At 41.5% G+C, this 138,869-nt stretch overlaps 4 protein-coding genes and 1 long non-coding RNA gene across 9 annotated transcripts; 1 reads left to right on the top strand and 4 right to left on the bottom strand.

Moving 5' to 3' along the window:
- Nucleotides 1–35,880: 35,880 nt before the first annotated feature.
- pigc (phosphatidylinositol glycan anchor biosynthesis class C) lies at nucleotides 35,881–39,914 on the bottom strand. 3 transcript variants are annotated; one of them, XM_003229513.3, is made up of 2 exons: nucleotides 39,409–39,914; nucleotides 35,881–36,996 (listed from the first exon to the last, which is right to left on the bottom strand). In XM_003229513.3, the coding sequence occupies exon 2, from the start codon at nucleotides 36,878–36,880 to the stop codon at nucleotides 35,987–35,989; it is 894 nt and encodes a 297-aa protein (XP_003229561.1). In that variant the 5' UTR covers nucleotides 36,881–36,996; nucleotides 39,409–39,914; the 3' UTR covers nucleotides 35,881–35,986. The 3 variants fall into 3 exon arrangements, with proteins under 3 accessions (XP_003229561.1, XP_008121843.1, XP_062833878.1); XM_008123636.3 differs by having other exon boundaries at nucleotides 39,472–39,913; XM_062977808.1 differs by lacking the exon at nucleotides 39,409–39,914 and adding an exon at nucleotides 38,888–39,175.
- Nucleotides 39,915–45,279: 5,365 nt separating this feature from the next.
- On the bottom strand, nucleotides 45,280–72,871 carry LOC100562854 (dimethylaniline monooxygenase [N-oxide-forming] 2). Of its 3 annotated transcripts, none has more exons than XM_062977804.1 (10): nucleotides 72,792–72,871; nucleotides 70,574–70,686; nucleotides 66,430–66,604; nucleotides 62,826–63,014; nucleotides 60,800–60,962; nucleotides 58,819–58,961; nucleotides 57,631–57,830; nucleotides 50,968–51,320; nucleotides 49,210–49,282; nucleotides 45,280–46,290 (listed from the first exon to the last, which is right to left on the bottom strand). In XM_062977804.1, exons 2-10 carry the CDS (start codon nucleotides 70,615–70,617, stop codon nucleotides 45,933–45,935), a joined length of 1,698 nt encoding a protein of 565 aa, XP_062833874.1. In that variant the 5' UTR covers nucleotides 70,618–70,686; nucleotides 72,792–72,871; the 3' UTR covers nucleotides 45,280–45,932. The 3 variants fall into 3 exon arrangements, with proteins under 3 accessions (XP_062833874.1, XP_062833873.1, XP_062833875.1); XM_062977803.1 differs by lacking the exon at nucleotides 72,792–72,871 and adding an exon at nucleotides 72,241–72,587; XM_062977805.1 differs by lacking the exon at nucleotides 72,792–72,871 and having other exon boundaries at nucleotides 66,430–66,530.
- LOC134298257 (uncharacterized) lies at nucleotides 72,513–80,280 on the top strand. Its single transcript, XR_010005232.1, has 3 exons — nucleotides 72,513–72,801; nucleotides 75,529–75,589; nucleotides 80,001–80,280. It is a non-coding gene; the product is annotated as an uncharacterized LOC134298257 (long non-coding RNA).
- On the bottom strand, nucleotides 78,157–105,415 carry LOC100557581 (flavin-containing monooxygenase 1). Its single transcript, XM_062977806.1, has 8 exons — nucleotides 104,420–105,415; nucleotides 101,258–101,446; nucleotides 100,843–101,005; nucleotides 90,306–90,448; nucleotides 88,958–89,157; nucleotides 87,668–88,023; nucleotides 82,197–82,269; nucleotides 78,157–79,720 (listed from the first exon to the last, which is right to left on the bottom strand). Exons 1-8 carry the CDS (start codon nucleotides 104,549–104,551, stop codon nucleotides 79,378–79,380), a joined length of 1,599 nt encoding a protein of 532 aa, XP_062833876.1. The 5' UTR covers nucleotides 104,552–105,415; the 3' UTR covers nucleotides 78,157–79,377.
- A 3,941-nt stretch (nucleotides 105,416–109,356) lies between these two features.
- Nucleotides 109,357–136,369, bottom strand: LOC100556073 (dimethylaniline monooxygenase [N-oxide-forming] 2). Its single transcript, XM_062977802.1, has 9 exons — nucleotides 135,898–136,369; nucleotides 129,008–129,144; nucleotides 127,448–127,636; nucleotides 122,128–122,290; nucleotides 121,115–121,257; nucleotides 119,590–119,789; nucleotides 117,555–117,910; nucleotides 113,575–113,647; nucleotides 109,357–111,311 (listed from the first exon to the last, which is right to left on the bottom strand). The coding sequence occupies exons 2-9, from the start codon at nucleotides 129,137–129,139 to the stop codon at nucleotides 110,963–110,965; spliced, it is 1,605 nt and encodes a 534-aa protein (XP_062833872.1). The 5' UTR covers nucleotides 129,140–129,144; nucleotides 135,898–136,369; the 3' UTR covers nucleotides 109,357–110,962.
- Between the last annotated feature and the right edge of the window lie 2,500 nt (nucleotides 136,370–138,869).

Genomic DNA, 138,869 nt, shown 5'->3' with positions numbered 1-138,869 from the left:
AAGCGGAGGAAAGGACAGTACATTTCCACTACTTCACATTTTATCTCTAATTGCCCATTCCCTTTCCATTCCCTTGTACCACTATGCCCTCTTTAAATATGTATTATGGGGTGTTAGCAGCACTTACCAGCTTTACCCAGTGGAAGAATAGGAGGCCCCATGTGCCAAGCTTTGGGAGCCTCGTCTTCTGCCGCTAAGAGAGTAGAAGCCTTCTACCAAAAGTTGTTCTTGGCAGTGCCTACAAGTATGTGAAAGGTTGTTCCAATTAAATGCTGACAACCTACACACTGCTTTCATTATATCAGCTACCTTCCATATACTTTATTCTACAGTCTGCAAATATTGGCCAGACAACACGTTGTTCTGTGTGGCTCATAGTTTGGTACAATAATACAAACCACCAGAGATACTTTCAAGTGGTTTTTTGAATGCATTGTCCCAGGTAGACAGAAAAGAAACCCGAAGTAATGCATTTGGGAGACTTCTTAAGCTGGGAAACAGCTTATTCACAAAGAAGACAGAAATTGAAGTAGCAGATTGTTTGTGAATATTGGATTGTTTCCATTTAGATGGAAAGGTACACTGTATATATTGTTAATAGTTCAGTAAAATCAAAAGATGGTAGCTCTGGTTAGCCTGGGACAAAGATTTCAGCCCATCAACCTATCAGGCATGAAAATGACTCCAAATAGCTGAAAAGATCACACCTCGAAGTAACCAGAAGTCCACTTTTTGGCCTTGGTTTTGATTAGGTATTGTTGATTTTTATGGACTCAAGACCTAAAATGCTGATCTCAGGTGAAAAACCCAGGAGGAGTGAAAATCTTGGTGTATGTATGTGCGTGTAAGTAAAATAACATTGTATACTTCTGTTCATATGTGGAGTGTTTCCCTTTGAAATCATGGTCAGTCAAATTTTATTCATCTTTTTTTTAAAAAAAATCTTTTTATTGAATTTTACACAAATAAATATCCATACATATATATTACACAAAAAACACAGAGGGAGAAGAAAAAAAGGAGAGAAGGATCAAAGGAGAAAAAAAGTAAAAGAAAAGTAAAAGGGGGATTGGTGGTTTGACTTCCACATCCCTGACGGATCGGTCTATGTTTCTCTATTTGAATTTTCTTCTTGTTTGTCATCACTCGCTTCTTCATTCACTGCTTCTGCTGTTTGTTATCTTCTTTACAGTTCTGGTGGGGGATTCAACCCATTCTTAGGTCTTAATATAATGTTCAATTTTTATATTTAGTGAGATTAAATTGATTATTTATTTATTTATTCTTTTTGCAGCTTTATTAAGTTCCAGATAGTTTTCTACCTGTTGCCAATTTGTTTCTTTTCTTGATCTACCCTGGGTTTTTGCTATTAAATAGGTTAGTCTGTCCATATTTTTTATTTCAGCTACTTTAATTAGCCAGTCCTCTTTCTTAGGGATTTCTTTTTGTCTCCAGTATCTGGCATAGGTCATTCTAGCCGAAGTAGTCAGGTATGTCATTAATTTCTCCTCATTTATGTCTCGGGATTCTGTAAATATTCCTAACAGATATAATTCTGGGAGCTTTTTTAATTTTGTGTTTAACATTTTTTGTATTGTTTCGTGTATCTTAGCCCAATATTCTTTAGCTTTTTTACATATATGGTGGAATGTGCCTTCCTTTTCACTGCATTTCCAGCATTTGAAATTTTTAGTCTTATTAATCATTCCTAATTTTTTAGGGGTAATATACCACCTATAGAACATCTTCATCCAGTTCTCTTTTAGTTGGTATGCATATGTAAATTTTAGTTTCCTGCCCCAGCAAGCTTCCCATTCCTCCATTTGTATAGACCTTCCTAAATCTTTAGACCATTTGATCATGTTATTTTTTACCAATTCCATCTCTGTGTTCCATTCCAATAAGATTTTATAGATTTTTGAAATTGAACCACCTTCTGAGAATAAATTGTATTCATCTTGACATGCAGTACAGTGGAACCTCACCTTAAGAGCATCCCAACTATAGTGTTTTGAGTTAAGAGCCACCTCGGCCTAGTATTGCTTTGACATATGAGGAGTGTTTTGAGTTAAGAGCTAGCACAGGCATGGGCAAACTTCAGCCCTCTGGGTGTTTTGGACATTTCTTAAGATTGGCTCTGCATCTTGTGGTGCCAGAGAACAGTCTATTCAGTGCCTTTCAAGTTGTCCAGTCTTCTGTGTGCCCAGGAGGGAGTTTCTCATCCGTTTGAATGAGATTTTCCTGCTTCTTGCAGGGGGTTGGACTGGATGGCCCGTGAGGTCTCTTCCAAATCTATGATTCTATGATTATCAGGCATGGATTGAGGTTCCGTTTGGACTCTCGCTTGCTGAGGTGTTCCTGTGAGTGTCTCTGTAGGTCTTAGGAAGCTATTTCTTGATTTAAGGTGTTGGCTTGCTGGCTGATACCCAAACAGAGGATGGGCTGGAGATGTCACTGCCTTGGCCCTTTCATTATAGGCTGCCACTTCCCAATGGATGTCAGGTGGTGCAATACTGGATAAGCAATATAATTTCTCCAGTGGTGTAGGGTGTAGGCATCCTGTGATGATGCGGCATGTCTCATTAAGAGCCACATCCACTGTTTTAACATGGTGAGATGTATTCCACACTGGGCATGCCTATTCATCAGCAGAGTACCATAGCACAATGGCAGGTGTCTTAACTGTCTCTGGTTGTGATCCCCAGGTTGTACCAGTCAGCTTTCATACGATATTATTTCTAGCACCCATTTTTTGCTTGATAGTCAAGCATTGCCTCTTGTAAGTCAGAGCATGGTCCAGAGTGCCTCCCAGGTATTTTGTTGTGCTGCAATGCTCCAGTGGGATTCCTTCCCAGGTAATCCCCAGAGCTTGAGATGCTTGTCTGTTTTTAAGATGAAAAGCACACATCTTCATTTTAGATGGATTAGGAATCAGCTGGTTTCCCCAGTAACAGGCAGTAAGAGCACCTAAAGCTTCGGAGAGCTTCCATTCAATCATTTCAAAGCTCCCTGCTTAAGCAGTGATGGTACGATCATCAGCATAGATGAAACTCTCTGTCCCTTCTGGCAGTGGCTGGTCATTTGAAGAGTTATGAGATTCAGAGGATAGGGAGGATATGTTCAATCTTTGTTTCTGACAAAATCACTACATTTAAATAACAAAAATATGCAGAACACAAATATTGTATCTTTTTGATTTTGTAAGCTTTATTGAGTCCTAAACTGGGGACAAGTTGAGAATAAATAAATATAGCAACAGCAACCATGGTTTATCAATTTTATTAAGATACGTTGATAAACTGCAATGTATCAAGCCACACATTCATACTTTGTGCATGATAAACTTTTAAAAACAAAATCAGGCTCTTAACTGTGTGAGGAATTTTAGTAATTTTCTATGAAATGGTATATGATGGAAAATGGAATTTGAACACTACACATTGCCCCATGCATTTAACTGCAACATCTGCTTTTCATTCTGCTTTTCCTGTACTATATTGCAGCACTACTGCAAAGGAGGAGGGCTAACTATTTCTGAATATGAAAGGTCTGAATACTATGATAAATTTGAATTATGCTAACAAAAGTAAGCATGATGCTAACTATCAAAACATTTCCATCTTATTTACAAAATAAATGCATGAATTACTGAGTTGGAAACTTGTTGAATTTTCACTGAAAATGCTCTATCCACCTACCTATTACTTAGAATTCTATAGATCAGGGTAATTCACAAAGAAAAAACTACATAATAAACACTAAAAAATAGAGAATGACTCCCTTATTATGACAGCCATTTATCTTTGTTTTGTCCAAGGCTACACCAAACAAATTACTCCTGCCCATAGAACAGATCTGAAGGACCTGTATATTACATATAAACTATGGCCTTGATTTTTCCTATGGCCTTGGGTTACTTATGGCCTTGATTTTCCTATGGCCTTGGGTTACTTGTGGTTGAGTAAAAGGTGACACATTTATCTATGAAGAATTACTGGGCAGGAACAAGTTAGTGTTGGTTACAAGGATCATGCTTTAAGGTATATTCCTGTGGAGTCACATCTGCTTCAGGCTACAAGACCTGGAATGCTCAAACCAGAGCTATGACTTCAGCACAGAGAAATAAGTGTTTCTACACACTTAAGAAACTGCCACCTATGGTGCCCTTTGTTATTGAGAAAATTTAAAGGGTCATTGATAGTGAGATCCAGACAGTGGATAAAAGAAACCCGGAGAGCAGATTCCGAGTCCTGTTAAGCAAGTGGTCGGTGCCGGTAGTGGGCCACCTGTGTGTCCGTGCACCTGGCGAGACAAAGAACCTAAACCCAATATTCCCCAATTAAGAAATCTCACCAAGTTGAAGAAGAAGCCACTGAGGTAGTTTATTCAAGTCAGCTGATTTGGATGCCAGCTCGCGGTAAGCCACAGAATAATAATAATAATAATAATAATAATAATAATAATAATAATCTTTATTTATACCCCGCCACCATCTCTCCAACGGGGACTCGGGGCGGCTTACATGGGGCCATGCCCAGAACAATACAATATAACAAAATATAATAGAACAACAAATCATAGCACATTAAACAACACAATAAAAGAAAATATACACTACATTAAACAAGATCAAAAGAACAATAAAACCAAGGGCGAGCCACATGAACACTAGATTAAAACTCGAGGTGAGAAAGGAAGTAGGAGTAAAAACCACAGAGGACAGGGTCATAAAGTGGCAGTGCAATCTGGAGGACAAATATTGAAGGAGAACAGCAAAAGGGATGTATGTGGTGATTACTCTCCAAAGGCACAACGGAAGAGCCATGTTTTCAGGTCTTTCTTAAAGGCTGCTAGTGTGGGGGCTTGCCTAATCTCACCGGGCAGTGAGTTCCACAATCGGAGGGCCACAGCAGAGAAGGCCCTCTCCCTTGCTCCCACAAGGCGGGCCTGAGATATTGGCAGTGGCGACAGGAGAAAGCTGAGATACCATACATTGCAAAACATACATTTTTATAGACAGGAATTCTTTGTATTTCCCACTCATGCCCAGAGCCGGCCCTAGGTATTTTTCAAGTGTAGGCGAACAGAATTTTGGCGCCCCCCCACAAACCAATCACTAAAAAATAAAAGCGTTGGATAAGTGAAAATGTTGGATAATAAGGAGTGATTAAGGAAAAGACTATTAAACATCAAATTACATTAAGATTTTACAAATTAAGCATCAAAACATCATGTTTTACAAGAAATCAACAGAAAAAGCAGTCTCGACTGCTCGCCTGTATGTTTTGCGCCCAAAGCGACCGCTTAATTCACCTCATTGTTGGACCGGCCCTGCTCATGCCCCAGCTAGAGCTGGCTTCACTGTGATCGGCAGAGCCAGGCTGTCGACAGAGCCAGCCCGATCTCTTCGATCGTCAGGGGAGGCTCTCCTGTCGCCTCTGCCTATATCTCAGGCCTGTCTTGTGGGAACAAGGGAGAGGGCCTTTTCTGCTGTGGCCCCCCGACTGTGGAATTCACTGCCCATTGAGATTAGGCAGGTCCCCACTTTGCTAGCCTTTAAGAAAGACTTAAAAACATGGTTCTTCCGGTGTGCCTTTGGAGAATAACTGTCATATTTTCCTTCGGTTATTCCCTTGGGATATCTATCCTCTAGACTGTTCCACTATTTTATGTCCCTGCTCCCCGTGGTTTTATTCATATGTCTTTCTCACCAAGTTTTAATTTAGTGTTCATGTGGCCTGCCCTGGTTTTTATTGCTTTTTCTGAATTTTGGATTGTAATGTATGTTATTATTTATTGTATTGTTAAATTGTGTTATGGTATGAGGTTTTATATTTTGTCATATTGTATGGTTTTGGGCATGGCCCCATGTAAGCCGCCCCGAGTCCCCGTTGGGGAGATGGTGGCGGGGTATAAATAAAGTTTTATTATTATTATTATTAGCTGGGGAAGGTTCCCTCCAAGAGGCAGGATGACAGCCCCACCGACCAGAGAGTGTTCTTTGCTTTCAATGTAGATTTCTACTCTCCAATGGCTGGCAAGGGGCCGGGTGATGATATCAAACAAAGGTGACATAGTTTTCTGGATGGATAACAGCATCCCAACTTCAGGACTGACAAAGAAAGGCCTTCAAGTTCCATGAATTCTATTGTTGTGATTATTGTCTTTATGAGCCTCGAACGCTTGGTCTAGTGACTGCACAAGTATCTATTGTGTTTCAAAGCAGCATATTATTCAAAGTGATAGGAGTATAGGATCCATTGCTGGGAAAGGGGAAAATGTCATTGTGGAGTGCAGGGCAAGTCATCCCAACATTTGGAAAGAAGATGCCAGATGATGAATGTCTTTTCATATGTCCATGTGGCTGTACAAAGAACAGGTGGTCCAACTCCGAGGCTTGTTGTCTCTTGCACAGCTGGTGGTATGGGTCTCAGATGATGGGAGATTGAGACCTTTGTTTTTAGATGATACCCAAGTTCCTGGGTTATGAGGTGCTGGTGAAAGGTCTCCAAGATCTTGCTGGGTGACTTTGTTCTCCAAAATTTTATATAAAACATAAAATAATACATTGAAAACACATGAGGAGCCCATGGATATCGAGGTGAACCTTGCAAATGGGTGTCTGGTTATCCATGGGGAGGGGGAAGATATACACAGGGGATACATGGATGCCGAAGGAAACCCTGCTAATGGGTGTCTGAGTATTCACAGGGGAGATTGGGGTAAAGGGGTCACATTTGGAGGTGCAGGAAGGGAGGGAGGGAGGGAGGGAGGGAGGGAGGGAGGCAGGAAGCCCTGCTATGAGGGTCGTGAGGGCCATGGGGTCATGTGGTTATTGGGGCTGGCTGTGAGAGGCAAGAGTAGAAGAGAAAGGCTCAGGAGACAAAGAAGATACAATGGAGCAGGCATAGAGGTGCACTTTTATTGAGGAGTTACTTTGTAATAAACTAATAAAATGGGAAAGATTGTTGCTACATGGATCGCTGTGAGCTGCTGCTGGGCTCCTCCATACCTCTGATCATTTGCAAGAACGATTACCACGGGACAGCTGCCTCCTGCTTTCCTCAGCTCTCTCCACCACAGTTTCAACTATACTTTTATTAATAGTTTGACCCAGAGTGGGGGTCACGCTTGACCTGACCTTCACACAATGCAAGCTTAAAATGTGTGGTAGAGGTATCTTGCCATTTTTAAAGTGTGAGTTTTCCCCACGATTCTTGAGTTGATTGGCAAGTGACTTATTTTTCAATTCGCCGCATATAGACATGTAAAAACGCCCAATTTAACATGTGATGGGAATACCCCTTTGCCCCTTTGTAAATAAAATGATGACCACATGGGGCGGAGCCATGATTAGCAGTATAGAATCCTGTTTTTCATTCATAATCTTTAGAATCAAGGAGGTAATTTATATCTTTTTTAAACATTGGCTAATGCTCCTTCAGGGGGTGTGGCTCCCACTGAAATAGGTATTTGAAAAGGGTGCCTTAACCCAACTTCATTGAAAGGGTGTTGAGGGTAAATGACCCCAGAAAAAGTGGTTTCTTAAGACTGATGCCTTAACTCAAGTCTAGTTGAAGGATATTAGGGGAAAGATCCCAGAAAAAGTGGTTTCTTACGACTGATCCTTTAACTCAGGTTTAGTTGAAGGATATTAGGGGAAATTATCCCAGAAAAAGTGGTATCTTAAGACTGATACCTTAACTCAGGTCTAGTTGAAGGATATTAGGGGAACGATCCCAGAAAAAGTGGTATCTTAAGACTCATGCCTTAACTCAGGTATAGTTGAAGGATATTAGGGGGTACGATCCCAGAAAAAGTGTTTTTTTAATACTCATGCCTTAACTCAGGTCTGGGTATGAGAACAAACGATGAGGGGTGGGGGAAGTGAGATATGTGTCTCCCTTGTGATGGCAAATCAAATGGATAAATCTTAAATAAAGTGGAGAAAAGGATTAGGTGTGATGGGGTAGGAAAATCTTCTGTTTAATTCTGAAACAGGGCATGGCGAAGCTTAATCATGGAAAACCAATGATTTGCTTCATTTTATTTAGCCCATGGGAAGAAGTCCCTAGAAAAGACTCCTGGCTAAAAATCTGAAGAACTGGTGCCAGTGAGCACTATGGATGTGATCACATGTGCCTCCTAAATGGTTTCTTCTTTAGTTAAACCTATGGTAAACTCATCTAGGCTGAAATGGGAAGGTGCCTGCCTAGCCTTGCATGTTATGTCAGTGTAGATTTAGATCTATTCCAACACTTTGCACCTTATCGCTATACCATTCCACTAGAAGTTATAATGCATTGCACCTTGTTAACCTTATTCCTCGCCCTTAGTCTGAAGATTTAAGTACCAACTATACTGCTCCATGGCATTGAACATGTTTTAATTGTTTTTAAATTGTTGTTGTATGCTTTTTCTTGATGTATTTATTGCTGTGTTTGGATTTGTTTTTACTGTTGTATTTTTATATTGTTTGGGAGTTCTCCCTTTGTAAGCCGACCCGAGTCCCCTTGGGGAGATGGGGCAGGATATAAGAATGAAGTATTTTTATAATATTATTATCAGTCACGCGGCAGTTACATCATGTGGCACAAGGCTGATCCATAGTTACTGAAAGTCGAGGAAGCTCAAATTCTGCCTCAAAATTTGGGCTTTCCCTTGAATTGGGGCCAATGAGAACAATTGAGCTGGTTTCCAACTGGAACCAGCTACAACTATCCTGACTAACATCTGGCATTTCCTGGACTTTTAAAATTATTAAAATAGTAATTACAACAGAGACCCGGATGTGCATGTGTGAAACCAACCAGTGGGAACATGTGATCTTCAGCGTACACTGTCTATTTCTGGCCCAGATCCACCAATTGGGATATATTATTAATGTATAATTCGCTGTATGGCTCTTGGCACCATGACATCATCAAACTGGTTTCATAATATCTGACTGTATGGATCACATGGCCACTAAAATTAACACCTCTTATGTCACTTGCAAAATGAACATGATCTAGGAAGATGAGAATTATCAAATCTGTCTGGCAAGGTTCTCTGTTAATTCATCTGGGTGATTCTTGATATTTCCTGGTGATTTCCTATTTACCCATTAACAAGGCCAAGCCTTGCTTAGTTAAAAATAAAATAAGAGCCTGTGTTCAGGGTGGCATGGTGGAAGTATGTTGGAAATAGGAAACCTGTGAATTCCCAAGCCGCAATCCCAATCCTTAGAATGCTTCCCCTATATTACATTGAGCTTAACTGAAAGACAGAGCTTTTTTGCAGCATAGGTCCAAGCAAGTTTTTGTAAACAGTTGAGCATGAATAAAATATGGGGCATTCTGTTGGGGCAGTCATATATCAACATTCTTATATTAAAAGTGTCCATTTGGAGATGCACTCATTCCCACGTGAACTTGTCTAAAAGCAATGCTTCCTTCCTTCAAAAGGTTCCTGCACTAAAATCTTTCTATTGAAAAATATTAGAAGGGACAGAATCCAAAAAACTGAGAAGAAGAATATAATTACAAGAGTAGGAAATATGGTATCCACAGACATAAAAGGGAACTTATAGTACATCCCATCAGAGCAGCTTCTCCCTGATTTTGTAGCTGAAATGACAGATGTTCAGGCTAGCAAGCTAATTACTGCCTTGGCCCTCGTTTCAGGGAGTCAACTCAAACCAGAATGTGAACTAAAGTTTCCTCCTTTTTTTCCTGAAACAGAACAGAATTTGATTCTTAAAATAATTTTTGTCTGTGTGCCACAACAAAATCAGACAAAAAGTCATAATTAAATGTCTGGTTGAGGATGTAGCTACCCAGAAGTTGGTGGAAATTCTCTTCCCATTGTACTTGTTGTGTCAAAGCTGCCTCTGAAAATGGAACAGCTTTTGAAGTGCGTCTTCACCTTTATTAAACACACACACTTGTAGTGGATTGGACCCTGGAAAGATTACACAGTCTCTCTCACACACACCCCTGCCGCTATGGAGGGAGGCCCGACTTCCTTGCCATAAACCTTATATGGTAGTGGTTCCCAACCTGTGGTCCGTGGACTACTAATGGTCCCCAAGAACTAAAATATGGTCTGTGGCTCACTGTTACTACACCATTACAACAAGAGAGACCACTCTCGCAAAACCCTCTTATAGTGTCGAGACAATGGGGATGTCAGGAGGGGAGTGGCTGACTACCCATGAAAGGCATGACAAGCCTCCTGACTGCTGCTTCTCATCCTCCCTCCCCTTGAGCAGAGCTGTTTCATGTGGCGCCTGGAAGCGGGGGTGCCTTGGTGTTTTCGTTTTTAGGCCCGTTCCTGGAGTTATTTGGGGTGCTGATTCAGAAAATTGCAGTGGATAGACCACATCAGCTCTAGATTTTTAAATACAGTACAGTCTCACTTATATAACCTTCGCTCATCTAACGTTCTGTAATATCCAACGCAGTCTGCCTCCCGCCCGGATCCACAGCTGTTTCTCTACGCAGCAACACGCAGCAGGCCAACACGTCCAACAACAACACAAGTGCAGCCACGCTCCCAAACAAGTGGCAGACTTGTTGTAAAATATGATGTTTTGATGCGTAATTTGTAAAATCATAACGTAATTTGACGTTTAATAGGCTTTTCCTCAATCCTTCCTTATTATCCAAAATTTTTGCTTATCCAATATTCTTCGGGCTTGTTTATGTTGGATAAGAGAGACTCTACTGTATGGTTTTCTGTGGGTGAGCAGATGGCGACTACTGGGTGCCATATGTTCAGTATCAGAAACTAGAGTTTATGTGGTCTATCCGATGCAATTTCCTGAATCAGAACCCCAAATAACCAAACCAAATCTAACATTGACCAAAAACTGATTTGTAACTCTTTTGGTACTAATGTTGGAGAGTGGTACCTGGTCAAAGTGGTCCCTGGGAACCACTGCTATACGGTATTGCTTGGCAATGACTCTTAATGTCCCCTCCCATTCTCCGTGTTGTGATAGTCTCCAGGTGTGATGTGGCTCAAACCAAGGTTGGGTTGCTGACCTGAAAGCTGCCAGGTTCAAATCCCACCCAGGGAGAGTGTGGATGAGCTCCCTCTATCAGCTCCAGCTCCATGCGGGGACATGAGAGAAGTCTCCCACAAGGATGGAAAAACATCAAAACATCCGGGCGTCCCCTGGGCAACGTCCTTGCAGACGGCCAATTCTCTCACTCCAGAAGCAATTCCGGTTGCTCCTGACACGAAAAAAAAAAGCTGCCACATCATCCAGGGGATGGGGTGACAAGGGAGAGAGGCCCTTGTGGTCTCTTCCAGATCTGTGATCCTTTGGTTATTCATTCATGCTTACATAACTTTGAACCCTGACAAAGGACACATCTACACAGAAAATTCAAAACTGAAATATATGAAGTATCTGACTGGAAGGTGCCAATGATATTACTAACATTCAAATCATTCTTTTACAATTAAATATTATTATACAGAAATAGGAGCACTGACATTGCACAAAAGCTGCCAGACTATTTAAAAAATCAGAAAGAGGAGGAGGTCAAAGCTTACACACACTGTGACAATTTCTAGTGCTGCCTTTCCCCCCTCCCTTTGAAGAAAGAACATTTGGAAACAATGAAACAAACATGCTTCTCAAGGGACAGAGAAACCACTGTTTTAACACATTACAAGTTGTTTTACAAGTTATTTTAGAATAAAATAGTGCTGGGGCCTGGCTTAGCATAACGGGTTAAACCGCTAAGCTGCATAAAATCCTGCAGAGCGAAAGGTTGGTAGTTCAAACCTGGGTCGGGGTGAGCACCCACCGTTAGTCCCAGCTCCCTGCTCACAGAAATGTGAGTAGATAAATAGGTACCGCTTTTAAGCAGGGAGGTAATAAAAGGTGCCCGTAAGAACATGCCAGTGATTCAATCAGCAGGACATCTAAGGACGACAAAGCTCCTCGGCAGGGAAGATGGAGCAACAGCATCTCCCCCCCCCCCCATCAACATGGGATTAGTAAAGGTAAAGGTTTCCCCTGACATTAAGTCCAGTTGTGTCCGACGATGGGGGTTGGTACTCATCTCCATTTCTAAGTCAAAGAGCTGGCATTGTCTGTGGACACCTCCAAGATCATGTGGCTGGCATGACTGCATGGAGCGCTGTTACCTTCCCGCCAGAGCGGTACCTATTGATCTACTCACATTTGCATTTTTTCAAACCACTGGTTGGCAGAAACTGGGGCTGGGATTACTTTGGGGGGAAACAATGTTTGTTGGTTGATATTGGCTAGCAGAGAAGAAGGTCTCATTGATTGAACAATTGATAGTTATTCTGGGATGATGGGTTTGAGTTCTCTTGGAGAAGAGTCCCTTGTGTTGTGTGTCAGATCAGGACATTCTCAGGGCATATGTGCATTCTAATCTTTAATCTGCTACTGGAAACCTAACTGCATCTTCCTTTAAATTCATCAGGATGTGGGAAAGCAAGAAGGAGGCTGTCGGTGTGGGCCTTTTTTAGGCTACTGAAACTGAACAGGGTACCTAACTATAGGTAATTCCTAAAACTCAACAATTTGGGGAGGTCAGTTTCAGACAACACTGATGCCTCACTAAACTACAAATTCCATAAGTCCATATAATATTGAGCCATGACAGTAAAAGTGGTGTCAAACTGTATTAATTCTATATTGGGAAGAACTTCCTAACTGTGAGAGCTGTTAAGAAGTGGAACTCTCTGCCCCGGACTGTAGTGGAAGCTCCTTCTTTGGAGACTTTTAAGCAGAGGCTGAATGGCCATCTGTTGGGAGTGCTTTGAATGCAATTTCCTGTTCCTTGGCAGGGGGTTGGACTAGATGGCCCATGAGGTCTCTTCCAACTCTATGATTCTGTGATTCTATGATTCTACATTGTAGATGCACCATTAGGGTACAGGAAAGCAGACTTGGTTCTTGACTCAAGCTAAGAAGTTGCTTTTGACAAAGATCTCTCTCTCAGCAGACTGTTTTAATAGCATAACATGAAATCATTTCTTTGCCCTTCGACCTCCCTCTTATTTTCTATTCGGAAGCTTCTCCGCAATATAACTCTATCCTGAATTTTATTAGGTCCCTTTTATTCCGGTATTTTAACTGATGTTATTTTTATATTGCTGCTGCAGTCCCCCCAACCAATGAAGTTGACTGAATTACACTTGGTGGTTGATTAATATTATTACTGTTGTATTAACTTTTGTTTTATTGTCTTACTGTGTTTTATTTTTATTTTTATTGTATATTGTTCAATGTATTTATGCTGTTGTTTTTGTAAATTGTGCTAGTCGGGCCTTGCCCCATGTGAGCCACCCTGAATCCCTGTGGGGAGATGGTGGCGGAGTATAAATAAAGTTTTATTAATATTATTATTATTATTATTATTATTATTATTATTATTAGTAGTAGTAGTAGTAGTAGTAATTGCTAAGGGACCATCTACACTGGCCATTTAATGCAGTTTCAAACCAGTATTGAAGAAAGTGGTTTCACTGTGATTACAAAGGAAATCCTGGAACCAGTCTGAGACCCCGATGGTGTTTACATAAACCACAAAGCACAGATAAACTTTCGGGGATTTCCTTTGTGCACTTTTGTGGGAATTTGTTGTCCGGTGGAGAATATTATTTTAATGTGTTGTCGAAGGCTTTCATGGCCGGGATCACAGGGTTGTTGTATGTCTTTCGGGCTGTGTGGCCATGTTCCAGAAGCATTCTCTCCTGACGTTTCGCCCACATCTATGGCAGGCATCCTCAGAGGTACCTCACTACCTCTGAGGATGCCTGCCATAGATGTGGGCGAAACGTCAGGAGAGAATGCTTCTGGAACATGGCCACACAGCCCGAAAGACATACAACAACCCAATATTATTTTAAATAAATTAAAGTTTAGCTCCTATTTCTCTTTATGATATTTGAAATCCAATTAGCTGTCATTATTTGTTGTTTTAAAAAAAATATCTAGCTGAATTGATTTTTTCCCCCTTTCTAACTGTTCATTGTTTCAAAAAGAGAGAGAGGAACTTTAGGATTGATAAATGAAAAGGATAAAACTTTGAGCAAATCCTTTTTCTAAAATGCCCTTCAAACAAGTCTGCATTCTGTGTTTAAAAAATGCGATGCAGCAGATGCCAGATCCAGAGTGAAATTGGCTCCGTAAAAAGCAGGGCGTATTGCAGACCCCCGTCCCTGGGAGATGGATTTCATTTGCCGATCTGTGGTTCCAACAGCTAGACTTCCAGTTAACTGTGTGAGTCTCCACTCCTGCAGTTCTTTTGCTCTGGAATGATCTGTGGGTTTTGATATGTTTATCCTACAGAGCATGGGAAATAAACAAGAAGAATTTGAACTCTTAAAACAGAAAGGCAAGTATGATTTAATGAGGACCCCTGAAATCTGGTAGGATAAGTCTTAGGATTCAAATATAAAAATGGAAAGGTAGAACATCTTCTAAAGAAATAGACCAAACAGGAAAGAAGGGGTAGCATGATATGTCAGTGATGTATATATCTGTGAGGAGATCCATAAGAATGGAAAACAGGTTTATAGACTTTGGGTAAAAATGAAAGCAGAGGGAAACAATAATAACATAATAATTTTTGGGTGTTCTATTATTGTTGGAATTCAACCCCACACTGCTCAAGTCTACAGTCCTCAATGAGGAATAGTCAGCTTAGAATAGGCTGAGGGTTTCCTTCCCCTATGTCTCCCATATGAAAGTTGGACTCCCATTCTGATTGGTTGTGTAGAATGGATACTTTTCTACCTAACTAGCTTTTTAACATCTTTTTATGTAGTGAGTGTGCTGTGTGCCTTGAGATCTCTCTCTGCTTGCTATTTTTCCCTCTCTTTGAAACCTTAGAAGAGATGGGTGTTAGAGCAGTTCAGACCCACTTCTTTAACCATTAAGAAAATGCAGTTCTTATTTTTATTGTAAACTAGCTTTGGGACCCAGCAATGCCCGGGTGATTTGAAAAAGACATTGTTTGTTTTTGGATGTTAGGTACAGTAGAGTCTCACTTATCCAACATAAACGGGCCAGCAGAATGTTGGATAAGTGAATATGTTGGATAATAAGGAGGAATTAAGCAAAAGCCTATTAAACATCAAATTAGATTATGATTTTAGAAATTAAACACCAAAACACCATGTTTTACAACAAATTTGACAGAAGAAGTACTGTAGTCTCTCATTTATCCAACATAAATGGGCCGGAAGAATGTTGGATAAGCGAATAAGTTGGATAATAAGGAGGGATTAAGGAAAAGCCTATTAAACATCAAATTAGGTTATGATTTTACAAATTAAGCACCCAAACATCATGTTATACAACAAATTTGACAAAAAAGTAGTTCAATATGCAGTAATGCGATGTAGTAATTGTATTTACAAATTTAGCACCAAAATATCACGATGTATTGAAAAGATTGACTACAAAAATGCGTTGGATAATCCAGAACGTTGGATAAGCGAATGTTGGATAAGTGAGACTCTACTGTAGTTCAATACGCAGTAATGCTACATAGTAATTACTGTATTTACGAATTTAGCACCAAAACATCACAATGTATTGAAAACATTGACTACAAAAACATTAACTACTAAAAGGCAGACTGTGTTGGATAATCCAGAACGTTGGATAAGCAAATGTTGGCTAAGTGAGACTCTACTGTTTTCTCAGTTTGGTGTGTGTGAACTACAATTCACAGGTTTGTCTGGGTGCAAGTGAACTACAACTCCCAAAATGAAGTTCAATTCCCCCCAAAACTCAGTAGTATATTCATTTAATCATGGGGGTTCTGTGTGCCAAGTTTGGCCCCGATCCATCATTGGTGGGGTTCAGAGTGCTCTTTGATTTCAAATGAACTATAAATCCCAGTACTTACAACTTCCAAATGTCAAGGCCAATTCCACCCCAAATCCACCAGTATTCAAATGTGGGCATATTGGGCATGTGTGCCAAATTTGGTGCAGATCCATTGTTGTTTGCATTCACAGTGCTCTCTGGACATAGGTAGCTATAATTTCTATAAATCAAGGTGAATTTTCCACAAAGCCCTCTTGCTCTTTTTGTTGGTCATGGGGGTTCTGTGTGCTAAGTTAGGTCCAGGGCCATCATTGGTGGGGTCCAGAGTGCTCTTTGATTGCAGGCAACTATACATCACAGTACTTACAACTTCAAAATGTCCAGGCCAATTTTCCTCAAATCCCACCAGTATTCAAACTTGGCCATATTGGGTATGCATGCCAAGTTTGGTCCAGATCCATCGTTTGGGTTCATAGTGCGCTCTGGATGTTGGTGAACTACAACTTCTATAAATCCCTCCAAAGACCTCCAGTATTTTTTGTTGGTCGATTCTGTGTGCCAAGTTAGGTCCAGGTCCATCTTTGGTGGAGTTCAGAGTGCCTACTTACAATGCCACTACTTACAATGACTACAAATCTAGGCGAATTCCTCCCAGATACCTCCAGTATGTTTTGTTGGTCATGGGGGTTCTGCGTGCCAAATGTCATCCATTAGCGATGGGGGTCACAGTGCAGGATTGATGCAGGATGAACTACAGCTTCCATGCTATTAAATCAGTCCCCCAAATCCCTCCAGTCTGTTCACTTGATGATGAATTCCTCTCTGTGTGCTGTATGCCATAGGAAAGGATAAGAAAGGGTTAAGGGAGAGGCAGTGGGTGGGGTAATGCAAATTACACACCAATGAAGAATCCTGGGAAGCCTGCCTGTGGTGGAGGAAATGGTAAAATCTAGGATGAAATGGTCCCCGAATAAAAGCATTCCTTGGGTGGTGGGCCGTAGTGTTTGGGGAGGATATTGGCGGGCTACATGGATTACATGTTCATGGCGCTCGCTATTTATTTATTTATTTATTTATTTATTTATTTACAGCATTTATATTCCGCCCTTCTCACCCCGAAGGGGACTCAGGATGGATCACATTGCACACATAAAGGCAAACATTCAATGCCATGACATAGAACAGAGACAAGACGCAGGCTTGACCTCTTGGTCAGAGTGATTTGTTGATTTGTTGCAGCTGGCTTGCTTTCCAGCCTGCGCCACAGCCCGGTCCTATACCTGCATGTTAGTGGAGGGAGGGCCATTGGTGTCTCCTGAATGCTGGGAGTTGTAGCTGAGTGTCTTCATCAAAAGCTTGCACAAACAGGAAGGACATTTATAAAAAATGTCAGGAAAGGGGCTGTTTTAACCTCCTTGGGGAGGGAGTCCCAAAAAGTTGGAGTTGCCACCAAGAAGGCCCTCTCCCTTGTCATCACCAACCACATTTGCAATTGTGGCGGCAACGAGAGAAGGGCCTTGCTAGAAGATCTTAACATTCGGGCAGGATGGTAAGAGGAGATGCAGTCAACTAGGTAACATTCATATCAAGAATGTGCTATTCTGTCTTCTGTTGGTCACCTGGGATACAGCGCCTAGTTCCTGGGAACACAATTCAAGAAAAAAATTGACAAATTTAATTATACACTACAATTGTAAACAAGCATGATTTCCAAGATATTGTAAAGGTAAAGGTTTCCCCTGACGTTAAGTCCAGTCATGTCTGACTCTGGGGGTTGGTGCTCATCTCCATTTCTAAGCCGAAGAGCCGGCATTGTCCATAGACACCTCCAAGGTCATGTGCATGGAGAGTCATTACTTTCCCGCCGGAGTGGTACCTATTGATCTAATCACATTGGCATGTTTTCGAACTGCTAGGTTGGCAGAAGTTGGAGCTAACAGCGGGCACTCACTCCGCTCCTGGAATTTGAACCTGGGACCTTTCAGTCTGCAAGTTCAGCAGCTCAGTGCTTTAACACACTTCGCCATCGGGGCTCCTAGATATATCAGGTGCCTTTTTCTTATTACTACTATCTCTCCTTTTTGAATATTTAGTCATTGCTTTTAGGAAGGCATCACCAAAATTTTTAGTGACTGGGATACTTATAGCAGTCCCCTAGCATGAGATCACTGTTGTTTCTCTCCTCTTTCGTTTTTATCCAACTGGTCGCAACCTGTTTTCCATGCTCTAAGTCAGATATGGACAAACTTTTTTGCTTTGTGGCTGCATTGCAGGTCCGGCCAGAAGAGCTGGACCACAAGAGAGGACAGCTGGGCACATGCTGCTCATACCCATCCTTATGCCAGGAGGAAGGAGAGACACATGGCGACTACCTCGATATTCTTCCTGATTCTCCTCCCCCAATCCTCCCGCTGTCCTCTTGACTTTATGCTGGGAAGAAGGTGAGACAGGCGACAGCTGAGATTGCTCCAGAGGGCTCTCAGCCACCGCATGCCTTCCTCCAGCCATCCTCCCACCATAAGGACGGGGCCATTTGCACCGTCCTTATGCCGGTAGAAGGATGAGACATGCAGTGGCTGAGAGTGCTCCATAGGGATGCAGCAGGCCAAGAGGACAGGAAAAATGAGGAAGGCCTGAGGTAAGCGCCCAAGGGGCTGCATCCGGCCCTTGGGCCTTAGTTTGCCCATGCCTGCTCTAAGTCATGAATCTTCTCAAAAGTGAAAATTGCTGCTGCTCAGTTCCATAGTCGTTTCCGACTCTTTGTGACCTCATGGACCAGTCCACGGCAGAGCTCCCTGTCGGCCGTCACCGCCTCCAGTTCCTTCAAGGTCAAGCCAGTCACTTCAAGGATACCGTCCATCCATCTTGCCCTTGGTCGCCCTCTCTTCCTTTTTCCTTCCATTTTCCCCAGCATCAAGATCTTTTCCAAGCTTTCCTGTCTTCTCAGTGAAGATTGGCATACAAATATTCCTCTTTATTCTTTTCATGGTCTCAGTGTAGTTTTCTTCCTATTGTTGAATTCTTGTGCTATTGGCCAAATTCCCCCTGCAGCATTAAAGATATTATCCCAGTACTTCGCTCCCCCACTTGTCTAGGATACTGTATCCCTCCCCAAAGTAAACTAATTCTAAAGCCCTCCAGATCAGATTTACAAGGCTTCTAATGAATATTCTTTCCAGCTGCTGTGAGGTGCAATCTATCTCTTGCCAAAGACCAAAAAGCCAAATCTTTCTTCATGGCACCATCTACAGTTATTCATTTCTAGTATTCTTATCCCACCTCTTAGAACAAACATGTGTTTTGACAAGAACGTATTATTTCATCCAATATGTATCAGAAGGTCAGTGGAATTGAAGAGTCTTGTCTGTTTCAATATTATATCATGGATCTTCACCCCTGAGAAGGAGCCCCTAGTGGTGCAGTGGGTTAAGCCCTTGTGCCGATAGGACTGATGACTTGAAGGTTGGGTTGCTGACCTGAAGGTTGCCAGTTCGAATCCAACACGGGGAGAGAGCGGATGAGCTCCTTCTATCAGCTCCAGCTCCATGCGGGGACATGAGAGAAATCTCCCACAAGGATGGTAAAAAATATCAGAACACCCAGGCGCCCCCAGGGCAACGTCCTTGCAGATAGCCAATTCTCTCACACCAGAAGCAACTTTCAGTTTCTCAAGTCGCTCCAGACACTGAAAAAAAACCCTGAGAAACAACATACTCCTAAAGACATCAAGACCACTCACTACTGCTTACTATATGCTTCTTAATCAGTTATAAGAGGCTGGATGATTAGAGAATCCCCAGTAATTAGGGCACCACTTTTAAACAATGCTATGCTAATTGCCTGTTTTAAACATGCTGGACTATTTTCTTGTAGTCACTACTCCATTTACCCAACTGTATGGAGTAGCTGTTTTGTTATGCCTAGGCCCGATTAAACTAATAACACAATAGTCAAACAAAGTTTCAAATATAACATAATATAACAGCCCAGAGGTAAGTTCTTGGAACACATACCAACCATAGAAAGTAATCCAAAGTCTGTATTCCAAATCCAAATACCATGGCCATGCAAGAGAATTCCAGATTCAACAAAGCTAGTCAGATCAAAGATAAAAGAGTCCAAGGTTGAAGGCAAAACCCAAACGCAGAAGTCAAGATACAGTCCAGAGTCAACACAGATGAATAATCCAAAGCATTCCGGGTTTCACTACAAAGTGAGACATTGCCTCCAGCAGCAGGACTGCAGACTTGACACCCTTTTATTCTATGTTCTCGGGTGTTCCTTGTGAAGAGCTAGTTTATCTGCTAATTATGCAAACCTGCTATTAGCAGCTTGCTCCTGTCTAAATTGTAAAAGGGATGTAGCACTTCACTCATTCACAGCCGGTCCTGATGTACTGGCCTCGGTTTGCCCCTCCTGCTGGAAAGTGGTAGCTTCTGTTGAACGTTTTTCTCCTGTACTGACTAAGCTAGGCTGGGAGAGCTGCCGGTCTCTAAATCCAACACTGTCCCGTCTAACAACCCTTTGTCCTCACTGTCAAAGCTGTCCAATAGGCTTGTGTAATCTGGGTTAAACTGCAATCCATTTCGGTATCCTGGTTTTCGGTGGGGCCTTGATTCTTTTTTTTCCGGGAGGACAAATATCTGTTTTCGTTGGGATTAATAAAAAAAGATTAAATTGATGCTGAATAGGGAAGGAGGAGCCGAGATCAACTTTCGTTGTGGATTAGTTTTCGTACCGGGGTGGCCCTTACCTTTACATGCTTCCGAAAGTACCAAAGTGTCACGACCCAGGCTACAGAGCACCAATAACCATACACAGAGGCCAGATTCTATCTAATATCTTTATTAAGGAAATATATAAAGTTAATAAAAGCAAATGTAAAAGTTAGTCCAGAAGCAGACCTTTCAGGAAAGGTCAAAATTAGTCCAAAGAAACAATGTCCAATATGAAATATTAAGGTCCAAAGTTGTAATCCAATAACCGAAACACTCACTTTGCCAGGCAAAGTGAGGGGAGATGACAAGGTCCTTTAGTCCATGAACTTGAGCAAGGCTAGGAATTAACTTGATACTTGAAAACAAGGCTTGAATCGTGGCACAAGGTAACAAGGAACAAGAACAAGATCCGTGGAATTACTTGGTAAAATCCGTGAAACAAGGCAAGGTTTAGTCCTGAAAGGCGAGGCAAGGTCCGTAGGTAAACAAGGCTGGGAAACAGGAGCGAAGGCTTGAAAACAAGAACAAGGCTTGAACAGGAACGAGGCTTGGATCGGAGCGCGCTGTCCAGACACAACTCGCTCCGGAGGCTGACGAATTGACTCCGCAAAGTTACTCCGCGGGTAAAACACCTATATAGAGTCTAACTTTCCCGCCGAGAGCAGTTCTCTGGGAACCAGAAACGAAAGCTAATCTCTGAGACCAGATGTTTGACTCCTTAAAGATTCTCATGGAAAGCAGGCTTAATTGGCTAAATTCTTAGCAATTATTCTAGCACTCCTGCGCGAGGCCGCTTCCAAACCTCTCTGTTGTTTACAAAACTCATGGCGAGAAAACACAGGAGATGTAGCCTCAGTGTTTGTTTGACATACTTCTGGAACATAACCCTCTTGCAGGTGCAAGGTTCCCAGATCTGGCTGGGAAGAATCCAGTTCTGACTGGGAAGGTAAAAAACCCAAGTTTTCTTCTTCATCAGGCATCACAATGTCATGAGCAGGACTACAAGGCCCATGGGTCATCACACTATCCCCCTCCTCAAGCCCCCTCCCAAACTGGGACTCTCTCCCCGAGGCGCGAGGTCGTGGCTTGGCGGGATAGGTCTGATGAAAGCGACGGGTTAGATCAGGAGCATGGACTGTGGAGGCGTCTTCCCAAGAGCGTTCCTCAGGGCCAAAACCCACCCAGTCAATGAGATATTGCAGGCGGCGGCGGTGAAAGCGAGAATCCAAAATGTCCTGAACCTCGAACTCGTCCTCCCCATCCACCAAAATAGGGACGGGGGCCGGCCGGTCTACATCTGGCCGCACACCATCCGCCGGAAGGAGCAGGGAGCGGTGAAACACTGGGTGAATGCGCATTGAACGCGGAAGTTGGAGTTTGAAAGTCACGGGGTTTAATTGCGCCACCACTGGATAGGGGCCAATGAAACGGGCATCTAACTTCCGGCAAGGGCGATGGGAGGGCAAAAAGCGAGTGGACAGAAAAACCCGATCTCCTACCTTGATTTCGGGGCCCGGCTGGCGATGTTTGTCCGCGTGACGTTTATAGTCCTCCTTGGCTTGTTCCAGTTGCTGGAGCAAAAGTTGTTGCACCGCTGTGAGTTCCTGCAGCCAATCTTCTGCTGCGGGAACTTCTGAAGTTTCAATGACAGGGGGAAAGAAACGTGGATGGAAGCCGTAGTTTGCAAAGAACGGCGTTTCTTTTGTAGAAGCCTGGACTCCATTGTTGTAGGCAAACTCCGACAGTGGTAACAGAGAAGCCCAATTGTCCTGTTGGTAGTTTACATAACAGCGAAGGTACTGTTCCAAAGTGGCATTGGTGCGCTCCGTTTGCCCATCCGTTTGAGGATGATGAGCTGAAGATAAACGAGAGTCTATGCCCAATAGTTTTTGTAGTGCCTTCCAGAAACGAGAGGTGAATTGGGATCCACGGTCTGTGACCAAACTCTTGGGCAATCCATGTAGTCTGAAAACATGTTGGAGGAATAAATCTGCAGTCTCTTGGGCCGTGGGAAGGCCTTCACAGGGAATGAAATGGGCTAACTTGGTGAAAAGGTCCACCACCACTAGGATCGTGGTGAATCCACAGGAAGGTGGTAAGTCAGTGATAAAATCCGCAGAAATTATTTCCCATGGGCGAGATGGGGTAGGAAGGGGGTGTAGAAGCCCTGAGGGCTTCTCCCTTCTTATCTTGGAGCGCTGGCATACTGGGCAGGTGTTGACATATTTTTCCACATCTTTGCGGATCTTGGGCCACCAGAAATCTCTTAGGATCAGATGCATGGTTTTAAATAGTCCGAAATGCCCTGCTGGTTTGCAGTCATGACACAGACGAAGTGCTTTTTCCCTGCCCGGTCCGGGTGGGATATAAACATGATTTCTATAGCAAAGCAGTCCATCTTTAAGCGAAAAGGGAAAATGCAGACCTTGACGAAGTTGGTCCTGCGCCCAGGCATCTGCTTGCTGACTAGCCCTGATTTCTTGAGCACAGATGGGTCCTGGAGTAGAGGGAGTTGAATCAATGGGAGTGGATTTGGTGTTCCCCACTGTGAGCGTGGCAAAGTTCTCGGGTTGTAGTAGTTGGGATTCAAAGGTCTCCTTGCGTCCTGCAGCGTATTCCGGTTTACGTGACAGGGCGTCTGCTTGCTTGGTTTGGGCTGGGGTCACATAATGAATCTGGAAGTTGAAACGTTCAAAGAATAAAGCCCAACGTTGCTGCCTCTGATTTAGCTTGCGGGCAGTTCTTAGATGTTCTAGATTCCGATGATCAGTGTGGACTTCTATGGGAAATTTGGCCCCTTCCAGCCAATGTCTCCAAGTTTCAAAAGCTGCCTTTATGGCTAATAGTTCTTTTTCCCAAATGGTATAGTTCCTCTCTGGTGCGGTTAGTTTACGAGAATAATAGGCACAAGGATGAAGGTGATCTCCCACCGGTTGTAGGAGCACAGCCCCAATTGCCACATCAGAGGCGTCCGCTTGCACCACAAAAAGGGTTTCAGGATCTGGATGCTGAAGGATTGGCTGGGATGTGAATAATTTCTTTAGTTGCTGGAACCCTTTCTCTGCTTGATCAGTCCAGCGGAAGGGCTGTTTCCCACGGATGCAGCTGGTGATTGGGTCAGACCAGCGGGCAAAATCTGGAATGAACTTGCGGTAATAGTTCGCGAACCCCAAGAATCGCTGCACCTCTTTCTTGTTGGTTGGCGCCCGCCATTCCAATACTGCTGAAACTTTTGTCGGGTCCATGGAGAGCCCTAGAGGCGAGATGCGGTACCCCAGGAAATCTACCTCTTGTAGATCAAAAGCGCATTTTTCCAGCTTGGCATAAAGTCCATGATCCCGCAATCGTTGTAACACCATTTTAACGTGGTTCTCATGTTCTGATTGTGATCTAGAAAACACCAAAAAATCGTCCAGGTAGATGATCAAGAACCGATCTAGATAGTCCTGAAAAATGTCATTGACAAAATGCTGGAACGTTGTGGGAGCTCCGCATAAACCATAATTCATAACTCGGGACTCGAATAATCCGAATTTAGTCTGGAAGGCGGTCTTCCACTCGTCCCCTTCTCTGATGCGAACTAGATTATAAGCCCCCCGTAGGTCCAGCTTGGTGTAGACCTTGGCTCCTCGAAGTCGGTCTAGTAGATCCGAGATTAAGGGCAGGGGATAGCTGTTCCGCTTAGTGATATTGTTCAATGCTCTGTAGTCCACCACCAAGCGTAATTCCCCTGACTTCTTCTTCACAAACATCACTGGGGAGGCGGCTGGGGATTGAGAGGGTCTGATGAATCCCTTGCGAAGGTTTGTCTCTATAAATTCCCTGAGAGCTTCTTGCTCTGGTTCAGTCAAGGAGTAGAGATGCCCTCGCGGGATCGGGGCCCCCTCCACCAAGTCAATGGCACAGTCATAAGGTCTATGTGGGGGTAATTTTTCGGCTTCTTTTTCATTGAATACATCCCAATACTCGGAGTACTTCTTTGGCAAGGTGATAATGGGCTCGGTGTCTGTGGCATGGCAGACCTTGGCTACGAGGCAATGGTTTTGGCAGTACTTTGAAGCAAACTGCAGTTCTCTGTTGGACCAGGAGATGTTTGGGTCGTGAAGTGTCAGCCATGGAATCCCCAAAATCACAGGGAAATGGGGAACCTCAGTAACAAAGAAGGAAATCTCTTCCATATGTTCCCTTATCCACATCCTGGTGGGTTCCGACCACTGGCTTACGGGGCCCGTCTTAAGAGGGCGGCCATCGATGGCTTGCACCACACGGGCATTCTTGAAGTCATGATATTGTAATCCCAGAGAGTCGGCATACTCTCTATCAATGAAATTGTTGGTAGCTCCTGAGTCTATCATGGCGTGGATCATGACGGGTCCCTTTTTTGCTGACCATAAGGTGACCACTAGAAGGAACAGGACCCCGGTTGGCGGCTCTTGAATGGGTTTCTTGACCGGGTTGGCGAGCCTCTCTACGCCCGGTCGTTGGCTTCCCCCGCCGGCTGTGTGCCAGCCGCCTCAGACGCCTTCGTCTCCGTGGAGGACGCCGCCGCAAGACGGGCGGCGGGCTTCCCTTTGGCTGGGCACTCTCTGGCGAAGTGGCCCCCATTTCCGCAATACCAACAGAGATTTAGGCGTTGGCGGCGGGCCTTCTCGGCGGCATCTAATCTGGGACGCACATTGCCCAACTGCATCGGCACCTCCTCGCTCCCTCTGGGGTATGGGAATGGTGGTGGGGGTCTCCACACTGGACGCGGCTGAACGCTGGCGGGAGCGGGGGGTTTTGCCCCAGCTCTACCGCTCTGGCCTCGTACCCACTGTTTCCTGTTGGCAATCATGACTTCAGCCCGTAAACATTGATCGATGAGTGCTTCAAGCGTTTGGGGAGGATCCACCTTGGAGATTTCCTCCAGCATTTCAATGTTGAGACCCTCCCGAAATTGTCCTCTGAGGGCAACATCGTTCCAGCCGGTGTTGTGGGCCAGCACTCGGAACTCGGCTATGTACTGAGACATGGGTCTGTCTCCTTGGAAGAGGCGGCGGAGTTTGTGACCGGCTGCCTCCAAATTGTCCTCGATTCCCCAAGTCTCCTTAAGGTGGTCCAAGAAGCGTTGCGCTGATCTTAGGTGTGGAGAGGCTTGGTCGAACAGTGCCGTCGCCCAGTTGGCCGCTGGCCCGTCTAGAAGACTGTAAACCCACGCCACCTTGATGTCTTCTTGGGGAAACTCGGCAGCACGGGCCTCTAGATAAGCTTGGCATTGGCGACGGAAAACATGAACCTTAGAAGCTTCTCCAGTAAACTTGGTTGGCAACGCCATGGCCGGAAGACGGATTCCGCGTTCCTTCAAACCCTTTATTTCCCCATCCTGTGCATTGAGCTTATCACGGATTCGGTCCACCTCATCCTTGTCGATGGTGTAGGTAATCGGCTGGCCGCCCGGTCCAGGTCCGGCTCCGGTAGACATTCTGGCCGAGGTTAATTGGTGCTTAGGGTGGCGGAGTCAAACTGTCACGACCCAGGCTACAGAGCACCAATAACCATATGCAGAGGCCAGATTCTATCTAATATCTTTATTAAGGAAATATATAAAGTTAATAAAAGCAAATGTAAAAGTTAGTCCAGAAGCAGACCTTTCAGGAAAGGTCAAAATTAGTCCAAAGAAACAATGTCCAATATGAAATATTAAGGTCCAAAGTTGTAATCCAATAACCGAAACACTCACTTTGCCAGGCAAAGTGAGGGGAGATGACAAGGTCCTTTAGTCCATGAACTTGAGCAAGGCTAGGAATTAACTTGATACTTGAAAACAAGGCTTGAATCGTGGCACAAGGTAACAAGGAACAAGAACAAGATCCGTGGAATTACTTGGTAAAATCCGTGAAACAAGGCAAGGTTTAGTCCTGAAAGGCGAGGCAAGGTCCGTAGGTAAACAAGGCTGGGAAACAGGAGCGAAGGCTTGAAAACAAGAACAAGGCTTGAACAGGAACGAGGCTTGGATCGGAGCGCGCTGTCCAGACACAACTCGCTCCGGAGGCTGACGAATTGACTCCGCAAAGTTACTCCGCGGGTAAAACACCTATATAGAGTCTAACTTTCCCGCCGAGAGCAGTTCTCTGGGAACCAGAAACGAAAGCTAATCTCTGAGACCAGATGTTTGACTCCTTAAAGATTCTCATGGAAAGCAGGCTTAATTGGCTAAATTCTTAGCAATTATTCTAGCACTCCTGCGCGAGGCCGCTTCCAAACCTCTCTGTTGTTTACAAAACTCATGGCGAGAAAACACAGGAGATGTAGCCTCAGTGTTTGTTTGACATACTTCTGGAACATAATCCTCTTGCAGGTGCAAGGTTCCCAGATCTGGCTGGGAAGAATCCAGTTCTGACTGGGAAGGTAAAAAACCCAAGTTTTCTTCTTCATCAGGCATCACAATGTCATGAGCAGGACTACAAGGCCCATGGGTCATCACACAAAGGTACCAAAGGAAACAAATCTATAAACAACTCTACTGTCCAGAACAGTATAGCCAGTACTGCTTTAGCTCTGGATATTATCCTGATATGCAGACTACTTTAGTAGTAACTGTGATCTAGGGGGCATTAAAAGTTTAGGGAGTAGACAGAGAACAGAAGGTGAGAAATGTTGCCTGCAGAACTCTCTCTTAATTCCCTGGGCATTTATGTGTGTGTCATGTACTTAGAAATGCCTCTTGACTGACTGCATTTGTCTGGCCTTGAAATGCTGCCAAGAAAAAAAACACAATTGTCTTGTCAGTGCTCTTTGTATTTGAGCAAAGTTACTGCATGCTATATGCTTTGCAAAGTAGAGGAACACCTTTCCGCAGTGTTGGGGACTATTTTTCCTTAAGAAAATGTCTGCAGCAAAAGTGACTATAAAAAGTACAAGATGTATTGAAAGTGATTGAAAATGAGCTTGGGGGTGGGTGGTGGGCTACAGAACGCTTGAAAGTTGTATGAAAGGGATTTTCCATACCTGCTCCATGTAGCCAGACACGGCAAGCATTTATTCCATCAGGAAAGGCAAGAACACATTCATGCCCGGAAGGGTTTGATTGAAGCATAGCTCCTAGTATTCGATGCACAGCAAGCTTAATTTCCTCTTTATCAGGTTTCACACTTGTGAAGGTTCTTCTGTGAAGGGTGCTTCCTGAAGTTCAACACATTTTCAAGGCATATTTCAGTTCTCCCCCTTTACAGCCCACACCCTTTCTGCTGTTGTCCAGCTGGAAATTATAAAAGATATAGAAGCCAAATCAAATGCTTGCCCCACCCGCAAATGTAATGGACCTTTAAGCCAGCAGACTGATCTAATTCATCTTAGTGCTTACAAGATGACAGTTGTTACACTTTAAAGTTTAAATTAGTGGATAGTCTTATTTAAGCCTGTCCACTAATACAAACTTTCAAGTGTAATGAAACAAAATCCAAACATTATCTAAGACAAAATGTAGACCAGTGACTACAACAATCACTTTTCTTATTTTTAACATCTTTTGTTTGAAGAAGCCAGCAGAGTGTTGAAAGCTTTCATCATGTCTTTTGTGCCTTTTAGGTACCAATCTTGATAAAATAGTGAAGAGTAGAGACATCACACTGTCAACGAAGGTCCGCCTAGTTAAAGCAATGGTATTCCCTGTAGTAACCTATGGATGGGAGAGCTGGACCATAAGGAAGGCTGAGTGAAGGAAGATAGGCGCTTTTGTGTTGGTGGAAAATCCTGAGAGTGCCTTGGACCGTAAGAAGATCCAACCAGTCCATACGCCAGGAAATAATGCCCAGCCACTCACTGGAGGGAAGGATATTGGAAGCAAAGATGAAGTATTTTGTCCACATAATGAGAAGACAGTAAAGCTTGGAGAGAAGAGAATGATGCTGGGGGAAATGGAAGGAAAAAGGATGAGGGGCCGACCAAGGGCAAGATGGACGGATGGTATCCTTGAGGTGACTGGCTTGACCTTGAAGGAGCTGGGGGTGGTGACGGCCAACAGTGAGCTCTGGCGTGGACTGGTCCATGAGATCACAAAGAGTCGGCAGCGACTGAACAAATAAACAACAAGTTGGTTATAAAAGTATCCGTCTTTTGTGGATTATCAATTTTGTTTTATTTAATTGCATAACCAACAAGGTCTACTCCTGAATAGATTTATTGGATGTGTAATGAAAACAATCCACCATAGTCAGTTAATGCCTTTTATGAAGGATTCTTCCCGTTAGTTCATGATCATAATTGGTCCCTTATGGTGCTATCATTCAGAGTGAATGAGAGCCATATCCAGAAAGATTTTTCTTCAGAGATTTTGTGCATGTTTGTGTGTGAAGGAGGGAGGGGGAGAGAGAGAGAGTGAATGACACTGAAGAATAAGCTCCGTCAAAATTCTGGATTCTGTGCTGGTTTACAGATAATTGATACATTAAGCTACAAGTAACAATTGACTGAACCAAAACAAGAATATTTGGAGAAATAATAATAATAATAATAATAATAATAACAACAACAACAACAACAACAACTCTTTATTTATATTCCACCCTTCTCCCCAAGGGGACTCAAGAGAGAATTACAGCATATAAACAGACACAGGCAAATATTCAGTGTCTTGTTACAGTGAAATACAATGAAACACAATACACAGGCAAAGGCAAAGGCTTCGCCTTTCATTTCCAGCTCTGGAGGCAGTGCTCATCTCTGGCTTTGGAGGAGGTGCTCTTCTCCATTTCCAGGCCAATGAACCTGTGTTGTCCGTAGACACCTCCTGGTCATGACTGCTTGGAGCACCTTTTTGCCTTTTCCCTTCCAAAGCAATATCTATTTATCTACTCACATTTGCATGTTTTCAAACTGCTAGGTTGGCAGGAGTTTATTTATTTACAGTATATTCCGCCCTCCTCACCCCGAAGGGGACTCAGGGCGGATTACAATGAACATATATATGGAAAACATTCAATGCCATCAGACAAACAACATACAGTATAGACACACACAGAGGCATTTAACATTTCCAGCTTCATGATTCCGGCCACAGGGGGAGCTGTTGCTTCACCATCCACTAGTGATTGTACTTCCTCATTCCTTTTCCAGCATGTTGCTGGCAGTTTTATGGTGTTGTAAATTAGTTAAATTAGCCTCCCGCATAAAACGTACTTAAATTTCCTACTTGATAGATGCAACTGTCTTTCGGGCTGCATAGGTAACGCAGCAAGCTGGGCTATTTAATGGTCAGGGGCTTAACCCAACCCAGGCTTCAAACTCATGACCTCTTGGTCAGTAGTGATTTATTGCAGCTGTTTACTAGCCAGCTGCACCACAGCCTGGCCCTGTTAGTTAGGGCTAACAGTCGGAGCTCACCCCGTCCTGCAGATTACAACTGACAACCTTCAGGTCAGAAGTTCAGCAGCACAAGGGTTTAACCCATTGTGCTACCGCAGATACCTGGAATGGTGGAGAACATTTGAACAGGTACCACGAAATTTCTCTGGTATTCTCTGTTACAGAGGGAAAACATAAACAATGAGAACAAAATCTTAGTTTGTTAGAAGACAAAACTAGATCCAATAGTTAGTGCCAACTAGAACAGATCCATAGAACTGCTCCACACTATGTGTGCATATTGCTTAGGTGGAATCTCTTTTTCTGAAATTTGAATTCATTGGTTGTGTTCTAATCTAGTCTAGTCACTCCATTCTACAGAATATATTTATATATAACTGTCATGTCAGCTCTCAGTCTTCTCATTTCCAAGCTAAACATATCCAGCTCCCTACATCATTCTTCATAAGGCTGAGTTTCCAGACATTTGATCATCTTGGTTGCTCTCCTATGCATATATTTCAGTTTGCCGATGTCCTTTTTCATTTGTGGTGCTCAGAATATTCCAGGTGAGGTCACACCAAAACAGAATAGCATGGCACTAGTACTTCCCTCAATTTTGGCAATATAGTTTTGTTCATTAAGCCCAGAATTGTTTTGGCTCTTTTTGGCTACTGTATCACACTGTTGACCCCCACCAGGACAAAATGGATTCACCACGATGCATGGCAAATCCGTGAACATTTATGATGAAGTCCTTAGCTACAGACTTAGTTAACTAGAAAATGAGAGTATGAAAGATTTGTTCAAATGTATTAAATAGTTTGTTGTGTGTCGTTCAAATTCTACCAATAAACTACTTTGGCCACATAATGCAAAGACAGGAAAGCTTGGCGAAGAGAATGATGCTGGGGAAAACGGAAGGAAAAAGGAAGAGAGGCCAAACAAGGGCAAGATGGAAGGATGGGATCCTTGAAGTGACTGGCTTGTCCTTGAAGGAACTGGGGGTAGCCACGGCTGACAGGGAGCTCTGATGTGGGCTGGTCCATGAGGTCACGAAGAGTCGGAAGCAACTGAACAAATAAACAACAAAACTTATATTTATACACTTTTGGCTGCAGAGAACACATTAACATATACTTGCTACTATTCCACACCATTCCTTTGGTTTTGACAGCCAGTGGCATTGTACGATTGCAATTCCATGGCTGTATGAAACTGTACTTCCAGGTGGGCGATGCAACTCCATCATCCCTCTCTGCTGCTTTCCCTCATTTTTTTAAAAAAATTACAGATACTTTGCTATTTTTAGAGTGAATGGAGTACGGCAAATGCTGTCACAGAAGAACCTGGACTCACTGAACAAGGTAACTCCATCAACCATCCCTCAATCAGAGGGTATTGATGTCAAAGCATGTTAGAAGCTATTGATGACTTCAACATGGGGTAGTGATGATTTGGCAATGAGTATTTGATGACATTATGCTAAAGTGCCAGTGTACCATCTTCTTGTGATAAAATTCTAGATATTAGAAAAATTGGGTCCAGACATGGTATGAACCTATGTTGTCAGCAGCTAATCATGACTAGTGGTGTCTGGTGGAAATGACTGTTCTCAAAGGGAACAAAAATACACGTAAGAGGACCCCACAGCTGGTGACTCTGGCAGTGGGATGAGCGAATATCCTTACATTTGGTGAAGGTGATGAGAATTACTAGAAATCTTCACATTTGGTAGCAACAGAAACAAACCAGAACTTCACAGGCTGATATTTGCAATATTGTATAGTTTTGGATTTACAGTAGAGTCTCACTTAACCAACATAAAGGGGCTGGCAGAACGTTGGATAAGTGAATATGTTGGATAATAAGGAGAGATTAAGAAAATGCCTATTAAACATCAAAATAAGTTATGATTTTACAAATTAAGCACCAAAGCATCATGTTATACAACAAATTTGACAGAAAAAGTAGTTCATTACACATTAATGCTATGTAGTAATTACTGTATTTACGAATTTAGCACCAAAATATCACGATGTATTGAAAACATTGACTACAAAAATGTGTTGGATAATCCAGAACGTTGGATAAGTGAGACTCTACTGTATTTTTATGCCTGAGCATTCATAAATAGGTAACAGCTACGTTTTAGTATGTACGGCCGTGAAGTTTTAGATGTCAGGATTTTCCAGGTGCTACTTGTGACCAGTAAGACAAGATCAGCTGATGTTAGTCATATTTTTTTCAAAGGGCTTTCCTTAAGAAAAAGAGAGAAATTCTTTCCGGGTGAGTCATTAACCAAGTGGTTGGTTTTATGTAATTTTTTCTTTAGCTGGCTAAAATTGGAACATAGTCATCTTATCTCTCACTCATTCCAATGCGAGTGTTTCCGTCATTTCAAATGCTTCATCCGTACCGTTTAGATTTTGTACTGTGTCTTCTTTCTGGTTTTTGACAACTAGTTTTATGCTAGGCTATATTACCAAATAGCAAACATCTAAAGTGGTTAATTTCCAGTTTTTGCCATTTATTTTCAGCATATTGTCTCACTGCTGGAATCAGAAAAGACTGAAGATTATCACGTTTTCTCTTCTTATAGTAGTTCTTTCTATTGCACCTACCAAGCAGATGAGATTTTAAGGGATCGGTTGTTTAGAGCGTAACTAATTGATAAACTAGAAATTTATCTTATGCACATCAAAACATGTGAATATGCCCTTCAATGAATGAAAGTATAATGACATGCAGTAAAAATTCTCAGATGTCTGGATAGTGGTATTCAAAATGATAATCTTGCTCAGTTTTTATATTTATTTTCAAACATTCAATTATTACCCAATATAAATAAATGGCAGAAAACATTAAAGATTTAAAAGACTAATGGTAGTAAAAGGGTGAGAATTCCTAACTTAAATCTATTTTATATTCATTCAGCTAAAACAAATGGCAAACATTGTCAGGAACAATAACATAGCCACATCAATTTGTAAATAAACTTACTAATCTCTACTTAAAAACCATCTTGATATCATGGAAAACTTTATCTTGGTGCCCTTCCAGATAGGCTCTATATTCCAGGATCTGATCCCACATTTTCTGTTTACCCCAGATTATCTGGCACTGCGGACTCATATAATCCAGTTTAAAGCAGAAAACCTGGAATCAGATCCTGGGATATAGGACCTGTCTGGAAGGGCCCTTGGTCTCATATGCCTTTACAATCTGCCCTTTGCAGAGTGCCCTTATTTTTACCACAAGGAAAATGTAGACCCTTTACAAAATTGAACGTGCAACACGTTAACATAAACTGATCTCAAAAACATCAAGTGCATGGACCTGCCTGGAAAATATACATTAAGGAAGCATGATAATCTGTGTATTGGGTTGTGAGTTTTCCGAGCTGTATGGCAATGTTCCGGAAGCATTCTCTCCTGACGTTTCACCCACATCTATGGCAGGCATCTTCAGAGGCGTATTGTCAATGAAAGCGATCTAAATGGCCTGGCCCCCAATATATATAAATGGTTTATTGAACCAAAATATAGACCACGGCTAGGAGCAAAATCATCATGAAAAGAATCAGAACTGGAAATAGTCATCTGTGATAAAGAGGGGAACAGCTTGAAGCCCACCCTACCATGTAAGTGTGTAACACAATGAGACAAGAAAACATCATTAAGACGGTATCTCACCTTAGTGTGATTGTCTCAGATAAATGATATTCTCAGAATAATGGAAACCATTTTATTAATATATATATCAGAGAGAAAGGGAACGACTTTATGGACAGGTTTGGAGACATAAAACATTCACCTGTAAATGTTAAAACAAACAGAAGGAAACAATTTGCTGGATATAGAGGTAAAAATGTTAAATTTATAGAGAACCCGACAAAAGAGAATCTTGAAATCCACTCTTATGTTTATGTTGGTAGTTTTAGAGTTATAGGTAGAAATATATGTTTGTTAAGCAATTGTTGTCAGTATGGCTATGTTTATGTACTTGTAAGTATTGTTCCTTTGTGTGTGTGGTTTATTGTTGAAACTTTTAATTAAAAAATACTTGGGAGGATGGGGGAAAGAACTAAACAATGCTGTGCACAAGCAACAGTGCCTCATAGTGGTGGTTGGGGAAAATTAGTAGATAAGGATTAAGGAAGATTCTAGTGCAGTGGTTCTCAACCTGTGGGTCCCCAGATGTTTTGGCCTTCAACTCCCAGAAATCCTAACAGCTGGCAAACTGGCTGGGATTTCTGGGAGTTGTAGGTCAAAACATCTGGGGACCCACAGGTTGAGAACCATCGTTCTAGGGTGACCTGAGCCTCTCTTTCCTCATGTGGTTATCTATCTCTCCCCCCCCCCCCCTCCCCACATATGAGTGATGGAAACTGATAATCCCAGGCTTACCCTATTTCTTCTTAATTGCCATTCTGCCCCTGAAATTTTCCACTCTATTGTTCCCTAAGATGTAGTCAAGTGAGGTCAGGTTCAGAACCTCTTTCTTAACAGTAATGAAGTTAATTTAATAAAGATTAAACTTTAGCAGCTAACGGCCTTGCTCCATGGATGCCATAAAACACATTTTCAGCTGTAAATTTACTCTGATATTATCTCCCTCCATCACACTTGTGCTGAAAGAGTTTTAGGGATACCTTAAACTGCCAAGTACAAAATCATTCTAGAACAATCTAGACCTCACTTGAAGATGACTACACTGGCCTCCAAATGTATATTGAAGCCACCCATAAGCAAAAGTCTGTCCTCAACTGTTCACAACTAGCTGCTCCATTTGAAGAGTGATTGTATACCATGCTGCTCGCCTTGAAATAGGCCCGTAGTCAGGATTTTGTTTCGGGGGGGGGGGGGGGGGGGGGCTGAGTCTGAGCGGGAGAGGGTCTACCCTAGCAAACCTTTTGTATCATTATCCCAATCCCCCCATGCATATGGGATATATTGAGCATGGTGATCAGATCATGATATGAATAAACGTAACAGTTTAAATAATAAATGTAAGGCCTTCTCGCGGACCACCCTGAGAATTACTGGGTGGGTGGGTGGGCTGAAGTCCCTCAAGCCCCCCCCCCCCCCCGGCTACATGCCTGCCTTGAAGAGTGAGTGATCAAGCTATTTTATCTTGATGGGTGTATTCACTGAGTCACTTCTGCTTTGCCCATGGGGAGGGAAACTCAACAGCCCAACATGTTCTGGGTCTGCTCAGAACAGGTAATGGGAATTCATCCATTCTTATCCAGATGGATAAATTCAAATTCTGATGCTTGTGCTTTGATCACAGGGGTGAGGGTGGATGCAACCCACATGTTCAGAGTGCACTTTGGAAATGAGCCTGTCATGCACATGAAATAACAGGAATGGTGACAGCAGGTCAAAAATAAATGGAAACTAATCATGGCAGACTGCATAGTTTTCCTTCCTGTCCTGAAAAGCAAAAGTAGCACAGTTTGAATTCATCCGTCCATCCAGATAATTCCTTGATCAGTTAACTTCCAAGAGGAGTGGCGTGGTTTCCATTTCCATTCCTGCATGCACCCAGTAAGGCTCATTTTCACAGGAGACCTGAAATGCACTAGGTCCTCTGAGTGAGCAGCAGGGAGAACACCTTGGAGTTCAAAGTGTGCTTCTTCTGCTTTACCTGCTAGGATGAGGGGAAACTATGCAGCCCAATATGCTTTAGGAATGAGACCAATGGGCGCATAGAGGAACAGTGGCAGTGGCAGCAGGCTAAAGAGCCAATGGAAGGAATAGCACTTTCCCCTCTGGCATGACCAGGAAGCTGCTTGAGAGCGCAGAGGGAGATTTGCTTCTTCCAAGACCTCTAAGCTCAGATAAAAGTGGTCTGTGCATAGGTCACGTGTTTTAGGGGCAATTTCTGACCACAATTTTTTAAACTTATACACAAGTGAAAAGAAAACTAAAAATTACCCTAAAATTTAAACAAAGAAAACCAGAATTCCAAGCATCCAAAAATTAAACTCACAAAAATTAAAAGAAAAGGCTCAGAAGAAAAGCATAATGGTTGTTAAATCTTTACTGTCCAGAACTGTAAACAAAATGAAATACATTATGCTGCAATCTGAAAATGATCAAGAATATAACCACAAACATACTGGCTTGGTCTACATGAGGAATTTGGAAAGGTCTTCTTTAATTTCAGCTTCATCCCATGGTCCATGGATGTTATCTTTAAACAACTGAAGCCTAATGAGACAGTAAGGACATAAACATGAGATGGAGACCAGAAGGAGGGCAAAAAGAACAGTACCAACACTGGAGACGGTCAGCAATCCCATCAAGGCAGACATAGCAAAGAGCAAGGTAATCACCATATAGCAATGTGGAGTCTGGGCTTTGAGCTTCTTTTGTAGCATAGGCCACAGGGCAAATATCTGGATAGCAAATGTCACCATGACAAAGGCATGTAAGGAGCAAGGCAGCCGTGAGGCCAAACAGACAGAAGCAAAGATGGCCATATTGAGAGACAGTGTACTGGACACAATAGCAGCATTGGCTCCATAGTCATAGAAGATCAAGTGTCCTAGCAACATTACAGCAGACATAGCGTAAATCGTATCTGTGCTGATGGACTCTGTTAAAGTCTTCAGTACTGGAGAGAAGCCATAGGTGAAGGCCAAAAATACCACAGCATTTTTCAGATCAGCCCACTGTGACTGGTCACTCTGACTTTTCCCTATTCCTGATTCAACTGCATCAAAGATGACATAACCAATTAGGGAAGAGATCAATCCAGCTCCAAATAACCATTGGGGAGCTAGCAATCCCATATCCATGTACCACCAGATGACAACAAAGACACACACACTACACAGCTGCTGTATCACCAGTCCAGATTCAAATACGACTGCCCAGTACTGGTATTTACGTGCATGGATATTTTTGCGTAGCTTCTCTAGAAAACTTCGGTCCACATAGTTATCAGGAAACGGCTGCCTCTTGTATAACACTTTCTGCCAGCATTGTCTTCTGTTCTGTGCCATCTGGAGACGCTGCATGCATCTGGCCAAATCACTGCCTTTAAGACCCGCTTGCACTGGAACACTGTATTACTTCACGGAAGATGAAACCTGTATTGATACTTCTTGATGATTTACCAGATAACTGCTGGCATCTAAAAGCAAAAACAAAGCATAGGATTATCAGAATATAATTATTCTATAGTGCAGTCTTCCTCAGCCTGGTCCATATACTTTGGACTGAAACTTTCATGAGCCCCTACCATGGGTTACTATTACCAAAATGAATAGCCTGCATTCTTCTGCCGACAAGAAACTTCCAGTGTGCCACATAGATGACAGTGCCTTTTGCTATTAGCAGCCATTTCATGCATACTGTGTTGTTTAAGTTGTATGGTTGGGATTTGTATATGTTATATTGTTAGTGGTTGTGTAAATTAAACAAAAAGGAAAAGAAAAAAAATAAAATCTGTTATTACACTATATGATAACAAAATTTGAATGAAAAAAAAACCTGTTTCTGGTTTGATAGTGTTATTTCCTGTTTCACTGTGCGCTCTTTACTTTGAAATAGTTACACTTTGTGACAGATGACAAGCTATTTAACCTCAGCAGACTGAAAGCCAAAACCAAGGTCACAACAACATCTGTTATAGAACTCCAATATGCCAATGATAATGTTGTCTGTGTGTATTCGGAAGAAGACCTACAAGCCACTCTAAACACCTTTGCAGAAACATACGAGAAGCTCGGCCTTTCATTGAACATCGAGAAAACCAAAGTGCTCTTCCAGTAGTCACCAGCCAATCCCTCTGCAATGCCAGAAATATAGCTTAATGGTAGAACATTAGAAAATGTTGACCATTTCTGCTACCTTGGCAGCCACCTCTCCACAAAAGTCAACATTGACACTGAAATACAACACCACCTGAGCTCTGCAAGTGCAGCATTCTTCCGAATGAAGCAGACTGTTTGAAGATCAGGACATCCATAGGGACACCAAGGTGCTTGATTATAAAGCTATTGTCCTCCCAACCCTGTAATATGCCTGCGAAACGTGGATGGTCTACAGACATCATACTCAACTCCTGGAACGATTCCACCAGCATTGCCTCCGAAAAATTGTACAAATCTCTTGGGAAGACAGGCGGACAAATGTCAGCGTGCTGGAAGAAGCAAAGACCACCAGCATTGAAGTGATGCTCCTTCGCCATCAACTCCGCTGGAATGGTCACATTGTCTGAATGCCTGATCATCTCCGAAAGCCATTACTCTACTCTCAACTCAAGAACGGAAAACGGAATGATAGTGGACAGGAAAAGAGATTTAAAGATGGGCTTAAAGCTAACCTTAAAAACTGTGGCATAAACAGTGAGAACTGGAAAGCCTTGGCCCTTGAGCGCTCTAACTGAGGTCAGCTGTGACCAGAAGTGCTGTGGAATTCAAAGAGGCACGAATGGGGGGCTTAAGGGAGAAACGTGCCAAGAGGAAGGCGCGTCAAACCAACCCTGACTGGGACTGACTTCCATCTGGAATCCGATGCCCTCATTGGGGCCAGGCTGTGACACAGGCTGTTGAGCAGCTGCAATAAATCACTCTGACCACGAGGCGGGGTGAGCACCCGTCAATTAAAAATTAAAAATAGCCCCTGCTCGTTGCTGACCTAGCAACCCGAAAGATAGTTGCATCTCTCAAGTAGGAAATAAGGTACCACTTATAAAAAAAAGTGGGGAGGTAAGTTTAACTAATTTACGACCTGGAATGAGGAAGTGCTGTCAGAGTGGATGATGAAGCAGCTGCTCCCCACTGTGGCCAGAATCGAACATCCCCTCAAAAGAAGGTTAACTTGCCTCTGCATCTGTCTGTCTCTGTCTCTGTTTGATGTGTTTATGGGCATTGAATGTTTGCCCTATGTGTGTATAATGTGATCTGCCCTGAGTCCCCTTCAGAGTGAGAAGGGCGGAATATAAATACTGTAAATAAATAAATAAATAAATGTGGAAGAACATGCGGGTCAAGAATAGGACTCCACAGTCACTTACGTACCCTGCACGTACACTGCACTTGGGGAACCATCATACTCAGATAAGGAGGGATCGCCTAAGAAGTTACACTTTGGGCAATGCTGCGTTTGGTGATCCCTAGGTAGACATGTCCACAGCTGCACAGCATACAGTTGAGTCCTGCAGTGGCTTTTCCATGTTTTTATGATAGAACCAATTAGGAAATGACATTTATAACCCAGGAACAAAAATCGTGTGGCACAGTGTTGTTGTTATTATTACTAGTACTCCTACAGCTCCCATGAATGCATAGCAGGACGCCAAGGTGTCAAAATACATTCATTCCAAACACAACTCTAGTCATGGGGCCCTCGCTAAGGGCGTTCAGGCAGCAGGCTTGCTTCCCCTTCACATCAAGAGGGACCCTCCCTCCCGCGCTTTTGTGAGGCGCTGCCGCTGAGGGCCCTCTGCGCGCGCACCTCCTCCTCGCGCGTCTCGCGCCCTACGTCCTCCGGGCACAAGCCCCGCCTCCGCGTCAATCAAGGCCTGCGGGGCGACACATACCCCTTCCTCCCATTCCAGAGCTTCTTGCTAATAATCCCACTGCGGGAAGGGCCCTGGCCTTACCTTCCTCTCAACTGGCGGAGGCCCTTCCAGCCCACAGAGGCGGGGAAGGCGGGGCTGAGCCGTCCCTCTTCCTCCTCCTCTTCTTCCTCGTTGTTGACTGGCGCCCACTGCCGTTCTAAGTGAGAGAAGCCTCAGGTTGGGCCCCTTCTGCAGAAAGATAGTCGCTTCCTCTTCACATACACTGGGCCTCATCCACAGAGCATCTGTCTCTTTAAATCCCGTGGCTGCCTCCTTCCCGCAGAATTCTGGGGCTTGTAGTTTACGGAGGGACCTTTAAGCAGCTCAGCCAGAGAGGTCCTGGGCCTCTCTCATGCCCGTAGCCAAGGAGCGGTTTAGGGTTCAAACCACCCCCAAAATGTGTTGTCGAAGGCTTTCATGGCCGGGATCACAGGGTTGTTGTATGTCTTTCGGGCTGTGTGGCCATGTTCCAGAAGCATTCTCTCCTGACGTTTCGCCCACATCTATGGCAGGCATCCTCAGAGGTTGTGAGGTACCTCCCAACCTCTGAGGATGCCTGCCATAGATGTGGGCGAAACGTCAGGAGAGAATGCTTCTGGAACATGGCCACACAGCCCGAAAGACATACAACAACCCGGCACCCCCAAAATCTTTCAGATCAAAAAAAAAAAAAAAATCCAAACAAGTCTGGGATATTATTGAAGGCCTTCATGGCCAGCATCACTGGATTGCTGTGAGTCTTTCGGTCTGTGTGGCCATGTTCCAGAATCATTCTCTCCTGACAAGTTAGTCAAATGTGGGCTAGGCAAAACTAGGTTAGGTGCAGGCATGTAGCGGGGGGGGGGGGGGGGGGCCTTTGAGGGGCTTCAGCCCCCCCCCCCCCCCCGAAATTCTGTTCAGGTTGAACCGGTGCCTGGCCGCTATGTCGGACTGGATGAGGGCCAACAAATTGAAATTGAATCCAGACAAGACAGAGGTCCTCCTGGTCAGTCGTAAGGCTGAACGGAATACGGTTACAGCCAGTGTTGGACTGGGTCGCACTCCCCCTGAAGACACAGGTTTGCAGTCTGGGTGTTCTCCTGGACTCATCGCTGAGCCTGGAGCCCCATGTCTTGGCGGTGGCCAGGGGAGCATTCGCGCAACTGAGACTTTTGTGCCAGCTGCGCCCGTTCCTTGGGAGGTCTGACTTGGCCACGGCGGTCCACGCTCTGGTTACAACTCGTTTGGATTACTGCAACGCTCTCTACGTGGGGTTGCCTTTGAAGACGGCCCGGAAGCTCCAACTAGTACAACGGGCAGCAGCCAGATTAATAACTGGGGCGGCATACAGGGAGCGTACCACCCCCCTGCTAAGCCAGCTCCACTGGCTGCCGATATGCTACCGAGCCCAATTCAAAGTGCTGGTCTTGACCTATAAAGCCCTAAACGGTTCTGGCCCAATTTACTTATCCGAACGTATCTCCTCATATGAGCCAGCTAGATCCCTAAGATCATCTGGAGAGGCCCTGCTCTCGGTCCCACCTGCCTCGCAGGCGCGGCTGGTGGGAACGAGGGACAGGGCCTTCTCGGTGGTGGCTCCCCGGCTGTGGAACACCCTCCCCACAAATATCTGACAAGCCCCAACTCTTCTGGGTTTCAGAAAGGCTGTGAAAACATGGCTGTGTGCACAAGCTTTTAACGAGTAATATGATAACGTCGACATGGTCCGATTGAAGGCTGAAGCATGAGGTTTTTAGACAAATGGATCTAATTTAATGACACAAAATGCCTCTGTGTCTGTCTAAAACTGAATGTTGTTTGTCTGTTGGCATTGAATGTTTGCCATATATGTGTTCATTGTAATCCGCCCTGAGTCCCCTTCGGGGTGAGAAGGGCGGAATATAAATACTGTAAATAAATAAATATGTTTTAATTTTTATAATGTATTTTAATGATGTATTTTTATAGTTTTAATTGATTATATGTACTGTTTTTGTTTTATTATTATGTTCTTGGCATTAGATGTTGCCAACTGTGTAAGCCGCCCTCAGTCCCCCCGGGTGAGAAGGGCGGGGTATAAATTCTGGAAATAAAATAATAAATAAATAAATAAATTCTCAGGGTGGTCCAAGAGAAGGCCTTACATTTATTATTTAAACTGTTATGTTTATTCATATCATGATCTGATCACCATGCTCACTATATCTCATATGCATGGGGGTATTGGGATAATGATACAAAAGGTTTGCTAGGGTAGACCCTCTCCCGCTCAGACTCAGCTCCCCCCCGCCCCCCAACCAAAATCCCAGCCCCTCCCGAAACAAAATCCTGGCTACGGGCCTGGTTAGGTGGATCTGTAATTGGCTAAGCGAACGAACCCAAAGGGTGCTCACCAATGCGTCGTCTTCATCTTGGAAAGAAGTCACGAGTGGAGTGCTGCAGAGTTCTGTCCTGGGCCTGGTTCTGTTCAACATCTTTATTAACGACTTAGACGAAGGGTTAGAAGGCACGATCATCAAGTTTGCAGATGACACCAAACTGGGAGGGATAGCTAACACTCCAGAAGATAGGAGCAGAATTCAAAATGATCTTAACAGATTAGAGAGATGGGCCAAAACTAACAAAATGAAGTTCAACAGGGACAAATGCAAGATACTTCACTTCGGCAGAAAAAATGGAATGCAAAGATACAGAATGGGGGACGCCTGGCTTGACAGCAGTGTGTGCTTCTTGCAGGGGGTTGGACTGGATGGCCCGTGAGGTCTCTTCCAACTCTACGATTCTATGATTCGCCCATATCTGTGGCAGGCATCCGTAGAGGTTGTGAGATCTGTTGGAAACTAGGCAAAGGAGGTTTATATATCTGTGTAAAATCCAGGGTGGGAGAAAGAAATCTTGTCTATTAGAGGCAGGTGTGGATGTTGTAAGTACTCACCTCGATGCATTTGATGGCACTGTGGTCTCAAGGCCTGGCTTCTTCCTGATTTTAGAGTTTTTTAATATTGGTAGACAGATTTTGCTTATGCTCAGCGAAGAACAAGAGGAATCCTCTCACCTCTGCAAGAGTCTACTGTATCCCATACAGCTGTGGACAAGTCTACATAGGGACACGAAACGCAGCAATGCCCAAACACCAATCCAGGAACATGAAAGACATTGCAGACTAATTCAGCCAGAGAAGTCAGCCATAGCAGAGCACTTGATGAACCAACCTTGACACAGCAGAAATGCTGGACCACTCCAACAACTACTTGTACCATGTCAGACTACACAGAGAAGCCTTTGAAATCCACAAGCATGTCGACAATTTCAACAGAAAGGAGGAAATCATGAAAATGAACAAAATTAAAAAATCTAAAATTAAATTAAAAAATCTAAAATCATAACAGTAAATAAAGAACAACACTCTGAAAACAGAGACATTCCAGACACAAATCAATCAGGGACAGCTAACACCTCCAAACAAAGGATTCTTCCAGACAGGAAAAAGCCAGTCAATGGGAACCATGACGGTTTCCTGTCCTGTTTCCTATGGGGTTTGATGCAGAACCATACAATACCATGGAAAGCAATGGTTTTAACCTGGATCACAGTCTTTTGTATCATCTGTGTTTAGGGGCAGAACAATGTTATCCTATGGAATGAAAGAGTATTCAACTGGCATCAGTCTCCTTTAATATAATGAGCTTTGGGCAGGGCAAGGGATCTCTTGATTTTCGAATAGTGTTGTTTCTCCTGATTAAAAACAAAAAGGTAATACTGACCTTGTGATGAATGTAAGATGAATGGATTGCCAGCTCTTAATTTCCCACGTGTGAGTGGGAGCATGGTGGGGAAGCAGAATTCTAAACGGGACTGCAAACAATATAAGAGGGGTGATTCTCTACCCTTTAAGGGACAGTCACCCATGCTTTCCCCTCTCAATGTGATGAGGCCATATATCAGACATGGGCAAATTTCCAGCCTTTGTAATACAGTAGAGTCTCACTTATCCAACGTAAACGGGCCGACAGAACGTTGGATAAGCGAATATGTTGGATAATAAGGAGAGATTAAGGAAAAGCCTATTAAACATCAAATTAGGTTATGATTTTACAAATTAAGCACCAGAACATCATGTTATACAACAAATTTTACAGAAAAAGTAGTTCAATACGCAGTAATGCTATGTAGTAATTACTGTATTTACGAAGTTAGCACCAAAATATCATGATATATTGAAAACATTGACTACAAAAATGCGTTGGATAATCCAGAACATTGGATAAGTGAGTGTTGGATAAGTGAGATTCTACTGTAATAATAATAATCATCATCATCATCATAGGAGCAATCCCAGGGGCCATCCAGTCTAACCCTCATCTGCCATGCAGGAAAGGGGTTCTGGAAGCAAGGAAGACATGGAGGAAAGGGTCTGCATGGCAAGGAAGGGTAAGAAGGGAAGGGATGACATTCGGCAGGCAGCACTTGACCTTTGGACTTTATCTCCCACAGCTGCTTAGGCCAATGAAGAGGGATTCTTATCATATTGGGATATAATTCGTTTATATCATCATGCATCCCATATTTTAAGGACTGGATACATACAGTATTGAGACAGGATGGATACTGTCCTCATCACACCTGATTATTACGATTCTTATGATTTGAAAATACTGGCGCTTTGACTCATCACACCGCAGAAAACTGGCTCCTCTCAATCCATTCAAAACACCCTCTACATCACTCTATGACCTTTTAAAAAGTATCATAGGTGATGGGATGTCTATAGATTTTCCTATCAGACATAAAAGCAGCACTTCAGCAATGGAAGAACCCCATATTTAAAAAAAACACAATTAGAATTCTATCTGCAAATAATTCCATCTGTAAATAATTCGTTTCTGTTACGCTTTGCGGATTCCGATGGAATACTGATGGGATGGGGTAAACGTCATGTGATGGGACCCATTTGAAATCATTCTCAAACAGTCTCAGAAATTGGGTATCCTAATGTGATAAGGTCCTTTGATTCGGTGCCATGTTGCCTCTTCCTGCTCTGTGTTTCCTGAGAGGATTATTTTAATGGCGCTATCCAAGAATAAAAACAAACCTTTCCTCCCACTGTCCTGTCTTCCTCCGTTCTTCCAAACAGAAGCAGCTTTAATTGCTGTGGAAAGCAGAGGACCTTGAGAGCGAACCTGGTGGTTTCAGGTGGGGGAACCCAAGCACTGCCTCCTTTGTATGAGCCCTTCAGCAGACTCTGCAGCTACTAATGGATATACAACTTTCCCTTGTTGAAGGAGATTTCAAGAAGGGGAAAGAAGGGCCTGGCCAGATATTGGGAGTGACTTGCTCAACTTGCTATGGCGGTGGGGGCCAGGGGGGAGGCAGTGAATGGTGGGGGGTCGCAGGGCCCCCGTGGAACTTCTGACTGCTTTGCGGAGCCCACTTTGGGAACCACTGCTCTAGTGTGATGAGGTCTTTTAAGAGGACCCTTAGGAAGTCCACGGAGGCCTGTCTGGATAGTTATGCAGAAGTAACACCTGCAGAAACATATCTAGGACCTCACCAGACACCAGATTCCCTCCCCCAGACGGACACACACTTTAAAAACAGTTTAAAGACCCATAGTGCTCATCATATGACACAAAACTACTTCCGACCATTCCCCATATTAAAAGTATGTAGAAATTGAAGTTGTAGGAGTTGGTAGCAATCATCTTCAGAGCTCCCGATTCACACAGAAATGGCTAAAGAGATTTACAGTCAGATCCCGCCCCCATGTTACATTGTTGTAGGAATGTCAAAGAGTGGGCATTTCTGTGGGTAGGTGCCAAATAAGCCTGGATGCTCCTTTTCTCGCCAGTAATCCATTTTGCATGAAACGTGTAAGTTTTAAAAATAATTTATTCTTCAGGAATTGCACAATTTTGATATAACGCCAGTACCTTGTAATTGAACAAGTACCCTTTTCCCATTAAAGAAGCTATTAAATTATTTTACTCTCTTATTGCTGTCTTGTAGAAAAAATAATGATGCCTGATGCATCCAGTCCCTCTCCTTTTTCTCTCTATGCATTTACTGGCCCTCAGCCTAAAAGGTTTGGACACCCCTGCTCTACAGCATTTCCATGTGAAATAGGGGAACATGTTGTAATTTATAAGTTTGCAGTAGTCATTTTTTAAAAAAAATACTAATTTTAAGACTATTTGATACATTTTATTCTCATTTATTTAAGGATATAATTGCTGTTGTATAATCTGTTTTTTAAATATTAGTAATAATTGAGCAAGATTTAAATCACGGCATGTTTCCCAGTCTTGTTTTACAACTTACTTGAAAATATGTCACATTTTTGTTCCGTCTGGATGCTTGAATGGTATGCAGAATTGTATGCCTCTTGTTTTAAATATTTTAATGTCTGATTTTATTTCTTTTTTTCTTGTGTTGTATTGGATATATACCTAATCAATGAAACAATGAAACCACAAGATCAATGTAATGTGAAAAGTGCACCTCTCCCATTACTTTCTCCTAAGTTGTCATGAACGTGATGAGCATTTTAAAATGACCAAAGAAGCCCCAAGGAATGAAAAGCCAAGGGCCAGAAACCAGAAAGAAGCTGTGGAGTGCCTGGGATTATTGACGACTCTAGTCTTCAAGGGCTTTAGAACTCGATCCCACTCTGTCAGGATTGCGCTTCTGGCTTGTTCCCATTTTCCCGGTCCAGTCAGACGGAACTGATAAGGAGTGCAGGGTCCACAAAGAATTTTCAAGGCTAATTGGGGGTCCAATAGGAAGAGCAACAGCAAGTTGGGTTTAACCCCTATACAAGCAGCAATTTCATCCATGTAGGCAACAAAGCTTGCCTTTGCACTGTCCTTTTCCATGGGAAATCCTCTATAATAGAAAAGAAATGGAAACATCATCAAGCTTTCAAGCAATCCAAAACATGTTCTAGTCATAAAGCTTAGCACAGACATCAGTAGAATTATTCAGGTATTTGTTAGTAAACATGTGAAGGAGCTGGGAAAAAGCAAATAGCCCTCCTGTTGATTTAGGGCAGTGATTCCCAAAGTGGGTGCTACCGCCCCCCGGTGGGCGCTGGAGCGATCCAGGGGGGCGGTGATGGCACCTATTAGGACACGGGGGTGGGGCCAGGGGAGGGGCGGGGCCTCTTCCCAAGTGCCAGAGACGGCTGAGCACCTGAGGGAGGCACCTGTTAGGACACACAGGGGGCGGAGCTAGAGGAGTGGGCGTGGCTTCTTCCCAAGAGCCTGAGACAGGGCTGATAATCTATACCTCTCCTGAGGCGCTTGTTGGGATACAGAAGGCGGAGCTAGGGAAGGGGCGGCGCCACCTTCCAAGAGCCCAAGACAGGGTTGAGCCTCTGTACCTCTCCTGAGAGGCCTTTTAGGACTAAAGGGCAGGGCTAGGGGCGCGTGCAGGGCCTCTTCCCAAGAACCTCTGTATACCTCCCCTGAGGCGCTTGTTAGAACACGGGGGCGGGGTATAGAGTTCCAGCCCCATCAGGCACTTGGGAAGAGGCCCCTCCCCCTCCTCTAGCCCCACCCCCTGTGTCCTGGCAGGCGCCGCAGGACAGGGATAGAAGCTCAGCCCTGCCTCAGAGCTTGTGACTCCGCCCATCCCAGTCCTGGCTTAACATTTGTGGCCCCGCCCACCTCCCCCTCCCAGCCCTGCACCTTGGACTGGGGAGAGTCTCAGCCCCGCCCTCTTGAGCAGGAACCACACCCCCTCTAAGCCACGCCCCCTTTCAAGGGGCCGCTGAGTAATATTTTTTCTGGAAACGGGGCAGTAGGCCAAATAAGTTTTGTAACCACTGATTTAGGGTGTACCAGCAACAACAATTGAAAGAGCCCCCTGAAGAGCCTATATTTGCCAGGGTACTGTTGAGTCAGGGAGATGTCTTGTTGGGGCACTAACCAGCAAAACAACCAGAAAACACTACCCCCACTTCCCAATTCTTGTATAACAATAAGACATTTTTGTGGTTGTTTTTAGATGGATTTTATGTTTCTTTGTTATATGATTTTTTTTGTATCGTCTCTGTTTGGCAATTGAATATTTTGCCTTCTTGGAAACCGCCCTAAATCCTCTAGGGGAGATGGGGAGGTATATAAATAAAGTTTTATATTATTATTATTGACACAAAGACACAGTATGACACAGCAAATGAAATATATATGCTGGATTTCATACCACAAAATCACAAGTCGAACACTTCCCAAACGTTTAGGACTGTGTGATTTATTATTATTATTATTATTATTATTATTATTATTATTATTATTATTATTATTTCCTCAAGGTATTATCAGTGTTTCTCAAACTGTGCTCCTCCAGGTGTTTTGAACTTCAGCTCCCAGAAATCCCTGCCATCTTACCAACTGTTAAGAATTATGGGAACTGAAGTCCAAATCATCTGGGGGGAGCACATTTTGAGAAACTCTAGCCTGGTGGTTCTCAACTTGTGGGTCCCCAGGTGCTTTGGCCTACAACTCCCAGAAATCCTAGCCAATTTACCAACTGTTAGGATTTCTGGGAGTTGAAGGCCAAAACATCTGGGAACCCACAGGTTGAGAACCACTGCTCTCTATGCAATACTTAGTTAACTCTCCACAATGAGAGGCTTCAGGGCAGCTTCAAGGACATCTTTGGCTTTCTGAGACCTTATAAGCTGAATGTACAAATTGCTTTAGAGAACATTAGACAGTGTAGTAGAAAGTCACCACTTTTAATTACGTACAGAATGGTGAGGTATTGGGGTCTTGGAAACCAACAGACTTGAGTGCCCATTCCACTTCCTCAAAACTGGTTATTTATTCATCATATTGTGCAAATAATTCAGATTATGCAAATTACTATAATTTGCACAATGCCGGCTCTTCGGCTTAGAAATGGAGATGAGCACCAACCCCCACAGTCAGACATGACTGGACTTAACGTCAGGGGAAACCTTTACCTTTATAATTTGCAAACTCGGCAAATTAATTGTTACATTGCCCATCTTCCCAGTGTTTTAACAACCATACCATTTTTACAGTATCAGTATCAACCGCCGTATCATTTTTACAGTTAATAATGTATCTAGAAGAACCAGCTCACAGTCCCCCCTAAAGAATTTAGGCTGGTTTCATCTTTTTTTAAAAGTTTCCAACAGGAAGCCAAAAAAGTGCTATTCTGTGCAAAATATGGGCAAAATGATGATCCAAACAAGTTCTGAGTGGCATGCATAAAATCTGGGTAAGTGCTGGTTATCCAGGTGGTATAGCAACCCTACCCAAGAATTTTCATTAAGGACCTTATCTGTTTATATCAGTATGCATCCCATATATTTTTAGGACTGGATGCATACTATTGAGACGGGACGTATATTCTTCTCATCACAACTGATTATTATGATTCTTTTGATTTGAAAATTCTGTGTTTTGACTCATCACACCATGGAAGGCTGGCTCCTCGCAATCCATTCAAAACACCCCCTACAACATTCTATGACAAGTATAGTTGCTGATGGGATACATACAGATTTTCCTATCACATACAAAAACAGCACTATAGCAACGGAAGAATCCGTATTATTTTTTTAAAAAACACTATTAGAATTCCGTGTGCAAATGATCTGTTTCTGCGATGCTTTGCAGACAGATTATAATGGAATACTAACAAGATGAGACCCATTCAAAATCATTCTCAGAAATGGAGTATTTCCTAATGTGATAAGGTCCTAAGTTTGCCACAACAGACTAACATGACTACACACCCGCTACCACACCCAGTGAACAAAACATGACATACATTTTAATAAGAGCCTTCTTCCGTTTAGCAACTTCACCCATCATTCTGTTTGCTGGTGGGATTTTACACAACCCTGGATATGAGAAAAACAAACTGTTCACACATAAGAAGAGCTGTATTGAATCGAATGTAATCTTAGCCTGGCTCCTTTGATGTGTAAATGAGTTTTGCATTGGAATATTACTGCCTTTATTGGAATACCTTTGTTAATCTGTAAGCCTTGGTTTTTACATGTGAAATCAGAAGCCAAAGCATTAAGAGTTAGGGGGGAGGCAGAGAGCATAAGCTACATACCAGAATTTTATGTTTTTGATTGGCAGGGTATCTGCAAAAAGATGTTTCTTGCATATTACTGTACATACTTATGTATAAATCTATATATTGTAATCTTAAAAATTAATTTATCCACATGTTGATGTAAGTACTGTATCAATTCTTATCAAAAAGCCTTCTGTGCCTTTCACTATTCAAAGAAGGAGACAATAAATACTATAGCTTAAATTTTATCCAAATTTAACCATTCCATGACTTGTGGTGAAAGGCCATTTTGAATGTCTGGTTATGAAAACAATCCTCAGTTTGTCCACAGGTCACATCCAAATCTATAGTTTTGTCACAAAACCTGCCCTTGAGATATACACAAATATATAATGTACTAGAAATGTATGCGAGGGACAAATTATCTATTCACTTGTTAACATTATTCTATCCCATATGTGTATAAAGTGGTAAAGGAGGGGATATTGGATTTTAACATCAGTTAGAACTTGGGCTGGAGATTAACAGAAAAGGAATTTGGGTGTTCGACGTTTGTACATACGCCACTGTTGCTGATAAAAGTGGTTTCTCATGGATATATAGAGCTTGGAAATAATTAATTAGAAAGAATAGTTACGATTTAATTGTATTCTTTGCCTAATAAGACCATAATATCAACAGATACAATTATTTTCTGAGTCTGAAATAATGTTAATAGTATTATCTAACAAAGGAATGTACACATCCAGAAAGCTCTCTTTATAGAACCAGGTAATGGTAATGCACAAAGCTTGAGGGTGGGCTGGGGTTGCATTTGAAATGTGGTTAAAAATTGCACTACTACTTTTGGAAGAATAAATAAAATGTGCCACTAGAGGGCAATGCTGGCAAGCCAACAGAAATTCAGTTTTTCTATAGACCCTGAGTCTTTTTATTTTTTAAAAAAACATGGAATTAATTATTGATGTATGTAACACATTTGGTTCTGTATTCCCAACCAGAAATATGGTGATCCAGAAACAATGGGAAATACTTTCCCTCCATTTGTTTAAAAAAGATGGATTATTGGAATGCTTTCTTTTAAATTTTGATTCAAATGCTTAAGATACGGTGCTTACATTTTTTTTTGGTCCAAAATCTATGTAAGACAAATAGCTACATGTAACATTAACACACCTAAAGGCACCAGATCCAATCTGATTGTGGAAACTAGTTAGTCATGGGATAGGAGAACCACCAACTAATACTTAGTGCAATTGGCCATATCTTTCAGATAAAGGAACTGTAAAAACATCTCTGTATATTCCTTGCCTAGGAAAGCTCTATAATGAAACTAAAATCCTGTTCTAGCAATTTAATGAGAGTCAAGTGATGTCACCCTCTTTTTTTTAAAAAAGGACTTGGCACACATAGTTGCAGAAAAGCATCAAAAATCTATTAACAGTTATTAAAACCTAACTAAAGTCTTAAATACTTTTGTCTCCAGCTTAGGTTTCTTACCATTAAACACTCTTGTGACCCAGCGAGCCTGAAGTTCTGCCACAGGTGGAATCGATCCATTTATTGCTATAAAACCAATGATTGCCAGTGTAGGTTTTTCCAAGTGAGGAGGGAAGATGCGTTTATAAAGAGATACGCTGTTATCGCAGATGTTTTGAATTGTCTCTTCCAAGAAAGGAAAAGAGGCACTGTAACCTGTAGCAAAGATGATCACATCTATATTGTTTTCTCTTGTTCCATCCTTGAAGATGACCGAAGTCTCCGTAAATTCCGTCACATTTGGCTTTACTACAATGGCACCAGAGAGGATGCAGCAGGGCAACTCATCATTCACTATCACAGGTGTCCATGAGCTATGAAGCAATAGAAGGTGAAAAGAAATGTCATTATTTATTTATTTATTTTATTTACAGTATTTATATTCCGCCCTTCTCACCCCGAAGGGGACTCAGGGTGGATCACATTATAACACACATAGGGCAAACATTCAATGCCCATAAACACATCAAACAGAGACTGAGAGACACACGCAGAGGCAAGTTAACCTTCTTCTGAGGGGATGTTCGATTCTGGCCACAGGGGGGAGCAGCTGCTTCATCATCCACATCATCCACACTGACGGCACTTCCTCATTCCAGGTCGTAAATTAGTTAATCTTGCCTCCCCACTTTATAAGTGGTACCTTATCTCCTACTTGATAGATGCAACTATCTTTCGGGTTGCTAGGTCAGCAACGAGCAGGGGCTATTTTTTATTTTTAATTGACGGGTGCTCACCCCGCCACGGGCTGGCCTCGAACTCATGACCTCATGGTCAGAGTGATTTAAGGCAGCTGCTCAACAGCTGCGCCACAGCCCGGCCCCATTAACCCATGCTTAACTATCCCTGCTCATATTTCTTGGTGTTATCCTATTTTTAATTTTATTAGAGAGATGTTCTTGTGTTGCTGCTGTTGTGTGCCTTCAAATAATTTCTAACTTTTGGTGAACCTAACGCAAATAGATCACAGGATCTCTTAGCAACATTTCTTTACAGGAGGTTTGCTTTTGCAGCCCACCCACCTCCCTGCCGTGAGTCCATGCTCCTATGCCTTAGGATATATCATATTTTATTGCATAATAGTTGCACCCATTTTTTTCATCCAAACAGGGGAGTGCGACTATTATGCGAGGAAACAAATCAGCCTGTGATTTTCCAGTTTCTCTTGTTGTTTTTTTAAAAATAAAACCAAAAGGGGAGAAAGAGGTGGAAAGACCCAACCCCAAACAAACAGCTAATTTTATTTTGTTTGTTCAAACTACAGAGCCATTTGGAGCTGATTCTCCCTTCCTTCTTTCTTACTTTCTCCAAAGTCAAGGCATTTAGAAACTATAAAACAGGTTTCTGAAGCTTCACTCTTCTTTCTTTTCTTCTTCCTCAGAGGCAAGACAGTTTAAAAATAATCTGAAATGAAGATCTCTGGAACTCGAATCTTTAATCTTTCTTCCTTTCCCCAAATATCTCTGTTCCAGATTTTGTAAAGGAGAGGAGAGAAGAGTGAAGCTTCAGAGACCTCTAACCCACTTTGCATTCAAGAAAGAAAGGAAGGGGAAATCAGCTCCAAATCCCCATTATTGATTGCTCTGTGAGAAAAACAAAAATAAAATTTTTCATACCCATAAAATGAGAGTGTGACTATTGTGCAATGGTAACGATTATGCAACGAAATACAGTATGTCTCTTTCGATATGCATATGTGTAGACAAAACACCAGTTCACTATTTTTCTCACAGTTTCTTTGCACTGATTATTTCTAAATATTGCAGTTATTTTATAGGTATGGGTTTTCTTGTGATATTGGAAAGCTACTGACCCACTTGAAAGCTAAAGATCCCACTTGGCCACCACACTCACCAAGAGATGCAACAAAAGCAAAACATTCCCATCACATGCACCAGCTGTGGCATGTTCCGCTTTTTCACACAAAAACTAATCAACTACATCTGCTCCAAATGCAAACAGATTACTCTGATGGAGCAGAGGATCCAACAGCTCGAGCACCGTATTAAGACCCTTAAGGACATTCAGGCACTCGAGCTCTTCTTGGACACTGCACAACACGCTGCTGTAGATCTGCAGCCTGCATCACACCAACACCACCATGACCATGATCAGGAACCTTATGGGGAGATCAACTCAAAGGTAGACAACCCTCAGGTCTGGAAGGAGGTCACTCATAGAAGGAGACACAGGACCAGGCAGCCTCCGCAGAACTCCTCTGCTCAGTTGCATTTACACAACAGATTTGAAATTCTTACATCATTAACATACAATCAGGAAACACATCTTGTGGAGGACCACAGTCTCTTAGATACCACTCAGTGGACCACCCTTGATCAATGCGCAGGGGATAGCCCTGACGGGGACAGTGCATCACCACATTCACACTTATGTAATCATGCAAATGCTCCATCCCCAATCGTACACCAGGAGCAACAGGAACATCCTTGGGAGAGTAATGGGCTCTCGGATGTATCTCAATGGATTGTCATTGATGAATGCACTGGGGATGTTGAGGAGGAGGAGGACAACACTTTACACCTACAGGATTCACTTCAACAGGAACACTCTTCAGGGGACATACACACTGTCTTGCACAAAAGGGACCCTGTCAAACCTCAAGGGAAACAGGTCTTGGTAGTAGGGGACTCCCTCCTTAGAGGAACGGAAGCCATCATTTCCAGACCGGATGGGATGGCTCGAGAAACATGCTGCCTCCCGGGGGCAAAAATACACCATATCACTCAGAGGCTCAGCAGGCTCCTAAAGCCCCATCACCCTCCCCACCTTATGTTGATTCATGTAGATACCAATGACACCGCTAGGCATACTTTTCAAAAGATCACAAATGATTTTCGAGCTCTGGGAACAAAGCTAAAACTGTATAACGTACATGTGATCATTTCATCCCTCCTCCCCGTTGTAGGGCACAGCTCTACAAGGGCCGGAAAAATAGTACAGGTCAATAACTGGCTCAGAAAATGGTGTCAAGAGGAGCATTTTGGCTTCCTTGACCATGGTCTACTCTTCCAAGAGGATGGACTACTGGCAAGTGATGGGGTGCATCTCACACAAGTAGGAAAACATCTTTTTGCACACAGACTCACAAACCTCATCAGGCGCACTTTAAACTAGATCCACTGGGGGAGGGGAACAACAGCCTGGCGGACACTATATTACCCACGACCACAGGGAACCGCCAAAAGGCTAAACGGAGGGCTGCACAAACACAGCAAGGACCAAGTACAGAGAGCACAATAATCCCAAATAAACAGCTCAAGGGGAGGTCACAGGGGCTTACATGTCTTTACACTAATGCTCAGAGCATGGGAAATAAGCAAGACGAACTCTAACTCTTAGCAGAGCACCACACATACGATGTCATAGGCATCACTGAAACCTGGTGGGATGACTCCCATCACTGGAATTTAACCATTGAGGGCTATAACCTCTTTCACAGAAATAGAACAAAGGGGAGAGGAGGGGGAGTAGCTTTATATGTCAAAAACAGTTACGTTGCAGAAGAAATGCAAGACTGTAATCCGGGAAACCAGCTTGAAAGCATCTGGATAAGAATCAAGGGAACCGGGACTCAAAAAGATCTTGTCGTGGGTGTCTACTACAGACCTCCGAGTCAGGATGAAGGACTTGATGAAGCCTTCTGTCAACAGCTGATCAAACAGGCACAAAAAAGAGATATAGTAGTCATGGGCGATTTCAATTATCCCGATATCTGCTGGAAAACAAACTCAGCCAAGAGTACAAAGTCCAACAAATTCCTCACTTGCCTTGCAGACAATTTTATGGTCCAGAAGGTAGAAGAGGCAACAAGGGGATCAGCAACTCTTGATCTAATCTTAACAAATGTGGAAGACCTGATCAATACAGTTGAAGTGGTTGGATCCTTAGGGGCAAGTGACCATGTGCTCCTGCAGTTTGCAATACAAAGGAATGCTGAAACTAAGACAAGTCAAACACGCATTCTGGACTTTAAGAGAGCTGACTTCCAAAAAATGAAGGAATTACTGAGCGGCATTCCATGGACGCCAATATTAAAAAACAAGGGAGTTAAGGATGGATGGGAGTTTTTCAAAAGTGAAATACTCAAGGCGCAAATGCAAACAGTGCCAACAAAGAAGAAAAATAAGACAAGTGCAAAGAAGCCAGAATGGATGACCAAAGAACTTCTAACTGAGCTAAAACTCAAAAGTGACATGCACAAGAAGTGGAAAAGGGGAGAAATCACCAAAGAAGAATTCAAACGTATAGCCAACTCCTGTAGGGAAAAGGTTCGCAAGGCTAAAGCGCAAAATGAGCTCAGGCTGGCCAGGGACATAAAAAACAACAAAAAAGGCTTTTTTGCTTACGTTGGTAGAAAAAGGAAGAAAAAGGAGGTGATAGGGCCACTGCAAGGAGAAGATGGGGTGATTGCGACAGGGGACAGGGAAAAGGCAGAACTGCTTAACACCTTCTTTGCCTCGGTCTTCTCACAAAAAGAAAGCCATCTTCAACCTCAGCAACATGGAATGGATGAAGGATTGAGGGAAATCCAACCCCAAATAGGCAAACAAGTTGTCCAGGAACACCTGGCTGCTCTAAACGAATTCAAGTCCCCAGGGCCAGATCAACTACATCCAAGAGTACTGAAGGAACTAGCGGAAGTTATTTCAGAACCACTGGCAATTATCTTCGAGAGTTCTTGGAGAACGGGAGAAGTCCCAGCAGATTGGAGGAGGGCGAATGTGGTCCCTATCTTCAAAAAGGGAAAAAAGAACGACCCAAACAATTACCGTCCGGTCAGCCTCACATCGATACCAGGCAAGATTCTAGAAAAGATCATTAAGGAAGTGGTCTGCGAACACTTAGAAACAAATGCGGTCATTGCTAATAGTCAACACGGATTTACCAAAAACAAGTCATGCCAGACTAATCTGATCTCTTTTTTCGATAGAGTTACGAGTTGGGTCGATACAGGGAATGCCGTGGATGTAGCCTACCTGGATTTCAGTAAGGCCTTCGACAAAGTCCCCCACGACCTTCTGGCAAACAAACTAGTAAAATGTGGGCTAGAAAATACTACCGTTAGGTGGATCTGTAATTGGCTAAGCGAACGAACCCAAAGGGTGCTCACCAATGCATCGTCTTCATTTTGGAAAGAAGTGACAAGTGGAGTGCCGCAGGGCTCCGTCCTGGGCCCGGTTCTGTTCAACATCTTTATTAACGACTTAGACGAAGGGTTAGAAGGCACGATCATCAAGTTTGCAGACGACACCAAACTGGGAGGGATAGCTAACACTCCAGAAGACAGGAGCAGAATTCAAAATGATCTTGACAGACTAGAGAGATGGGCCAAAACTAACAAAATGAAGTTCAACAGGGACAAATGCAAGATACTTCACTTCGGCAGAAAAAATGGAATGCAAAGATACAGAATGGGGGACGCCTGGCTTGACAGCAGTGTGTGCGAAAAAGACCTTGGAGTCCTCGTGGACAACAAGTTAAACATGAGCCAGCAATGTGATGCGGCAGCTAAAAAAGCCAACGGGATTCTGGCCTGCATCAATAGGGGTATAGCATCTAGATCCAGGGAAGTCATGCTCCCCCTCTATTCTGCCTTGGTCAGACCACACCTGGAATACTGTGTCCAATTTTGGGCACCGCAGTTGAAGGGAGATGTTGACAAGCTGGAAAGCGTCCAGAGGAGGGCGACTTAAATGATTAAGGGTCTGGAGAACAAGCCCTATGAGGAGCAGCTTAAAGAGCTGGGCATGTTTAGCCTGCAGAAGAGAAGGCTGAGAGGAGACATGATAGCCATGTACAAATACGTGAAGGGAAGTCATAGGGAGGAGGGAGCAAGCTTATTTTCTGCTGCCCTGCAGACTAGGACACGGAACAATGGCTTCAAACTACAGGAAAGGAGATTCCACCTGAACATCAGGAAGAACTTCCTCACTGTGAGGGCTGTTCGACAGTGGAACTCTCTCCCCTGGGCCGTGGTGGAGGCTCCTTCTTTGGAGGCTTTTAAGCAGAGGCTGGATGGCCATCTGTCGGGGGTGCTTTGAATGCGATTTCCTGCTTCTTAGCAGGGGGTTGGACTGGATGGCCCATGGGGTCTCTTCCAACTCTACTATTCTATGATTCTATGATTCTATGATTCTATGACCGCAGTGGGATGTACTTCTGAGCACACATTCACAGAATTGCTCTGTAAATTAAATATTCTCGTTTAAAAAAAAGATCAGTGTACATATGCCAGTGGAGAAGTGCTTAAGCAGTGTTTGTACATGACAATGAATTTGAGAAAAGCTAATAAATTTATGTTCATCAAGACAAGAGCAGATATTTGCATTGGTGTCTGATTCATCTTCCATGGTATGCAGTTTGATAATGGGTGTGGCATGCTTATAGCATGCTTACCAAAGTGAACCCACAAACTACACATCCGCTGGTTCACAAAGGGATCATATTGAGGCCAAGTATCTAATCCAGAGAGGGATTAAGAGGGGGGAAAGAACGAGGTGAGATTAATCCGAGGGTGGAATTGCTATAGACACCATGCAAACTTTTGCTATTGTAAACAAGGCTTTGTAGTACATATAATTTAATCCATAATAATGGCAATACCTTTGAACAGGAACCAATCCATAGTTCTCATGGTTAAACCATCGATTGAATATCTTTGCCTTCATTCTACGCACTATCCATCCTGGAAGAATCCACTGAAAGTATGTCATCAGGCGACTTCCAAAAATCATGTCAGAAGGCCAGCCAGATACTGCAACACGGCTGAGCACCCATGTTCCATTTCTGATGCTGAGAAAGACCTAAAGGGGAATCAAAGCTGAGAAGAGCATTCTTAGGGAGATATATGCAATACATAATTGATGTAATATGGCAAGGATCTGTATGAAGGGGGTGAGAAAATGGAATGGCAGCAATGATTGTTAATCAGTAGAATGCTTGAAAGAATTTATTTATAATTCTTTATTTATAATTCTTTCTTAATTTATAAGAGCATTATAAACGTGTATGACAGCTGTTGAGGTAGAGAGAGAGGCTTGATCAGAGCATGGTTTAGGGATGGGTAGGAAACCTTTTGCTTTTCTATTGACTTATCAAAATGCCCCCAAAGTCCAATATATTTGAATGTGGGTACTTCATTAAAACAGAAAAGGGTGCATCTGGTAATCTATAATTGTGAGTAATATGTTAATTTTACAGAGAAAAATGTAGGTAAGTTATTTTTTTTTTCGTGTCAGGAGTAACCGGAGTTGTTTCTGGAGTGAGAGAATTGGCCGTCTGCAAGGACATTGCCCAAGGGACGCCTGGATGTTTTGATGTTTTACCATCCTTGTGGGAGGCTTCTCTCATGTCCCCGCATGGAGCTGGAGCTGATAGAGGGAGCTCATCTGCACTCTCCCCGGGTGGGATTCGAACCTGGCAGCCTTCAGGTCAGCAACCCAACCTTCAAGTCACAAGGCTTTTATCCCCTAGGCCATCGGAGGCTTCCGTAACTAAGTTAACTAAAGTCAATACTTCCATTTGGCATACAGTATAGGTAGAACACAAACTTGTTTGTGTTTTCCTCCTGAATGTCAACTACGTGTACCATGAATTTTGACTGACCCTTACTGCTGTTTTCTAAATGTTAGGAATAATAGGAATGAACAATTTTACATGTTTGTTCTAAGAAATGCAAGTCAATACATGTAAACAACTTTGAATCCTCAAAAAAACAACAACACACAATTTAAAGGTACTGTTATGATGTGGCCGTCTTCATTCAAATCAGTGCAGCAATAAATTATTCACCTTAGCAGCTGTGCGGCAGATCTCTGAAGCAATGTCCCCTCCAGTATTCCCAGCACCAATGACAAGGACACTTTTCCCTTCAAACTCTTTTTGATCTCTGTATTCCCAGCTATGTAAATAGCGACCCTTGAACTTCTCAATTCCTGAGGAAAAGAAAGGATTTATAAACACTTCTTTCATAAAACATTTCTCACTAGGCATTAGTACAATTATTGTAACAATGGGAAATATGAAGCACTCCCAACAGCCCAAGCCTGCATTGCAGTGGCGATGAATCATGGGAGTTGCAGTTCTGTAACACCCAAAGGGCTAAGTGGTTCCTCCTTCCACCTTATTACCCTAAACTAGTGCTGTATGCAGCTGAATTTTTATGTTAATATGTAAAAGCTAAGAGGGTACTCCAAGGCCTCAGTGCCCTTGGATGACCATGCTCCTGAAAATGGTGTATTTTCATCACTAAAATACAAAATGTATTTATGTATTTATTCATTTATTTACATCACTTCTATCTTTCTCACCAGAGGGGACTCAAGGCGGCTTACAAAAGTTCTGAGTAGGTGTGTTCATTATTCATATAAACTGAATATTTGCAGACTAAAAATATCTCAACATAGAGATTTTTTTAAAAAACCATTTCAACATAAGATTCACAATTTTAATTGTGAATTTCACCAAAAATTCACAATTAAAGGGACATTGTGGGACCCAGAAACCCAATCTAGCTCTAATCATGATGACTAATGATAAAGAATACAGGAGATGCAAATCAGCATCTGGAATAGAATCATAGAGTTGGAAGAGACCTCATGGGCCATCCAGTCCAGCTCCTGCCGAAAGCAGGAAATCACATTCAAAGCACCCCCGACAAGTGGCCATCCAGCTTCTGCTTAAAAGCCTCCAAAGAAGGAGCCTCCACCACACTCCGAGGCAAACAGTTCCACTGCCAAAGAGCTCTCACAGTGAGGAACAGCTCTCACAGAAGGGCCATATAAAATGTCATGGTGGGTCAAAATGAGTTTGACATCTGATCTATTGGAAGAAGTACTTCTGATGGAACTGCCATTTAATCTGAACCCAAAGCATTCTAATCAGGTGTTATATAGAAGTACTAATGGAAGCAGGGCAATTCAAGATGTTTTGTGCCTTAAACATATAAAAATTATATCTCCTCTTATGCTAAATAGGAAATATACTTATTATAATTACCATACTTTCATTGCATAATAGTAGCACTTTGGGGGAGAAGGTGTGTGACATACATGGGGAAAAAATTCTGCCTTTATTCTCCAGTTTCAGTTTTTCTTGATTTAAATAAAATGCCTCACCTCCGAAAGGAGAGAAGGAGGAAAGATGACCCAGTCTCAAACAAACAACTCCAAAGAATCGCATTCAAGATTTTGTAAACTACCTTGGCTCAGAAAGAGGAGGGAGGAGAGAAGGGAAGGGAAAAGAGAAGCTTCAGAGACCCCCATTTTATAGTTTTTAAACTGCTTTGTCTTTGGAGAAAAATGGAAGGGAAAATCAGTTCAAAATGGGAATGTGACTGTTATGCGAGGAAAACAAAAATACAGTTTTTGCTACCCCAAAAATTGGGATGCGACTACTATACAGTAGTGACAATTATGCAATGAAATATGGTATTTGGGAAAGTGCAGAGGAGAGTTTCTCAGTCAAATCTATCTGTCTCTTATTCTACTGTACTTAATTACTACTTATTGCCTTTGTGAGAATTTCACTTTGCATCTTTGTAGAGCAACCTTTATGAATAATCAAAAACAGTAAAAGCGACATTTTTTTCTATTGCTAATTTAAGAGCCAGCTAAATGTTAGTTATACAGATATCTCTAGAATGTATTGTTTCAAAAATGTATGGGGGATTGCGGTAAAGAGTATAGTAAGAACATCAATAAAGATAAACACAGCAAAGTGACTTCCACTGACTTTTGACTACCTGTGTACATGACTTACCAAGGAAACTTACCGGGAAAGGAATCTAGTGGTAGCCTTGGCTCTGCATAACTGCCACTGCAAACCATAACAGCGTCAAAAATGGCTGATGCCTGCTGCCCATCAGTCTCAGTATGAACTACCCACTGTCCTGTGGATGCGAAATCTGGATGTTTTCTGATGCTGTATACTGTAGTCTTGTAAAAAAATCCCCAGAAAATAATAAAGCATCCTTAATTCATTAAACAGTGATACATCCTGATGGCATCCCTTGACAACCTGCTATATTTTGGCTGCCTTAGTAACACCCCCCACCCTCTTAAACCAAAATCAGAAACTCTCAAAATCAAAATAAATGTCTTGTTTATAAACAGTTACTCTGATGCTCTTTCTGCCTTTTTTAACCCGGGGGGCTTTGCACACTACACAAATATAGTGCTACTAGCTGTGTCCTGCCACACGTTGCTGTGGCCCATTGGAATTGCACTGAATAGCTCCGGGTTTTGGGGTTTTTTAGGCCCTGTGGAGATTCGTGACATGATGTTTTGTGGTTTCAACCTCGAGGCGTGGATGATGGATTGTGTTGTGAAATTTCGAGGTTGGGGGGTGTTTAGTTTTGTTGTTTTGCTCGGTGCCAGGATTCCATCACTCTTATATATATATAGATGATTCCATTTTAACCGTCATAGCCCAACATCCTATGGAAGTTCAGTATTTTATAGTTTGGGGATGAGTATTTACTATTTAGCATTTGCAGCAGAAGAGCTCTAGTGCCTCATTATTCTACATATCCCAAGGTTCCATACAATTATCACATGACAGTTAAAGTGGAAACAGTGTGCTCTTTATTTATCGTGTCAGAAGCAAATTGAGGGTGTGCTTTAATCGTGTACATTGAAAGGGCTCATGGTCTAATCTCCAGATTTTGATGGATCCTATGCAAAATGCCTGCAGTTGGCTGCCCCCTTTCCTTATTGACTGTAAACAAATGGATAAAAGCAGTAAGGGTTTATGGTGGAGTAGTACAAGAACTGCCACTGCCACAACCTCAGCCTAATCTCAGCCTTTTTTTTTTTTTTTTGGTTGTTGGTTGTGGTTGCTGCCATCCCATAAACCTACTGAAGACAGAGGGCCCATTTGCTGCTTCTGTTCTCAAATATAATATCCATGTTATTTTATAAGGTAGGGAGCACACAATGAGTAATGGGTAAAACAGTTGCGGTGTCAATTATAATAGTGAGCTTCAACCACTAAAAGCTCAAACTAGGCACATCTCATTCTCCACCATCCAATAAATCCTGTGAACTGGATTTAGGCCCGGGCTGTGGCGCAAGCTGGTGAGCAGCCAGCTGAGACCAATCACTCTGAACTCTGGTCATGAGTTCGAGGCCAGCTCGGAGCCTGCATTTGTCTTGTCTTTGTTCTATGTCAAGGCATTGAATGTTTGCCTATATGTGTAATGTGATCCGCCCTGAGTCCCCTTTGGGTTGAGGGCGGAATATAAATGCTTTAAATAAATAAATAAATAAACTTCAGTGTTTTGAGAGAACCTTTGGAGCTCAGTAGCTGAGGTGATTTGGAGTTTTTTGGGGTTTGCTTGTGCTGCCTGGATGACTGTGTTTTGTTTTATTTCTTTTTGGTGATATGCTCTCCCAGAGCATACAGTCTAAAAAAGGCAGAGCTTCTGCTGAGTGACTACTTAGTTGGAGGGGGTCACAGCCACTAACTCTATACAGGCTATCCCCAGGTTACAAACAAGATAGATTCTGTAGGTTTGTTCTTAAGTTGCATTTGTGTGTAAGTTGGAACAGGTACATTTTTAAAGTGTAACTCCAGCCAAAGAAATATAGATAAACAGACAGACAGATGGATGAGCTTTGAATAGTATAGGGAAAGGTTTGTTCAGTTGGAACTCTGAACAAACTTCTGAGGATGCTTGCTACAGATGCAGGTGAAACATTAAGAGAGAATGCTACTAGAACATGGCCATACAGGCCGAAAAACTCACAGCAACCCAATATCATGTTTCTTGGAAAATACGTAACATTTGTTCTCCTCACCTTAAACTGTATATGGTCCAGAAGCTGGAAATGTTCTGCATATGCCCTGAGATACTTCAGGAGGACAGAATGGTGTAGATAGTTTGGGCAATCCTCTGGGAATGGGAAGTCACTGAAGCAAGTCATTTCCTTGGAGGTATTGGTTATCACCGATCTGTACACAGTGTTTCTTCCCCTTTCAGGAATTTCCTGTGCATTCAGACAATTACAAGGAACAATAAAAAGGCCTTCTAAAACCTGTGGCACAGGTTGAGTCTCCCTAATTAAGAAATCTAAAATCCCCAAAACTGAAACTTTTGCACAAAGGTGAAAGGGTCGATTGCTCACTGAGTTTTTCTTCAAGGAGAAACTATCTAGATTTATGTCTTCGTAATTTGAGAAATTCTGGTGGGGACTATTTTCTCTTAGTGATCCACAGCAATAAGATAGTGTCATAAGATACAATATCAATGTCAATGAATGTTTTCTAAGTAACACGTAGCTGACTCTCAAGGTTCTACATTCCATAGGGACCTTACAACATGGGTATTCCAATGCACATTTGCAAATGATTAGGCCTCTGTCTATAATTGCCCAAACTTAATTAACTGTCAGATTGAACTCAGCACTTTGCCCCCAGCCCTGGCCCTACAGTTTATTTTTGCACAAGCCTATGCCCAGCCCCCGCCCTCTCTAATCTTGATACGCCACTATTGTCCTGGTTTTGTTTATTGAGATTGGTTTTGATTTATTGTATTCATGTTTTTATACTTTATTGTTTAACTGTTTAATTAGCTTGTTTTATGTTTATTGCATTTTAATGTGTTTTTATATGGTTAACTCTGTTATTATTGGGCTTGGTCCCATTCGTAAGCTGCCCCTAATCCCTTTGGGGAGGTGGAGGCGGGTTATAAAAATAAAGTTATTATTACAGGGTCTGTCTGGAAAGGCCCTCAGTTATTCTGATTTAGTGTTGCTACATCTGCAAAGTTTTATATCTATATAATATTATGTAATACCAAAAAAGATTTATTTATTTTTTTAGAATTAAGGTGTCTTAAGATGTTTTTTGCAATAACTGTCCTAGGGTCCTTCTACACTGCCCTTTACCCCAGGATCTGATCCCAGATTATTTGCTTGAAACTGGAATGTGTGAGTCCTCACTGCCAGATAATCTGGGATAAACAGATAATCTGGGATCAGATCCTGGAATATAGGGGTAATGTGGAAGGGCCCCCACTTGCAATAATTTCTAGCTTCGCTTACTGTAGTATCAGTCTTCTCTTATGTTTCCTCCTTGTTGACACTGTTTGCAATTGTGCCTTCAGAATTTCACTTTTAAGAAAATCCCATCCATCATTAACTCCCTTCTCTTTTAGTATTCCTATCCATGGGATCACCCTCAGTATTTCCCTAAATTCCAGAAGTCAGTTCTCCTAAAGTCTAGAATGCATGTCTGGCTTCTCTTAGTTTCCCCATTCCTTTGTATTACAAACTCCAGGAGAATGTGGTCAATTCCTCCTAAGGTTCCCACCACTTCCCCTCCATTAAGCACCATTAAGTTGGTTAGGATCAGATCCAGAATAGTTGATCATCTTGTTGCCTCTTTCAACAGTTTTAAACAACATAAACATACTAATAGTTCAATGGGAAGTGTGGGCCTGCTTTTGGTTCATGAGATTGTCAGGTTCATTAGAATTGTGGTTGTGTATGACTTCATAGTAGTTTCAGACTTAGGGTAACCCTAAGTCTAAAGTTTAGGGCGGGTGATGGGTAAATGACCTTAGACAGCCTTCAATTGCGGAACCTTATTCTGGACAATAAAATTGTCTGCAAAGCAAGTGAGGAATTTGTTGGATTTTCTACTCTTGGCAGAATTTGTTTTCCAACAAATATCAGAATAGTTCAAATCTCCCATTACTATTATATCTCTTCTTTCTGCATTGTTTGGTCACCTGTTCAAGGAAGCCCACAGTGGACCAGTGGGTTAAACCCTTGTGCCAGCAGGACTGGTGACTTGAAGGTTGGGTTGCTGACCTGAAGGTTGCCAGTTCGAATCCAACCCAGGGAGAGCATGGATGAGCTCCCTCTATCAGTTCCAGCTCCATGCAGGGACATGAGAGAAGCCTCCCACAAGGATGGTAAAAACATCAAAACATTTGGGCATCTCCTGGGCAACATCCTTGAAGACAGCCAATTCTCTCACACCAGAAGCAACTTGCAGTTTCTCAAGTCGTTCCTGACATTAAAAAAAACTATTCAAGGAAACCTTTGTTCAGGGTCTTCAGTCTGGCTTGGAGGTCTGTAGTAAACCCCCACAACTACATCTTTTTTAGTTTTCAATCCCTTAACTCTTTTATATATGCTCTTAATCTGGTTGCCAGGATTGAGGTCCTGCATCTCTTGACATATAATGTTACTCCAGGTCTATTTCTCTAAAATATGTTATAGTCCTCCATTACTGCATTCCAGTTATAGGACTCATCCTACCAGTTTTCAGTTATGCATATTGCATCGTAACTGTTGTGCCAAGACTTCTAATTCATCTTGTTTATTTCCCATACTCTGTACATTAGTGTAGAGATATCTAAGCTCATGGGACATTCCCCCTAGCTGTTTATTTGAGTTTATTCTCCTCTCACTGTTTGGTACTTGTTCTGTTTGTCTAACAGTCTCTTTAGCCTTTGAGCTGTTGCCTATGGGCCCTGATAAACTAGTGTTCCCAAGTGTATTGACTCACACACACAACTCAATTATAAACTCTGCCTGATCAGGTTTGTGTGTCTCTCAGCAAAAAAGATCCTGCCAACTTCTGTGAGATGCAACCCATCCCATGCCACATGCCCATCTTCCTAGAAAAGCAGATCACGATCCAGAACCAATCTTTTTTGTTAAGCAGAGAGATAGTTGCTAACTTTCACTGCATCTTGCTCTTAGGAATCAGTTTAATCATTGTTGTATCTCATGTTCCTGGATTTTTTTTCTTTTACAATATTAAATTATACATTTGTTGTATTGGCAACAAATTGTTAGGACAGAATAAGGAGAAGTGGAATGATTTCTGATTGACAAGGCTGCATTTTAATGCCATATGAGGAACATATTTTATATAAAGTGGGATTAGACTTGAAGGATGAAGGCATGAAAAAATGGAAGGAGGAACACTAACCATTTAAGATATAATTAAGATATATCTCCCTATGGAGATAAAAAGTGGAGTATTAATAAACATACTAAGATACCACTTAATCATCTCAAAGATATCATTTTTATATATGCAACTTTCCCAGTTTCAATTTCCCAGAAGAAATATCCCCGTTTATATCCTGAGATATATCCTGGCAGTGATGTTTCCTATTTAAACTATGTAATAAGTTTGGTATATGGTCCCATAGGCACAAAGTTCTAATTTAGTTCCATTCTTCTTTCTGATTTTTCTTGCAGTTATACAGGACTTTCCTTCCTGTTGTTTTTTTTTTCAGTATAACTTTCCTTCCAAGTTATACAGACCTTTTTAAAGTTATCATTACACCAGGTAGAAATTAACTTTGCATTTGGTGAAATGTTTTTGGAATTATTTCAGTACTTGAACTTTAAAGATTTCAATTGAGTTCATGTCACTTACTGTGAATTGCCAGAGACCTCCAATTCCATCACTCTTCTCAAAGCAGGTAGGCTCCAGTCCTTCACTCAGGCAGCATTTGATGGAGGCCAGTCCACTCACACCTGCCCCAATAATTGCTACTTTTAGTACCATGGTCTCTGGTGTCAAGAAAAAGGCCTTTTCTATACAACTGTCCCTAAAAGAAGGAGCTAAAATTAGCTCTCAGGACAACAACAAGCCAATCTTTCTATGCAATTGCAGTACAAAGTTCATTACAGTACACTGGGGCTTGCACTGTTTCTGACAGCTTCCTGTTATAATTTCCTCAATAAATTGTTATTGCTCAATCCAGAGAAAGTTCTGAGACACATATTTAACAATAAATCTGGCAAATTCAAGGCTGGGATGTAGTCGGGAACTTTTTTGTATTTCTAACACCATCCTTTCCCATATGTTTAGAATTGGTGTATTTCTTGTTTGCTAGATTTTGGCATGCTACCTAGTTTGGATCATCAAATGTTCAATAAATTCTCTAGCCCTTCTGGACGGCAAAATGTTGTTTTGTGAGAGAAGCAATCCTGTTGTTGCCTTTCGATGTCTGGCCAATGAGAGAGAAGTCTCAGGGCCCTTCCACACAGCCATATAACCCAGAATATTTAGGCAGAAAATGCCATAATATCTGCTTTGCACTGGGTTATCTGAGTCTACACTGCCATATATTCCAGTTCAAAGTAGATAATGTGGGATTTTATTCAGCTGTGTGAAAAAGGCTTTCAGGTTTCATAAAGGTTCTAATCATCCACTCATCGAATACACATTTCAGTTTGATGAGAAATCCAGGTCTGTGTGTGGAGACATCAAAGCCCATACACAGAAAGTGATGGAAATCAGCTATCAGAATGGCCAAGGCAGGAGTCCCCAAACTAAGGCCCACGGGCCACATGCAGCCCTCCAAGGTCATTTACCTGCTGCCTGTCCTAACATTTAGACTTAGGGTCACCCTAAATCTAAAATGACTTGAATGCACACAACAACAACAACAACAACAACAACAACAACAACAACCCTAATTAACTTGACTATCTCATCAGCCAAAAGCAGGCCCACGCTTCCCATTCAAATACTGGTGATGAAGGTGTATTGGGAAAATATAATACTTGTATTGGAAACTATATATTGAATGTAATCATATTAGAAATAGGAATAGGAGAATATGTAATCACAAGCAGAATGTGTGCATATAGCCCCAAAATACACTTTGCCTAGCAAGATCCAGCAGAGACCAAAGTTCACCCTAAGTGCCAGAGACATATGTCAAGTGTCAACAAGAATAGATAAGCTAATGGACAAAAGACAAATTAAGGCTTTTTGGGATGTCAAGATAAGACCTGGCGCCATGTAGGAGTGCTAATGACTCTCTGACAAGCTAAGATAGGGGGGAATTCCTTAATTAATGGATCCCTGAGAGCCTAGATAGGAATTCCTTAGATATGGCCTAAGATATGGCCTCTTACCTAAGGGTAAGAGGTCTTGAAAGTAGCCTATATTTTAAGAAAATGCAAAAGTAGCTTTCAGTAAAGTGCAAAGTAAGACTTTTTTGACACTAATTGGTGGTGGATAATGCCTATATGACGTAGATAGAGGAAGGCAAAAATAGTATATAAGGACCTGTGTTTCTTTGTTCTGTACCTTCACTTTCCTGATTACAGGGGAAGGTCCTTTTTTATTGCTTATTCTCTTTGGCCACTGAGAATAAACGTCTTTTTTCTACATCCACCGGTACTCTCTTTGTCTCATTACCTCAAACTTTTGTCTGCCATTTCACTGGTAAATTTATGTTGGTGAAAATTGTTCATTTTAAATTTTGCATTGTTATTTCACATATATATATTGCACTACAAATAAAATATGTGCAGTGTGCCTTGGGGTTTTTTTTTTATCCCCCAACAGTCTGAGGAATAATGAACCAGCCATGTGCTTAAAAGGTTTGAAGACCCCTGGGCTAAGAAATGAATAAATGCATGTATGGTCATCTGTTCTAGGAATGCTTAGAGGTCTGTAGTAGACGCCCCACAATGACATCTCTAGGTTTTTTTTTCTCCCTTAGGGTCTTTTCAGGCAGGCCCTATATCCCAGAATCTGATCCCAGGTTTCCTGCTTTAAACTGGATTATATGAGTCGGCGCTGCCAGATAATCTGGGCTAAACAAAAAAACCTGGGATCCAATCCTGGGATATAGGGTCTGTCTGGAAGGGCGCTTAATCTTTACCTAGATCAGTGGTTCTCAACCTGGGGTCCCCAGATGTTTTTGGCCTTCAACTTCCAGAAATCCTAACAGCTGGTAAACTGGCTGGTATTTCCCAGCCCCAAAGTATAGAAACCTACATATTTGATTTCTTTGCTGTGACTTGCCTTGGGAGACAGAGCAACACAGATGGCCTAAAAAGAGAATCTGGAGAAACTTCATAGATATAGTGCTTTTACTTACTCCAGCTGGCATGACAAGTATACGTTACACAAACACACTTATAATCTGTTTGCTTATTCCATAGCTGGGAAATGTGGTAACAAATGTTGTCAACATGTCGGAAGGGCATACGGTGAGATCTGCAAACCTTATCTGTCTATGAACTTAGCACAATACAAGAACTGTGTATGTGTGTGTGCATGCATGCGCATGTGTATACATATACTGTACATGTGCAGCCACAGCATGGGGCCATAGCTAATGAGAGAACGATTGCTAATGCAACCTTGGATAAATGCTTGCTGTAACTCTTAGATCTCAGGAATGTAATTTTGGGTTCCCAGACAGGACAAATATGTCAAGTGGTTGGTATTTTACTGAAGATCTCAAGAGTGTTTTAAAACACACAAAAAGCATTTATATCATCTCAAATTGCTTTCTGCTAATTCTCAGTGCTAGCTTCAACATGTTGTTCTTACTTTGAACAGATTTTTAAAAAATGTTTTGCCATATCAGATCATCATGTTTCCTTAAAAAGAAACTTTCTTAGCATCACTGAAATGACACACACATAATTGCATTCAGAGGGTGGAAAATCACCTCTCAAACCATAGGACCAGTTTAGCAAACTATGGGCCCATCTACATGGACAGCAAAACCTGAATTGTGTTGGCTTTTTTTTGTACTGTATATTGGCATTGAATTTTGCCAGATTGTGAGCCTCCCTGAGTCCCTTCAAGTGAGAAGGGCAGCATAGAAATGATGGAAATAAATAAATAAATAAATAAAATAGGGCCAGAAGTCACTCTGGGCATCCAGATGACATCCAGGAACTTCCAGATGCTAATGCTTAACCCAATTTTACCATACATTGGCAGAAGTCGAAGAATGCTCCAGGGTTGCTAGAAAAGTCAAAAATAATAAAGGACATTTCTCTCCACAGTTGGCCTTTTCTATCCCCTGGGCTTTAGTACCAGGACCTCTCTATAGATACCAAAATCTATGGATGTTTAAGTCCTTTTATATACATTACTATAGTAAAATATAAAATGGCAAAATCAAAATTTTGGTACTGTTCCATTATCCAGGTGGAGGCCACTAGGGGGTGCTAGAGAGAGAAGGATAGTTCATTTTACAGGGAGGCCGTTGAAAGAGAAAAACAATTTATCCTCTTTTTGCCGATTATTCCCCCTCCCCCTTTCCCATATCATAAACGAGGGTTGTTTCCATAATCGGGACATGGGTGGGGCAAATAACAGGAAAAAGCTAGAATTGATTATACTCCTTATTTATTTATTTTATTTACTTCACTTCTATCCCGCTCTTCTCACCCCACAGGGGACTCAGAGCGGCGTGAACCCACCCTCCACCCTGTTAAATGGACTATCCTTCTCGCTCTAGTACCCTTAGTGTCCTTTGCCTGGATAATAGAACAGTACCAATTTTTTTTAATGTTTTGTAAAAATGACATGGATGGTTGAATCTGTGGATGGAGAATCTATGGATACTGAAGGCCAATGATATGGCCACTGCATGGAGAATATTGTGAAATGTTACTGTGATGGAGAGAGAATGGGACATCTTAACATAATCTCTTCTTCTAAAATGAAATCCTTACTGCACCTGTTGAATATAGCCAACTGGTAAAATTAGGGACTGTAGCCCCAAATAGGTAAAAATGTAATGCAGAATGCCTACCTGTTTAAAATAAATCCAAGTCCCCAAAATCTGATGTACTTCATCCAGCAATACTAAAGGATGTAATCCGTGGTACAAGCAAACTCCAGCTTAGGGGTCAAAGCTCCCAAAGTCTAGAAATGAGATTTAAGACAACAGAGTTGATCACTGTACAACAGAAGCTGTTAGATTTGAGCAGTGAATATTTCACAGTATATCTATGGGTGAAGCAATTTGAATTAGTCCATGGATTTTCAACCCTTTGCGAGTTGGGAACAAAGGTCCCTTGCATGGGTCTTTCCACCATCAACTCATTAAAACAAATCATTCCAGATAACTCCTCACACCAGAGTTCTCATGGGAATACCCTTGAAACCATTTATTATTCATTTATTTATTTACAGTATTTATACCCCACCCATCTCACCTCAAAGGGGACTCAGAGCGGTTTAGAGAACACATACAGCAAGCATTCAGTGCCGTTATACAATTAACAAGGACAGACAACACAAACATAAGAAGGGCATTTCCCCCCTCTTATGTCCAGCATCTTGGAGGCTGTGCTCGACTCCAGCCATGGGGGGTGCTGTCACTCCATCTCCATGCCGAGCAGCTTTGTCATCCTTAGACATCCTCACAATCTGTGTCCTTAAGGGCACCTTTATTACCTCCCCGCTATAAGCGGTATCTATTTATCTACTCACATTTCTGCTTTCAACCTGCTAGGTGGGCAGGTGAGCTGGGGCTGACGGCATGTGCTCACTTCAACCCAGTATCGAACTGCTGACCTTTTGATTGGCAAGATTTTCTGCAGCACAGCAGTTTAGTCTGCTGGGCTAAGCCTGTCCCCTTTTACCAATTAATACGTCCCTCTGCAAGCCATAAATATACCAGACATAGATAAACACTTCCTAGCTAATGGAGAAAAGTACCATTCTCTAGCACAGTGGTTCTCAACCTGGGGGTCCCCAGATGTTTTGGCCTTCAACTGCCAGAAATCCTAACAGCTGGTGAACTGGCTGGGATTTCTGGGAGTTGTAGGCCAAAACACCTGGGGACCCACAGGTTGAGAACCACTGCTCTGACAGCCTCCAAATAGCAAGCAAATACTAGAATAGTTATAGCATGACACTTCACATGATTCAGTGCCCATAATATATAGTACATACAAAAAAGAATGAACATGAACATGAGATTATGTCATGCTCCTGACGTAATTTCAGAGCCACTGCTGAGCCTCTTTGAGAACAATTGGAGAACAGGAGTAGTCCCAGCAGATTAGAAGAGGAAAAATGTTGTCCCTACCTTCAAAATATGAGGGGGAGGGGGGAGAGACTTGAGCAACTTGACATCAGTACCAGAAATCTCTTTAGAAGGGAAATGGTTGACTGATAAAGATTTGTTAATATTGGATAATGACCAATATAAGTTAAAGGCGAAAGAGGAGTTAATGACGGAAGGGTTCCCAATGCAGTGGTTTGCCCATAGACAAATCACAGAGCAGTTTAAGATTGCTAAAACGTATTTGGATTTGTAACAGTTAAACCAGAATTTGAAAATCTATTTATTCGGGGGGTGATCACCTGATTGCAAAAATGTGCAAATTGTTTTTAAACTATGTTAAGATATGAACTGGAGGAAGAATAAGTGAAAGACAATATGGTTAAATAGACTCAAAATGTACTTACACAAAATCAGCTGGAATAAAAGGCAAGGGTGTGGACAAGGAGCTTGAACTTTACTCTGAGTAATTACCGTATTTCTTTGCGTAACAGTTGCCACCATGTAATAGTCACACTTCCATTGGTATTTTTGTGTTTCTTGCATAATAGCCACAGAGCCATGTGGGGCTGTTTTCCCCTTCTTTCCTTTTTTTTCTCCAAAGACAAGGCAGTTTAAAAACTATGGAATGGAAGTCTCTGGAACTCCGCTCTTCCCTCCTCCCTCTGAGCAAGGCGGTTGAAATGGAGGCCTCTGGAACTCAGATCTCCCTCTTTCCCCTTTTCACTAAAGAGCTCTATTTCAGATTTGGTAAACTGCCTTGCCTTTGGAGATAAAAAGAAGGAAGGGGGAATCTTTCCTCCTCCTTCCTACTTTCTCCAAGGCAAGGCATTTTTAAACAAACAGAAAGGGAGCTGCTTATTTGAGGTTGGTTCATACATTGTCCTCTCCTAACTTAGAGATAAGGCAGTTAACAACCCAGAAACTGAAGAATCAAAGGAATATTTTCCAGCTTTACCATCAGACAGGTATGAGATGCAGGGCTGAGAAACATCTCTTGATGCTGCTGCTGGTGGTGGTTGGGGGAGGTTCTAACTGTCACTAGCTCTGCATGGCTACAGCATCAATTCCTGGAGCTACGTGTAGAGAGGGGAGACAAATAGGGTGTAGTACAGTGGTTCTCAACCTGTGGGTCTCCAGGTGTTTTCATCTCCAACTCCCAGAAATCCCAGCCAGTTTACCAGCTGTTAGAATTTCTGTTAGTTGAAGGCAAAACATCTGGGGACCCATAGGTTGAGAACCACTGCTGTAGTGGAAGAGGCATCACAAAATGACTGTGCTGCTTTAGGCCAGTGGTTCTCAACCTGTGGGTCCCCACAGGTTGAGTTGTTTTGGCCTATAACTCCCAGAAATCCCAGCCAGTTTACCAGCTGTTAGAATTTCTGGGAGTTGAAGGCCGAAACATCTGGTGGAGAACCATTGCTTTAGGCAAACCTTGCCAGTCCCAGAGTCATTTGAGAACATTTTTAGAGACTTTGTTAAAGTTTGGATCAGGCTGTTTGTGTGAGTTGACTGGAGGCTTGCTTGTGTCCTTGCTCATTAGTGTTCCATTATTCTGGTGTGAATAGTCTCAGGCCATCTGCCTGAGCAACTGGTCTTAAGAGGGCATAGAACAGGCCTGCGGGCCAGATGCAGCCCTCTAAGGTCATTTACCCAGCCCCTGCCCTAAACTTTAGACCAGGGGTCTCCAAACTTTTTAAACAGGGGGCCAGTTCACGGTCCCTCAGACCGTTGGAGGGCCGGACTATAGTTGAAAGAAAAAAAACCATAAACAAATTCCTATGCGCACTGCACATCTCTTATTTTGAAGTAAAAAAAACCAAACGGGAAGGAATACAGCCTCAATGTTAATCATAATCATAATCATAATAAAAATAATAAGGAGGGATGGAAGAGACACTTTGGGCCATCTTGTCCAACCCCCTTCTACCTTTGTGCACCAAAAGCACAAGCAAAGCACCCCTCACAGATGGCCACCCAGCCTCAATGTTGTTCATCATCATCATTATCATCGTCATCATACATCACACAGTCCTAAATGCCAGGGAAGTGTTCAACTTGTGATTTTGTGATACGAAATCCAACACATATATATATAGTTTGCTGTATTATACTGTGTCTTTGTGCCAATAATAATAATAATAATAATAATAAGAAGAAGAAGAAGAAGAAGAAGGATTGGAAAAGACCCCTTGGGCCATTTATTCCAACCCCCTTTTGCCTTGTGCACCAAAAGCACTGGCAAAGCACCCCTTAGTAAATTATTAATTAAATAATAATTAAAATTATTATAAACAAGCAAAGCTTTAGAAAATTATTATAAACAAGCAAAGCTTTAGAAGGCATGCAACAGGTGAGGGAGGAGGCGGGAAAGGCAGAGGAAGAAGGAGCCACCATCATGGGGGGCCGCATGTGGCCCCCGGGCCTTAGTTTGGGGACCCCTGCTTTAGACTTACCCTGTTTCCCCTAAAATAAGACATCTCCAGAAAATAAGACCTACTAGAGGTTTTGCTGAATTGCTAAATATAAGGCCTCCCCCGAAAGTAAGACCTAGCAAAGTTTTTGTTCGGAAGCATGCAGGATCGGTAAATGTTGTACATGGAAATATTGGTAGTAACAAGAAATTTTTGATAGGATTCACAGTTTGTCTGGTTATGCTGGTTTATGATGACAACTACTGTACAGTATATAATAAATGTTCATTTTTTTTGTTCATCAATAAATGTGAATTCTTCTTCATGAAAAAATAAGACATCCCCTGAAAATAAGACCTAGAGCATCTTTGGGAGCAAAAATTAATATAAGACACTGTCTTATTTTCGGGGAAACACGGTAGGGTCTTAGGGTCTCCTGAAGTCTGAACCTAATTGAAGGCACACAACATTAAACAAAAGCAGGCCCATACTTCCTATTGGAATACTGGTAAGTTTACATTGGTTAAAATTGCTCTTTGCTTTAAATTCTTTCTTTTCTTTTTCTACAAATAAGATATGTGCAGTGTGCATACAAATTCATTCATGTTTCATCCTCCCAACAGTCTGTGAGACTGTGAACTGACCCTATGCTTAAAAAGTTTGAGGACCCCTGATATAGATGAACTGCATACAAGGTGGGTTGGGGAAGGAGCTAACAGTGACTAGCTCTCAATATAGATACAGTACCAGTGCCTGGAGCAAGCTGGTAAGACAAATAGTTTTTTGGCAGTCGAGGCCCACTTTTGTTTTGTTCTCTGCTTAAAAATGGATGATGTGGTAGCTCATGCAGTCACCTGAAGCAGCTGTGGAATGTTTGTATTTTTGCCCAAGTATCTGAGTATATTTATAGCAAGTGAGAAGGAGTCACTCCCCAAACACAGGGGTAGGCACTTGGAGAAAGGTAACACATAGAGTAGAAGGACCAGGAATTATTTTGTAAGTCTGGAGCTACATAATTAATTTGAAGCTTTGCCCAGTTTGTTTTTACTCCTTCTACTTGGACGCCAAAACCATGTTTTACTGTGATTATCATTTTAAACTTTTATTATGTTTACAGTGTTAAAATTTTAATATTTATGTCTGTATTTTCTGATATTTTATTTTGGTTTGCTGTTTTTATCCGGGCTTGGCCCCATGTAAGCTTCCCAAGTCCCTTCAGGGAGATGGAGGCGGGGTATAAAAATAAAATATTATTATATTATTATTATTATTATTTTCTAGCATCAGTGATGAAGCAGAACAGCAAGAAATAGAACGGCGCTTGTCCTCAAGGAATGTGCAGGTACTCCTGGAAGAGATACCAACCACTTCAAATCACCACATTTATTAAATTCCAGTCATACACTTCAGTAGTAATAACCCATTGTGTTCATCACATGAGGTTGGGTTCAAATGTAGGGTAGAGCATTCCTTCTGTGCCTAAACATTGGGAACAGCTATCTTTTCATACGTTTCGAAAATGGCCAATTCTGTAATGTGATGACATTTGTTCTCAGGTTTAAAATTTGTGGAAATGCTCTGAGGAAAAGGGGGGTGGCCTCTGATTTCTCCTTTAAAAGGACAAGATGTGGTTGTAAATAACACTCTGCTGAGGGGAACAGAAGCAGTGATTTGTGTACCTGACAGGATGACCTGAGATATGTGCTGTCTCCCTGGAGTAAGAATCTGAGATGTAACAGAGAGGCTTACAAGGCTTGCCAACCCACTGACTGTTACCCTTTCCTTTTGGTCCAGGTGGGAACCAATGACACTGTAAAACATAGCCTTCCGAAGGTCACAGGGAAATATGAGGCTATGGGTATGAAGCTGAAAGATTTTGATGACCAGATTATCATTTTGTCTCTTCTCCCAGTTAACGGACATAGTCCAGGAAGAAAGAGAAAGTTAATAAAAATTAATATCTGGCTTCATAGATCATGCCACCGGAAACAATTTGGCTTCTTGGACCATGATCTGAGATTTAACAAAGTACAGCTTCTTGCATGGGATGGCTTGCACCTTATAGATGTTGGCAGGAAGTTTTTGCCAAGAAACTCAAAATCTGATTGGGGGCTTTAAACTGATTTAACTGGGAGAGATAGACAGTATTTGGGAAGGCAGGAGTATAATGCTGCAACTATTATAGACAGAACTGGACAAAAAGTACAACAACTCAATATAGAGATGGAAGGAAAAGAAGAAAAAAGCTAGGCAGGGTGGCCCATGGTCTTTCATCTCAGTCTACACTAATGCACAGAGCATAGGAAATATACTATATGAACTTGAACAATACAACAAAGCAAATATGATATAATTGGCATCACTGAAACCTGGTGGGAGGCGACTCATGATCTGAAAGTAGTAATAGAGAGGTGTAACCTATTTCTGAAAAAATAGGAATGAAGGAGTAGCATTATATGTCTAGGATGTTTACAATTGTGAGGAGATCCATAACATAAATCCTGAAAACCAGGTTGAGAGTATCTGGGTAAAAAGTGAGGGAGAAAGAAATAGCAGGGGTGTCATTGTAAGGATCTACTATAGACCTCTAAGCCAGACTGAGGACTTGAATGATGTCTTCCTAGAATAGATTATTACACATTTAGAAAGCAGATTTCAGCTACCTTGGGATTTGTTGGGAGACAAATTCTGTCAAGAATATTGAGTCCAACAAATTCCTCACCTTGCATTCAATTTCATTGTCTAGAAGGTCGATAGAGGCAACTAGGGGATCAGCTATTTTAGATCTGATCCTAACACTGACAACCTGATAATTGGGATGGAAGTGGTGGATTCCTTAGGTGGGAGTGACCATGTTCTTCTAAAGCAATGGTTCTCAACCTGGGTTCTCGAGATGTTTTTGGCCTAACTCCCAGAAATTCCAGCCAGTTTACCAGCTTTTAGGAATTGTGAGAGCTGAAGTCCAAAACACCTGGAGGAGCAGAGTTTGAGAAATACTGTTGTAGAATGTGTTATACAGTAAAAAGGGTGAAATCCTAGGGATAACTGAGTGTGTGGAGAACAGAAGTTTGAGCAGGTTGGAAGAATGTCAATATTGTCCCCATCTTCAAAAAAGGGGGATGCCTAGTCAGGCTGATATTAAATTTTTGAGAGCAGATAATTAAACAGATAGTATGTAAGCATTTAGAAAAGAATGCTGTGATCACTAAAAGTCAACACAAGTTTCTCAAAAACAAACTATGCCAGGTGTCTATCTTTTTAAAATAGAATGCACAGAACACTTGATAAATGAAGGGATGCTGTGGATGTAGCATATCTCAATTTCAGTAAGGTCCTTGATAAGATCCCCCCTGATTTTCTCAAAATGAAGCTAGTAAAATGTGGGCTAGACAATGTTAGGTGGATTGAGAAGTGGTTAACTGGCCAAACCCAAAGGTTTGGCTCCTCTTCATTCTGAAGTGACCAGTGGGGTGCCGCAGGGTTATACCTTGAGTCCAGTGAAATTCAATGACTAAGATGATAAAGCAGAAAACATGCTTATCAAATTTGCTGATGACACCAAATTGGGAAGGATAGCTAATACCCTAGAGCAGTGGTCCTCAATCTTTGGTCCTACAGGTGTTTTGAACTTCCAGAAATCCCACCAAGCTTACCAGCTGTTAGGAGTTGTGAAGTCCCAGAGACCTGGAGAATCAAAGATTAAGGACCACTGCCCTAGAAGACAAGTTCAGAATTCAAAATGTCCTTAACAGATTAAAGAGCTGGGCCAAACCTAACAATGAATTTCAACAGGAGAAGTGTACGGTACAGATACTAGATGGCTTGAGAACAATCATGTGAAAAGTATTCAGGAATCACAATTTGACCACAATTAGAATGCATGTCAAACAATACAGCAGTGCTATGTAGTCTGACAAATTAATTCACTCTTTATTACTTGGAGAAATCAACAGGAAACTACTATAGACAGTTGATGTGGACTTTCTTCCTCAGTAGACAACACAAACACATTCAAAGTACAACATACAGATAAGAACATGTATAAGAGCAATAAAGTAGAATTCTTTTGAACACAAGTCTGGACCTCATCACACAGTAAAATGATGCCCTTTGCACAATATATGTGTCCCATCACATGATACATAGTCCATTTTATAGCTAACCTATAGGAACCTGTAGGCAAAGGATCTATAGACAGTACATTTTGTAAGGGTATTGACTTTAATTTGGCTGATATGCCAGCTGTGCCCCTTCCTAGATTTGGAGGACCTAAAGATGGTAGTGCACACCTGGAAACCTCAAGGCTGGACTTTACATTGGGCTACCTTTGTACAAATTTCAGAAGCTCCAGCGGCCAGATTGGAACATCCAGGAGTAAGCATATCACATATATATTAAAGTCACTCCACTGGCTGCTAATTAGTTTCTGGGCGAAGTACAAGGTGTTGGTTATAATCTTTAAAGCCCTACATGGTTTGGTCCAGGTTACCTAAAAGATTGCCCCACATACAATCCTCCCCTTCGGACGCTGAGGTCTTCTAGGGGGCATTTATTACAACCAGCCAGAACCCAACTGGCGATCGTCACCCAGCAGACCTTTACATTGGCCACCCCAAAACCGTGGAATGACCTGTCTGAAGAGCTCCGACAGCTAAATGAGCTTTCAGAATTTAAAAACCATCTAAAGACCTATCTCTCCTAGCAGGCCTACCCAGCCAGTTTTAAGCATGTATTCTAAACTCTTGCCTCTGTTTTGTGTATTTTAATATGTATTTTATAGAAATTCATTTTAATATTATCTTTTATAGAAATACATTTTAGTATGTGTATTTATAGAGTTTTTGCAATGTTTATGTGTTTTAACTATGCTGTAACCTGCCTCGAGCCACAAGCGGAGGTGGGTAAGAAATAAAATTATCATCATCATCATCATCATAATTGCTTGTCTTCAATTTTTCCATGAGCATCAGATGGGCAGGTCATCAGCAACTTACCCTCTGTTAAATGATCATGGGTTTCCCATTGAAATAAGCGGTTTAAAGACCATTCATATTCCATCTCATGAATATACTGTGTTTCCCCATGGTTTTTACTCTAGTACCAAATAATTGCCCTGTAGATACACCAAAACTAATTGAAACTGAAGTAAATTCCAACAAAGACAGCAAAGAGGGCAAGCACTTTAAGCACATATGTATGGAAGCTTGAAGTATCTTCTACAACTCGGGTTCTTGTGGGCTTCAAGGTTCTCTCCCACTGGCTCAGGATTGAATTTCTGGCTCCTTCCCATTTCCCTGGTCCAGTTAAACGGTATTGGTAGGCAGAGCATGGCCCAAAGAATATCTTTGTGGCTATTTCTGGATCTTTGAAAAGCAGAGCTAGCACACTAGGTTTTACACCAATAAAGGAGGCCAGTTGATCCATGTATACAATCCAATCTGTCTTCAGAACCTCATCAAATGTCAAGCCAAACCTTAATGATAATGAAAAAGAAAATGAAATTAATAAAGGGGAAAGAGATGAATCAAATATGTCTGATAAGCAGGTGAAACAGAAGGGATGGTGCTGAACGTGCTTTCCCTTATTCCCCATCTACACTTCCTAATGGTAAGAGCTGTTGGAATATGCTACCTCAGAATGTGGTAGAGTCTCCATCTACGGAGGGCCCAGCCTGGAAATGTGTGGCCCTGCAGTCTCCACTCTGGACCAATCTCAACATAGACCCTTCCTAATCTCTTTCTCTGGCCCACCAGAAACAGAAGAAGGATGATTCAAACTGGAACAATGGACCTGATTATATAAAAACTGTTGCGCAGAGCACATGCTCTCTTACGCTTGTAATTTTGGAGAAGGAGCTCACAAGCATCACATCTTGCCCAAGATGAAATAAAATGCCTCTGTCCTATGTTTTCGCTTCACTGGTGAGCTTTTTTTTTAATCTGGAACTTTGCTTATTAATTATGGTTGGCATAAATGTTCACCAGGCCATTCCCTCTCAATTTGTTGCAGTCTAAATTTCATATCAGTATTATTACTTCCCTTGATATAGACACAATACTCCTATTGATGCAGCCTAGAATCACATTGCCTTTATTAGTTGCCACATCACACTGTGGATGCCTGTTCAGTTAGTGGGCTGCTAAGACCACTTCTATACTGCCACTTCCCTGGCAATTATTAATACAGTAGAGTCTCACTTATCCAACACTTGCTTATCCAACGTTCTGGATTATCCAATGCATTTTTGTAGTCAATGTTTTCAATATATCGTGATATTTTGGTGCTAAATTCGTAAATACAGTAATTACTACATAGCATTACTGCGTATTGAACTACTTTTTCTGTCAAATTTGTTGTATAACATGATGTTTTGGTGCTTAATTTGTAAAATCATAACCTAATTTAATGTTTAATAGGCTTTTCCTTAATGCCTCCTTATTATCCAACATATTCGCTTATCCAACGTTCTGCCGGTCCGTTTATGTTGGATAAGTGAGACTCTACTGTAGTTCCACCAATTATCCTGACACCTGCTGATGTATTTTATGAATGTTTTTATTGTTTTGACTATATTTGCTGTTATTGTGTATAATCAACAAATAAAACACATTTGTTGATTCTTGGGCTCGGTCCTCATGTGAACTGCTCCGAGTCCTCTTGGGGGGATGGAGGTGGGTTATAAATAAAGATGATGATTATTATTATTTTATTGTATGACACAGCAAACAAGATAGATATGCTGGATTTCGTATCACAAAATCACAAATTATTATTATTATTATTATTATTATTATTATTATTTAAAATCCATTTTATCTGCTTTGAGCTGGATTATATGGCAGTGTATGGCAAGAGGATAATGAGGACAATCTGCTTTGATAATCTGGATTATATAGCAGTGTAGAAGGGGCCTAATACCTAGATTCTTTTCACATGGGCTGTTTTCAAGCCAGGTGTCATCCAATATCTTGCATTTCATTTATATTGTCTAAGGCTCCTTCCACACAGCTGAATAAAATCCCACATTATCTGCTTTGAACTGAAATATATGGCAGTGTGGATTCAGATAACCCAGTTCAAAGCAGTTATTGTGGGACTTTTAGACTTGATATTCTGGATTATGTGACTGTGTGTAAGGGCCCTGAGTATATTATCCTATATTTCTCCCTGTTGAAACTCACAACGATTATTTCCAGAACACATGGGTCAAATGAGTGAAAGAGGAATCAAAACAAATTGATCCAATTACTTAAGTAGTGCAATATTGCTAAAGTACTTTAGAACTTTGACCATAACTCTTGAAAAGTAATAAAGAAGCTTCAGTGGAAATTTGTGGAAATCAATATTCTCAGAAAACAGTAAGAAAACTCTGGAATATTTTAAAAAGTCTTTGTACAGATCTAGGAATATGCAGGTAAAAGTAAAACAAAAAGAATTGAAAACAATTCTACCAGAAGATTTTCATTTGTCTGAAACCCCTTCTACACTGCTATATAATCCAGGTTATCAAAGCAGACAATCCGCATTATTTGCTTTGAACTAGACTGCCATATAATCTAGCTCAGAGCAGATAATCTGGATTTTGTATGGCAGATTAGAAGAGGCCTGAACCACCCTTCAATTTCCAGAGCATCTTATTATTTCAAGTGTCACAAATTGAGATTCAACACCATAAAATTAACAGGATAAATTCCAAAATCCTAAATTTCATAGCAAATAGAGCTGAGTCTGTTTCTGACCTTCCTAATGGTTTCCTTAGCTGTGGCATGATGTGCAGAGTCAAATAATGAGTAACTGATCAAATGCTCTGGTACGAATGATACTATTTTCTAAATATCTTCAATACACTGAAACCATAGAGTCAACGTTGTATGGTTTCTTTGTTATCAGCTGACAACCCTAACTTCTTCTAATTACTGAGGATTTGTCTTGGTTTTATAATGACTTACCAGTTTATCTTGTTTTTCTTAATTTCATTGACCTCCTTCAGCATTATGTTCTCTGGAGGCAATTTACATAAGCCTAGAAGATAGGATAAATATTTCGGGGAATCACAAAATGGAAAATGAAAATCAAACCAAACCCATGCGCAAAGGGCAAACAACTTTTAGAAGAAGGATATCTTCAAACAGAAGAACCGTTTCTTCGCCTATAAATGAGGATCAGTGGCTGTTTGCTGTGGCATTTTAAGTGAGAAAAATATCTAAAATTGTCAACTCAAATTGCACAAGATTCCCAATTATGCAACAGGGAGCACAGTGAAATTCAATTTGTTGTTTTTGTTTTTTTTAAGATTTGCTGTGCTAAGCTTTCAGTCCTTCAAGACTGGGATGTTACTCTATTGCAACCCTCCTATGGGTTGATTGCCATGCCCATGTTCTGCCTACATCAGTAGTAAATTAGTCTCGGGACTGCCATCCTGCTTCCCTAGGCTGCCTGAGCCTGGAAAACACAGAATGGCAGTCAAGACAGCTGTAGCCAACTATCTTGACAGCCATCAAATCTGGAATCCTGGGTCAGGATCTGGGCTTCATCCTGAATTAGTTTAGATCAGGGCAAGGACGCATTAAGACAGTCTTGCCCCAAAGTATGTCAGATTAGCCCTATGTGATGTTTAGTTGACATAGTACTGATTTGGATACACATCGACTGAAGTGATCAATGGAGATGAGCCTTTAATTGGGGAGCAAATACAAGCTGTATAAGAAGAATTTCTCAAACCAAGAAACATATCTAGAATCAGATGTTTTACATGTCAAAGTGAAGCATAAAACCAGGCCTCTTCAACCTATGACTCTCCAGATGTTTTGGACTTCAGCTTCCAGAATTTCTGACCATTGAACAAGCTGGTTAGGGCTCCTGGGAGCTGGAGGTGTAAACACTTGGAGAGCTGCAGATTGAAGAGGCCTGTTGGAAATGACAACCTTTTTCAAGCCTCGTCTAGTAATTTGCTAATTTATTATTCTGTTTGCTTACTGTTTTGTATTTATGTCCTGGTATGCAGCTTCTTTTGCTTTATGTTTCCTGAGCGGTTGTGGAAGGGCTGAAGACCACATGATCTGATCTGAGACTGCTCAGACCTCAGACTTCATTTTAGATTCTTCTTAGACTTTGGTTTACTAAGAGCAAACTCAGACTATTGACTGTTGGTGATGCTGTTTTTATGTTATTGTCTTCTTGCAATGTCATTGATTTTGTTGAGATATGTTTTAATCTATGTTTGATTTTAATCTTTGTTGGATCGGGCTTGTCCCTATGTAAGCCGCCCTGAGTCACTTCGGGGAGATGGAGGTGGAATATAAAAATAAAATTGTTATCATTATCATCATTATTGAGGTTTGTAAGAAAGATGCTCTGTGTCATCTGCACACAGAGATTATCTCAAACATATCTGAAACTGGACTGATAAGCTATGTACCTGTATTATGCTGAGCACATGAAGTTGTGAGTAAACTAAATATGTTATTTTACTAAAGCCTATTTCATTTTTGTCTCTTGAGTGCATGATATGGAACTAGTTGTTTTATGTGTGTGTGTGTGTGTGTGTGTGTGCTGACCTGAAAGCTGCCAGGTTCGAATCCCACCCAGGGAGAGCACGGATGAGCTCCCTCTGTCAGCTCTAGCTCCATGCAGGGACATGAGAGAAGACTCCCACAAGGATGGTAAAAACATAAAAAAACATCCAGGCGTCCCCTGGGCAACATCCTTGCAGACGGCCAGTTCTCTCACTCCAGAAGTGACTCAAGTTGCTCCTGACACGGAATATATATATATATTGTCTCTGATCTGCTAGGAAAACAGAGATTTGCCTGTGCTTTTCAGTTCTATCTATCTATCTATCTATCTATTAGGGTTGTCCATATTGTCGTAAAAATATCCCTACCGTAATTATTTCGTATTGTTCCCGTTTTTTGACACGAGTATTGAAACGTTTTCCCTGGGCGCAACTGGCAATGTAATACGATCCATCGTTGGCCCATTCTGTAATTGTGTCTTAAAATTTTCGTTAATTTTTTTCCTTCCAAATTTTTTTTTTAATATTTTTTAAATATTTGTTTTGTTTTGTTTTGTTTCTGCAACCTAACATGAACGGGAGCCTAGCGCAGCCTAACATGGCTCCCGCTCCCTGCCAATCAGAGTCTTCCACGATGGCTAAAAAAGGTGGGGGCTAGCGTCCTCCCATCGACGTGTAGAATCGCTATAAAAATCGCCTCCGCCCAGAGCCAAGCGATTCTGGGTTGGGATACCGAGGAGAGAGGGTGGTTCGCGCGCGCCGTGAAGCTGAGAGGGCAAAGTGACTGGGGGTAGAGGGTTGTTGCCGGTTAGATATTGTGTTGGGGGGAAATTGGCTTGGGTCAGAGTCCTTGCTGTGGATGTTGGGAATTTTTATTTTCCAAAGGAGTCTGCGTCCCTCCCTGTAACCGCTAAGCTTTGGTGTTCTTTTTACTTTCTGAGGGAGACGTTTTGCCTTTCCTTTTCAAATTTTTCTGGAATAAAGCAATCAACCCATATAAGGCTTTCCAAGACTGCAAAGGAGGGTGCAGTGCTTGCTCCCCTGTAACCGCTAAGCTTTGGGGCTCTTTTTACTTTCTGAGGGAGACGTTTTGCCTTTCCTTTTCAAAGTTTTCTGGAATAAAGCAATCAAGCCATATAAGGCTTTCCAAGACTGCAAAGGAGGGAGCTTGAAAATTATAGTTTTCTAAGCACGTCTGCGTCCCTGTAAGTGCTGAGCTTCCCTCACGCTTCGTTTATAATCCCAAGCCTCCGGGCTGAGTGTTATTGCATCAATTACAAAGACACACATTGATTTCAAACCTTGGAATAAATAGTTTCCAAAGGACGTGGGGCACCCGCCAAGGCATTGCTTCCCTCACGCTCCATTTCTATTCCCAAGCCTTGGGCTGAGTTTTATTTCTGCAATCACAAAGTCAGACATTGATTTGATTCAATAGAGGGTCCACAGCAATTTATAGTTTCCAAAGGACGTTGCCAATCCTGTCAAGGCATTGCTTGGCGTGTGCTGCATTTCTAATCCAAAGTCCTCAGCCAGAGTTTCATTTTTGCAATCACAAGGTCAGCCAGTGGCACCATTGATCAAAAGGTTCAAAGGCAATTTATAGTTTCCAAAGGACGTTGCCAATCCTGTCAAGGCATTGCTTGGCGTGTGCTGCATTTCTAATCCAAAGTCCTCAGCCAGAGTTTCATTTTTGCAATCACAACATATGTTAGCCAGTGGCACCATTGATCAAAAGGTTCAAAGGCAATTTATAGTTTCCAAAGGACGTTGCCAATCCTGTCAAGGCATTGCTTGGCGTGTGCTCCATTTCTAATCCAAAGTCTACACAAGTAGAAGAGGGACTTTTACAGTGATAAGAACCCAATTGAACAGGAAATAAGACTTTCAAACCAGGAACAGGTTTCTTCAAATATTGAAAAATAGTGTATTATAAAAAGTTATGAAAATTCGCCAAAAATAATAGGAGACAGAAAACATTCTGCAATTTGTTGAGCAAAGAGTGTGGAATGTGTTCTCCCACTGTACCAAATTTGATGAGAATAGCTCAAGAAATGAGGGCGGGAGACCCCCAGAAAAGTCCCCCCCGGTTTCCTGTTTTTTTGGCGATTGCGCATGCGCGTCCGCCATTTTAGAAACATTTTAGAATTTTCGTAAATATCCAAAAATTTTGGGTGAAACATTTAGAAATAATTTCTACATCGAAGAGCCGGCACCCCCTACTTTAGAAACGAGAACTGAAACAATTTTTCCATCGATCGGACAACCCTACTATCTATCTATCTGAAAAGCAATGGCAAATCTCTGTTTTCCTACCAGATCAGAGACAATAGGTTGAATCTAATAACTGAAGACATTGCCTTGCATATTACATTTGGTTGTATATCACATGGGAAAATTCTACTCAAATGGATTTTTGGCTCTTCTCTGAAAGATCAAACTTTTCCAAAAGGTTATGATCTCCAAATGGTTGTGAATGCATTATCCGAAAGGCCTGCCTTAGACTCAGCTAGAAGCTACAGAATGCAATCTATAACTTTGCTAAAGCAAAACCAGTCACTCTTATCAGTGCCTTGATGGGAATTCCATGTGCATCCCTTTGGGTTCTATTACTGAAGAACTGTGAGATGTGACACCAAGGTAGAAATTAAAAGACATTCCTTTAAATTGAAACATTTTCCTTCCCATAATTGAATTTGTTTAGTGATGACCTGCATCAGCAGCCAGACTTGCAACTGTAGCCTGTGTTTACCAATCACAAAATTGAGAACAATCATACCCTATGATAAACCAATGTATAATATGTTAAACATGTTACCACACACAGCAGTATCTCTTCAGAATCTATGTTAAACATATGTTAGCTACACTAGCAAAATAAATCAATAAGTCGCTTCTGGTGTGAGAGAATTGTCCATCTGCAATTACATTGCCCAGGGGAACGCCCAGATATTTTGATGTTTTACCATCCTTGTGGGAGGCTTCGCTCATGTCCCGACATGGGGAGCTGGAAGTGACAGACGGAGCTCATCCGCGCAACCTTCACGTCAGCAACCCAACCTTCAAGTCATCAGTCCTGCCGGCACAAAGGTTTAACCCATTGCACCACCAGGGGCTCCATTTGCTTTGATGATCTGGATTATATGGCAGTGTAGATAGGGCCTCAGTAACTGTTCCTACTCTCTGGAACTCCCTTCTGAGAGGCCCCTTCTACACTGCCATATAATCATCATCATCATCACATCATTTATACCCCGCTTTATCTCTCCCAAAGGAGACTCGGAGTGGCTCAACATAAAAGCATTAGCATACAATTTAAAACAAATATGCAAACATTAAAACAGAATTAAATATAAACGGTATTTTAAAAATTCACAGTCATAATGGTAAAGTAAAGTTAAAGGTTTCCCCTGACGTTACGCCCAGTCATGTCTGACTCTGGGGTGTGGTACTCATCTCCATTTCTAAGCCAAAGAGCCGGCATTGTCTGTAGACACCTCCAAGGTCATGTGGCCGGCATGACTGCATGGAGCACCATTACATTCCCGCCAGAGTGGTACCTATTGATCTACTCACATTGGCATGTTTTCGAACTGCTAGGCTGGCAGGAGCTGGAGCTAACAGCGGCCGCTCACACCGCTCCTGGAGCTTGAACCTGGGACCTTTCATTCTGCAGCTCAGTGCTTTAACGCACTTTGCCACCGGGGCTCCTTAGTCATAATGGTACCACTTGGAAAATATGTGATACTCTTAAGACCCAGTATCACTATTTCTATATGTAATTATTATATCAATTCTTAAGAGCACTCTTCTAAGGTAGCAATGTCAACTATAGGTCATGCCCACTGGTGTCACTTCCTTAATGTGAACATGTACCTATGGAGTGCTGTGTCTCATCTTACATACCATTAAAGACACGAGTGACCCAGCGTGTCTGGATGTCCACTACTGGTATGTGTGGTCCAAATGCCCTGAGGAACCCTATAAAGGCAAGTGTTGGTTTCTCCAGCTGAGGGGGGAAGATGTATTTGTACAATGAAGCATGATTATTTTCAACTTTGATGATTGACTCATCAATGAAAGGAAATGAAGACTGGTATCCAGTGGCAAAGACAACAACATCCACATCTTCTGCCTCAGGGGTATTTGCAAATAAAACAGCATTTTCTTTAAATGCCTTCACTTCAGGTCTAATAGTGATCTTCCCACTGATGATGCAAGAAGGCAGTTCATCATTTATCACTGGCTCTCTCAACACAGATCTAAGGGGAAGAATTAAGAAATTTAGATTACTATATTCATTTTCCGGGTACTTCAGTAAATACACCGAGAGCCCTTCCACACTGCCCATTTATCCTGGGATCTGATCCCAAATTATCTGTTTATCCTAGGTTATCTGCAGTGGGGACTCATATATTCCAGTTTGAAGTAATCTAGGATCAGATCCTGGGATAAAGGGCAATGAGGAAGGGGCCTGAGGCCCCTTCTACACTGCTATATAAAATCCAGATTATCTGCTTTGAACTGAATTATATGGCAGTGTAGGTAAAGGTAAAAGTTTTTCCCTTGAAATTAAGTCTAGTCATATCCTACTCTGGGGGTTGGTGCTCATCTCCATTTCTAACTCAAAGAGCTGCCATTGTCCGTAGACACATCCAAGGTCATGTGGCCGGCATGACTGCATGGAGCACTGTTACCTTCCCACTGAAGCGGTACCTATTGATCTATTCACATTTACATGTTTTCAAACTGTTAGGTTGGCAGAAGCTGGAGCTAACAGCGGAAGCTCACCCTGCTCCTCAGATTCGAACTGCCTGTCTTTCAGTCAGCAAGTTCAGCAGCTCAGAAGTTTAACCCACTGCACCACCAGGGGTTCCATATGGCAGTGTAGACTCATATAATCAAGTTCAAAGCAGACAATGGGGACAATTCGCTTTGATAATCTGGATTATATGGCAGTGTAGAAGGGGCCTGAGAGTTGGATTTCCTGACCTAAAGCATAAAGATTCCCTATGCCAGCTCTTCCTTTGCATTATGCAAACACATTTTCTTCCAAGTTTGTTGAACTGCATCTACAATGAATGCTCAGATTCTACTCTTTTTCAACTATAATTTACATACTTCCATCTTTTACAAGAATGCATTATAAATTCTATGTTTCTACTTGTTTTTATGGCGATAGTTTATACTAAGTACCTATCTTTTGGAATGATTCCATAGTTGGCATGATCAAACCACTGGCTCATTCGGTTTGCAATCAGCCATCCTGTGGCAGGCCCAGGAAGACTATTTCGGACCATGTTCATAAAACGAGTAAGGAACACCATGTCCCATGGGTAGCCATTGTCAAAAACACGACTTATCACCCATGCACCTCTGCTTGTGGTAATCATGACCTAAAAAAAGGGAAGACAATCAAAACACAGCAATAACCTATTAGTAATCATTCTATAGGTAAAGGTAAAGGTTTTCCCTTGACATTTAGTCTAGTCGTGTCGACTCTGGGGGTTGTTGCTTATCTCCATTTCTAAGCTGAAGAGCCAGCGTTGTCCGTAGACGTCTCCAAGATCATGTGACCAGAATTACTACATGGAGCACCATTACCTTCCTGGCGGAGCAGTACCTATTCATCTACTCGCATTTGCGTGTTTTCAAACTGCTAGGTTGACAGAAGCTGGGGCTAACAGAAGCTGGGGAACTCACTCTGCGCCCTGGATTCGAACTGCCGACCTTTCAGTCAGCAAGTTCAGCAGCTCAGCGGTTTAACCCACTGCGCCACTGGGGGCTCCTAATCATTCTACACAGTACTACAAATGAAAATGTATTACTGTACATTGTTATTCTATCATTCCATGCACGTTAATGATTTCATTAATTTTGTAAGCCAACTTCTATAATAAGAAATTCAGCTTTCTACATGAAGATGATAGTCTATCTCTCTCTCTCAGCCTCTTTCAAAACACACAAACATAGGATACATATTTTGGTCTGTCCCAAAATTTAATTCAAAGTGTGTACTTGGATCTTTTAGAATTTGGAACCAAAGTAACTAAAGAATTGCCTAGTACTACAAGTACATGAAGTTGAAAATCAGTAGCCCCTCAGCTGCTGTTAACTAATTTCCATCACCCCTGACCAGTAGCCATGCTTTATAGGAGATTTATAGGAGTTTGGGCCCTGCAACATTTCAAGGGCCACAATTTCCCCACCAGTGACTTTCGGCCAGCCTTCCTTAACACCTTTTCTAAGGCCCCATCTACACTGCCATACAAAATTCAGATAATCCCAAGCGTTCTCTCCAACCCATTACAAATCAAAATCCCTGGTATACAGAGACCTTCAGGGAAATGAAACGGGAAGGATGACGACGAGAGCACAGATATATTTGTGAGAAGCACTCAACATTTCCCAAACTGACACAGAGACATTTTAAGTTGCATCAACATAACAATGTGGTTTTTCTCGTGATTGTTCACATTAGTCAACATACCAGTAACCCAAAATTAGTGAACACACATCTTTTGTTTAAAATGAGAAATGTTACCTTTTTTGCTGTCTGTGTTGCTGCCACTGCAATGTCAACTCCTGAATTCCCCATGCCAATCACAAGTACTCTTTTATCCCTGAATACTTCTGCGTTTTTATAGTGCCGGCTATGAAGATACATGCCATTAAATTTTTCTATACCTGTGTGAAAGTAAAAACATGTCTCAGTGAGATTCCAAATGAAATCTGAAGGAATAGTCGCCCAATTCTATATGGCACATTTTTACTTGGTAATTTTTGTCCATGAAGTGAAGTCTACTCCTAAGTCAATTGTAGTTTTAGTGATTTCTAGTGTCTGTTTGGATCATGATGTCTACATCCTGAAGCGGGGCCTCAGGCCAGCATCTTTGGTTAACCCCCCTATCTACTGCTAACATTAAGGAAGGGGTTTGGGAAATAATAATAACAACAACAACAACAACAGCAGCAGCAACTTCATTTCTACCCCGCCACCATCTCCCTTACAAAGCGCTTGTAATGTAACAATACATATGGTGCAATAAATACAGATGCATAAATATCAAAGGGAAACTTAATTCACATCATGAAAACATAACAATACCACACTAAAATCTATTAACCCTAAAATACACATTAATAAAATGTTATGGTGATTATAGACATAAAATAAACAACAACCAAACAGTCATATAAAGTGCTTTCAGTGAGAAAACCAATAGGTCTACAATTTGAACCTTTTGAGTTCTATATCTATTGGAAAGCTTGGTTAAAGAGCCACGTTTTTAGGTTGGACCAAAAACACTGGAGGGTGGGGGCCAGCCTAATTAATAAGTCAGTTTAAATAATGACACAAAAGTAACATTTATTATAAGAATGATATGGATCTATATAATAAAAACATACAATAATATCAAAAATTATCTCAATGTATATTTTTTAGCTTTGTTGGCACAGTTATTTCAACAACTTCAGTAAAATCAACTGGCTTAGCTAAAAAAAATTTAGTGCACACATTTACTAGATCAGTGGTTCTCAACCTGTGGGTCCCCCTGATATTTTGTTCTTCAACTCCCAGAAATCCTAATAGCTGGTAAACTGGCTGGGATTTCTGGGAGTTGTAGGCCAAAACACCCAGGGACCCACAGGTTGAGAACCACTGTACTAGATGATCAAGTCAATCAACTTGGCATGTTTTTAGGCATTCTTTCAATGAATTTGCCAGCCTGCTGAATGATCTTTTATTGTAAGAAACAGTAGCTGGCACTGTACAATGAACTTTAATGGTGAGGCAGATATTGGCAAATATAACTTGCATTTTTTTGTTGTAAATTTTGTTCAGAAGTCTAGTCAGGGTTCCTTGAGTGCCAGAAAATGTAGACTTGTGCACGGATTTGTTTTCATCCATTTTCTTCGGTACCTTCGGGAGCACACAATTGTAAGGGCCCTCCTGTGATGACCCATGGGCCTTGTAGTCCTGCTCAGGACATTGTAATTCCTGATGAGGAGGAAAACTTGGGTTTTTTACCTTCCCAGTCAGAACTGGATTCCCCTCAGCCAGATCTTTCCCAGGCAGATCTGGGAACCTTGCACCTGCAAGAAAGTTGTCTCCCAGAAGTATGTCAAACAACCCCAGAGCCTACTTCTCCCGTGTTCTTGCGCCGGGAGTTTTGTAAACAACAGAGAAGTTTGGAATCAGCTTCGCGCAGGAGTGCGAGGATTGCAGCTAAGAATGTGGCCAATTAAGACTGCTTCTCGTGAGAATCTTTGGGGAGTCTCACATCTGGTCTCAGAGTTTAGCTTTCGGTTCTGATTCCCAGAGAACTGCTTCGGCGGGAAAGTTAGACTCTATTTAGGTGTTTTACCCGCGTAGTAACTTCGCGGAGTCAATTCGTCAGCCTACGGAGCGAGTTGTGTCTGGACAGCGCGCTCCGATTCAAGCCTCGCTCCTGCTCAAGCCTTGCCCTGCTTTCCAGCCTTCGCCTTGCTTCCCAGCCTTGTTTACCAACGGACTTCGCCTTGTTGCCCAGGACCAATCCTTGCCTTGTATCACGGATTTTACCAAGTTATTCCACGGACCTTGTTCTTGTTCCTAGTTACCTTGTTCCACGTTTTAAGCCTTGTTTCAAGTATCAAGTTATTTCCTAGCCTTGCTCAAGTTTATGGACTAAAGGACCTTGTCATCTCCCCTCACTTTGCCTGGCAAAGTGAGTGTTTCGGTTATTGGATTACAACTTTGGACCTTAATATTTCATATTGGACATCGCTTTTTTGGACTAATTTAGACCTTTCCTGAAAGGTCTGCTTTTGGACTATTTCATATACTTGCTTTTATTAACTTTATATATTCCTTCAATAAAGATATTAGTTAGATTCTGGCCTCTGTGTTTGGTTATTGGTGCCTTTGCAACCTGGGTCGTGACAGTTTGACTCCGCCACCCATAAGCACCAATTAACCAAGGCCAGAATGTCTACCGGAACCGTGCCGGGTGGGCAGCCGCTTACCTACACCATCGACAAGGATGAGGTGGATCGCATCCGCGACAGACTCAACGCCCAGGATGGAGAAATAAAGGGCTTGCGGGAGCGCGGAATCCGCCTCCCGGCCATGGCGTTGCCTACCAAGTTTACTGGAGAAGCTTCTAAGGTTCATGTTTTCCGTCGCCAATGTCAAGCTTATCTAGAGGCCCGTGATGCCGAGTTTCCCCAAGAAGACATCAAAGTGGCGTGGGTTTACAGTCTTCTAGACGGGCCAGCGGCCAATTGGGCGACGGCACTGTTCGACCAAGCCTCTCCACACCTAAGATCAGCGCAACACTTCTTGGACCACCTCAAGGAGACTTGGGGAATCGAGGACAATTTGGAGGCAGCCGGTCACAAACTCCGTCGCCTTTTCCAAGGAGACAGACCAATGTCTCAGTATATAGCCGAGTTCCGAGTGCTGGCCCACAACACCGGCTGGAACGATGTAGCCCTCAGAGGACAATTCCGGGAGGGTCTCAACATTGAAATGCTGGAAGAAATCTCCAAGGTGGATCCTCCCCAGACCCTCGAGGCACTCATTGATCAATGTTTACGGGCTGAAGTCATGATTGCCAACAGGAAACAGTGGGTTCGAGGCCAGGGCAGTAGAGCCGGGGCAAAACCCCCCGCTCCCACCAGCGTTCAGCCACGTCCAGTGTGGAGACCCCCACCGCCAACCCCATACCCCAGAGGAGGCGAGGAGGTGCCGATGCAGTTGGGCAATGTGCGTCCCAGACTGGATGCCGCCGAGAAGGCCCGTCGTCAACGCTTTAACCTCTGTTGGTACTGCGGGAATGGGGGCCACTTCGCCAGAGAGTGCCCAGCCAAAGGGAAGCCTGCCGCCCGTCTTGCGGCGGCGTCCTCCACGGAGACGAAGGCGTCTGAGCCGACTGGCACACAGCCGGCGGGGGAAGCCAACGACCGGGTGTAGAGAGGCTCGCCAACCCGGTCAAAAAATCTATTCAAGAGCCGCCAACCGGGGTCCTGTTCCTTCTCGTGGTCACATTATGGTCAGCAAAAAGGGGACCCGTCATGATCCACGCCATGATAGACTCTGGAGCTACCAACAATTTCATTGATAGAGAGTATGCCGACTCTCTGGGATTACAATATCATGATTTCAAGAATGCCCGTGTGGTGCAAGCCATAGACGGCCGCCCCCTCAAGACGGGCCCCGTAAGTCAGTGGTCGGAACCCACCAGGATGTGGATAAGGGAACATATGGAAGAGATTTCCTTCTTTGTTACCGAGGTTCCCCATTTCCCTGTGATTTTGGGTATCCCATGGCTGACTCTCCACGACCCTAACATCTCCTGGTCCAACAGAGAACTGCAGTTTGCTTCACCGTATTGCCAAAACCATTGCCTCGTAGCCAAGGTCTGCCATGCCACAGACACCGAGCCCATCATCACCTTGCCAAAGAAGTACTCCGAGTATTGGGATGTATTCAATGAGAAAGAAGCCGAAAAATTACCCCCACATAGACCTTATGACTGTGCCATTGACTTGGTGGAGGGGGCCCCGATCCCGCGAGGGCATCTCTACTCCCTGACCGAACCAGAGCAAGAAGCTCTCAGGGAATTCATAGAGACAAACCTTCGCAAGGGATTCATCAGACCCTCTCAATCCCCAGCCGCCTCCCCAGTGATGTTTGTGAAGAAGAAGTCAGGGGAACTACGCTTGGTGGTGGACTACAGAGCATTGAACAATATCACCAAGCGGAACAGCTATCCCCTGCCCTTAATCTCGGATCTACTGGATCGGCTTCGAGGAGCCAAGGTTTACACCAAGCTGGATCTTCGGGGGGCTTACAACTTAGTTCGCATCAGGGAAGGGGACGAGTGGAAGACCGCCTTCCAGACCAAATTCGGATTATTCGAGTCCCGAGTTATGAATTTCGGTTTATGCGGAGCTCCCGCAACGTTCCAGCATTTTGTCAATGACATTTTTCAGGACTATCTAGACAGGTTCTTGATAATCTACCTGGACGATTTTTTGGTGTTTTCTAGATCACAATCAGAACATGAGAACCACGTCAAAATGGTGTTACAACGACTGCGGGATCATGGACTTTATGCCAAGCTGGAAAAATGCGCCTTTGATCTACAAGAGGTAGATTTCCTTGGTTACCGCATCTCGCCTCTAGGGCTTTCCATGGATCCAGCCAAGGTTTCAGCAGTATTGGAATGGCGGGCGCCAACTAACAAGAAAGAGGTGCAGCGTTTCTTGGGGTTCGCGAACTATTACCGCAAGTTCATTCCAGATTTTGCCCGCTGGTCCGACCCCATCACTAGCTGCATCCGTGGAAAGCAGCCTTTCCGCTGGACTGATCAAGCAGAGAAAGGGTTCCAGCAACTAAAGAAACTATTCACCTCCCAGCCAATTCTACAGCACCCAAATCCTGGAACCCCTTTTGTTGTGCAAGCGGACGCCTCTGATGTGGCAATTGGGGCTGTACTCCTACAACCGGTGGGAGATCACCTCCATCCCTGTGCCTTTTACTCTCGTCAACTAACCACACCAGAGAGGAATTACACCATTTGGGAAAAAGAACTACTGGCCATAAAGGCAGCCTTTGAAACTTGGAGACATTGGCTAGAAGGGGCCAAATTTCCCATTGAAGTCCATACTGATCATCGTAATCTAGAACATCTAAGAACTGCCCGCAAACTGAATCAGAGGCAGCAACGTTGGGCTTTATTCTTCGAACGTTTCAACTTCCAGATTCATTACGTGACCCCAGCCCAGACCAAGCAAGCAGACGCCCTGTCACGTAAACCGGAATACGCTGCAGGACGTAAGGAGACCTTTGAATCCCAACTATTACAACCCGAGAACTTTGCCACGCTCACAGTGGGGAACACCAAATCCATTTCCATTGGTTCAACTTCCTCTACTCCAGAACCCATCTGTGCTCAAGAAATCAGGGCTAGTCAGCAAGCAGATGCCTGGGCGCAGGACCAACTTCGCCAAGGTCTGCATTTTCCCTTTTCGCTTAAAGATGGGCTGCTTTGCTATAGAAATCATGTTTATATCCCACCCGGACCGGGCAGGGAAAAAGCGCTTCGTCTGTGTCATGACTGCAAACCAGCAGGACACTTCGGACTATTTAAAACCATGCATCTGATCCTAAGGGATTTTTGGTGGCCCAAGATCCGCAAGGATGTGGAAAAATATGTCAACACCTGCCCAGTATGTCAGCGCTCCAAGATAAGAAGGGAGAAGCCCTCAGGGCTTTTACACCCCCTTCCTACCCCATCTCGCCCATGGGAAATAATTTCTGCGGATTTCATCACTGACCTACCACCTTCCTGTGGATTCACCACGATCTTAGTGGTGGTGGACCTTTTCACCAAGTTAGCCCATTTCATTCCCTGCGAAGGCCTCCCCACGGCCAAAGAGACTGCGGATCTATTCCTTCAACATGTTTTCAGACTACATGGATTGCCCAAGAGTTTAGTCACAGACCGTGGATCTCAATTCACCTCTCGTTTTTGGAAGGCACTACAAAAACTATTGGGCATAGACTCTCGCTTATCTTCAGCTCATCATCCCCAAACAGATGGGCAAACGGAGCGCACCAATGCCACTTTAGAGCAGTATCTTCGCTGTTATGTAAATTACCAACAGGACAATTGGGCTTCTCTGTTACCACTGTCAGAGTTTGCCTACAACAATGGAGTTCAAGCTTCTACAAAAGAAACGCCGTTCTTTGCAAACTACGGCTTCCATCCACGTTTCTTTCCCCCTGTCATTGAAACTTCAGAAGTTCCCGCAGCAGAGGATTGGCTGCAGGAACTCACAGCGGTGCAACAACTTTTGCTCCAGCAACTGGACCAAGCCAAGGAGGACTATAAACGCCACGCTGACAAACACCGCCAGCCGGGCCCTGAAATCAAGGTAGGAGAACGGGTTTTTCTGTCCACTCGCTTTCTGCCCTCCCACCGCCCTTGCCGGAAGTTAGATGCCCGTTTCATTGGCCCCTATCCAGTGGTGGCGCAATTAAACCCCGTGACTTTCAAACTCCAACTTCCGCGTTCAATGCGCATTCACCCAGTGTTTCACCGTTCCCTGCTCCTTCCGGCGGATGGTATGCGTCCTGATACAGACCAACCGGCCCCCCCTCCTGTTTTGATGAATGGGGAGGAGGAGTTCGAGGTTGAGGACATTTTGGATTCTCGCTTTCATCGCCGCCGCCTACAATATCTCATTGACTGGGTGGGTTTTGGCCCTGAGGAACGCTCTTGGGAAGACGCCTCCACAGTCCATGCTCCTGATCTAACCCGCCGCTTTCATCAGACCTATCCCGCCAAGCCGCGACCTCGCGCCTCGGGGAGAGGGCCCCAGTTTGGGAGGGGCCTTGAGGAGGGGGATAGTGTGATGACCCATGGGCCTTGTAGTCCTGCTCAGGACATTGTAATTCCTGATGAGGAGGAAAACTTGGGTTTTTTACCTTCCCAGTCAGAACTGGATTCCCCTCAGCCAGATCTTTCCCAGGCAGATCTGGGAACCTTGCACCTGCAAGAAAGTTGTCTCCCAGAAGTATGTCAAACAACCCCAGAGCCTACTTCTCCCGTGTTCTTGCGCCGGGAGTTTTGTAAACAACAGAGAAGTTTGGAATCAGCTTCGCGCAGGAGTGCGAGGATTGCAGCTAAGAATGTGGCCAATTAAGACTGCTTCTCGTGAGAATCTTTGGGGAGTCTCACATCTGGTCTCAGAGTTTAGCTTTCGGTTCTGATTCCCAGAGAACTGCTTCGGCGGGAAAGTTAGACTCTATTTAGGTGTTTTACCCGCGTAGTAACTTCGCGGAGTCAATTCGTCAGCCTACGGAGCGAGTTGTGTCTGGACAGCGCGCTCCGATTCAAGCCTCGCTCCTGCTCAAGCCTTGCCCTGCTTTCCAGCCTTCGCCTTGCTTCCCAGCCTTGTTTACCAACGGACTTCGCCTTGTTGCCCAGGACCAATCCTTGCCTTGTATCACGGATTTTACCAAGTTATTCCACGGACCTTGTTCTTGTTCCTAGTTACCTTGTTCCACGTTTTAAGCCTTGTTTCAAGTATCAAGTTATTTCCTAGCCTTGCTCAAGTTTATGGACTAAAGGACCTTGTCATCTCCCCTCACTTTGCCTGGCAAAGTGAGTGTTTCGGTTATTGGATTACAACTTTGGACCTTAATATTTCATATTGGACATCGCTTTTTTGGACTAATTTAGACCTTTCCTGAAAGGTCTGCTTTTGGACTATTTCATATACTTGCTTTTATTAACTTTATATATTCCTTCAATAAAGATATTAGTTAGATTCTGGCCTCTGTGTTTGGTTATTGGTGCCTTTGCAACCTGGGTCGTGACACCTCCCAATATAAAAATCCACCCACAACAAAAGCAAGTGGGAGCCAATCTCAGCTCCTCCTGCCCTATTCAGCATCACAATTTAATCTTTTTTATTAATTCCAGCAAACAAAATGAAAACCCTCATTTCCTGAAAACTTCTACCACCTAGTTACCTCTCCTCTACTAGAAAGTAGAAACAGCTCTAAGGAAGTATTAATGCCAAAGCAGAAAGGAGATTGAAGTGTGCCAAGAAAAAAGAGGGTTTTTTTAAGGTTGCCCAGGGAGGATAGCTCCAGGAGGTCATCACTCTTCCTTATCTGGAAGTGGGAAGACTCCTTAAAATCCCTTGAAAAGAGTATGTGATACCCGGGAGTGAAAGTGCGCACGCCTGCCTGCAACACCTCTCCTCTCCTCCTTTAGAATAGGAAACAGTTCAAATGCCTAAAATGATGAGAAGAAGAGCCCCACACACACCCATAATGGGCCAGATAGAATCTATTAGCTCCCCAGAGCAAAAACAGATTTCAGGAGGCTCCTGAAATAACGGATCAGGATCCCACCGAAACCCGGGACACCGAAACAGATTGTGGTTTACCCAGATTGCACAAGCCTACCAGAAACTGTTCACTTTTAAGGGGAACAATTTCATGTAGTAAGTCTCTGACAGATCTTTCTCATATGTATTTACAGGTTTTATTATTTTTGTGGTAAGTTGAGCAATAGTTCTGGAAGTTCAGTATGTTTCTACATATGTTACATAGACACAGAACACCGTACTGAACTCTAACGCATCATAACAAATCAGCCCAAGTCTTATAAAATAAGTGAATTCCATATATTTGACCGTAGCTATAAAATGCATTTTCAAAAGAAGCTGCTAGACACCTGTGTCACAATCTAAATAAATTCTTTTCCCAAAGTAGAGAGTTCATTTTGCCTTGTCTACTTGTCCACCTCTTCCAACCTATGCCAACAAAATTTAAAGACACAATCCACCCAGTAATTGCTTTCTGTGGTATGCTGCATTTTTAATTGTGTTCACAAATTTGAGATTTGAATCAAAAAGTGATTTTTTAAAAAGTGTATCAAAACAGGCACGTATTGTCCTTTGGCATAAATCAGAGTATGAATGATGATAAACCAGAAAGACAAAACAAATTGCTAATGACAGGATCATTTAATGTGCCTAATAAAATCATTATTTTTAGTTGGATAGACAACACAAAAATCAATACAGGCAGCCCTCGAGTTACAAACATCTTACTTACAAATGACCCATCATTAAGAACGGGGGGGAGGGGGGGACAATAGGAAATGAGAGTAATCTACCCCTCAGAAGGGAAATTCGCTCCTGAAAGAGTAATTATCATGGGGGAAAGGTCTCGCCACTGAAGCTTGATCACCAATCCTTGTTTCCACAACAAGCCATATCAGTCCCTGCTGCTTTAGAATTGAGTCTGTCTACATACATTGTACCATTTCAGATGGTGGAACCACACAATTAAATAATCCCACCTTCATTAAAAAAGAAGGTTTCTAAACAGAGAAAGATAACATAATAGAAACAAGGATTTAAGCTTGAATCTCCACTTGGCAGGGATTCTGTTTCAGGATGACCTGATTGGAATAGTGATATATGCACATTGTCCCATAAAATAATACAGTGTGATCCAACCTGCAGCCCGCAGGCCGCATGCAGCCCACTAATTCATTTTTGTTGGCCCTTGCCCTTCTTACTGGAAAAATGTTTTAATTTAACATTTGGAAAAAAAAATCATTTACGCTTCTTACTGCTTTAAGTTTTCTTTCTGGAATGTCTCTGGCCCTCACATTCCTATACTAAAGTTTGATTGGCTCTCGGGTAACTAAAGGTTGGACAACACTGATATAATAGAGGACATTTATCAACAACTTTTGAGCAAGAATACAAAATAAACACGTTTATACACTTTTTTAGAAAGACAAAAACAACTTCTATTTGATAGGTGTACATCTATGATGCAATAAGGGTCTTTGGGCCATAATAAAATGTTGATTGATTGATTGATAGAAACACATAGAAACAATATGTGTTTTGCATATGCATTTGTTTGTATGAAGTGAAGACTGAACTTGCAAGTAAACAATGTACACCATAACAAACATTCCAAAAAACAAAACTATACCTGCATTTTTCTTTGTGCCAACCAAAATGTCACAAAATCACATGCAAGCTTTTAAATTCTTCAGAACTAGTCATGAGAGCAAATGTTAAACAAAGTTGGATGATATGGAGCTTTGCTTGTCATTGAAAAAATCTATATTCAGTCAAAGATGTATCATGTGAATACAGAATTTAAATGCACATGCTGCATTTGAGGCACAGCTACAGCCATGCTACTTGGATTCACACTGTGGCTAAATGCAGACTTTGGCCCTTTCTACACTGTCCTTATATCCCAGGATCTGATCCCAGACTATCTCTTTATCCCAGATTATATGGCAGTGGAGACTTACATAATCCAGTTCAAAGCAAATAACGTGGTATCAGATCCTAGGATCTTACAACAGTGTAGAAGGGATCTTTGTGGCTTCAACATGAAGTCAAGTTCTACCACCATTCCAAATTCTGGAGAGTGTAGAACCTTGTTCATTATATTGTGACATTTTGATTGGTTTTAATGGAGATATTGCCAGAATGTGAATTTTGGAAATAAACAGATGGACATTAAAAAAGAACTTTACCAGGAAAAGAAGTGAGTGGCATCATAGGGTAAGTTAGGTAACTAGTGCAAACCATCACAGCATCAAAGATGGCTGACTTCTGCTCCCCTTTGGTCTCTGTGATAACATCCCATTGGCCAGTGACAGCGAAGTCAGGACACTTCCTAATGTTGATCACTTTAGTCTGAAACATTTACATAAAATAATCATGATTAACATTCTGGAAAGGAGTATGGTCAGCTGAATAAAGAAATATGGCTTCCTTCAATCATTAACATCTTTCCCAACTAGAAATATGCATGATCATCTGAGTGGGCAAGCCATTCTCAGTTGTATTCATGGAATTGCCTCGCTCTCTGAAATGCAATAATACAGGGACAGTTATATTTAAAAAATTAAAATATGATTTTCTGCTGTCAATTTTGATAAAGCTTACTTTGAACTGAATGTGTCTCCGTAGATCGAAATGTTTTGTATACATAGCCAGATATTCCAGAAGCCTGGCATTGGGCAAAAAGACAGGAAAATCTTCTGGGTACGGGAAGTCTGAAAAGGCTGACATCTCTTTAGAAGCGTTACTGACCAATGATTTGTAGATGCTGGGTCTTCCTTCTTCAACATTTTCCTATATATACAGTAGAACAAGTAAGTTTATCATAGTTTGTTATATTGCCTTTTAAACCAACAAACACTTCTCTGGCTTCTCTGCTTTGAAATATATTAGAAGGGAATATTTCTGTCTTATGCTATTAAGTTAGAAACAATAATAATATACTTTATTTATATTCCGCTTCTCCCCGAGAGGACTCAGAGCAGATTGCAGAATACATATATGGCAAACATTCAATACTGTTATGCAATTAACAACAAAGACAGTACATAGACAGAGGCTAGGCTTCCTTTTTTTCATCTCTGTTATCTGGAGGCTGTACTCAACTCTGCCATGGGTGTTGCAGAATTTCATTTGGAAGTAGGTAAAGAAAGCAACACTCAAAGCACCACACTATGGGGAGATTCTGTTGTTACATTTTCCATGCCAAGGAGCCTGTTGTCCATGGACGCCTTCCTGATCGAATTGCTGACATGTTTTTTCAGTGTGCCTTTTACCTCACTGCCAAAGCGGTACCTATTTATCTACTCACAATGCTGTTTTCGAACTGCTAGGTAAGCAGAAGCTAGGGCTAATGACGGGAGCTCACCCCGACCCGCAACTTGAACTGCTGACCTTCCAGTCAACAAGATTTGTCTGTAGCTGGCGGTTTAACCCGCTGTGCTAACGGGGGCCCCCAAGTAGATATCTAACAATATAATGTGAATGCTCATTTCTTTTAGTTTTGCTTGTTTTTCCTTTATAATTGATTTGATTGCTTCTTCACATAAGATGCATATATTAAACAATAAGTATGTGCCATATTTCACCACATAATAGTCATACTTTTGTCCCTTTTTTGGAAAAAGGGGTGTAACCATTACATGAGGAAATAACATTGGTGCCTCATGGCTGCTGATAAGTTTCCACTCCTAATTCAAAGTGTAGGTTATGACTTATAAATCCCTATATGGTTCGGGTCCTGCCTATCTTCGGGACTGTATCTCCCCCTATGAACCAGTGTGGGCTCTAAGATATGCCAGGGAGGCCCTCTTCTTGCTCCCCACCACTGTCACAAGCACGGTTTGTGGGGACAAGAGAAAGGGCCTCAGTGGGGCCCCCAACTTTGGAACTCCCTCCCAAGGGAGATTAGGCAAGCCCCCACGTTGTCCTCCTTTTGCAGAGAATTGAAAACCTGGATGTTTCAGCTTGCATTTGAGAACGCCTAGTCCCTAGTTATAAATGCCTAGTCCCTAGGTTCCCTGATAATATTTGTTCTCTGCACTTCATCCAATATCCGGCCCTATGGTAAGCTATTTGCACGATCTCATACCTGGCCCTTTTATACCATTGTACTACTGGCTATTGGTTTTGTTGAGCATTGTTTTGATTGAGTTCAAATGCTGCTGTTTTAAATATTTATGTTTTATTTAATTGCACTTTTATCTGGATTGTTATTTTTACTATGTTCTTATTTCAATTGTGTTTTTGCTTTAATCAATTGCTTTGTATTTATGTCTCTATATATGTTGTCCCATATGTAAACCTGTCCTTCGGGGAGAAGGTGGTGAGGTATAAGAATAAAGTCATTATTATTATTATTATTGACGCAAAGACAGAGTATGAACAACAAACAAGATGTATATGCTGGATTTCATATCACAAAATCATAAGTCGAACACTTCCCAAGAGTTTAGGACTGTGTGATCGTCGCTTCAGACTTATTCTTATTCTTATTCTTATTATCATTTTACCTCTGAGCTAAAGAGATGGGAGAAAGAGCTCGATGTTCATTTTAATTGCCTTTGAGAGGGCAAGGGATTCGGGAGAATTTTGCATTTTTTATTGTTTAAACCTACCATCAATGATTACACAAGGAAAGGAAAAATACATTTTAAGACCTAGAAAGGGGACGCTCGACGATTATGCAATTGCGACTATTAAGCAATGAAACATGGTATGTGTACATTTACATGTAATTAGGTTTGTATTTAATTTACTTTCCCAACTTCTGAAGGCCAAAGTAAATGAACAAACAAAAAAGCAAATATGAAATATGAACCCTAAAAGCAATGATTAGAAACATCAACAACAAGAAATAAAGAGGGGAGTACCAAAGCAAAATAGAAGAATATTAAGTATTAAAAACAGTAGTTAATGTCTGGAGAACAAGATAATAACTATTACTACTACTACTACTAATTTATTTTTGTACCCTGTCTCCATCTCACCAAAGGGACTTGGGGCTTATATATGGCACAAGGTGCCTAAAACAACGCATAAAATAAACACACAGTACAATACAAAATAAAACCACTAGTATATAAACAACAATGTGAACTCAGAGCAGTGCCAATAACCTATAGTGTCATCTATAGTGTCAAGATTGCTTTTTGCTTGTACCCAAAGCCCATAGAGGTGCTTGGCAAGGTTTTCTAAAGAGGGTGTTTCACAGAAGGGTGCTATCTCTTAGCAAGACCATCTCTATAGTGCTCACCTCATTGTTAGTTGTGGTATCTGATAGGGGAGAAAATAATCCTTCAAGCCATTGAGAGCTTTAAAGCATAAAACCAAATCTTTAAATTTGATACAGAAACCACTGGGCGCCAGTGCAGATGAATAGGCAGAATCTAAACTTATCAGTATACTCCATGCTAGTTTTGAGTAATGCAAGTTTCCATACCATTATCAAAGACAACACCTGTAGCTTTTGGGCTCATAGCATCTAAAACACATAGATTTAATTATATAGCATAAAATACAAAAGGTTAGGAAATATATTCACTTCTTCACTTCACTTTATTTCTTAATTAGTCGCTCTCCACCAGAGTGCTCCAAGCGACTTACAATTTAAAATATCATTCCACAATATAAAAAACATTCAACATAAAAACATTCAACATAAAAACATTCAACATAAAAACATTTCAACAGTGACTATTTGGCAAATTAGATCTGATTTACTTAAATGCACAACCAAATTGTATTGTATCTGATGCCACAACTTACTGTGTATTGCCAAATTCCCCCAATGTCATCACTCCTCTCAAAGCAGGTAGGCTTCAGTCCTTCATCCAAGCAGCATTTGAGGGAAGCTAGTCCACTTGGACCAGCTCCGACTATTGCTACTGTTTTGGGCATGGTCTCTTGAAACAGAGAAAAAGAAAAATACACCCTGAGAATATTCAACCCCTCTGATCTTTTTTAATGAATGGAGTGTAAGTGTAATCAATTCTCAAATGTCTGCTTTCCACATCCCATGTAGGAGGGAAGCTTTTTAAGAAACTCTAAACCTGTTCAGAAAAAAATGTCCAGCCATTCACACCATTCTTTGATCAAAAAGGTTAGGCCCCCCTGCCAGCCCCTCCAATCACAACAACCTGGGAGTCTGTGAGATATGTTTATTGAGTATACACAAGTCTTAAATACCTTTCAGCTAACAGGAAGAGGAACATTCCTTGAACACAACTATTTATGTTTATCTGTGCTACTCTCATACCTTACATAATTCATCATGTTTAAACCTAGGATCACATACTTTTCTTATCTAGGTTATTCAGGCAGAGTTCATGAGCAGGAAAAAATACACAAAAATGATTGAAGATATACAACAAGGAGATAGCTCACATAAGCTTTTCAACCACACATCTAAATCTCAGTTTCTGGAGCATGTATATATACTTACTCACAGGACATTTAGTAAAAAGTGTATATTCTTAATCTGGAGTCTGTATCATGGATAATTTGGCTCTTACATCACACACATTTTCTGGAATTCAATATATGGTCCAATATTTGAAAGTCAGAAAGGTTATGAACATTCAGTACTGTTCCTGTTGTGACTCGGCTGGAACCTCAGATTGACTCTGATGAGGATGATGGGATTCAGGTTCAAAATCAGGTTCAAAATGTCCCTGTTGTAGAAGATGAGGAACAGGGAGTGCAAGTTCATTTTCCCACAGCAAGGAATGATGTTGATGATACTGAAACTAGCCAGGTGCAAATTGGCTTGGGAAAGGAGAACAGTTCTCAAACTAACGAGCAGGCTGACCTTGACGAAACAGGTTCCTTAGATCGAGCTGACCGTTTGGAATTCAGGGTTTGGAGGAGTGTGAGAATTGCAAACAAGAGGGAGGTTAGAGGCCAGAGAAATGCTTTCATGTTCTGCAAAGGGTATTAAAGCAATGTGTTTGGAGACAAACCTTTGTCAAAGCAACTTTCATTCAACCAAGAAGCAAGCTCTCATTTTCCTGGATTATTTTGCAGCTTTTGTGTTCATGTTCTTGGGACTTTGTCATGCTCTAATGGGACTTCGTTTATTCCTGGTGAGTTCTTGAATTATTCTCTAAGGCTTTATTTTGTAACGATCTTTTGGAACTTTACTTTTGCTTTTAAAGAACTTTTTATCTTCTATTTTCTAATAAACTAAAAAGACTTCAACCTGTGTGCAGTTTGGTGTATACAGCAAGGTGAAGCTAACCTGAAGGGTGACAGTTCCATTATCTGGGCGGAGGTCACAAGGAGGTACTAGGCAGAGAAGGATAGTCCATTTTACAGGGGGGGAGGCAGTTGAAAGAGTTAAACAATTTCCCCATTTTCCTCTTATTCCCTCCACCCATGTCGCTGTCGTCCTCGAAACAACCATCATTTATGATATGGGAAAGGGAGGTGGGACAACCAGCAAAAATGAGGGAAATTGTTTTCTTCCTTCAACCCCCCCCCCCCCCAGCATAAAATGGACTGTCCTTCTTTGTCTAGACCCCCTTTTGGAGTCCGCCCAGATAATGGAAAAGTACTAGCAGAAGCTAGTAGACCGAGTTCTCATTTGAGTTCAATTACAGGTGGACCATCTAATATAACATTAACTAGCTAGTGCTCTCCAAAGATATTTAAACAAAATGTCTATTCTCTCCAAGAAATGCAGTTACTTGAAAAACACTCTGAACTTAGGTTGTCTGACCATGGATTAGTGCTTTGTAGTATTTTTGGAAAGACAACTGAAATGATCTATTGTGGTCTTTGAGCCTTGATACTGATTGCTGTTTTGTTGGCGCTGAAAAGGTGCTGTTTTGTTGGAACCAGAGCATAATGGTTCTACCGCTCCCCCCCCCCCCCTGCATACAGCAGTGGTTCAGTCTGAGTTGGAAGCAGGAACCGTGCTACGAGAGAGTTTTTTCTATCAGTGGTGAGTGAGTTCTCTCCTTCTGTTTGGAAAACCAAACAGAAGGAGAACTCACTCACCACTGATTTCTGCCAGGATAGAGATATGGACTTCAACTCCCAGAAGCTCCCATATTATCTGACATTTTCAGATAATATGGGATCATTCCCTCCAACTTTCAGAAATATTCACACATCTACTGATTATGGGGATTTTTAAAAAAGTTTTGAAAAAAAATGTTTTTAAAGCCAAAACAGCTATCTCATTGAATGTCTCCCATGTTAGCCAATAGAAACCAATATCAAACAATTTTACATTTTCATAGAATCCTAGAGTTGAAAGAGACCCCCACAGAGATTTGCTTACTATAAATATGTCAGTCCTCCTCTTTGCAGATTCAACCATTCACTGGAACTCTCGCTGGCTGCTATCAGGGAGGGCCAAATCTCTCTCTCTGCTACCCTGATTGGTGCTTTCTGATGCGGATGCATTCTAGGAAATGTAGTTTAGGGCAGGCCTTTTGAATTCTCTGGCATAGGGCTCCTTCCTTCCCAAACTACGTTTCCCAGAATTCCGTGCTGTTCCCATCACTGCTCCCTCTATTCCCCTCTCCTAATGGCAAGAGGGCATTAATTTACAGAGGAAAGGCAAGGCAGGTACTAAGGCAGCCTTTTTGGCTTCGCTTTTTGAGCTTTGCCTCCTTGCACTGAATATGAAATTGAGCCTTCTGATATTTACAAAACTAAAATTAAAAAGTATGGAGTAAGTTTTGATTTCTTAATTTTTGGTGTGGACCACGTGTGCGCATCAGATATCGCTTCATTAGTACAAATCATACGAAAGTGATCTGACTTACAACGCTTTCCAGTTTTTTTGCACATACCTATTTACATCTTTGCATGCTGCCAGTTTTCCTATCTTAAGTTCCAAATATGCACATTTGTTGAGTCCGAAATCTATTGCAATGTCCATGCTGAAAAATTTTACTGTGTTCAGTAGTGATTCAATTTCTGGGTTGTTGTATGTATTCCGGGCTGTATGACCATGTTCCATAAGTATTCTGTCCTGACGAGCACTTGATGAACCAACCTGGACACAGTATATTATTTGAGAACACAGAAATGCTTGACCACTCCAACAACTATCAAGTCAGACTACACATAGAAGCCAATGAAATTCACAAGCATGTGGACAACTTCAACAGAAAGGAGGAAACCATGAAAATGAACAAAATCTGGCTACCAGTATTAAAAAACTCAAAAATCAGAACAGTAAATAAGAAGCAACACCCTGATAACAGAAGAGGTCCAGGGACGGCTAATGACTCTGAACAAAGGATGCCCCCAGGCAGGAAAAGCCAGGAGATTAACCTTTCCAATGCTAATTAAGGTGATTAACTGCAACATTCACACTGGCCTCCAACTGACAAGGGTTCTTCTCACACCCTGGACTTTCCACAGATATATATTAACTTTCCTTGCTTAGTTTCTTCATACCTCACAACCTCTGAGGATGCCTGCCATAGATGTGAGCGAAACGTCAGGAGAGAATACTTCTGGAACATGGCCATACAGCCCGGAATACATACAACAACCCTGTGATCCCGGCCACGAAAGCCTTCGACAACACGATTCAATTTCTGCTTTTGATTTTCTATAGAGTTTTAGGTCATCCATATAGAGGTGTGAAATTTTTAGTGAATTTCTTGCTGCTTGGTATCCTTGACCAGTTTTCTTAAGGATTTCAGTAAGTGAGATCATTGCAATAATGAAGAGTAGGGGAAATAGGGAATCTCCTTGGGATATTCCCCTTTGGGTATTATTATTATTATTATTATTATTATTATTATTATTATTATTATTATTATGCAAACTGATAGGTTACGCTTTTTTCAGACTTTAGCCCCATCTACACTGCCACATGTGTATGGAAGTTAAACTACATCATATGAGTCTACAGTGTCCATGTAATGTCTGACAGTGTAAATGGGTCCTTAAATAGGCCAGGCATTTCAAGTCTGTATTTACAATAAATAAAGGCATATTCTTCTTTAAAAAAATTCTATCATTCTAGACCATTATGCAAGATTTGGCACATAATCATAGAGAGCATAGCAGCCACAAAAAGTTCATATAAAAGAAGGGAGTCTATACATGATAGGGTTATATTGCATTTTCATTCAAATAAACATCAGTACCTGTAGTAACTATGGTTAAATTATTTCTTGTGGGGATAACAGAACCTTGATAGCAGACAAAGATACTCACAAAAGATTCTTGGAAATACCTTCACTGCCAGGTTACTACACCACATCAAAGTTACAACTAAAAAAAAGTGAGCAAGCATTCAGTTCAGTACCCCCCTGAAACCCTACCCCTTCCCTCCATGAAAATTCTTCAAACAGCCTCCAGTTCCAGTCTAAGCCGGTTCTCGTTATCAGCTTCTTCCTAGGCTAAACCCAAATTATCGGTCCCTTTCCCATGCTGGACCTCTAGATGTTTTACATTCCTCAATCTGGGTTAAACCTGTGGCATGGCGGTGCACTGGTGTCTCAGAGACACCAGAATCTATGAGATCCTTAAGATTGAACTCTTCCCTTCAGTTCAGTGTCTTGAGTCAATATTCAGCTTCTTTTAAATTTTATTAGAGTAATATGTTTTGAGAATTCACTTGAGAGAATACAGTATACATAGAAGAGGAGAAAGGAAATGCACTTTCCCTCAAAAGATGAGGAAAAAAGTTCAATTTGTATAACATTCCACACAAGACCATCTTATAGCAAATATCATCTTAAAAGAAAGCATTTTATTATACAGTGTTCTCTTGTGCTTCTCTCATTTTTTAATGTACAAAATGTATTTGATTACAATTGGTGTGCTATGATTGCCAGTGGAGTACAGGTAGTCCCTGGGTTACAAGCATCCAACTTACAAACAACTCATAGTTAAGAACAAGGATGAGACAACAGGAAGTGAGGGAAATCTACCCCTCAGAAGGGAAATTCACTCAAGGAAGAGGTATGGGGAAAAGGTGTCTCCACTAAAGCTTTCTCTCCAATCCTTGTTTCCACAACAAGCCAGCATGGTCAAAATCCAATTATCACAGGGACAGAAAGTGAGGTGAAACCTTCTGAACAGGGACACAGACAGCAAAATAAACACCAATGGGTATTAACCTTCCCCTATGCTACCCAAAGCTTACACACACACACACACACACACACACACACACACACACATATACACACACACACACACACACACACACACACACACATACATACACATATATACATACATACACACACACGCTCCATGCAGTCATGCCGGCCACATGAACTTGGAGGTGTCTACGGACAATGCCGACTCTTCGGCTTAGAAATGGAGATGAGCACCAACCCCCAGAGTCAGACATGACTGGACTTAACGTCAGGGGAAACCTTTACCTTTACCTATACACACACACACACACACACACACACACACACACACACACACACGGCTGGAGTTACACTTAAAAATGTATCTGTTCCAACTTATAAACAAATTCAGGATAAGAACAAACCTACATAACCTATATTGTTCGTAATGTGTGGATTGCCTGTACCTCTATTCTGTCTTACCTGTGTTGACTTAATTATGTATTCTTGCAATAAAATGTAAAATGAGTACCTTACAAAACAGATACCAAAATACCTACAAATATTCTCTGAGAAATTCTGAAATTTTTGTACCCTGCCTACCCTTTCACTGAGTTTCCTAGATGTTTTTCAATATGAATGTGAATACATGTAATCTAAAACAGCTAGGGGGGGGGGGGGGTAAAGAGAAAGATGAATATTCCTTGAAGTTATGGACAGAATTGCTATGGGCTATGTGGTCTCAGCTACACTTGGCCCTCCACATTTTCAGGGGGTCAGGTAGATTACCCTTCATGAAAGTTTAAAAAAAATCTCAAAGCCCTCCTAGGGGCAATAAGGAGAGATAGGGCACTATCATCACTGCTATGGACCCCAGGGAGTTTCCTCACCACTGCATCATTCTCCTCCCACTCATCCGGCCTCCCTGCCTGCCTCTCCCATGGCCAGGTGTATCTCGAGGCACCAGGCACAGTGGAGAGGAATCTGGAAGTTGAACTTTTTTGGGGGGGATTATAAGTAAATACTTATGTTTTATATACAGACATATATCAGAGTATCTTTGCACACCACCTTTATATTGCACATTTTTTGAGGAAGAAAACATTTTTCATTTCTGAATGCATACGCAAAAGCTTGTAACAATAGAGGTCTGACTGCAGCCATGGAATCAATGATTCCACAGATAAACTGATTATTGTAGGAGGAGCCATGCATAACTTTTGCAATCTAAATTCAAACCATAATTCTTGTATTAGTTGGTGGAGATCAGGAATAGAGCAGCCAAGACAACAATGATACCACTGATTTTAAGTAGGAAAAACTGTTTATAGCTTGGAGAGTTGCCCACAACTCGGGTTTTAGTAGGTTTGATGACCCGTTCCTTCTGGGTGAATATGGCATCCCTGGCTCCTGCCCATTTCCCAGGTCCCATAAGTCGAAACTGGAATGGGCTACAGGGCCCAAAGAAGATCATCATGGCCAGCTTGGGATCCCGCAGTAACAATGAGAACAGATTTGGCTTTGATTCTAATTCAACAGCAAGCTCATCCAGGTACTCAATGAAATCTGTTTGGATCGATTGATTGCGGCTGGTGCCAAACCTTTAGAAATGGAGAAAATAAAGATAAAAGTTGCAACTTTATCTGAGGGAGTGGAGTCAGTACATAGTGCTCCTTTAGCTTAACAATGTAATGAAAATAGCCCGGGGTGGAGTAGAGGTTCGAGTGCTGGGCTATAACTCTGGGAGATCAGGGTTTGAATGCCTGCTTATTCATGGAACTCTATGCAGTGACCTGTTAACATACTCTCTCAGCTTCAGAGGAAGGCAATGACAACTCCCCTGTAAGAAAAGCCTTGGATACATTCACTTTTGTGTTGCTATCAACTGGAAATGACTTGAAGGCACACCACTGTCACTACAATTTAGTAAAACAGCTAATCACGTTTACTCTGAGAACAAGCTTAAAATTTTAAGACACATACTGTACAGCAGGGCTAATAAAAATGTGACAGAGCTTTGAAGGTACTTTTGCTGAATGTAGTAAACCTCTTGACTATGTTATTTTTGGTTTTTTTGTTTTAAAAATTAAGATCAGAAGTTTTTAATAATCACACAAATCTTGCTGTGGGGTTTTTTTGTTCCACAAAAATGAGGATGGTGTAATAAATGTGGGTTTGGACTATTATAGCATGTGTTAAGCTGATATATGACTTTTTATTGGAGAAATAATATTTTATAGGTTTTAGCAGTAGTAGAAAGACACAAATGGTAATTATGTTTGATCAAGTAATTTTATTTAGTTTCTGTATAAAAATTATTAAGAAGACTGGTGGTCAAATGTATCTTTTTATATTACTTCTATATTATTCTTTACTGTGTTTCATTTTTCTGCATTTCTTTTCTTCTTTCAGTTAGTTTCTTTGTATATTTTTAATGCATTTGGAAATATAATATTAAAGAACAATAGAACATTAAAGAACACATGAGCCAGCAAGCTCCAAGTTCACACAAACAGCCTTTCCCCAACAGCCACAAAAACTTTCTCCAAAGGCTGTCAAAGGTTGAGGATATTTAACCCAAAAGACAGAAGTTTTTTGCAATTGGAAATATTGTGGTAGGGTTCAAGGAAGACATGCCATGATGGTCACTCTCTTTCTAGAGGGGTTTAAGATTATCATAACATATCTTCCAAAATACATGTATAGCTTTCTTTTAAAAGCAGATAAGAGATGTGCTTCTGGCAGGCATTCTGTTCGAGACAGAGTAATTCCTCCAGGGCCAGATGTATTACATTCAAGTGTATTAAAAGAACTGAAAGAAATAATTTCAGAACCTCTCTGGCAATCATTTTTGACAATTCCTGCCAAACACAAGATGTTCCAGCAGATTGGAGGAAGGCAAATGTCTCCATTTTCAAAAAGGGTGACAAAAGAGGACCCAAACAATTACGGTAAATATTTTAATATTGAGGAGGCACAAGCTTGTTTTCCCCTTCTCTAGAGAATAAGAGCCCCATCTATTCTGATCAGTTTCAAACTGGTTTTGAAGAATGTGGTTTTGCTATGCAGATGATTGCATAGGAAATCTTGGAACCAGCTTGAAACACAGATGGTAATTACACAGAGCACTGATGCACATTAAGAGGTTTCTTTCATGTACTTTTGTAGAAATGTGTTGCCTGACGACTGCGATTTGAATCTGGCTTCAAACTGCAACAAAAAGCCGGTGTATTGGGACCTGGACATGCAGCAATGCATTCAAATTGTAGGAAAAGAGATTCCACCTAACTATTAGGAGTGGAATATGCTATCTCGGACTGTGGTGAAGTCTCCTTTACTGGAGGTTTTTAAACAGAGGTTGAATGGCCTTATGTCAGGAGCCCAAAGATTATGTGTTTCTACATGTCAGAGGGTTGGACTAGATGACCCTTGTGGTCAATTCCAAATGTATGATTTTATGATTGTGGTAGACTGCCGCAATCTCTTCCCTCTCATTTGTCTCCTACCAAATTTTCATCCATATATTCTCAGCCTGGCTTCCAGGATTGAATTTAGAGCCATCTGTTGGGAGTGCTTTAATTGTGTGTTCCTGCATAGCGGGGTGGGGTGGGGGGGGGGGGGTTGGACTGTATGATGACTGTATCAATCTGTATGTGATCTCTTTCAATCCTGTGATTCTATTTTTAAGATTAGAAAACGAGGACAAAATTAGTAAATCCTCAGACCACTTTGTAAAAAGTTTAAGTAGCTCTCAAAGTCTTTTGTTCACCAGATATAAGTTTTTAATTTTATATCCATGTTTTTTGAAAATCTGATATGGGGTGTCAAACAGGATTACACTAAAGCAAAAAATATCTCTCTTACCGTTGTATTCTTCTCTCATTTCTTTGGTTGGTGTCAGCCACCATGGTGCTTACTGAAGGCAAAGAACTCAGTCCTAAGAAAAAGAAAGAAAAGAAAAAGAAAAGTTGGGAATTCAAACATTAAGCTATCTCACCACATTGCCTTATTCATTCCCTTCTCAAATTCACAGAAGGTGCTTCACTTCAGGTGTGATGAATTCTCCTATCCTCGGTATAATCATTTTGTATATTCAGCAGGATTTTCTGACAGCGTATAGAATTTTCAGGTAAACCAAAAGACTGTAATGGAGTGGAAGAAGCAAAAGGAGGAAGTAATTGGAGCCAAAGTGTGGGTTAGGTGGTTTGCCTAAAGATTCCCAGCCCTCGTGTTATGTGCCTTCCCTTTCCACTCTTTTTGACTATTTGCTTTACATTTTTGCTTCATCATGTGGTCACTATAAACATATACATTAAGAGTTCACCAAGACAAAAGATCTCATGCTATTTCTGGCTTGATGCACACTGCAACACAAATTAGGGGTGTATGTTTTGTGGACACTCTGCCCTCAAGCAGGCTTCAAACTGCATTATGCTACTATAAGTTCTCACTCGTGGCAGGGTATGATTGTCATCCAAAAGTAGTCTTCATGGTGGGTCTATAGGTGACTTTGAAGATCTATTCTGGATCCATATGGTCTTTCATAATGAGGACATAGATTTTCAGATAGAAGGCAGTCCCAACAAGGGTTGGCTTGATACACCTTCCTCTTAGCATGTTTTTCTTTTCACCCTGTATTCATGCCTCCTCAAAATTCATAGCACTATTGGTAAAAGCTGAAGTCCAGTTACAATGCTCAAGTGCCAGATCTTCCCAGTTCTCAGTGTTTAGACCACATTTTTTAAGGTTAGTGTTATCTCCATTTTTAAATCTCTATTGTTGTCCACCAACATTCTGTTTTCTATTCTTGAATTGAGAATAAAATAATTTTATTTAATAAAATTTAGGAGATGGTAATTGGGCATTCAGACAATTACATGGCCAGTCCAGTGAAGCTGATGGCGGAGGATCATCACTTCAATGCTGATAGTCTGCTTCTTCCAGAACGCTGGGGTTTGTCTGCCTGTCTTCTTGAGATTGACAGGATTTTTCAAAAACAATGCTGATGGGATTTTTCCAAACGTCAAGAGTGACGTTTGTAGATGGTCCATGTTTCACAGGCATACAATAAAGTTGGAAGGACAATAGCTTTATAAACAAGCATCTTGGTATTCCTGCAAATGTTCTGATCCTCAAACACTCTGTTTCATTTGAAAAAAATGCTGGACTCGTAGAGCTCAAATGGTATTGTATTTCAGCATTCATGTCGACCTTTGGTGGGGGGGGGGGGGTATGAGGAAAGTGCCCAGATTTCTCTCCATTATCTACTTAATTTTCTACTTAAGTCTGCAAACAATGGATGGTGAAGGAGCTCATGCAGTCACTTGCAACAACTCTGGAGTCTCTATGCTCTTGCTCAAGGATGTGGATAGCTATACTTGCAGCTAGTGTAAGTTAATGGCCCTCTTAGAAGAGAAGGTCCAGCACCTTGAGACCCAGGAATCCACATTACAATGTACTGTATTATGAATGAAGTTGCCTTGGATTCAGCAGAACAGACTACCTATACTGGAGAATCACAAATGAAAATAACATAGGGGGTCCCTTTTAGTAGGAATTCAGTCCCCACACACAGGAGATATACTTTTCTATGTGTGACTTTACTGTAAAAAAAGAGCATGTTGTCTTGCAGGAAAGTCACGTATAGTAGAAGGACCAGGAATCATTCTGTACATCTGGAAGTACAGAATCAATTGGAAGTTCTCTCTAGAAAGGAAAAGAAAGATAATTGAAGTAAATATTTGGCTTCCCAAATCGTACCACGAGGAACAATTTGGCTCCTCGGACCATGGGCTGTGGTTTAATTAAGTTGGGCTTCTGGCAAGGGATGGCTTGCATGTCACAAAGGTTGGCAGAAACATTTTTGCTAAGAGTCTCACAAACCTGATTAGGAGGGCTTTAAACTGAGTTATGTGAGGCAGGAAAACAGCATTCAGGTATGCAAGTGTTTATCAGGAGAGAATACTCCAACCAGTATAGAGAAAACTGAGCAGAAAGTACAAGAACTCAACAAACAGAAGAGATAAAAACTTAAAGAAGTGCCTAGAGGGGATGACCCTTGACCTTCGTGAATGTACAGAACTACACATAGCTTGGGAAATAAACAAGGTGAACCTGAAGTTAATACACAAAGTAAATGTAATATAACTGGCATAACTGCTGGAACTAGTCTCACAATTGGAATGTAGTAATAAGTTTATAACCTATTTCTCAAAAACAGACCGAACAAGAAAGGAGGGGGAATAATATCAAGGATATTTACCCTTTGAGGAGATTCATGATATAAACTCTTCAAGCCAGGTAAAAATTAAGATGGGAAGAAACAGGGATGGCATTGTGGAGATCTACTTCAGACCTCAAAGCCAGACTGAGGACCTAGATGATTTCTTACTAGAATAGATGGCTACAGATTCATAAAGGTGAGATGCAATAGTAATGGCAAACTTTAAATACTGTATCCTGATACTTATTGGAAGACAACTGTGGCAAAAATATCAGGTCTAACAAATTCCTTACTTGTCTTGCTGACAATTTCATAGTCCAGAAGATTGAAGAAACGACAAGGGGATTACACATTTTAAATCTACAGGGAGCACACAGCTCCACTGGCTGCCAACACGTTTCCAAGCACAATTCAAAGTGCTGATTTTGACCTACAACGCCTTATATGGTTCCTGTCCAGGTTATCTGAAGGACCACATCACTTTCTATGAACCTGGGAGACATCTACGATCTACTGGGGAGGGCCTTCACTCGGTCCCACCACCCATTCAAGCATGCTTGGTGGGAACACGGGAGTGGGCCTTTTCAGTGGCTGTTCCCATGCTGTGGAACTTCCTCCCAAGAGAGACCAGAATGGCCCCATCCATGCTGGCCTTCTGCCAACAGGCTTTTGGGGAAGGATAAGGGGAGGAGAATGGAGTTAAAATTGCTGTAAGAAACATTAAGAACTTTAGATATGCAGATGATAATACTTCGATGGCTGAAAGTGAGGAGAAGGCTGAGGAGCTTTATAACAAAGGTGAAAGAAGAAAGTGCAAAAGCTGGGTTGCAGATAAACATTTAAAAAACCAAGATAATGGCAACCAGACTGATTGATAACTGGCAAATAGAGGGAGAAAATGTGGAGGCAGTGACAGACTTTGTATTTCTAGGCACAAAGATTGTTGCTGACACAGACTGCAGCCAGGAAATCAGAAGACATTTCCTTCTTGGGAGGAGAGCAATGAACAATCTCGATAAAATAGTGAAGAGTAGAGACATCACACTGGCAACGAAGGTCCGCATAGTTAAAGCAATGGTATTCCCCATAGTAACCTATGGATGCGGGAGGTGGACCATAAAGAAGGCTGAGCAAAGGAAGATAGATGCTTTTGAGCTTTGGTGCTGGAGGAAAATTCTAAGAGTGCCTTGGACCGCAAGAAGTCCAACCAGTCCATCCTCCAGGAAATAATGCCCGGCTGCTCACGGGAGGGAAGGATATTAGAGGCAAAGATGAAGTACTTTGGCCACATAATGAGAAGACAGAAAAGCGTGGAGGTCAGCATAGGATGGAAATGACTTGAAGGAACACAACAGCAACAATAGCTTAAACAAACAAGCAATATGAAAACGGTATATAGTTCTCTATTTAAAATTGTAGCTAAGTTTGAACACACATAATTGAAACAGTATATTGCTTTCCTGCTTACTCCTTCTACCTCCATTTCAATCCTCCTCCTCTCATTTCTTGTACAGTATGTCTAATTTTAGATTATAAAATATCTAGGTAGGTTTTGCTTTCTCATTATCCGTGAAGTGACATGCCACATTAAATGAATTTTCAATCTCTGCCATAATCTCACCTTTAAAGACTCTGGTAGCCCAGCGGGCTTGCAGTTCTGAAGTGGGCATGATTGACCCAAGGGGTTGGATGAGACCAATAATTGCGAATGTTGGCTTCTCCAGATGAATAGGAAAAATATGCTTATACAATGGGATACGATTGTCAGTCACCTCAATCACTGACTTATCCACAAAAGGGAATGCAACATTGTATCCAGTTGCAAAAATGACAATATCCACATTCTCCTCTATACTCCCATCTTCGAAAATGGCAGAGGTTTCGGTAAATTCCTTGATAGAAGGCTTCACTGTCACAGCTCCGCACAGGATACGGCTTGGAAGATCATCATTGAACACTGGTTCTTTCAGCAGTGACCTAGAAGGGGAGGGGAAACAGTGGAGATACTTGCATTAATTATAGGTTGGAAGGAGCAATATTTTGTTGTTATTATTGTTATCAATAATACATGTGGCAGCTTCACCTACCCAAAGCTGAAGAGGTGGATGCATCATTATACCTGTGACAGCAACAGCAGCAACACACTGCCATGCCTGGAAGAAAGTGGTGGAAGACTCATGTCCACACCAATTTGCAGGCATTAAGGAAATAGAGTATTCTACTTTATATTGCCCTTCTAATTCTGTCATCTGACTTTTGCACTTTATTCATCAGCTCGGTCCTTGCAACCGATTGCACCACCCTGACCACCTAGGCCTAGTAAATGTTCACTATATCAGGCTACTAGTTGTTTGTTTGCTGGCTGTTTTATATTGTACTGTGATGCTGTTTGTTTTATATTGTTTTATTATGTTAGTTTATGAACTTTATTGTGCTATTTTAAACTATGTTAATTGGACTTGTCCCCATGTAAGCTGCCCCGAGTCCCTTTGGGGAGATGGAGGCGGGATACAAAAATAAAGTTTATTATTATTATTATTATTATTATTATTATTATTATTATTATTATTATTATTATTAGGATGGGGTTGGTGGCATATCACAATTACAATTCTAGGCTACATCAATAGGAATATAGAGTCTAGATGGAGGGAAGTCATAGCCCCATTCTGTTTGGACAGACCTCACCTGGAATACTGTGTCCAGTTCTGGGCACTACAACTCAAGAAGGATATTAAGCTGGTAAATAGCTGACCAAAATGATCAAAAATTTGAAAATCTAGTCCTATGAGGGATGGCTTAGGGAGCTGAGAATGTTTTGCTTGGAGAAAAGAAGGCTAAGAGGGGACATGAAAGCCATTTTTAAATACTTGAAAGGATGTCACAATGAGAAGGGGGCAGGCTTGTTTTCTGCTGCTCCAGAGACTAGGACATGGAGCAATGGATTCAAATTGCAGGAAAAGAGATTCATTAGGAAGAACTTCCTGATGGTACAAGCTGTGGAATATGTTGTGTCAGAGTGTGGCGGAGTCCCTTTCTCTGGAAGTTCTCAAGCAGAGCCTGGATGGCCATCCGTGGGGAATGCTTCTACTAGGTTTTTTTCTGCAGGGCAGAAGATTGGACTGGATGGCCCTTGTGGTCTCCTCCAACTCTATGATTCTATGGTATCCTCTTTTTCTTTAGTGTGGCTGATATTACTACAACAGGCCGGGCTGTGGCACAGGCTGGTTAGCAGCCAGCTGCAACAAATCACTTTGATCAAGTGGTCATGAGTTTGAGGCCAGCCCGTGCCTGCGTCTATCTCTGTCTCTGTTCTATGTTATGGCATTGAATGTTTGCCTTATATGTGTGCAATGTGATGCGCCCTGAGTCCCCTTCGGGGTGAGAAGGGCGGAATATAAATACTGCAAATAAATAAATAAATCTTCCCCATCTTGCTTTTTTTTTTTTGGCTAGTTGGCAAGACTGTCTTGCCCTTCTCAACCCATTCCTGCATTAGGGAGGGGGCACTAAATTATATTAGATGGCGGACTGAAGATTAAATGTTGAACTTCAAAAATATTCATTAGATTAACCTTGTTATGTCTTGTAATTGTTACTACCAGCCAACACAGGATAAAGTAAGCTTCACCAGAGGTAAATAAATGCCTATATACCTGTTTTTTGGCACTAGGCCATAGTTTTCATGGTTAAACCACTGGTTCATCTTTTTTTCTATCATCCATTGCAAAAGGAACCAAGGGAGTGAATTCTGAATCATATTCTTGAAGCGGGTGTGAAAGATGGTGTCCCAGGGATAGCCATTGTCATCCACTCGGCTCATCACCCAGGAGCCATTTCTGGTACTGATGAAGACCTGCAGGGCAACAAGAAAATTTGTAAAGAAAGAATTGTCACCCTTCAAATCAATAGCTTGTATCTATTTTACCCATACTGTACATCATATAGTCTCTTTGTTTGCAGAAGTCAGTTTAAACACTTGTGAAACTCAAGAACAAGAATTCTGGGATTATTTTGAAAATAGCTAACCTCATTTTTTCTTCACAACAGGGAAACTTTTGCATCCCATTGTGAAACTTTTGATTCTAGTGAAGACAATAATAGTTATCTATCTCATTAAATTCTGAAAATATTTGAGCTTTGTGATGGCAACAGTACTAAGTTTTCAAAAAACAGTCTAGAGTGAACCAAAGAAAATCTAGGTTTGACTTTGACCAAGTCAAATGTATGTATTAAATTATTTTATAATTTGTTAGCTTCATAAAACAATTTGCTCTGGAAACATCATAATCAGAGTGTGTTACAGATAAATATAATTAGGATCTGATAACTGAAATTAAGAATCTTGGCTACCAATTTTGTTTTCTTTATTGGTGAAATTGCTTCCATTTTTGAAGGTTCTACTATTATTTTAGAAACAATATGGCTAGCAAAGCTTTGCAAAACCAAGGGTGCACCTAGACTGTAGAATTAATGCTGTTTTACTCTGCTTTTAACTGCCATGACACAGTCCTATGGAATTCTATAGAGTTGTAGTTTGGTAAGATAACAGCACTTTTTGGCAAAGAAGGCGAAGAACTTAATAAAATTACAGCTCCCCAGATTCTATAACATTGAGCTATGTCAATTCAGGTGGTGTCAAACAGCATTAATTCAGTCTAGATCAAGCATCCTCAAACCGGCTCTCCAGGTGTTTGGACCTCCAAAACCCAGAATTCCTGACAACTGAACAAACTGGTTAGGACTTCTGGGACTTGGAGGCCCAAAAAGCTGGAGAGCCAGGATTTGAGGACGTGTGCTCTAGATGCATTCTTGGAGACATCTCTAGATTAAACAAAAACTCAGCCTTTTTGCATTCATATGGTGATGCAGTGGAATCCAGTGTTAGGGAAACAGCACTTTGAAATATGTTGAATGTATAACTATGTCTCCACAAAATGATGTGAAGTGGATTTTACTCATTCTGTACTATCATTTAATTTGTAATTGCTAATCTGTGAAAGATGGGCACATAAACCAGTTTGTGTTTCATCCCAGTTTATGCCTCATCCATGTTCTACCATTTTCAGAGCATAAGGGTCCACTTATTTACTTTATTCTGTAACCAGTAGCTGGTACACAATTTCTTCTCAATTTCATTTTTATTTCACTTTCAAACACAAACAGAACACCTATTTTTACCTTCTTTGCTTTCCTACAGATCTCTGCAGCAATGTCAGCCGCTGAATTCCCCATTCCAATTATCAAAACCGTCTTTCCCATAAATCCATCTGGATCCTTATAATTTTGGCTATGGAAATAGTTCCCCTTGAACTTTTCAAAACCTGCAGTGAAGAATATCAAGTTGTAATGAGACAGTGTGGGAACAAATGTCAGATTCTTGATTTGGATTTTGAGCCATTCAAGTTTTAAAATCATGTCCAGAGCATACTTGGCTTGGCTTAACTATAGAAAAAGGAAGCCATTCACACAATTGAAACAACACAATTTGTGTTGTTTCACAGAAAAACAACACAAATTCAAGCCTCTTAATTATACTTTTAAAGTGAAAGCTGAGCAATCTGGGGAAAACAGATTTATAACTGAGTATTTAAAAAATTCAAAATTCCAGATAAGTGATGTTCAACCTTTAATTATTTTGTTAAACTATAGACAAGGAGTGGGGAAGACATCTCTAAGGAAATGAGAACCAGAACAGGTATCCAAGAAAAGCATTATCTTATTTTAAAGATATTTTGCTCATTAGCCATCTCCCACATATCTTGCATGCTGTATCTGTCCAGCAGAGGTTTTATACATTAAATGTCCAAGAGCTCACTGACACGTAATTTATTTTCAGCTTTCACATCTATTGCTTATTTTCTCTTTCCAAGTGCATCTGTACCACCAGGAAACAGGGAATTATCAAAAGGCTATCATAGGGATTATGTCATGTGAAATACTGCTTAATTGTGTATATATTCCATCCCCAGAAGGATAAGCAGGCAATTGTTCTCTCCCTCCATCCTGGGAAAGGCCTCTTGGGAGTCTGTTGTTCTCATTTGCTCCTACAACTGGGCCAATCAGACCACACCCCTAGTTCTGGACCCTATGGATCCACTCAGGCTGTGGGTTTTCTAAACCTTTGAAGAAACAATCAAAATACTTTCAGTTTTTCCACAATCTTGTTGTATATCTTCACAGGAAAACCATACCAGGAAAATCCTTCAGCGGGATATATGCTTCATTCTGGTGACCTGTGCAGACCATGACAGCATCAAAGATGAAGAATTCCTGTTTCCCATCTTTCTCTGTAACCACAGCCCATTGACCGCTGATTGAGTAATCCTGGCTTTTTTCTATCCTGAGGACTGTGGTCTGTGGCAAAGCAAGATAAAGACACTGTTACCAATCATGTACTATGAAGGCTACTAGAGAAATGACAATGCACCATAATTAACTGGTTCTTCCATAGGAAGAAAAAAAAGAGATGGAAGAATAAATGGAAACATACAGGAAGATGGTATCAACTGGACTTCACACAAAACTTTTGTTTATAGCAAAGCAGTTGCAAGGAAAACAAACCCCAAAAAATTATAATACAAGGCAAGTTACAATTTGCAATAGTCAACCAAAGGGATACTTGATCTTTTTGTGATACTGCTAAGATGGTTACCCTATATGTATTTTTCTTAATGTTGTTCCTATATGTAACTGTACATTGGACTCTTGGTATCTATTGGTGTTGGGTAGAGGACCCAGTGGATATCAAAGTCTGTATATGCTCAAGTCCCATTACATACTTACTTACTTAGGCAATCCCTCGTAGCTCGAGGATGATGGTCCTCCAGGTGTAGTGTCTTGGCGGTGGATGTGTAGGTGGTTGTGGAGACCTATTCTTCCCCAGTGAAGACATCAATTTCCAGACAGAAGGTGGTCCTAGTCAGGGCTGGCTTGATGCGCCTTCCTCTTGGCACGTTTCTCCCTTAAGCCCTCCATTTGTGCCTCTTTGAATTCTTCCCAGTTCTCGGTGTTTTTAAGGTTGGCTTTGAGCCCATCTTTAAATCTCTTTTCATGTCCACCAACATTACATTTCCCATTCTTGAGTTGGGAGCATAGTAACTGCTTTGGGAAACGGTGATCAGGCACTTGGACATGGCCAGTCCAGTGGAGTTGATGGCTAAGGAGCATCACTTCAATGTTGGTGGTCTTTGCTTCTTCCAGCACGCTGACATTTGTTTGCCTGTCTTCCCAAGAGATTTGCAGGATTTTTCGTAGGCAACGCTGGTGGGATCTTGCCAGGAGTTGAGTGTGACATCTGTAGACCGTCCATGTTTCACAGGCGTATAGCAGGGTTGGGAGGACAATAGCTTTATAAACATGCACTTTGGTGTCCCTATACTTTATCCCATTACATTATGATGTCCTTTATACAAAATGGCAAAATCAAGATTTGGTTTTTGGGAATCTGTTTTGAAAATTTTAAAGACATAAATGTTAAACAGAATCCATAGAAAGAGTGTTAACTGAATATATTATATAAATTATATATATTATTATATTGTGTTATATAATTTTGGTTGACTATTTTCTGGAAAATGATCGCTCCTTTAAGGATGGCACTTTTGGGTGCTTGATAAACATTTCCTCGGCATGAAAAGGCCTTGCTAAAAAAAGAATAGATTGGAGACTAAATTTCGACATGTTAGTCCCCTGTGGTCTAAGTGTGGACTTACAATAAAGCCATCTAATTTAAACCTCAAATTCAGTTTATTCCAACTTTTCACTTTGCTGTAGACTTGGCATGATGAGAATGTCCCTGGTACACTATTGAAAAAAATGAAATAATATAATGCTTTGTTTCCTAGTTCTCAAATTACCAGTTGCCAGGCATAAGCTTTGGAGGCACTATGTTTGGAATCCCTGATGTGGTTTATTTGAGTTAATACACATTTTTAAACTATGATGTTTTGCATACATATTTTTTCAAATATTTTTATTTAAAGTAATTTATTTTATTTAAAGTAAAATAAAATTCATACTAGAAGCGGAAGGGTGAGGGAAATAGAGAAGAAATAAGAAAAATTGGGGATAATAGATTTGTTATTGGTTAGTTGCATCTTTACAAATATCTAATATGTCACAAAAGAGATCAAAGGGGGTGGGGGTTATTGGGGTATGGGGAGTTCTTTTATAAAATTATCATTATTACAACTAAGCCTTCATCTCTATTTCTTTAACACATATTTCATAAAATATTGAAGATTCTAACTATTTTAATTTTAAGTCTATTGATTGTATCTTCTTCTGTCTTCTCATCTTATCTCATGATCTTCATCTCTTCTTTTCCAGTTCTTCTTCAATGGAAATTGATCTTAATTTTTCATGGCAGATTGTTTCACTTACCATAATTCTTTTCTTAAATTATTATTATTTTCTATGAAAAAAATCTACAATTTTCATTTAAACTGTTAATAGGGTAGTATTTGTATAATTTTATCATTATCATGCTTCCTCCCTTTTTGTATTACATCAGATGTATATACTTCTGTATAACCAATCAATTTTTAATGTAGTCCCATCCCAATCCTATTAGTTAAGTTTCACAAAATTTCTTAAAATGTGGATGGATGTTTAGTACAAAATACAAGTGTGATATATATATGCATGCAATATTAATAGTGATAATATTTTCCATCCACTACTCTTGGGTTCTCATTTCCTGATTTTTATATAATTTATTTGATTAAAACCCAAATTTCCATGCCATGAATCTTGGAGCCCAAGATTTTTGAAATTTGGCCATTTCAGAAACTCTTCTGATCTAACTGAAATCACTCAGTATTACAATATTTTTATAGTCCATTTTTAAAGACTTTCCCAGATAGCTCCTGAAGACCAGGCTTCTTGAACTTTTCTTTCTCGAGGTTTTGTTCCCATTAGCCCGTTCAAAATTTGCCTCCAGCACCTGACTCAGTTCTTTCCCCAACTCTGGTTCATGTTTCTCATGTTCTACAATTTCAATCTACATCTTTCTCAGATTTTAGACATTTTCATAGACACCTCTCCATCTGAGTGAGGACCTTAGTAGGTGAACTGGTTGGTTTTTTGGCTATATGTTTTCTTGTAGATTTTTTATTGGAGATCATGCATCTTCGGTTCCTCTCCAGTTTATTTCTCCTGTATTAAACTTTCAAATTTGTAATCCAGCATATCTATAAAGCTTGATATATCTTGTAATTTATCCAGTTTGCTGTTTGTTGTTTCAAAAGCATTGTTCAAAATTTCAGATTGTCTAAATTTTTCCCAATCTTCACCATTACCATCTGCTTTTTCTTCTGAATCTATGTATAAAGTAATCCTTTTAAAAAAAAAATTATTGAGGAAATTTTCAAGTGCAAAGAGTAAAAAGCTTCACTCTTGGCGAAGCTGGGGTGGGAGGGGGAGGGCAGGGGGAGGGGTAGGTGGGGGCGGAGGCAAGAAAGGTGAGAAGGAGAAACACAAAAACAAAAATTGCTTCCTTTCTTCTTCATAGTGGTGGGCAGTTATCTGTGTGTCTCATGTCATTGGTTATTCTTCTATGGTCTTATTTAATTTGTTCTTCACTTTTTAAATTAAGATCTTCAGCTTATTTTCTTTCATCCAGTCAGTGCTGTTTCTGATCTTACCCTGTGGTCTCATTATCAAGGAAGTCAGCTGATCCATATTCATAATGTCCATCATCTTCTCAATCCAATCATCCTTAGTGGGAATTTGTTTCTGTTTCCAGACCCTGGCAAATGTAATTCTTGCTGCAGTTGTTATATATGTAAAGATTTTGTCTTTATTCAAATTCCAATCTGTGTTTGTTATTCCTAGCAAGAAACATTCTGGTTTTAGAGGGATTTTTGTCATCAGTATTTTTTCGCTTAATTCGTGTATTTCTTTTCACTAATATTTGGCTTTCTCACATGACCACCATAAGTCATCCTTTTATTTATCTTGTCCTTCTCTTGGCAGAATCTATAGTCCTTTAAAACACTGTATATATATATTCTATTGCTGGCTGTTGAAAAACAGATTTTTCCAATTCCTTGGGGAGTGGTAGTTCTGATTAGACTAAACAGTTTTTTCAAGGTCAAATTCCCAAGATGCCATAATCCTCTCTTTGGACTGGCAAATTATAAATTTTGTTTTCCTTCCTTCCTTCCATCATGCCTGATCAGTACCTCCCCACCCAACCCCCTCCAATATGTTCTGTAGCTCATGGGGATTCTGTGTGCTAGGTTTGGTCCAGATCCATCGTTGGTGAGGTTCAGAGTGCTCTCTTGATACAGAGAGAACTACCCATCCAGGTGGGTCAGTCCCCCCCCCTCCAAAACCCCTCCAGTATGTTCAGTTGGTCATCAGGATTATGTGTGACAAGTTTGGTCCAGGTCCATTGTTGGTAGCATTTACAATGCTCTCTGGGTGTAGGTTAACTACAACTCCCAAAATTCAAGGTCAGTTTTCCCCAAACCCAATCAGTATTAAAAGTTGGCCATGTTGGGTCTGTATTCCAAGTTTGGTCCAGATCCATTGTTGGTTGCATTCTTTTATTGCAGGTGAACTACAATTTCCAAATCTGTGGGTCACCCCCCCCCCCCCCCCAGTAAACCCACCAGTATTCAAATTTGGCTATGTTGAGTATGTGTGCCAAGTTTGGGGCAAATCCATCATTGCTTGGGTTCAGAGTGCTCTCTGGGTGTAGTGAACTAAAATTTCCAGAATTCAAGGTCAACCCCTCGAACCCCACCATTATTCAAATTTGGCCAAGTAGGTTGTGTGTGCCAAGTTTGGCCCAAATCCATTGTGGGCTGGGTTCAAAGTGGTTTCTTGATGTTGGTGAACTATAACTCCCAGAATCTGGAGTCCAACTGCCCCAAACCTCTCCAGTATGGTCTGTTGGGCACGTTGGGTCTGTGTGCCAAATTTGGTCCAGATTTGTCATTGGTTGGGGTCACAGTGGTCTCTGTATGCAGGATGAACTACAACTCCCATCATGTTGGATCAGTCCTCCCAAACCCCACCACTATTCAAAAATTTTGGAAATCGTACTAATGAAAGCTGGCACTTAAAGAATCCATTTTTTAAAAAAAGCAAAGGTATATAGAGTACCAAATGGTCCTGGAGTTTGCATATACAATGGAGACTTCAGGTTTAAACCATTCTGTGTTCATGCATGTGCTTGACATGACATGCCAACCCCATGGATTTCATAGGATTTTCTTAATTAAGGAGTGCTCAAAGGTAGTTTTGCCAGCCCCCTTTTCTGAACTACCAGACATTAGTTTTGAATGATAATTCCCAGAATCCCATGATATAAGGAGGTTGTGGTCCAAAATGGAAAGCTTCCTAGTTATTGTATAAATAGTCCTTCTAATATAAGCTTATTTTTGTTTTTCGAGTACACTGCTGTTCCCCCCCCCCTTTTTTTTTTTTAACAACAAACCTGAACAGATGGACCACACCTTGCCCATTGGGATTGGAGCAGAACATCATTTTAAATCAACTTACCTTAAGCTTGATGTATTTGAGGAGATCAAAGTGCTTTGCATACAGATGCAAATATTGCAGAAACTTGGAATTATGCAGAAAGTTTGGGAAGTGTTCTGGCATTGGAAAGTCACTGAAGCACGTCATCTCTTTGGAGGTATTGGTGACAACTGAATAATAGATGCTTGCCCGCCCTTCTTCCAGTTTTTCCTAAAGAATGCAAACACATAAAAAGCCTTTGATAACTAAGCCAGAGGTGAGAGTCATATACAGTAGAGTCTCACTAATCCAAGCCTCGCTTATCCAAGCCTCTGGATAATCCAAGCCATTTTTGTAGTCAATGTTTCCAATATATCGTGATATTTTGGTGCTAAATTCATAAATACAGTAATTACAACATAACATTACTGTGTATTGAACTACATTTTCTGTCAAATTTGTTGTATAACATGAAGTTTTGGTGCTTAATTTGTAAAATCATAACCTAATTTGATGTTTAATAGGCTTTTCCTTGATCAGTCCTTATAATCCAAGATATTCGCTTATCCAAGCTTCTGCCGGCCCGTTTAGCTTGGATTAGTGAGACTCTACTGTAGCTCTCTGGATGATGTTGGATTGCAACTTCTCCACCATTACCTATGCTGCATGGGGCTGCTGGAAGTTACGATGCAACACTGTACTGAGGGCCACATGATTTCCAGCTCATGCTAAACACAAAATACTGGGATGATTTATTACACTGGTACCTCAGAATAAACAGAACTAGAATACATTGTCAGTTTTATTAGGGTGTGGCTGCAAGTTTAATATATGGTCAAAGCTGATACTGACTCATGTGCTCACAATGGTAATCTCTTATATAAATCTTATATACTTTCAAGACGTTTATGACTTATGGCTACTCTAAAGAGGAGATTGCCGCTGCCTAATATCTGAGGCCAAAAGAGTTTGATTTGCTAAGATCAACCACTGGCAAAGAGTCAAAGTCCAGTGCTCAAACCACTAAAGCACACTGACCGACTCTCTATTCATACTTGTAATCTTTTTTTTTTTAAACCTCTCTGGGCTCCCTCCCAAAAAATACAAAATGACTTTGATAATTTCTGCTTATAACTCATTTCAAGGCCAATTTGTATGCTAGTGGTAACATGCACATTGCACACCTCTTAAAAAATACTTTCCTGTTATTAATGTCATATCTAGTTTGGCTTCAGTGACCAACTTCACCCAGAAGCAGTTGTGCAATGTGGCCACTAATCATGGTAGTCATAAGGATAAGAGTCATATAGTCATAAGGATAAGAGGCATCATGTGTTTCATTGCCGGTTGCTGGTAATTGATTTCATGTCTTAATTGCAAGCATTTCACATGAGCGTTTGGCCAGCCACTTTGTGACTAGAATGCTGCAGTAGACAGATATTCAGTCTGGTCTTGCATAGATCTTCTTTTATATTCTAATGACATATATACTGGTGGCAAAATGCACTAGAGCATGTTTTGCAGAAGAAAACTCCCATAAAGTCACATTCAAGTAATAAGGGTTTGTTTTTTTTAACCTTAATAATAAGGATTTCTACTTACTGTGAATCTCCAAAGTCCTCCAATGTCATTGCTTTGCTCAAAACAAGTGGGCTCAAGTCCCTCTTCTAGGCAGGCTTTGATGGATGTTAGTCCACTTACACCGGCACCAATAACTGCTATTCTTTTTGCCATGGTTTCTGCAATAGGGAGAAATCAATATAGTCCTTCAAGAGAACATAAGCTTGATCCACTCTCAACTCCAGGGCCCATTTTAAAATCCTGGTTTAATTTAATAAGATTACAAGATTACTTAACTTTACTTAACCACAACTAGTTACCACAACTACTGCACTTTGTCACACTCCACTCTTACTGACTGAACTCTGTAATGAGATTCTTAATTCCCTCTTGTAGAGTCTGCTTAATTGTATCTTACACTTTGTATATTATGTTCAGACTCTAATGTTCTAATGTTTTGATGTTGATGTTTTATGCTGGTTTTTATGTTTATACTATTTTACCTGTTTTGCATTGGTTTAATTATGCTGTATTTTATAGTATGTTGAAACTGGACTTGTCCCCATGTGAGCCGCCCCTAGTCCACTCTGGGGAGATGGGAGCAGGATATAAAAATAAAGTTGTTATTATTATTATTATTATTATTATTATTATTATTATTATTATTATTATCTTTCCTTATTGCAGAATATTATAACACATTAAAATCTCTTGATTTGATGACAATAGTCTGCAAAAGATCTAAGGGTCTTTTGATTCACTATGATAAAATTCCTGTTAAGATTTCATACTATCTTAGGTGGTGGTATGTCAACTCCTGCCTAAACATAAAGTATCAAATAAACACTGAGCTATTAAAATACTGACGGCATTGGATTGTGAGTCAGAACTGGACACATTGAGATATATACTGGCAGGGAATTCCACAGACCTGAAACTCTGAGTCTCCATCCAGTCATTGAACACAATTGGACATAACTAGACAACGTTTGTTTTTGTTTTTTCTTCTGTTGACTCCAACAGCTCTCATGCAAACTTAGCTCCAGACAACAAAAACTCCCTCTTACAGGCTTTGGTTGGCGAGTCTGTGCTCGCTTTGGATAATCTCTCAAACACAAACAAATAGAAACTAAAATCATTAGTAATGACAGACTGCACACTGATAGAGCATATTGGCTACACCATATTACAAACGCAGGTGCCAGTTCTTTTCCTCATATTTAGTCTGGTGGGATGATTACATAACCTACTAGTGTCCCTCAAATTACTGAGGTGCAGCCAAAGGACCCATTGATTTACTTCCCTACAACAGTTTTAACACAAATTACCCCTTGGTTTCTTATCACAGTGAAGAAATTATGGGATAGGCATTAATCCCAGAAAAGTGGGGGTGGGGTGGATGGGTGGGGTAACCAGAACAAACAAGGTGCAAATAAATTTCAAAAACATATAACCATAGATATCACAGGCTGGGATGTGTTTCTGTTTAGGGATCCTATACAGTATCTTAAACTGAACCTTTGAAAGATACAGAATAGCAACAGTTGGAATACACTCGAAGGCTACATCATTACTTTATTTAGAAAAACACATAACACAATTTGTATAAGAAGGGGTCAGCAGGTGTCATTCTGTTGGATTAGATGTGTCAAACTCAAGACCTGTGGGCTAAATCCAACCTGCCATTTCATATTATGTGGTCCTCCAGATGCTGGACTACAACTTCTGTATTCCTCATCATTAGATATCAGGTCTAGAGCTGACGGAAGTGGTGATAGTTTGCAGTTTGTTCTGTTCAGTCACAATATTGGGGTGTGGGTTTAGATACAAGGCTTGTGAAGATGGTGTTTAATTTTAAAATATTCTTTAACCTATCTTGGTGATATGGGGATACCAAGTCACCTTGTCTGTCTCCTGAGAAATCTGTATAAAGACCAAGTAGCCACAGTAAGAACAGATCACGGAACAACAGACTGGTTCAAGATTGGGAAAGTAGTGTGGCAGGGCTGCATATTCTCATCCTCCTATTCAACTTGTACGCAGAACACATCATGCGACATGCAGGGCTTGATGAATCCAAGGCTGGAGTTAAAACTGCTGGAAGAAACATTAACAACCTTAGGTATGCAGATGATACCACGCTGATGGCTGAAAGTGAGGAAGAGCTGAGGAGCCTTATCACCAAGGTGAAAGAAGAAAGTGCAAAAGCTGGGTTGCAGTTAAACATCAAGAAAACCAAGATCATGGCAACTACACCTATTGATAACTGGCAAATAGAAGGAGAAAACGTGGAGGCAGTGTCAGACTTTATATTTCTAGGTGCAAAGATCACTGCAGATGCAGACTGCAATCAGAAGACGTTTACTTCTTGGGAGGAGAGCAATGGCCAACCTTGATAAAATAGTGAAGAGCAGAGACATCACACTGGCAACGAAAGTCCGCATAGTCAAAGCAATGGTATTCCCCATAGTAACCTATGGATGCGAGAGCTGGACCATAAGGAAGGCTGAGCGAAGGAAGATAGACGCTTTTGAACTCTGGTGCTGGAGGAAAATCCTGAGAGTGCCTTGGACCACAAGAAGATCCAACCAGTCCATCCTCCAGGAAATAATGCCCGGCTGCTCACGGGAGGGAAGGATATTAGAGGCAAAGCTGAAGTATTTTGGCCACATCATGAGAAGACAGGAAAGCTTGGAAAAGATCATGATACTGGGGAAAATGGAAGGAAAAGGGAAGAGAGGCCGACCAAGGGCGAGATGGATGGATGATATCCTTGAAGTGACTGGCTTGACCTTGAAGGAACTGGGGGCAGCGACGGTCGACAGGGAGCTCTGGCGTGGACTGGTCCATGAGGTCACGAAGAGTCGGAAACGACTAAGCAACTGAGCAGCAACCTATCCCCAGCCTCAGGGCCACAAGTGTTGTTGGGCTGCATTACCCATTATCCCCAGTCTGCATGGCGGATCACCAAAAGTGATGGGAGTTGTCATTCAATAACATCTGGGGACCCAAACTGGATATAAAACTAAAGAGCATGGACCACTATTTTAAAAAGTATAGCTATCCTCTGTATTGACTTCCAGCCATGAATTCAATGGATCTTTGAAGGCAACCATAAGGTTGATGTGGCCCTTGATGAAAATGAGTGTGACACCCCTGTGTTAGATGTCACTACTGAATATAAAACTACATCTATGTATAGTGGCTACAGAATTTCTTATTTAAAATACTTTTAATAATTTGATTTGACTTCTCAGCATGCATGTAAATATATAAATATATTGAGAAATAGAATAGAATAACTTTATTATCATTGTGCTGTTGCACAAAGAAATTCAATGTCTTTCCCAGCACACACCACAAAACAAAATACTCATCCCTCCACTGCACAGCCCCCCATGCCACACCAATGCGAAACCATGGAGTTCGGTATAATTACAGCTCTAGGATAAAAGCTATCTCTCACTCTGTTTGTCCTTGTCTTTGTCATCCTGTACCGTCTGCCAGATGGCTATAATTTTTTTTTAAAGCCGCATAAGATGAATCCCCAAGAATGCTCTGAGTTGTCTTAAAGCTATGGGATCTATAAAGTTCATCCAAAGAGGGGAGAGGACAACCAATGATTCTCTGTGCAGAAGTGGTGACACTTTGGAGCGCCTTCCTATCTGCCACTGTGCAATTACCAAACCATGCGCAGATGCAGTAGGTTAGGACACTCTCTATAGCACAGTGGTAGAAAGTCACCAGAAGTTTTTCATTTAGTTGTCGGTTCCTTAGAAGTCTCAGGTAGTACAGTCTCTGCTGGGCCCTCTTAACCAACGCTGCCATATGGATATCTCAGGTCAGATCCTCCTTAACAGTGACACCCAGGAACTTAAAACTGGCCACCTGCTCCACTTAGTCTCCATTTATGATCAAAGGCTGCATTTCTGGTCCATTCTTCCTGTAGTCCATTATGATCTCCTTGGGCTTATTGATGTTAAGAACTAGATTATTGTTCCTGCACCACAAGAGCAGCTGACCTACCTCATCCAGATAGGCCAACTCATCCCCTTCAGAGATAAGCCACAACACAGTTGTATCATCTGCAAATTTGATAATGATATTGCTATGGTGGACAGAGGTACAATAATATGTGTACAAAGTGTAAAACAGAGGACTCAATACACAGCCCAGTGTTGAGAGTGAGAGTTGATGAGGTATGGTGACCCAATCTAACCCTCTGGGAATGTCCATAATCCAGGGATAGATTGAATATGACAATCCAAGATTTATAAGTTTAGACACCAGTCTATGCGGGAGAATTGTGTTAAACACAGAATTAAAGTCTGCAAAGTAGTTATTGTGGCAAAAACATGCAGCCCTCCAACAACAGCTGCAGCCATGGAGTGATAGACTCAGCAAAAAATGGACTTTCACTGAACATACCCAAAACAGAGTATCTGGAATGTGGCCTCCAAACTGGAAAAACAATTCAAATTAATGGACAAGCCCTAAAGAAGACTACCCAATTTAAATACCTCAGGTCATTGGTCTCCATAGATGGCAGCATAATGCCAGACGTACAGTCATGAATAAATGCAACGTGGTTGAAATGGCAGCAAATTACTGGCATTCTGTGTGACTCAAAAATGCCTGAACAATTAAGACTAAGATCTACACTACAGTTGTTCGTCCAGCAGCCTTCTACGGGGGCAGAGTGCTGGCCAGCAACAAAGAAACACGAACAAGCCCTTAACATGATGGAAATGAAAATGCTGAGACGGATACTTCGCTTAACACTTCTTGACCATGTGCCAAATGCTGACATCCATCAAAGACTAGGAATAAAGATGTTCAGCAAGAAAATGCAGAAAGCAAGACTACGGTGGTGCGGCCATCTCGTAAGTGGAGAACCAACATAGTAGCACAAACACCACTACATTTGGAGATTGCAGGATGACAACCACTAAGGCAGCCAAAGAAAGATAGATGGACAGCATCAACAAAGACAATGCCAACCCCTCAATTTGGGAAAATAGAAGAAGAAGAAGAAGAAGAAGAAGAAGAAGAAGAAGAAGAAGAGGAGGAGGAGGAGGAGGAGGAGGAGGAGGAGGAGGAGGAGGAGGAGGAGGAGGAGGAGGAGGGGGGAGGAGGAGGAGGGGGAGGAGGAGAAAGAAGAAGAAGAAGAAGAAGAAGAAGAAGAAGAAGAAGAAGAAGGGGAGGAGGAGGAGGAGGAATAGGAAGAAGAAGAAGAAGAAGAAGAAGAAGAAGAAGAAGAAGAAGAAGAAGAAGAAGAAGAGGAGGAGGAGGAGGAGGAGGAGAAGGAGGAGGAGGAGGAGGAATAGGAAGAAGAAGAAGAAGAAGAAGAAGAAGAAGAAGAAGAAGAAGAAGAAGAAGAGAAAGAATAGGAAGAAGAGGAAGAAGAGGAAGAAGAAAACTTTATATCCTACTACCATCTCCCAGAGGGACTCGGGGCGGCTCACAAAACACTCAAGGTGTGACAGAAAATACAAAATACAACAAGTGCAAAACAAAACATAGGCAATAAACAGTCAACACAACATCATAAATTCACAGTACCCCCGGTAAAAACAATAAAATGCAGCTACTGCTGTAAATAAACAGCAGTATTCCATCTCAGAATTGTAAAGTGCTAAAAAAGAGTCAACGGTCCTCATATGTATTATAAGCGAGTCTAAACATGATTGAAGGCTTGTCGGAAAAGCCGAAGTAGTTATTGTGGCAAACACTGATGCAAACATAACCTTTTCTATTTTCTATAAAATAAACCAATTAGCACGGTGAGGTAACAAAAAAAAGAAAGAGCAAAAAGAATGCAAAAACCAGTAAAAGGGACGACCTTTTAAGACCCCTTCCACACAGCTGAATAAAATCCCACATTTTCTGCTTTGAATTGGGTTATATGGCAGTGTGGACTCAGATATCCCAGTTCAAAGCAGATATTGTGGGATATTCTGCCTTGATATTGAGTTATATAGCTGTGTGAAAGGATGTTATATGCCTTCAGCCCTGTACTTTATTGGCTGACAGGGGACTGAATTCCCTTGACTATGGTTCTGACAATGTTATACAGTAGAGTCTCACTTATCCAACATAAACGGGCCGGTAAAATGTTGGATAAGCGAATATGTTGGATAATAAGGAGAGATTAAGGAGAAGCCTATTAAACATCAAATTAGGTTATGATTTTACAAATGAAGCACCAAAACATCATGTTAGACAACAAATTTGGCAGAAAAAGTAGTTCAATACGCAGTAATACTATGTAGTAATTACTGTATTTATGAATTTAGCACCAAAATATCACGATATATTGAAAACATTGACTACAAAAATGCGTTGGATAATCCAGAGGCTTGGATAAGCGAGGCTTGGATAAGTGAGACTTTACTGTATAGGACACATTGCTGCTGCTGCTGCTGCTGCTAAAAGACATTAGGCTGGCATTCAGGGAGCAGCAGCGCTGGGAAGGGGTTTATCTGTCGTTTTCCAGGCTAGTTCTCTCACTGCAGGAGAAAGGCCAAACTTGGACCGCGCTCCTTGCCTCTGAGGGGCACTAAAGACATTGCGTTTGCTATTGAGATGGGAGATAACAGAACAGGCGGGAAGGGCGCGCGGCAGTTCTCCAAGGCGGGAAGGGCGCGCGACGGCTTGACCTACCTTCCTTCTCCCCTGAGGAGCCTCGCGCGTCTGGAAGGCAGCTCACGCCTGCAGCCCAGTCCTAAAAGCTTGCTGACCCAATGTGACGTGCTCCTTTTTTAGCGTGGCATTCCACCCTGCCCTCCAATGTGTGTGTGTGGGTTTTAAAACCCAAATGGGAGAGAGAAACCCACTCAGCATTGCATTCCTCCTCTCCCCCAGACTGAAAGGGGTGAACACAATGGCATTGCATGGATGTTTGTCCTGTAAAAGAAGCTTTCAAAACTCACCAGCTGTGAGGAGAGGATCTTTTGCTACCTTGGAGGAGTCCCAAGCAAGACCTGGCAGCAAAGGAAAGCACCCTATGCATTCAATGTAGCCTTTCCTTCAATTAGAATTGGGTTTTTTCATACCCTCAGCTGCTCCTTAACCTCTTCTGCGCTTTCCCCAAGAACTTTGCTTTGGGTCCCTACTGGAAGTGTAGCCTTTGGAGGCAGCCAATGTTTGTGAGGCACACCTCTTGGAAAAGGTAAGGGAGTTTGATAAATACACAGCCTAGAGTTGCAATGCAGCTTGTCATGCAGTGCAGAAAACAGGGAGCAACTGCTAAATTAGCCCTCAGGATCATTTCGTTGGAAGGAATCTATATATACAGTAGAGTCTCACTTATCCAAGCCTCGCTTATCCAAGTTTCTGGATTATCCAAGCCATTTTTGTAGTCAATGTTTTCAAAATATCGTGATATTTTGGTGCTAAATTTGTAAATACAGTAATTACAACATATCATTACTGCATATTGAACTGCTTTTTTCTGTCAAATTTGTTGTAAAACATGAAGTTTTGGTGCTTAATTTGTAAAATCATAACCTAATTTGATGTCTAATAGGCTTTTCCTTAATCCCTCCTTATTATCCAAGATATCCACTTATCCAAGCTTCTGCCAGCCCGTTTAGCTTGGTTAAGTAAAACTCTACTGTAGTTGGAAGGGATGTAGATAAATAGTAGATATAGATCCTGAGGGACTATCTATCTATCTATATATTGATCCTGAGGAGCAATATAGATAAACAGATAGTTGGGAGATAGATATAATAACATGTTCAATTTTTTCACACACATACAAAGGGGGAAGATGGAAATGTTGGGTAAAAAAAAGTTGGAAGAGATCTATATATAGTTGGAAGGGAGAGAGAGAGATGATGATGATCCTCAGGGGCTGAATGATCCTAAGGGATATACAGTAGAGTCTCACTTATCCAACGTAAATGGGCCGGCAGAATGTTGGATAAGCGAATATGTTGGATAATAAGGAGAGATTAAAGAAAAGCCTATTAAACATTAAATTAGGTTATGATTTTACAAATTAAGCACCAGAACATCATGTTATACAACAAATTTGACAGAAAAAGTAGTTCAATACACAGTAATGCCATGTAGTAATTACTGTATTTACAAATTTGGCACCAAAATATCATGATGTATTGAAAGCATTGACTACAAAAATGCGTTGGATAATCCAGAACGTTGGATAAGCGAGTGTTGGATAAGTGAGACTCTACTGTATATATATATATAGAGAGAGAGAGAGAGAGAGATATGAGATCCTGAGGGGCAATATAGATAGACAAATAGTTGAAAGGGATTTTTCACACACACACACACACACAAAGAAGGGAGATAGAAAAGTTGGGTAAAAAAAGTTGGAAGGGATCTATGCATAGTTGGAAGGGATAGGGATATGATCCTGAGGGGCATATATATATATATATATATATATACACACACACACACACACACACACACACACACACACACACACAAACACTTAAGGGGTTTTATATATATACTAGCTGTGCACGGCCACGCGTTGCTGTGGCTTAGTCTGGTGGTGTTGGTCAGTCTACATTAGGTTGTATTTATGCTGTGACCTCCACCCTTCTTTATACTCACATTAGTAGTAGTATTTGAAGTCTGTTACCTTCTTTAATTTTTGTGTTGATTGATAATTGCTTGAGATCCCTGTTGTCTTTGGTTTGTTGTTAATCGTGACGTCTGATTCTGCTGAGTGCGGTTTATATTTTTATTGTGGTACAATAGTCTTTTTTTTGTTTTGCCTGTGTAGATGTTTATTATTATTGTTGTTGTTGTGGTCATGAAGGTTGGATAAGTTAGATGCTCCTGTATTGTTTTTTGGAGGCCCAGTGTATTGTTGTGAGTTTTGTGGGTGTGGATTGTGGTTTTGTGGTGTGGTTGTGTTGTTACAACTGAGAGGCAAAGCTTTTGTGTTGTGTTGCCAAGTTTTGTATTTCTGGGGCGTTTAGTTGTGTGCCAAGTTTCGTATTTCTGGGGCGTTTAGTTGTGTTGTTATAGTCACGATGCATGGTTGTGAGTGTTGTGGGTCCGGATTGTGGTTTTGTGGTGTGGTTGTGTTGTTACAACTGGGAGGCAAGGCGTTTGTGTTGTGTTGTCAAGTTTTATATTTCTGGGGCGTTTAGTTGTATGGCAAGTTTCGTATTTCTGGGGCGTTTAGTTGTGTTGTTATAGTCACGATGCGTTGTTGTGAGTTTTATGGGTCCAGATTGTGGTTTTGTGGTGTGGTTGTGTTGTTACAACCTGGAGGGAAGGCTTTTGCGTTGTGTTGCCAAGTTTCGTATTTCTGGGGCGTTTAGTTGTGTTGTTATAGTCACGATGCGTTGTTGTGAGTTTTGTGGGTCCTGTGTGGTTTTGTGGTGTGGTTGTGTTGTTACAACTGGGAGGCAAGGCTTTTGCATTGTGTTGCCAAGTTTTGTATTTCTGGGACGTTTAGTTGTGTTGTTATCGCATGATGCGTTGTTGTGAGTTTTGTGGGTCTGGATTGTGGTTTTGTGGTGTGGTTGTGTTGTTGTAACCTGGAGGCAAGCCTTTTGCATTGTGTTGCCAAATTTCGTATTTCTGGGATGTTTAGTTTTGTTGTTATAGTCACTGCGCAAACAACTTTATCATTTTATATATATACTAGCTGTGCCCGGCCACGCGTTGCTGTGGCGAAGAATGGGAAATAAAGTATTGAGGAATTGGTGGTAGTTAAGGTAAAGGGTAAACGTTTTCCCCTGACGTTAAGTCCAGTCATGTCTGACTCTGGAGGTTGGTGCTCATCTCCATTTCTAAGCCGAAGAGCCGTCGTTGTCTGTAGACTCCTCCAAGGTCATGTGGGATGACTGCATGGAGCAGCGTTACCTTCCCACCGGAGCAGTACCTATTGATGCACTCACATTTACATGTT

This window comes from Anolis carolinensis, chromosome 4 (genome assembly GCF_035594765.1).
Source record: "Anolis carolinensis isolate JA03-04 chromosome 4, rAnoCar3.1.pri, whole genome shotgun sequence".
Lineage (NCBI taxonomy): Eukaryota > Metazoa > Chordata > Lepidosauria > Squamata > Dactyloidae > Anolis > Anolis carolinensis.
This window is presented reverse-complemented; position numbering and strand designations above follow the sequence as displayed.

Excerpts from the sequence above, each read along its gene's own strand:
- pigc (XM_003229513.3), bottom strand. The coding sequence starts at position 36,880 with ATGCAGCGTCTCCAGATGGCACAGAACAGAAGACAATGCTGGCAGAAA.
- LOC100562854 (XM_062977804.1), bottom strand. The coding sequence starts at position 70,617 with ATGAAGTACATCAGATTTTGGGGACTTGGATTTATTTTAAACAG. Across the intron at positions 60,963-62,825 it reads TGGACCATATACAGTTTAAG|ACTACAGTATACAGCATCAG; the intron begins GTGAGGAGAACA and ends TTTTTTTACAAG. Across the intron at positions 49,283-50,967 it reads GGTCACAAGAGTGTTTAATG|GGTTGTGTAAAATCCCACCA; the intron begins GTAAGAAACCTA and ends TCTCATATCCAG.
- LOC100557581 (XM_062977806.1), bottom strand. The coding sequence starts at position 104,551 with ATGCCCAAAACAGTAGCAATAGTCGGAGCTGGTCCAAGTGGACTAGCT. Across the intron at positions 101,006-101,257 it reads GGAGACACATTCAGTTCAAA|ACTAAAGTGATCAACATTAG; the intron begins GTAAGCTTTATC and ends TAAATGTTTCAG. Across the intron at positions 89,158-90,305 it reads CAACACAGACAGCAAAAAAG|GTCATGATTACCACAAGCAG; the intron begins GTAACATTTCTC and ends CCCTTTTTTTAG.
- LOC100556073 (XM_062977802.1), bottom strand. The coding sequence starts at position 129,139 with ATGGCAAAAAGAATAGCAGTTATTGGTGCCGGTGTAAGTGGACTAACA. Across the intron at positions 121,258-122,127 it reads CCCGCTGAAGGATTTTCCTG|GTTTTGAAAAGTTCAAGGGG; the intron begins GTATGGTTTTCC and ends TCTTCACTGCAG. Across the intron at positions 111,312-113,574 it reads AATGAGAGAAGAATACAACG|GTTTGGCACCAGCCGCAATC; the intron begins GTAAGAGAGATA and ends CCATTTCTAAAG.